Source organism: Cibotium barometz, chromosome 8, assembly GCF_041138505.1.
Source record: "Cibotium barometz isolate CiBa-2024 chromosome 8, ASM4113850v1, whole genome shotgun sequence".
In the NCBI taxonomy this organism is placed as follows: Eukaryota; Viridiplantae; Streptophyta; class Polypodiopsida; order Cyatheales; family Cibotiaceae; genus Cibotium; species Cibotium barometz.
Window position 1 is genome coordinate 47,053,820 of NC_141053.1, and position 144,179 is coordinate 47,197,998.

Consider the following 144,179-nt stretch of genomic DNA (forward strand, 5'->3'; position numbering starts at 1 on the left):
CACTTCCTTGCCCGCTCTTGATGGTCCTTTCTCCTTATATCGCGGGTGGACGATCATGGGCATGCAGAGGCTCTTCTCAGGCTTTTTGTCTAACCTTTGGGGCTTGTTGATCTTTGGCATGGTGATGTTTTCAGAGAGGGTGCTGCAGATGTGTGCGAGAGATGTGAGCAAGAGAGTAGATTGTAATTGTGCGTTTTTAGGCGGCTTGTGTTCTTTTTTACGATGTTTTCTCTTTTTTTCTTCCTTTTTTGGGGTATTGTTGTTTTCAGCTTTCCACTTTTTAATGTGCTGTGACCCTTGATATAATTCAAGGCCGTCGCCTTGGCTTAATGGTATTAAAGCATTTTTTTTGTCTTCCCATCTTACCGTTTCTAGTGGGGTCTTAATGATGTTGTGAGACACCTGTCCTCCATGCAGTTACTCATGCTGACATCGTGTGGCCTCTTGAGATATTGACGTGGATCGGTGGGCTGGCACCCCTTAGTCATTTTCTTTTTACGGTCCTGGGTTTTATTGGTTGCGGAGATCTGAGGTTTTATAGCCTAGCCACCCTTTGCGGACTAGCCATCCTTCTAGGGCTTCATGGTCTTTAGAATTTTTCGCATCCACTTTTACTAGTGAGATCATGCCACCAGCTGCTCTTCCGCTTCTACTTCTTTCGATGTAATTACTTCTGGGTGGCGTTTATATTTTCTCATCCTGAAGCTGTTCATTGTTTTTGGAAAGGGTGTACCATATAAGTTTTCTAAGGTGAAGGCATTTTGGCTAATTGGGTCCTTCACTGTAAATGGTCCAATCCATTGGATTTTGAATTTTTCGGGGTGAGGTCTTAGCTTGGAATTGTAGACCAATATAAGATCTCCTTTCTCAAAAATCTTGTGCTTGAGATGCCTATCACTCCAAGCCTTTCTTCTCCGTTGTACTATCTCTGCCCTCAGAGCGAGTTAATTTGCCTTTATTCCTCTAAGGCTAAGAGTTCCTATATTTTGATCTCCCGAGATTCTTCCATTGGTAGTTTTTCTTGAATGGCTACTCTCAGACTAGGTACCACAAATTCCATGAGCATAACTGCTTCCAACCAGTTTGAATGGTGTTTGCCTAGTTGAGACTTTGTAGGATGTGCGAAATGCCTATAGGGCTACATCCAGCTTCTGGTCCCAATCTTTTTTAATAGCATTTACAATTTTCTTGAGAATTTTGGTGAGAACCTTGTTGGTCGATTCCACATTAAAAGTTGCACTGTGGGTAGTAGGTTGAGGATTTCTTGTGATTAATCGTGTATCTCTCCATCAGCCCTTTCATCACTTTTTTCATGAAATGTGTCCCCTGGTCACTAACTATTTCTACAGGCAACCCATGCCTAGCAATGATATCTTTGAAGAGGAACTTCACTACTTCTTCTACACAGAGTTGCTCGTTACATCTCTAGCTACCGGCCACTTGGTGAAATAATCGGTGGGCCACAATGATGTACTCACATCTGTTGATTTTTGTAGGCGGTTTGATTGGTCCAACAAAATCCAATCCCCATTTCATGAACAGAGATAGAGGCAGTATAGGGGAGATGGGCAATCTATCGGCATTTCTGGGTTGACCCATTCGCTGCTAATAGACATCAGAGTTCTTTGCTTCACTGTTGGCATCCTTTATGATGGTAGGCCACTATAGGCCTGCTTGCAAAATTTTTTGGGCTATTATTTCTCTGCCCATGTGTCCTCTGGTGATCCCACAATGTGCTTCTCTTAGCATGGCTTGCTATTCATGATCCGGAACACATCTATGTAAGATCTGGTCTATGTCTCTTTTGTAGAGTTGCCCAGTAATCATAGCGAAATTTTTGCTTCTTAAGGCAATCCTCCTTTTTCAGTCAGCAGTGTACCCTTTCAAAAATGTCCCATCTTCCAAAAATTGCATCATGTCGTAATACTAGTTCTCTTCCACTTCAGCTGTTGCCACTGTGAATAAGTTGGTGTCTGGGAGTTGATCTTCCATGCCTCCCAAATCAGGTTCTTCAGAATCTAGTCTGGATAAAAAATTTACAATTGTATTTTCTTTTTCGGGTGTGTGTTGAATAGTGAACTCAAATTCTTGTAGTAGAAGCATCTATCTTACCATCTTCCATACCAGAAAAGCTTTGTTTACCAGGTAAATGAGAGCTTGATACTTGAAGGGGAGAGATGAACAAAAGGAGATGGGAGGTTTTAACCTACTCCAATCACGAGGTAAGCAGCCAAAGATAGTCATGGGAAGAAGTGAGGGAGAAATTCCAAACTTAGAACCCATAAATGAAGAGCCCAGAGTTGGGGAAGGGTTTGTAGCCCTAGAAGAAGAGGATAATCTAGTAAGAGTGGCGGGTGAAGTGGAGGACCGTCTGTACACCAAAAAAGGCATTGAGCAGATGATCAATCATCCTATGTTCCTACAGGACATGGAATTTTTAATTCTATAAAGGTGTACAGAGGTAACTAATGATGAGCCACTCCAAGGTGCAGTGGGCAGGACCATCCCATGGACCAGAGACACCTAGAAGAGCTAACACAAGAAGAGGACGAGGTCTAGGTAGGGGGGAGAAATTCCTCAAAGACCAAGGGTGGATCCAACCAATGTAGCCACACAGATGGATCTGTTGAGAATATGGCTGGCAGAAATGGGCCAAGGAATGGTCAGGGAATTAGGCACTGCTCTAGAATCCCGACCCTCCCCAGATGAAGCCACACATCATTTCCAAACTCATCCAAAAATTCTCTGGGGACGGAGATCCTATCCAATATGTAGAGATTTTTGAATCCACATGCGAAACCTGTGGGCATGTCAGTGATGTGACAATGATTCATGCTTTCTCACTGACCCTAGAAGGGAAAATCAGTGGTTCCGAACCCTCAAACCCGAGGATAAGGTTGACTTCGCACAACTCAAGAATGCGTTTGTGCCTAGCTTTTCCAGAAGTGGTGACAAATGGAGCCCTGTGGCACAGCTGCACAATATCAAACAAAAGGAAATGGAATTGATGAGAGACTATGTGTCTCGACTCAAGCACTTAAATTCAAGGTACAAACTACGGGAGAGGTTAACTGACGATGATCAGTTATTGCCTTGCTTCCAGAGAGGAGTTAGAGATCACAGGATGCATGATTATCTAGTACTAGCCCGACCAGCCACTCTAGATGCATGTTGCAAATTGGCAATTGAATATGAAGATAATATGTTGGAATTGCCGTAACCGGAAGATGTCAGAATATCTTCGACAACAACGACTTCTCGTGTCTCGAGTCACCAAGAAATTGGAACTCGGAGCAAACAAGTCGGAAACATGACTGTGGACGAGCTCAGTAACGCAATACTAGAGAAATTGAAGGTAAAGGAGGGGAGAGAAACATCTGGGCATGGGCATAACCATCTTTACCCCCATAGGGAATTGGTGTGGTGATTTATGTGCAGATTGAATCACACTACCATTGAATGTCCACTATTAAGAGCAAGGCCATTAATCTATTGTGCACACTGTGTAAAATTAGAAAATCATGACACTTCAATGTGCAGATATCCAAGGTTCCAAACTGCTGCATAGTTGTCGACACCTAGAGCTCCATTGGCTTTACCAGCACCACCTGGACAAATCACTACAATTATTGCATGATAACCCAACTCTTCCTATTTACCTAGGGGGATATTCCAGGTATAGGACACTTCACCTCTACCACCACCATCTGTTCTACCACCACCACAACCACCACATGCTAAAATTAACCAAGTATTGATTGAAGAGCCATTATAAGATATGGAGATGGTACGTAAATTAGAACTTAGCAGAGAATACTATGAAGAAGCTGCGAAGGTCACACCTAATTCTATGTCCTACAGAATAACACGCAAGTACCTGTGTTTCAAACCACGGTACAGTGGAAGGGTAAGGGCATGAACTCGAACATGAGGAGAGGACCGCTACAATGTTTTGGCTGTGGAGGGCCGCATCGAATCGCTGAGTGCCCAAACAAGAATGTGGTTCATACGAACCAACCCCAATAAGTGACTGCTTTGCCCAATGACATGCCAGTACTTACTTGTACTAAATGTGGTATTGATCATTTGATCAAGGATTGTCTATATTGCGTAAGTGGTTTGACTTCCACTTATAATTAGGTCACCATCCAAACCATTAGTGTGCAACCTCGAAATATCACACCACTCAATGTCCTAACACGAGCCCAGTCCCAACTGGAAGGTAAGGGGAGGAACCGAGCAGATGCGACCATTTCCAGAACTAGCGCAGGAGGAGAGTGAAAAAAGTGGGTGAGAGGGTAAGAGTGACACAAGGGTCACAATCCAAGATGGATCCGAAGAAGATACGATCGACACTGGATCCACCCACAATCAAGAGAAGAAGGGGTTTAAGGGATCAACCACCACAAAGAGCTTGGCCTAGAGGAGCAAAGGGGGAGACCATCAACCCCCAAAGGAGTTGGTGAGTACCCAAATGCCGATGAAGAGATAAGAAAGCTTGAGGATGCCAGAGCCTTAGTAGAAGAATGTCAACGGCTTCATGAAGTTAAGCCAAGGGCCCAACCGGATTAGGGATACAAAGTATCCAAGAAACGAGCCAACAAGGGAAAGGGAATTGAATGTACCAACTCCAATTCTTGAAGAAATAGAAGAGGGATCTCAAGCAAACACAACGTCCAGGATGTTTGAGGAAAATGTGCAGGGTGAGTCCATCCATTCCTTCCCTAGGGATGAATACAAGACACACACCTGGGGAGAACCCTCAATCTCCAGAGAACCCAGAGACATAGGAAGTCTTATGGCTATACTGTCCACGCGCCTGTACAAATGCCATTAGGGCAATTGCTACGCAGTTCACCAACCCTATGAACAGACATGAAGGAATGGGTAGAAGGCAGCCAATACTATAGAGGAGGTTCTGTCACCTCTGGCAAAAAGACCCCTAAAACACATAAGGGAAACCTGAGTCGTCAAGATACCAGTTAATCAATTGGGATGTTATTACAAAAGTGATGACACTAATACTACAATCTCAACTCATCATGACGGGTAGTAGGCATTGGCTATTATATATGGTGGGGCGGGGGTTAGCATCATCACAAAACGCTGCTGGTAAAACTAGGGAAAACCCAATCTAAAAAGAGCATATCTAATCATTAAAATGGCAGACAGTACATCTTCAAGACCCATTGGACTTTTGGGGAGAATGTGAAACTCAAACTCTTTACGTTTCGCTACCATCATACATTTATGTTAATGGACTTCCTGTGCCAACCCGACTCATATGACATAATATTGGGGAGACCCTTTATGAGGGAATACAAATTGGTGCATGATTGGGCATTAGATCACGTGTATGTGCGTAGGGATTCACAAATTTTAAAGATAGATCTGAGAACATGGAGAGCACACCCCATGGAAGGGCAATTGTTCGGTAATGATTCGGTCACAAAACATCCGTGTACAAATATGCCAGCCCATGGTGAAAAATTCCAAGGAAGAAGAGGAAACGAAAATGTATGCATCACTTCCTCCTCCAGACTTCAGTGAAAACTAGATGCATGTGCTAGCTACCATAGATGTGATGCAACCTAGGGGTACCCAATATGTGGAATCTCGAACTGTCCCTATACGACCTCTGTTTGTATGGTTAGTTGGCAACCCATTGATAAAGAATCAGAAGAGGAGACCTCTAGCATAGAAGGGACCGTAAGACAAGGCTATACCAACGCTCAATGCCTCCAAAGATGGCGAAAATAGAAACGATATATTGCCCGATGAAATGCCCTATTACAAAGAAAACCCATGAATGCCTAGTGGCTGAGATACCTTGAGGCCACTAAGGTACACAATGAGTTTTCCAAGGATTGGGGTGAGGAATTGAGTAAGATATCACTGGAGGGAAAACACAAGGAGAAAGTCACCCTTCAAGAGCCATAAACACCTAAGCTTACAAAAGCTGGGCATCGAAAACAAGATAAAGCTTTGGCAAAAGCTGAACATGAGGCCAGAAAAGTCATGGCTAAAACAAAAAGTGAGAATGAGGATAAACCAGACTTGCTCTCAGTACTACCAGACCACTTCAAAACCTACTTTATTGAGTTGAATGAAAAGTGGTCCGCCGACCGATGGCCAACAAGGGTTAAGGAGGATGGGCTATCCACATCATACGATGGCCCGATTGCAAAAGTCAAGGAAGTTGATATTGTGGGACCAAGGGAGGAAGCCAGACCCGTATACATTACTAAGGACTTGACTTTGGCTGAAGAAGATGAGCTTGTTGCCCTCCTTAAGGAATTTAAGGACTGTTTCACCTGGAATTATAAGGAAATGAAGGGTGTACCACATGAGGTAGTGCAACATATGATTCCAATCATAGAAGAATCAAGGCCAACCAGGCAAAAACCATACCAGATGAATCCTAAGTATGCGGCAATTGTAAAGGAGAAAATAGACAAGCTCATTTCTACAGATTTCATCTATGAGATAGAGCACACGGATTGGTTGTCACCAATCGTAACAGTGTCACCAATCGTAACAGTGCCAAAAAAGAATGGGAAACTTAGGGTATATGTCGATCTTAAAAAGGTCAATGTAGCTACTAGGAAAGACCATTATCCATTACCCTATACGGAACATGTTTTGGAGAGGTGAAGAAGCTTACAGATTCTTGGACGAATTTTTCGGCTACAATTAGGTGTCAATAGCACCAGAAGACTAGTATAAGATAGCTTTCAGTACAATGTGGGGGACATTTGCATACAAAGTCATGCCCTTCGGTCTCACCAAATGCCCCAGCAACATTCCAATGATTGAAGTGCACAGCCTTTAAAGACTACTTGCAGAAGTGGTTGGAGGTATTCATTGATGATCTGTGTGCATGCTCTCGATGGGCAGACCATCGGGCTTGATTAAGAAAGGTGTTCGAGCGATGTCAATTATATCGTATACCCCTGAACCCCCTTTAAAGTGCCAATTTTGGGTCAAACATGGTGTGATATTGGGATACATTGTCTCAAAGAATGGTATATCCACGGATGATAGCAAGGTCAAGTTGATATTGGAGCTCCCACCGCCCATTAATTACAAAGGTGTGCAAAGATTAATGGGCCACGTTGGGTATTACCGCTGTTTCATAATTTTCTATGCTGAAATCACCAGGCCATTATACAAGCTACTCATTGTCTTTGAATAGACTGAGGAATGCTAGGAAGCATATGATCGACGGAAGTAGGCATTGGCTAGCGCGCCAATTCTACAACCCCCCAATTGGGACAACCTCATATTTCATGTGCATATTGATGCATCAAACTTTGCTATTAGATGCATACTAGCCCAGCCCGGTGAGTTCAGATTGGACTATCTAGTCTGCTTCACTAGTCGTTAATTAAATGATGCAGAGGTGAACTACACCACCACACAGAGAGAGAAGGATTAGCCATGGTTTATGCTGTCAAGAAGTATCGACACTACCTATTGGCCAACAAATTCATATTCTTGATGGACCATCAAGCCTTATTATACTTAGTGAATAAGCCTTGCACCATGGGAAGAATCACACGATGGTTGCTATTACTGTTGAAATTTGACTTTACAGTTACGGTAAGAAATAGGACACAACATGTGCTAGCTGATCATATGTCAAGAATTCCAAATGGGGAGCGTTGAAGATGATCTCCCTGATGCTTGTTTGTTCAAACTAAACATGGTACTCGAATGGAGCGAGGAGATATCTGATTATCTAGCTCATGGTTTTCCACAGAGGAAAACACCCTTGAACAAAGATAAAATGCGGCGGCTTATCAAGCTTGCTGCACCTTATCAATTAATTGTGGGAGAACTATATAGCTAGGTAAAGACAATGTCCTAAGAAGATGTGTGCGAGAAGATGAGTTCGTCAACGATATTGGATGAAGCTCATTCAGGGATACCAGGAGGGAATTTTGCTGGGGAATTCACAGCTCGCAAGGTACATCAAGCAAGACTATGGTGGCCCACGTTGTTTGGAGATGCCATAGAATTTGTCAAAAGGTGCGAAGAATGTCAACGATTTGCTATCCCACAACAAAGGGACAAGATGCCGCTCACCCCTATTATTGTAAGACAACCCTTCGAAAAATGGGGAGTATATTTTGTTGGACCTATTAGTCCATGGCCATGGACTATTTCACCAAATGGGCAGAAGCAGAGCATCGAAGCGAGCTGATACACGAACAACAGCAAAATTCTTATATGAGCAAATTATTTCGAGATTCGACTGCCCATTAGAATTAGTTAGTGATTGCGGCTCACATTTTATTAATGAGGTGATTGATCATTTACTTGCTGGATTCTTAGTAGTCCATTGGAAATCATCACCTTATTATCCATAGGCTAATGGTCAAGCAGAGAGCACAAACAAAATTTTGTGTACTATCTTGACAAAAACCTTCGAAGCAAGTCAAACGGATTGGGAACATAAGCTGACAGAAGCCCTATGGGCATATCGAACATCATTTAAGGTGGCGACGGGATACACTCCCTTCCGTCTAGCTTATGGTGTTGAGGCAGTAATGCCTATGGAATACCTAGTTCTGAGCTTAAGGATTGCAGTGCAAGAACGTTTGACAGAGAATGCATTAGTTGAAAGGCTAATCAATTTAGAGAAGCTTGATAAGACCAGTCTAATTGCGTCGCATCATGGACTCATGATCGAGAAACAACGTAGAAAACATTGGTTTGATAAAAATTTGAAACAAAAAAAACTAGAAACGGGGGACCTTATCCTCATGTATGGTGTAGGAAGCACCAAGAAAAAGAAACTATAATACAGAGGCCTAGGACCCTTCCGACTGTTTGAGATCACACCTCAGGGGTCGGTTACAATTGAAACAATTGACGGCGTACAAATGGAGGGTTACGTCAATGGAAGAAAACTCAAAAAATATTTTGTACCACCACTAACTCAAGAGATGCTCTTGCAAGAACATCTCTTAAAACAACAAAAACAGCTCGCAAAGGAAAAAATCCAACAAGCTCGTGAAGAGGCTAAGGCAAGGGAGGCCAAAGCTAAACAATTACTGCAGAAGAGAATGCTACATGTGAACATGGCTTCCTTGACTCTCCTGGACGAAGAGGAAATGAACATTGAGCCAGCACGACTCAGGGTAGAACTCTCTTGGCTAAATGCCATGCAACGAGCATTGCATTAATAGATACGAGATCAAGTCATAACCTAATCTCATATGAGACATGGGTAGTCTTAAATAGACTGCACCTTGAACCCACCAATGCACAAATATGCAATGTGCACTTGATAACTACGAAGCTGAGGGATTTTGAAGTGTTAACATTTCCATCATAAATAATTTGTTGGTTGGGAAAGTGTTTGTCATGCCTGCAGGTTCCATGGAAGAGGAAATGATCTTAGGACGATCCTAGATTTGCACCAGCAAATGTAATATTCAATGGGAGAAGAGGAAAACCCTATTGAACGAGAGCGACAATGTCATGTCCGTACCCTTATGGAGCCTAACAAACATAGGAAAACAGGACAAATGATTGAGGAGATAGCAACACCGAGCATAGTGACATCAACTCATAAAACATAAAAAGCATGAGTTCCACAAACCCTACACAAACAATATCCAAAGTCACGGGGTACACAGGTGCCCAAAGTTCAACTCAAAAACCAGCCCCACAAGGAAGAGAAGGATAATACAGAGACAATAAGAAAGATTCAAAAAGGGGCCAAAAGTTAGAATTGGCCTTTACAAGCAGGTTGGCAATACTCCAGATACACCAACATCCCACAAGGCATTCATAAGCAATGGGTCCGAAAGGATTTACTATAGGCACAAGGATACTACCAAGGCAATACAGCAGTGTGGGTGCCCAAACCCCGCTTAGTGACCACCATCACAAACTATCCTGATAACAAAGGAAAGGGTAGTAAAAGCATGCAGCACCAACTCCCAACTAAAACCAATGCTTAAATTGCATGAACATTGGTATGGAGGAAGAAAACAACTCAACATGATGGGGTGAAGGGTGCCAAAACAGTGTCAATAAAACCACTTCGATCAAGGAGATGGACAAGGACCCTAAAGGAAGAAATAAATAAGTTCAGCAAAGGGATACAGATAAAAGCCCCCAACCACAGGATGCAGTAATAACATTGTTCAATTGGGTGGAAGGAAGAATCAAAAACTCCCACACGGAGCTAAAACGCCTACAACAACACCTACCCAGAAGTTCCAAGGTGTCACCTTGGTTTTCATGGCAATAAAAGATGAAGGTATCCATTTATTGCCCAATGGATACAAGGTATCCATTGGGCAATAAATGGCAATAAAAGATGGCAATAAAAGATGAAGGTATCCATTTATTGCCCAATGGATACAAGGTAAACTGGGTATCATTCACTCATTTAATGCATGTTTGAATGATTGAGCATAAAGAAACAAAATAGAAGGTATCAATCTTGCACACTCATGATCCGAAAAAGTTCATGCTCTCTAAGCCAATCTTAAAAAGTTCACGTCGTGAGTCAATCCTCAAGGATTCACGCCGTGATCCAATCCTGTAGGGTTCACGCCGTGAACTGGTCCAAAAAGGTTCACGTCGTGAACTGGTCCAAAATGTTTCATGTCGTTAAACGGTTACTTCTCAGGGACCAATCATAAGATGCCATGTGGCATTCTTTATGAAGGCAGCCGCCCAGTCTGATGGCTGCACTATAAATTCCAAAAAATCTTTCCTTTTTCGTCATTTCGCATCGTGTGATCCAACGCAAGTCGCCGTCCATCTTGAGCTCCCACATTCGATCGTGCATCGCCTTCCTCGGTTCTTCTAGCTCTAATCGACATTCACCCATTAAGGTGGGAGCTTGGACCTTTTATTTTTTTCTTTTCTTATTTTCTTATTCTTTTTATGATCAATTAATATCGTGATCTTTGTTAGCATTCGCATTATCATCACCCAAATTCTGTGTTTTTTTCTAAAACTTCCCTTGTGGTATCATCACTTGCACTCATTGGATATTTTGATACACAAAAACATAAAAATGTTAACATCACAATAACCTACAGTTTCATGAAACTACCATGGACCTGTAGTTTGATGGAACAATAAAAACCTGCAACTTCACGCTTCCAAAAACTCTCATGTCACAAATTCTCATAGGATCCCATCTCATAGAACTCCCTTTTCAAGTCTTTAACTTTCACATCACAAATTCTCACGGGATTTCGTCTAACGGAACTCCCTTTTCACGTCTTTAACTTTCATGTCACAAATTCTCACGGGAAGCTGTTTCACGCAACTCCCTCTCCCGTGACTGACTCTCACGGGATTCCGTCTCACGGAACTCCCTTTCATGTCACAAATTCTCACAGGATTCCGTCTCATGGAACTCCCTTTTCACGTCTTTAACTTTCACGTCACAAATTCTCACGGGAAGCCATTTCACGGGATTCCGTCTCACGGAACTCCCTTTCACGTCTTTAACTTTCACGTCACAAATTCTCACGGGAAGCCATTTCACGGAACTTCCTCTCACGGGATTCCGTCTCACGGAACTCCCTTTCACGGCTTTAACTTTCACGTAATAACATCTCGTGGGATTCCGTCTCATAACCTGCAACTTCAGGGGACTTCCAAATTGCTGCACCTTCATGCCACAACATTCACCCCGTTAAATTAACACACCTTGTTTATTGCTCCTACACTAACACACTTCTCATCTCAACTAACCATTTTACCATTAAAAAGAAGAAGAAGAAGAAGAAGAAAAGAAAAGACAAGAAAAGGAGTGGTAATTACCCCACTAGTCTAGAGACTGATTTTCTTTTCATGTACATATGTCGGCCTCAGAAATCGAAGCCATAGAGACCCCCGCAGTCACCCAAGCCAATGCTACAGGCTCCCCGATGAGTTAGAAGAAGAAACTAGTGCGGGTACCAAAGATGAACTACTTGGGCCCATATGCCCAAGCCTTCCATGGGGCCATCATTTAGCAAGGAGATCCATATACGGCACATGAAAAGGTAACACTGCAATATCACAGCCTGGAATGCCTCCAAATCTTGGAAGAGGCCAAGGTAAAAGAAAAGCTGGAGAAAGTGGGCCTAGGGAGAATGGCACAGATTTTCCAAAAGAACATTGACACGGAGCTCTGTGCAGAGTACATAAAGACTTATGACAAAGCCACCAAGTGAGGAGCAGTCACATGAAGGCCGATGGCACAATAGAGCAGGTCTTAATCAGAGAGGACCTCATTCCGAAGCTCTGTAGCTCCCACCAGTCAAGGTACACACCCATGCATTTGACAAAATGCTTTTGGGCACTATGCTAAAGAAGAGTTTGTATAACTCCAATGGGGCAGTATGAGAATATCCGGGATGAGGTCACGGAGAAAGCATTCAAAGCTATGTCGCTGATCATGCAAGTGAAGCCAGTGGACTGCTTACAAGAGGGTCCCACTGAACAGGATTGCTACGGTGCATGAAGAGAAGGAAGAAGACTGGGCGTATTACATACAAAGGGAAATGGACAACTATCTCAAGGCCCATCAATCCAAGATTTGCAACCCTTCCCTACTGACCCAAGTCCTCAACCATGTGGCAAAAAGGCCTCTTCTAGAGTCCGTACCAGTAGAGCAGATGCAGTTACCATTACTGCGAGAGCAACCAGCATTGACAGCTGAAGAGATGCAAGACGGCATGAGGGGCATCATCTCGGACATGGCTGTAGAATCACAAAGAATAGAGGCTGAGTTGGCATAGGAAATAAGATCATACCAGGAAGTATTGACACTGCAAGAAGCCATAGTCAGTCAAGCCACTTAAGAGCAAATGATGAAGATTACTTCTCCTCCGAGCTTGGCATAGCTTATCTTTATGAACCTGTCCCCACTCAAGGATTCAACCTTGGTAGACACTCCTACAAAGATAGAACCAGAACCAGCAGCATCAATTCCACTGCCAACTGAGGAATCACAAGAAATTGAGATAGCAACGGCCCTAGTGCAAAATTCAGCAGACCACATGGATATAGGTAAAAGACTGCGGAGTGCACAGCCATCAAGCCCAAGCAAAAGAAGTCGTCTCTGGAGGATGAAGAAAGACTACCCTAGCTGTCCTTCCTACAAAATGTTGATTATGAACAGTTCATGCACGAGACTATGGAAGGTTTGGATGAACTGTTAAACCTAACGCATGCTAGACTAGAAGGGGCCGCAAGCACAAGTGCACCACTATGGGAGCAGGAGCAAAGAGTATGGCGTTGCCACCTCCTCACAACACACATGCTGCATGATCGCAATGCTGCACTTTGGAAGTAGGTTAACGAGTCAAACACACAAGTACAGACTTTAAAGGAACACTTGGCAGCATCAGAGGCCATGCATCGGGATGTCATCAGCAGGAAGAGTTTTAAGGTCACTAAGGAGCAAAATGTTAAGATTCTAGAAATGGGATTGATCATGGTGAAGGACATAGATTAAGCATAAGATAATTAAGGTGGATTAAACCACACTAAAAACTCCATGAGAGAGAGAGAGATTGCACTCTTAACACTCAATTCTATTCACTTGCATATCACAATGAACCATACAATGATATAGGCTTTCTAGCCTTATCCCACTTTACACATCATCATCCATGTGGCAACTCCTTTTCCACTCTTTTGGTCAACTCTCACACACCATGCAATATTACATGTGGCATTCTTATCTTGCCACAATATCTTTCACCTCTAGGGTGCTTTCCCACATACACACAACACCGCGATTACATCTCTCAACACCCCCTCTTAATCGAGGTGTTCCACAACTCACCCATCACCCATCACAATGTAGCATTGCATAACCGCAATCGCTACCTCTCAACACTCCCCCTCAATGATACATTGGAGTGTCCATCAACCAAACGTGTGCGCGTGTCTACCATCTTAGACACCTAGTCCATTTTGAGCCAGCTCGCTCACAGCGGAACCACTGAGTCCGATTTGAACATGGAAGTTCGAGTGGGAACCAACCCATGCGCATGCACCTCACACGTGCATCGCTCTTGCACACATCACAACAACCATTTTGAGCTTCTTGATGAGCTCGGGCATGGTTACCCTTATACCATGGGTGAATACATATCTCGTTTTGAGCACGGAGGCTCAGGCATGGTTGCCCTCACGTACATGGGTGGAAAAATCACAAAGCCTTTGGCCATAGCCGAGAAACGGACCTTGTGTGAACAGTTTCCCTTGAGTTGAGCCGATATCACCAAAACTGTGTGTTACTTACAATTCACTTTACACCATGTAATCAAATATGTAAGATGACATTTCTGCCCCACCAAATACGAAGTATGCCTTTGAAGGCATGCGAACAACCTCCTAAGAGGTGTTTTTACACCACAAAAAAATAGGGCTTATCCTTATCTTTTATGACTTGATGTTAATTAGAGAACATGGGGTATTGGTTGCTCCTCTCATGGAAATGACGATGGCGAATGGTAGCCCCATGCTTCCGCCTGAGTGTGTTGCTTTCTTGCTCTGCAGATCCAAACGCTGCAAGATCTAGCTGTGTTGCCTGCTTCTCTATACTTCTCCATGCTGTGCGGTGCTGTTCAATTTTGTCAATTGTTTACTACTATCTTCTCTCTGTTTGTGCTTCGTCTTTCAAATCCATGGCAATGCTCTATAGGCAGGCATCATTTTTGCGGGCATTTTTCAACTCTCTAAAGGCATTTTTGAGCTTCTACGACAGAATTCGACTCCCTTGCAAGCTACTCGCTTGTCTCCTGCTGCTTCTGGTTTGCTACGCCTCCTTCAGCTCTTGCTGTTGTGCTAGTTTTACTAAGCACCTGCTTTCTCTGCTGCTGTGCTGCTGTTTCTCTGTTGGAGCTCATCTCAGCTCCCATGGTGATCGATCTCCTCATGAACTGTTGCTCTCGAGATTCTTCTTTGCACCGCCTACTGCTTGTTTTCTCTGCAACTCGGTAATGCTACCGGTCTTGCTGCCTTTCAAACTGCTACTACTGACGCTTTGCTTAGTACTCTTATGGTTTACTATTGGCTAGTTATGCCGCTGCCTTTTAAAGTGTGCAACACGATGCCTTCCATCGCAGCCCTCTCCTCTGAGGCACTTATCTCATTTTCTACAGAGGCTGCTGCACAATCCTCTCTTTCGTATGACGCTGAGCTCCGCCCATCTCTCACAGTCGGGGTGATCTCCCACTTGAGGTCCATGTGTAGCTCCTTTTGCTGCAACTCATTTGTCTCCTTCAATGTCCTTTGTGGAAATACTTTTGAGCCTTCCATGTGGGCTCACACGAGCTTCCATTATTGAAGCTCCAAGCTGCGACATCTCCTTGTCACATATCATTCCAAGACTTGGCTGCGTTGACTTGTTGCCGGATCTATGTCCAAGTTCTCCACCTTCTTGAGCTCTCTTAACAAGCTCCACAATGTGCATGCTTTCCTTGCACACATCATCTTCAAGGGTGCTTTCTCTGAGTTTCTCCCTATGAGAAACCATAGGTGCATTCACATGTGAAAGTTTCCACTACTTCCACCACTCACTCATTTTCTATGAGCGAACACATGTGCATCCTTCTCTTGATGCACATACATGGACTCCATCTTGAGTCTCAAACCTTGCTTGCTTCAGCCAAGCAAAACATGCACCTTAAAACATGCTCTTTGCCCAAATGCAAGAGCCATGGAATCCACGTATCCCAACAACCAGCAACCCTTCAACATTGAGCATTTTTCCATGCTCAAAACCAAAACTTTGAGGCAAAACTTCACAAAACCAACCTTCTTGAGGCATAATCACAGCATATCTTCTCTTGGCAACTTCTCCTTGACGATGATGAAGACTCCATAGCCTTCATAATGCTGAAATCTCCATTTTTAGCTTCCTTGATGAGGATGAGCAAGCTCTCCATGTTGCAAAACTCCATTTGCAACTCTCTTGGGCAGCTTCTATGCAACCTCCTTGTTGCAAATCTCCTCTCAAATCCTCACAAATGCAAATCCAAATGACAATATGAGTGTGCATAATTTTTTTTATAATAAGCTGAAATTAATGCTTAATCAAAGAAACACACAACCAAGCTAATATACATAATAATCACCATGAACAAGAGCCCACCCAAGCTTTGTAACAAATTTTCCATTTTTCTTACTGTTAGAGTAAATGGCTTCTCAAGGTGGGAAGGATGAAATTGGTGAGAAGGGGGAAAACCCAATGTCCTCTTTCCACATGAAAGAGGATATTACAAAACCAAATGAAATAGATATGCAAGATTTAGACCGTAATGATTATGAGGATATAAAATTGAAGGAAATGAAAGGAATAATTTCTAATATAAAAAATAAACTTGAGAAAATGATGGGTCTTCTTAACTCCTTGATGGGAGGGGAAGGATTGGGAGTAAAAGAAATATCTAAAAATATTGGTGAGATGGAAAAAAAACTCTTCAAAAAGGATTGAATGAAACCATAATTGAAGAAGGACCCAAAACTAGAGACTAGGGTATGGTATTCAAAGATTTAGTGGAGAAGAGAAGGAGAGAAATAAAGATGTGGTCCATATTTTTCTACAAAAATGGCAAGATTTTTATCTTTTAAGAAATGTGTCTAATCATAACTGCCCTATTGAACCTACCCTATCCTTACAAGGCAAAGATTATAAGTGGTGGATTAGTTTAGCGGAAGCTAGACAAGTACCGATTCTTGGGATTCATTCAAGGAATTATTCTTAAAGAAATATCTTTCTGAAAATGAAGAAGAGCGAAATTGGGAGGAGTGGGATAATTGTTCTATGGAACAAAAGAATTTAAATCTCACTCAATATATAGCTTGCTATAGAGAAATCATCTTAAAGCTTAAGAGAATAGACAATTTTTAAAAATTAAGAGCCTTCATTAGAGGCCTAAAAAGGGAGTACAAGAAGGAAGTTCGCTCCAAAGAGCCAAGAAACTTCGATGAGGCTATAAGATTTGTAAAATATTTTTACGATACCATGGGTAATGGTAATCGTAAAGAAAAAGATAAATAATTTTTATATAAGCCTCATGGAGAAAAGTTTGGCTCTCAAAAAAGAAAGGGTTTTTTTCTTTCAAAAGAAGAACCTTTAAAAAAGCAAAAAAAAATCTATCCTAGTATGTTTCTAAAAAAGCAAGATTTTGAGAGAGCAGTTAAGAAAAAATTGGTTTCTCTTGTCTTGAGCCGGGACATGATAAAAAGCATTCTATTCCTAAGTCCCAAGGACAAGAACTTATTGGGAATGGTAATGATAAACCTAAATAAAAATCAATGCACATTATTCAAGTGTTAACACTTAAGGATTTTCCTAAATATAAATCGGTTGAGCTTTGTTATTCTAATGAAAAGAATTGTTGTATAGTGCAAAAATCTATGTGAGAATCATCATTTGGACCACATTATTTGTTTCGAGTGTATGGAAAAATTAAAGATAAAAAAGCTAGAATCCTCATAGGTAATACGGCCACACACAACTTTTTAAATTATAACTTGGTTAAGAAACTTAAGTTGCCTCAAGTCCCAAGTTCTCATAAGTATATAGTATTATTAGCCAATGGCTATGATAAAGATGAGTTGGATATTGTGGTAAACCAATTTGGGATAAAAATTCAAGAGTATGAAGCACTTTTTGATTTTTAAGTGATGCGTCTATCAAACTGCAGATGTAATTCTTGGGAGAGAATGGTTATTTTCATTGGGGGAAACACTTTCAAGAAGCTATTTGCATAATACACTAACATTTGAGGATAAAGAAAAATTTATTACATTGCAAGAAGGAGAGAACAATGTACCATCTTCTCCTTTGATATATTAATATTGAGCTCCAAAAGCTTCATTAAGATAATGAAATAGAACAAATGTTTTTCTATTATGCAATGCCTCAATTTAAAAACCATTATGAAAAGCTTGATTCAAGCATTTGTTAATTAGTTAATTCTTCTTTGAACAATTTATCAGAAGAATTTAAAGATGTTTTTTTTTATAAAAAAGGTTTACCTCTAGATAGAGAGGTAAATCATCCCATAGAAATTTTAAAGAATTCAAAGCCAATTAAGTGAGCCGCCTTCTTATAGAGTAAGTTTGACTGAAAGACAAGAAGTTGAAAAAACAATTGGTTGAATATTTAGACAAGGCTTTAATAGGCCAAGTAAGTCTCCTTGGGCTTCATTAATATTATTGGTGAAGAGAAAATATGGATCTATGCACTTATGCATAGATTATCGTGGATTTAATGCAATCACAATAAAAATTAAATTTCTTATTCCAAGATAGATGAGTTGTTTGATCAAACAAAGATGTTCAATATTTTCTTCAGATAGATTTAAGGTCTGGAAATCATCAAGTAAGAATTATAATTGAAGATGCTAAAAATAATATTGAGGACATCTTTTGGGCATTATGAGTTTTTAGTTATGCCTTTTGGTCTAACTAATGTACACACTACTTTCATGACCATGATGAACACTATACTTCATTCTTATTTAGGGAAATTTGTGATGGTTTTTATTGATGATATACTAGTCTTTAGTCAATATGAACAAGAACATATTGACTTCATATTGAATACCTTAGAAAAGTATTTCAATTATTGAGGAAAAATAAATTATTAGCTAAAAAGTCTAAATGTGATTTCTTCAAAAAAGAAGTGCAATATCTTGGACACAGTGTCCAAGAGGAAGGGATTTGTATGAATCGTAATAAAGTTGAAGCTATATTGAGATGGAAGGCCCCATCTAATATAGATGAGTTATAAATCTTTTTAGGACTTGTAGGGATCTATATGCTAAGATTACTGTTCTAATGATAAATTAGCAAAAGAAAAGGAAAACAATTTACTTGGATTCAATGTGATCAATAAGCTAGTTTTAAAAAATTGACAGAAGCAATACCTACTTCTTCTATGTTGCAAATAGTGGATCCAAATGAACCATTTATATTGGAAATGGATGCTAGTAATTTTGCTATAGGAGTAGTATTGTTGCAAAAGGGAAGGCCAATTGCATTTGAAAGGGAAGGCCAGTGGCATTTGAAAGTAAAAAGTTGCACTAAAACAGAAAGAGGGAGCAGTGGCTTTTATAAAGGGAACTGGAAACGTGTTGGGATGTAAGCATTGTTATTTTTTTGATGCTATAAGCGCCGCTATAAGAGATGCTATAAGCATCGTGTATGAAACCTATTATGTGTATAATATACATATCTATTCAAGGAGGACTTAAAAAAATATCTATTATGTGTATACTCTATGCATGCAGAGAGTTTTATGCATAAAATTATACATTGAGCTTTAACCATAAGCTTAAAACTTGTATTAATCTCTATGCATAAAGCTTAAACGCATTGAGCTTTAATGCATAAGCTTCAAGCATGCATTAAGCTCTATGCATGAATTAGTTCTATGCTTTATCTAAAATCTTAGGTATGCATAATCTTTAAGCTTAAAGCTTTATGCATGTATTAGATCTCTATGCTTTATGTATAAGCTTAGGCATGCATAAATCTTTATACATAAGCTTTAAGCTTAAAGTTTTATGCATGCATTAGCTCCATGCTTTATGCATAAGCTTAGGCATGCATAAAGCTTTTACATGAAGCTCACGCATAAGCTTAGGCATAGAGCCTCATGCATAGAGCCTTAATGCATAAGGCTCATACATAGAGTCTCATGCACTAAGCTTAGGCATAGAGCCTCATGCATAGAGCCTTAATGAATAAGGCTCATACATACAGTCTCATGCAAAGAACCTTAATGCATAAGCCTCATGCATAGAGCCTTAATGCATAAGGCTCATGGATGCATAAGGGCTCATGCATAAGGCTCATACATACATAAGCCTCATGTATGCATAAGGCCTACAGGAAAAACATATGCAAGAAAAATAATCCCCAGCACCACCCGACGTGCTACAAAAATAACAAAGAGCACGGTCAAGAGGCTTACCTCTTACGCTTGTGAGAAGGCTTGTACTACGTGATTGATATATTTGGAGAAGAAACCCTAAAACTAGTCAAAAAAAGAAAAGTTTTTAGCTATGCATTAAGCTTTATGTATAAGGTCATACATAAAGCTTAATGAAGCTTATGCATAAGATGTCTGCATAATGTTTTATGTATAGATCTTTAATCTTAAAGCTTGATGCATGCATTAGCTCTGTGCTTTATGTATAAGCTTAGGTATGCATAGATCTAAAAGCTTAAAGCTTTATGCATGCAGTAGCTCTATGCTTTATGTATAAGCTTAGGCATGCATAAATATTTATGCATGAGATTTAAGATTAAAGTTTTATGCATGCATTATCTCTATGCTTTATGTATAATCTTAGGCATGCATAAAGTTTTTACATGCACTAAGCTTAGGCATAGAGCCTCATGCATGACTCATGGATAGAGCATTAATGCATGTCTCATACATATAGCTCATGAACAAACACATTGAAACTCAAAAATAGGGTGCAAAAAACCAAGGAAGGAAATATCCAAAAGCTCAACCATAGCAAGTCATGTAGAGTCACACTCATCATCAATAAGCAAGTGGTGCTTGTGTGGCAATGCTCCTCATGGTCTAGTTGAAATTGTGGGTCTTCAGCCATGGATGTTGCCATCTCTTTGGCATACTCTGGCATTCCATATATTCCTTGGTTTTTCTGCTATGAAATCTCCTAGACGGGTTTAGATTGGGACACATTTCTAAATCTGGGTGATCGTAGCTTACTTTATGCATAAGCGGGTGAATCCGTACATGCATGAAAGTATTGGTTGTATTGTCTTGATGATATGAAGTTTCATATGGTTGCTTATGGGTGGTTATAGGATCAGGGCGCCCAGTTTTGTTAACTCAGGCAACCTATAAACAGTAAAAAAAAAAAGGCGTTTGTTTGCTTTTAGTGGCTAATCTCTCCTAGCTAACGAAGGAATTTCCTTTCAAGTTCTTTTGTTGGAAAATCACTTGCAAAGTTGGAAATATAGTTGCATAATTTGATTAAGCATTAGATAATCGAAAGTCCTCATTTCCTTAGGTACAAAATCAATGTATACACCTTGTCCCAAATTTGGATTGATTCCATAAAATGCTAATATCTTTTACATATAAACTCATATGACATTCCCACTTTGGAACTTAGATCTTTACATAATATATAGCTTAAATTATTTTTTTGAGAAAATGTTAAGCTATTTGTCTATTTTCTTTAAATATTTCAAGGTCTTTAAAGTGATATAATATATGCCACTTTTGTACCCACAATAACTACCACTTAAAATGCTTAATCTTGTAGAGATCAAACGAGTCGTAGATAGTGAGACATTAGTAGACTCTCTAGTAACCTCCTTCAATGCCCAATGTCAAAGGCCAACACCCAAATTAAGAAGTTCTCAGGAGAGGGCTTCCGCACTTGGCAAGTCCTTGTCAAATACAAGATGATGTCCAAAGGTTTTTGGCCATTCATCTCCGGCACTAAGGTTATTGATCGAACTAAGGCTGAAGATATTGAAGATGATGAGAGGGCACAAGCCATCATCACGCTTCATCTTGCTGAGGCTCTCATTCACCATGTGGACCAGCTTTCGACTGCAAAGGAGAAATGGGATGAGCTTGATAAGCTCTATGGAGCTCGTGGTAAGAGTTCTAAGATCTCACTCAAAATTGAGTTTTTCAGCTTGGAACTCAAAGAGGGAGACAACATTGGAGCCTTCATCTCTCACTTGAAGGGCCTTATGGCTCAACTTGAACGTCCTTATGGCTCAACTTGCATCAGTGAATGCGAGAATGGATGAAGATGATCAGACTGTTTTGCTAAAAGCAGTTAAGAAGGTGTACCCCACCTTAGTCACCACCCTGAAGAACATACCTAATCCCACCCTTGAAGGAGTCATTCAATCTTGTCTTGATGAAGAAAAAAGGCCAAAGGGAGGAGCTGAATCTTCAAATACAACCACTTCATCAAATATCGAACAAGCTTTGTCACATCAAGTGATCAAAGTAAGATGTGCCCATTGCAAAAAGGTGGGTCATTTAGACATATTACTTCTAAATGTCCTAACAAAGAGTCAGAAGGCTAACTTTGTATCAGCCTCTAACTCCACTGAGAAATTATTTTAAATCTCAATGTAACCACACCTATATTCCTAACCTTGTACACCTAATGTTATAAAGGAATCTTATGTCCAATACTACCTATTCCAATTACTTTCATAGTTGGTATTGAGGGGGGGTATTAAGAGACTAAGGTTATGTAAAGGGGAGGAGAAGGGTGTGTGTGTGAAGGGACTTAAGGTCCACTAGCTCATCTATTTAAAGGCATTTTTGTATGGAGCAAGAAGCCTAGTTGTATTTTGAGCAACTTAATAAGCAAGATATTTTCTTGTATTTTGTGAGTTTCTCTCCTTCACATAGTTGATCTAGCATGAGCACCATGAAATCTTATCAATCTATGTGGTCTCGGGCTACAATACAAGGCGTCCAAGACATCTATTCAGACTCGGGAGGAGAACATTCCCAACTTCACAGATTTGGTACCAATGCTGATTATTGAAGAGAAGAATTTGGGTGAAGATCAACAGTCTTCACAAAAAAAAAAATAGTTCAGAGCAGTAGGCCTTCTACACAAGTTCAAGTAGAGGACAAGATAGAGGTCATGGACGTGGCCAAGGTGGTGGCCGAATAAGTAATCAGAATTATGGTCAACAACAGCAACAGCAGCAGTCCCAAGATTCGTAACAACAACACACAAGGGGAAGAGGCTAGTTTAGAGGCAGGGGGAGTCAACGAGGTCACAGTAATTGGCAAAGGCAATATAATGATATACGAGGATGTTTTTACTGTGGTGAGCCTGAACATGTGCAAGCAGATTGCTATAAGAAATAGAGTGACATGCAAAATGGAGAAGTGTAGCAAAATAACTATGCATCCTCTAGTAGAAATAATGAGGATAATAAGAGGTATGTCCAAAAATGATGTAGCAGCATGTAAGGATGATGAATGGTATGTTGATTCAGGTGCTTTGAACCACATGACAAGTCATGGTGAGTGGTTCAAGGAAATGAAGAGTCTTGAAAGACTAATGTGGAAATACCATTTTTAAACAAAATGTGTCCTAAGATTACACCATGTTTGACCCAGAATTGACATTTTACTTTGCTCTCATCAGTGAAAATACCATTTTTAAACAAAATGTGCCCTAAGATTACACCATGTTTGACCGAGAATTGACATTTTAAAGGCTTTAAGGATATATGATATAGTTAACATCTCTCAAACACCTTTCTCACTCAAATCAAGTGTTCAGTCCAGCGTGAGTGTGCGCACAAATCGTCAATAAATACCTCTGGCCACTTTTGTAAGTAGTCCTTGAAGTCCTTGCACATCAAACGTTGGAAAGTTGTTGGGGAATTGGTGAGACCAAAAGTCATAACCTTATATATGTCCATATTGAAAGTCGTCTTGTGCTGGTCTTCTGGTGCTATGGACACCTGATTATAGCCTAAAAACCCATCTAAGAAGCTGTAGGCTTCTTCACCTACTAATACATGTTCCGTATATGAAAGTGGGTAGTGGTCTTTCTTGGTGGCCGCATTGACCTTTTTGAGATCAACACAAACTTTCGATTTTTCATTTTTCATTTTTCATTGGCACATTTCCATGTATTTCCAAGCAAAACAATCCTTGAATTCTTTTAAGTGAGTAATGAGCTCTTCTTCTTCAGAGTCGCAGTTAAGTCTTTAGCAATGTAGACAAGTTTTGTGTCCTCCCCTAGCTCTGCAATATCAACCTCCTTAACTTTAGTTGGACCATCGTAAGACATGGATTGGCCATCTTCCTTTACTCTTTTAGCCTTCAATTGGACCACTTTTTGCTCATCATCAACGGTGTATGTTTTAAAATGGTCCAGCAAGCACTGAGAGCAGGTCTGGCTCGTCTTCCTCCTCATCCTTTGTCCAAGCCATCTCCTTCTTTGCCTCGCGCTCGACTTCAGCCAGAGCCTTATTTCATTTTCTACGTCCTACCTTAGTGAGTTTAGGCATTCCCGGCTCTTCAGTGTGGCATAGCCTTTTCCTCTTGTTTTCCTTCCAGGGTTATCTTACTCAACTCCTCACCCCAGTTCTTAGAAAACTCCTCGCGCACCTTAGTGACCTCAAAATATCTTAGCCTTTTCCTCTCGTTTTCCTTCCAGGGTTATCTTACTCAACTCCTCACCCCAGTTCTTAGAAAACTCCTCGCGCACCTTAGTGACCTCAAAATATCTTAGCCACTGGGCATTCATGGGATTACTTCGTAGTAATAGGGAATTTCATTGAGTGATATACCTCTTTTGTTTATGCCATCTCCTGAGGCATTGGGTGATGTTGCAGCCTTGCGATCTAGACCACTATGCTAGAGACTTCATCCTCTGTTTCCTCTTCTCTTGGTTGCACATCTACCATGCGCACTGAGGTTGTAGGAATGTTTTCCAATTCAACGTACTGGGTTCCTCTTGAGGGAAACCCATCTATAGTGGCAAGCACGTGCATCGAGCTTTCACTAGGAAGCGATGCATACATCACAGCCTCTTCTTCTTCCCGTGAATTCTCCTCAACTGGTTAAAAGACTTGTAAGGATGTGGTTCGCTCTATGGTGACCGAATCATTTCCAAACAATTGCCCTTCCATGGGGTCTGTCTGCCTTCCATATATGTAGATCGATTTATAGAATTTGTGAATCCTTTCAAACATACACTTGATCTAGTATCCAATCATGCACCAGTTTGGCTTCCCTCATGCAAGGTCTGCCCAAGAAGGTCTGCCCAAGATAATGTCGTATGAATCCGGTTGGCGCAAAAAGTCCATTACAAAACAAATGTATGATGGTAGCATAACGAAAAGACCTTAAGCCTAACATTTTTCAACAGCCCCCCATTGGTCTTGAAGATGTTCCATCTGTTATCTTCATGATTAGATCTCCTCTCTCCAATCTTGGTTTACCCCAGTTTTTCCAACATTGTTTGGTAGTAATGCTCACCCCCACTCCTCCATCCAAGATAGCCAGTGCTTGGTATCCATTATGGTGGATTGGAATTGTGGCATTCGTATCATCACTCTCATAATACCAGCGCAATTGGTTGATAGGTATTTTGACAAATTTGGGTGTTCCTTCTTCCTCATACACTAGGTTTTTCTCTGCCAGAGGTGAGTGGCTCTCCTTTGTAGTGGACATTGGGTTCAATCTTCCTTCTACCCAGTCCTTGACATATACCCACAATGTCAGCATGTTGCGTAGCAATGGTCCTGGTGGCTTTTTAACAGCTGTGGATATTATGGATGCGAGATTGCTTATGTCTCTAGGTTCTCGGGCAAGTGAGGGCTCCTTACACATGTTTGTAGCATATTTAATCCTAGGGAATGAATGAATTAACAAATCTTGATCTGCTTCCTCAAACATTATTTCCATGAGGGCACTTTGAGTCCCTTCCTCAAACTCTTCTAGGATTGGAGTAGGCACGTCCAATCTCCTTTCCTCTTTAATAGCACATTTCTTGGGTACCTTGTATCCCTGGCCTGGTTTGCTCTCAATTTGGCTTCGTGATTGCGTTGACACTCCTCAACCAGGGCCTTAGCTTCTTCAAGCTTCCTTACTTCTACTTTAGTATTTGGATACTCTCTGATCCCCTCAGGGGTTTCTGGTCTCTCCCTTGTAGTTTCTTGGCTACGCCCATCCTGTTTTGGCACTTGGTCGCCTTCTTCCTTTGATTGGGTGGATCCGGTGTCAATCGTATCTTCTTCGGATCCATCTTGAGTTATGCCCATGGTATCTCCCTTGCCCATTTTTTTCACTCTTATTCTTCACCAAGTCTTAGAGGTTGTAACACCTCCTGGGTTTTTCCCTTTGTCCACTTGTTTCGCTTGCGCTAGTGTCAGGACATTTAGTGGCGTGATAATCCCAAGCTGCACACTTATAGTCATGATAGTGGCATTGTTAGAAGTAAAAGCAAAACTACTGGCGCGATATGGGCAGTCTTTGATCAAATGATCAACACCACACTTCACACATGAGAGTGTAGGCATGACATTGGTCTGTGTTGCAACTGGCTGAGCTTGGCCAGCATTAGCCACATTCTTATGAAAACATTGTATGTGTCCCCTTCTCATAGTTGAGTTTATGTCTTTTCCTTTACATTGTGCGGTGGTTTGGAACACTGGTACTGGTGTGCTATTTTGTAAGACATAGTACTCTGGTGTGATCTCTATGGGATCCTCGTAGTAGTCATTATTGACTTCTACCTTGTGCATGAGTTCTCCCTAATCCAAGAGCTCCTCAATCAACACATGGCTGATTTTGGCATGTGGTGGCTGTGGTGGTAGGACATGTGGCAGCAAAGGCGACATGTCTTGCATTCGAAACATCCCTCTTGGTGGCAGGTAGGTATTTGGCTACCCTACAGTCACATTGGTTTGTACGGACCCTCGAATATCTGCACGTGGCAATGTCATGGTTCCCCAATCTCTGGCAGTGAGCACAATAGAGTAATTTCTTTGGTCTCTTAAGTGAGGGCATTCGGTGCTCGTGTGATTTTGTCTGCAAATTAAGCACTAAATCAATTCTCTCCGGGGGTAAAGATGAGCATTCCTTGATGCTTCTCTCCCATCCCTGACCTTTAATTTATCCAAGATGGCATTATTGAGCTGTTCCACTATAATATTACCAACTTGCTTGCTCTTGGTTCCTGTGTCCTTATGACTGGAGACTCATAATGTTGCCACTACTGATTGAAGAAGCTGCCTTGGCGACTTCCAGTTGCGGCAACTCAAGCATATTATCCTTATATTCAATTGCCAGCTCACAGCACAAGTATCTACAGTAGCTGGTCGGGCTAACATTAGATAATCATGCATCTTATGATCTCCGACTCCTCTCCGAATGCAAGGCAATAACTGATCCTTTTCCTCAACTTGCATCTTGAATTCAAGTGCTTGAGCCGAGAAACATAATCCCACATGGACTCATTTTCCTTTTGCCACACAGGACTCCATCGGTCCCCACTTCAAGCAAAGCTTGGTATGAAGACATTCTTAAGCAGTCGAATGAAGTTGACTTTATCCTCCTACTTTAGTGTTTGATACCATTGGTGGGATTTCCCTTCTAGGGTCAGAGAAAAAGTATGTATCATGGTTACATCACTTACTGGCCCATAAGTTTCACAGGTAGACTCAAAGACCTTTACATGTTGGATCGGGTCGCCATCTCCTGAGAATTTTCGCACAAGCTTTGAAATGATATGTGGCTTCATCTAGGATGGTTTGGATTCTAGGGCAGTGCTAAGTTCCTTAACCATACCCCGGCCCATTTTTGCAGCCATATTCAGTAGATCTGCCCTAATGACTACGTTTAGATTTGTGTTGGGATCTATAGTTGGCCTCCAAGGAGCTACCCCCTACCTAGACCCACATCCTCTTCTTGGATAGGTTCTTCTATTCAATTTGGGTCTATGGCTGGGTCTGTGTAATTGCTCATTGCCTGGCTCATTGTTAGCAGCCTCAGCCCGCCTTTGTTCGATCAGGAGTTCCATGCTCTGCAAGAACACGGGATCATTGATCATTTCTTATATATCCTCTCTTGTATAGAGATGATCCCCACCTTCTCCAAAGTACCCTAAATAGATTTTCCTCCTCTTCTTGTGTCTCAAGAATTTCTTCAGCCTTTGATTCCTCATTCATGGGTTCTAGAGTTGGTATCACTCCTTTTGTTATTCCCATTCACATGCTATCAGCGGCATTTCTAGATGTTTCAGGTTCTTTGCCACGTGGTCGAAATGGATTTACATTCTCCATTTCCCTTTGTTCCTCCCTTGCTCTTTGCGTATCAAGCTCTTGTTTTCTTCAGCTCAATAGCCGCAATTGTCGCTCTCCCTCAGCCCTCTTCAAGTCTGTTTCGATTTTCTCTAATTTGAGGAAGAAAACTTATCCCTTCTAACCATGGGGGTTATTCCACTAATCCTCACTATGTAAGCATTCTAGGGACAGAAGGTTGGGTTGGTAAATCTAGTCTTAGACCGTGTCCCGCGCTTGTTGATAGGCCCGTGCCCATAGATTATGCTTCATCTTCCGTGCCGTGCTGTAGACCAAAAAATCTCCTGGCTATATCAAAGATTCCATTGGATCTCACAGGAGAAGAGGGTTTTTCTTCCTCTTCAAGGCCAGAGAATCTTAGCCCTTCTTCCATGGATTCTTTGCTACTTGTTTCTATGGCGATCAGATTCCTCCAAGCTAAAACACTCAATTGAGTGCTCACCGAGCGGTCTGAGAGCCAACACTTTTTTGGTAAGAAGAATTTGGGTGATTTGAGGCACTACCGACATGGGTAAGGTCATCTCCAATGAGATTCCTGAACCTCAAGTGAATGAAAAAGTATTTCAACAGACGAAATCACTACTCCAACCGTTTCACCTGGTTTTCTGTTGAACTATCTTTTTTGGTCATGAAATAGCAGATCTCCATAAAATAGCATACGATGGTTCACGTCGTGAAGTTGCAGGAAGCAGTACACGCCGTGAAACAGAATGTTGTTCACGTCGTGAGCTGTTTTTTACACTATGGTAACTTTTATTTCACGTTTCAAATTTCCAGGAGGTCAGAATTACTTCAAGTTGATTGGATAGACTCCAATGGTGCAATTAGAGTATTTCTCTTACTGCCCGCCGCTGGTGTCTGACAACCCTTAATTCGTGAACTAGCAGTCTGTAAATGCTTAACTCATGAACTGCTAACATCTGAAGTGTTAAAGCGTGAAGGATTAACTCATGAAGTATTAACCCGTGAAGTAGCAAGTTATGGTTCACGTCATGAAGTGTCCTATGCTTCACACCGTGAAACAGAATATAATTCACGCCATTAAACGGAGTATGGTTCACGCCGTGAAGTGCTTTGCTACTATTTCATGTGATAAGATTTTTTAGTTTCGTTATGTCAGATGTGTCAGGATAAGGCACCCTAATTTTAGTAAGGTAATCCCGAGATTCCCGACGCTAATTACGAAAAGTGTTTCACGTCGTGAAGTAGTAGGTTATGTTTCACGTAGTGAATCGTTTCCTACACTTTCTCGTGTTTACAACCGCATTGACAGAGTGATGGTTAGAGTGTGATTTCCCTATCCAAATGTTCCAAAAAGGTTTTGCCAAGGATTAGGAATGCAATAATGCAAGTCATGAACACAACCAATGGCTCTTTATTTTTGTAGTTTTCGTGATTTTTTAAAAAATAGAACAAAACGTGTTACCCCCTACTAGCTAACACTGTAGGAATTGGTTTGACAAAATACAACAAAATTGAAGGTAAAACTGAGTGTAGCTTTCCTCTAAGTACTCACCCACACTTCCAATACACGATTTTTTGTAATTCCTTCTCTATCACTCAAACCTTATCTACAAGTTTCTTCACATTGCACCTTCCAAATTCAAAGGCAATAGAGAATCTTGCATAGTGGGAGCTGGAGCTCTAAGAGGATGGAAGAAACAATGGTGTTTCCCCGGCAAAACGGCGCCAAAAATGTTGGGCTACCACACCTTCCAAGAGGAAACTCCACACAACCGCAATCAGGAGAAGCAATAGACACAACAATCGTTGGGTACTTACCAATGCTTCGAGCTCATGTCCCTTGAGGCTCCCCAACCTCGCTTTAGAAGATCCACTCCTCCGATCTCCACCTCCACGTTGTTACTCCTGCGGAGTCACTCGCACCACAATGCAAGGCAATCTACCTCTCACTCTCCCACACACATGCATAAAAGAGGAACATGCACTAGACCACACTCTCCCTCTCTCTCTCTCTCAAGATAAAGCAAGATCTCTCATAGCACAAGGGGGATTGTGTTCTTTCATTATGAGAAATTACCCTTTATACATCTAGCCCTTATTCACACTTGGGCGCCCAAAACTCACTAACTAAGGCCTTGGGTGGCCAATCTCTCAAAATGTACAACTTTTATAGTGCCTTTACATAACACTTATTAATGTCCTCAATTGGAGGAGCATCCTTGTTAATCCAAAATGGGATTAACAGAGGTATGTATATGTGAGTGGTAGAAGATCACTTTTATGAGATCTTCGAAGCTTGATCCATAGTGTAGGAATCTTCTTCCCATATCCATCTTGGTGGCTAAATCTCTTTCTTCACACCCCATAGCCTTCAAGCTCTATGATGAGATAACGAAGAGGATCTAGACAATGGACTAGCACATCCACAAGTGAGAAGTTGCATTTCACTGCTCTAAAGCAAAGCTCCCCGAGGAGATAGCGGAGTGAGGATCTAGACGATAAGCTAGCACATCCACAATGGAGAAGTTGTATTTCACTTCTCTAAGACAAAGCTCCCAATGACACTTGTTTCAGGGCTAGGTCAACTTTCAACTTGAACATATATGGCACCGCTTTGGGGAGCAACCTAAGGGATTAGCTTTGAATCCAATCCATTGCAAGAAGCTATTGAGATTACCCAATATTACAAGATGTCTACTAGGAGGTCACATATGATTTTGGAGCCTTGGATGCGTTTGTTGTGTTATTTTCAATCTTATTTTGGAGCCTCGGATGTGTGTTTTTGTATTATTTTCAATGTTGTTTGCATTCGGATTAGAACATTTGATTTGAAGCTTTTGAAAGGGGAAAGCTCTAATTTTATTGGCCATTTGCATGAGGTCCGGGCCCGAAAGGCATGGAATTCATTGCATTAAAACAATGGATTACTTACCTTTCGTGATTAGGGATGATATGCAATCCAAAAACCTTGGCTAGAAGCTCCGATCTTGTGGATTAGAGTGTAGAAAAAGTTTTTTTTATTGTTCATGCATTTGGTAGCATTAGAGCACATAAAATCAACAAAATATAATAATCAAACATTATGTTACTTACATAAACCCTCTCATTAAGATAGGAACATTGGGCACCCCTAAACAAGTCTAAGAAAAACCAAGCCCCAAACTACACAAACAACTCTCTGGTTGGCCATGACATGAGCCTTACCAAAAGTGACTTGAGTCTAAATAGAAGTGCGCATGACGAAATTTGACGTGAGCCTACAGGGATGTGACGGGACAAAGGTATGGATGAGTGCCATCCATGCTCCTCTCTATATGGGTCATTAGGGTATTCTTCTGATGAGACTAAGATGATTGAGAGATACATGAGACGGGATATAGAGGCTGCTTATGTTTGATAGAATCTTACATGTCATGAAGTTTGATTGACATAGGGCTTTTAGTCTACTTCATCCTTTACCTACTCGTAGTGATCCATGGGAGAGTATCACTATGGACTTCATCCTAATTTGTAGGACATCCTATGGGTATGATGTTGTTTGGACGATCGTCGACAAGTTGAGTACAAAATCACTTTAGTGAGGAAAACTATTTATAGCTGAGCACATGGTTCGCATCTTTCTTACAAAGGTGGTCCAAGCATCATGGTATTAAAAAGTTTTTTGTGGGGGGGACAAATTCTAGGGCAACAAGATTATGTTGGAGAGCTATGTTTGATATGATGGGAACAAATCTGAGTTTCTCTTCACCCTATCACTCTTAGAAATATGGGAAAAGTGAAGCTGCACATCCATCCGTGCTTGCCAACCGTGCTTGATTTGCTTAAAAGTTATGTACACGTAATGCATCAATAAGGCCTCAGAAGCTACATGTGGCACACAAGGTGGTGCAACCCATCGTGCTAGACACAAAGAGCCCTAGCGTGAGCTCCACGTCACCTACTCCCTGGGGAGACAAGGACTGTGACTAGGAAAGCATTATCATTTCGGTGCTTGCTTTCACGCGTATGTGCAATCCAGTGATCCTTCGGAATGCATCAATAAGGCTGCATGTGGCACACAGGTGGTGCAACCCATCATGCTAGACCACGAGAGCCTTACCATGTCACCTACTCCATGAGGGTTGTGACTAGGAAAGTGTTATCTTTTTGGTGCTACTATTTATTGTTTGCTTTCATGTTTATGTGATCCTTCGAGATGCCCCACAGGTTGTACTAAAAACTCCTAAGTAATACTCATCATTACAATGGTTTATATGCTGTCATAACTTAATCTTTTTTGTCCAGTATCTTTTTTGTTATTTCTTGTATTGTAATGTGATTAAATGAACAGTTTATATTTTGTCACAACTTAATCTTTTGCTCAATATTTAGTAAAGTTCCTAAAACAAACTACTCGGGTTACACTCATGCCTATAACTTCAATAGAATACCTCACATAAATAACATCTTCGACTGTAAATGTTAAAATATACTAATAATCATGCTTGTGGAATAAACGTCATTAATTACATATTTTAAGCAAGAACTTGCCTATAACTTCAATAGAATACCTCACATAAATAACATCTTCGACTGTAAATGTTAAAATATACTAATAATCATGCTTGTGGGATAAACGTCATTAATTACATATTTTAAGCAAGAACTTGAGCTAATGGTCATAGTGGTTTTGGAGATAGCTAGAGGAGGTGGTACCTACATGCACAAATTCTTATTGAAGGTGGAAGTACCTCATATTTTACATCATGAAAGCTTTTGTTACTACTAAGTTTTCTATTTTTTGGTCATAGTGGTTTTGTAGATGGGTGGAGGAGGTGGTACCAACATGCACAAATTCTTGTTGAAGGTGGAAGCACCTCATATTTTACATCATCAAAGCTTTTGTTATGACTAAGCTTTCTATTTTTTGCCTACAAATAGCTCATTAACGAGATAGGGGAGGGATGGTGTTCCAATCAAGTGTGATGTCGAGTATCTTTTTTGTTATTTTCTTGTATTGTAACGTGATTGAATGAATGGTTTATATTTTTGTCACAATTTAATCTCTTGTTCAATCAACAGTTTAGTAAAGTTCCTCAAACACCCTACTCGATTACACTCATGCCTATAACCTCAATAAAATACACATATTTACCTCACATAAATAACATCTTCGACTATAAATGTTAAAATATACTAATAGCCATGCTTGTGGGATAAATATCATTCATTACATTTTTTCAGCAAGAACTTGTACTAATGGTCATAATGGTTTTCGAGATAGGTGGAGGGGGTGGTACCTACATACACAAATTCTTATTGAAGGTGGAAACTACATCATGAAAGCTTTTGTTACTACTAAGTTTTCTATTTTTTGTCTACATATAGCTCACCAATGAGATTGGGGAGGGACAATGATGGTGCTCCAATCAAGTGTGATATCCAATCTCTTTTTTTTATTTTCTTATATTGTAATGTGATTAAATAAATGATTTATAATTTGTCATAACTTAATCTCTTGTTCAATAGTTTAGTAAAGTTCCTCGAACACCCTACTCGGGTTACACTCATGCCTATAACTTCAATAAAATACAAATATTTATATCACATAAATAACATCTTAGACTATAAATGTTAAAATATACTAATAACTATGCTTGTGGGATAAACATAATTCGTTACATATTTTAAGCAAGAACTCGTCCTAATGGTCAAAGTGGTTTGGAGATAGGTGGAGGGGGTGGTACCTACATATACAAACTCTTATTAAAGGTGGAAGCACCTCATATTTTACATCATGAAAGATTTTGTTACTACTAAGTTTTTTGTTTTTTGCTTACGAATAGCTCACTAACGAGATATCCTAGCACCTCTCCATTTTTTAGACGTAAACCTTTTTAGCAAGATGTATATTCTTACTAAAATGGGATTAAATCACAAGCACTGTTGTTAACCACTCTATTAACATGGTTTCACTAGTCCAACCTATTGTAAGGCGCTTTGCCATCTTCTCCGCTGGAACAAGCACTTATCTTTTGTAAAACAGAATTGAAACATATAAAGCGACCTTACCTTGTGCTTATAATAAATTGATTAAAAAAACGATTTATAATTTGTTATAACTTATCTCTTGTTCAACAATTTCGTAAAGTTCCTCGAACACCTTACTCGGGTTACACTCATGCCTATAACTTACCATACATAAATAACATCTTAGACTATAAATGTTAACATATACTAATAACCATGCTTATGAAATAAACATCATTCGTTACATATTTTAAGCAAGAACTTGTGCTAATGGTTATAGTGGTTTCGGAGAGAGGTGGCGGAGGTGGTACCTACATACACAAATTCTTATTAAAGATCAAAGCACCTCATATTTTGCATCATGAAAGATTTTGTTACTAAGTTTTTTGTTTTTCACCTACAAATACCTCACTACCGAGATATCCTAGCACCTCTGTATTTTTTAGACGTAAACCTTTTTAGCAAGATATATATTCTTGCTAAATTGGGATTAGATCATTAGCATTAGTGTTACCCACTCTGCAAGTTAACATGGTTTCGCTCGTCCGACCTATCGTAAAGCGCTTTGCCATCGTACCCACTGGAACAGACACTTATCTTTTGTAAAACGATGATGGAACATATAAAGTGACCCGACCTTGTGCTTATGTCAAATAGGGAAAGTCTAACAATTTCATGTACATACTTGTTTGTTTAAGACTAGTGATAGAGGCCGGACCACTGTAAAGTTTGCCAACACTCACTTGTATAAAGTCATTTTTTACAATAAGCGATACACAATCATTCCCTTACAATAGTTTACTTGTGAACTCTTCTTTTCCCTCTTTTTGCTTGCATGTATGCTATTGAATCTAGCATGTTTGATGGATGCTTGCTAGATAGAATTGATTGTTGCATGTTGTTTGCTTGCATTAACTTCCACTTGCTCCCTCTCCTTTTGCGAAAGAGAACCACCATTTAGGACCATCTCTGGATGCCTCCATCTACGCATAGAGAGCTAGCTCTTCCTCTACCCCATTGGCACAAGGAGTGTTCCCGAGAGACTAACAATGATGACACAACGTACAAACTAGCTCACCCTTGTAGGGAACTTGCATTTTCATCTGTAAGGCAAGACCCAATGACGTGTTTCGATAAAGCTAATGTAAGCTCAACTAAACATATTTGGTGCTCCGACTAGTCTAGGGCTTGGGTCCATTTATCTAGCTATTGGAACACCCAACATTGCCCGGTGTTCACAAGAACGTCATACTCCGAAAAACATACAATCTTAGAGCCTTGAATGTGTTAGTTTTATTGATTTTGGTTTTGATTTGAAGTTTATTTGCATGAACCTAGAGACATGGACCTAACTAACATCCAAAAAAAGAGATTCAAAGAATCAAAAAACGCAACCTATTTTTGTATTTTCTTATAGTTTAACACAAATGTGCCTAAAAATCGACTTCAAACCTACCTCAAGAAGCACTAGAGACTCGTTTCATTAGAGTGAAATCCTTGATACAAACCCAATCTCAACTAATTGTTGCCTTAGTTATCCACCTCAAAGCGAGGACCTTTCAGATAAGTGAGCCTACTAAACGCAAACATGCGCGGAGGAACAACGGAACACCTAGAAACACGAGCCGCCACAATCTTCAAGACCCCAAATTCATCAACTAGCTTTGTAAACAATGTTATATAAACTTCATGAAAATGGTAATAAACCACCTTTCCACCCCGACAACAACTTTACCACTAACTTGGTTGATGTGAGGATGCGGTCACCATTAGTAAGAGGGTCCACTCGGTACGTTGACATGGTTTCACCTGCCTGACCTACTATAAGGCGCTTTGCCATCTTTCACGCTCGAGTGAGCACTTATTTTTTATGAGATGACGGAACACAAAGCGGCCTTACCTTGTGCTTAATGTCGAAGAGTGAAAGTCCAAGGACTTTGTGTACATACTTGCTTAAGACTAGTAATGGAGCCCATACCATTCTTGAATTTAACCAATCTAGTGTGAAAACTAGCAACTTGTATATAAGTCATTTTATACAATAAGCAATCAATCCATTGCAATAGTTTGCTTGTGTGCTCCCTCTTATGTCTTGCATTAGCTTCCTCTTGATATCCGCCCTTTGCGAGAGAGAACCACTGCAAAGAACCATCTATTGTTGCCTCCATCTAGGCATAGAGAGCTCTCCCTTCACCCCATTGGCAAGGAGCAATGTGACAACAGAGTGAGGACACCACAGAAGAGCTATTGCACCCACATAAGGAAGTTACATTTGTGGCTCTTCAGGCAAGACCCAACGACACATCCTTCAAAGATAAGCTCTTGACTTTAACAACTGGTGGGCTTGAATCTATTGCTTCTACAACTACCAACCTAATATTATCATCACCGTATCACCATCTAAAAACTACTGCTATAAAACACAACAAAACTACATTGAATGAAGCCTTAGTTACGTTAAAGCCGTAGCACCTCCATTTTGCCTCTATGTTGGATGCAACTTCTATGACAGTAACAAGGCTACACATCACAGGCATGAATGAAGCAAAGGTAAGCTTGGCTAGTGGGATTTCGCATTTTGAAGCCAAAAAAGTCGTATAACACTCGAAAACACAGACCATGGCCATGGTATAATATATTTGGCCTGAGTAACAATGGTGGCCCAAAGACATCCCCTCCTACTGGCAATGACATGACAACATATACGGACCGCTTCAAGCTCCTCAAGAAGTCCTTAAGGCATTAAACAGTGTGATGCATTTTCAAGATTTCTGTGTCATGTTCTGTACAACACCCCGACTAAAGTGTGTGTACAAGGATTCTGAAACTTCAGAAACACTGCGTTGCACTGTGTGTAAAGCAGAGTTGAAATGACGCATGCTTACTTCATGGGCCTTCAAATCCTCCTGCAAATCCAAACATGCAAAATGGGGTCAATGAGCAAAAAAGCTATTATTGAAAGGCCAGTACAACCTCCTGTAACAAACCTCCAAAGCTGCCATGGCTGACTCCCTGCAAATGGAGGCGATATCTGCACCAGTGTAACCCTTCGTACGTGTTGCAAGACCTCTCTTATCTACGTCTGGCGCACAAGGCATTTTTTTTGTGTGAATTTCAAAAATCTGTAGCCTAGCAGCTTCATCAGGTGGGCCAACGTAAAGCAGTCTATCAAAACGACCTGCAGTTTGGACAGAAAGGCATCTCAACATGAAAATGAACTACAGCATCAGGTACAGTCATGTTAATAGAAACATACAGTCATGTTAATAGAAACATACTTACATACACGCATGCAGAAATGTGCACATGTGCATGCACACACTACAGCATCATGTACAAACATGTGGGAATATACATACATGCATGAGCATGCGTGCGCGCACATACATATTCCTACATGTAGGAACATTTTCTTGATTATCCTTGACTTTTACTAAAACCATCTTGAATGATTAGCCTAACTTTTTTAACTGGAAAATTTGGTTTTTTGATGCATTGAAAAAACCTTCGAATAACATTTTTCACATGCCATTTGAATTAACTTATGTTTCGCACGTGTGGCAGAGGCATGTGAACCAGTTCTATAGTAAAAAGTAACTACCTGGACGCAATAAAGCAGCATCAATTTTGTCCGGCCGATTTGTTGCTGCAATCACCGTTACACCTTTCCTCGAGCTTAATCCTGTCCATTACAAAACCATCACAAATTTGTGGCTCTACCTTCAAAATCCAAATGGGTTGCCATATAACTTAAGCAGGAATTCAAATATTTTTAGTTCAGTGAAACACAATGTCTGAGATCCAACTGGGTGCCATAACATGCCACCAAGGCTAGGGAACTAGGAACACCATTACATGGTCGTGTTTCAGTTTGAGAAAACCAACAGGCTTTCATGAAAACTGGTGGGATTTGGAGATGCTTATTAGACCTTGTCTTCACATGATGGACTGATACCATTTCTGGCATATTGTGGCATGGTTCGCAGTCCAACTTTGGATTCAAAGAAACTAGCACTAGCAGCAGGAGGTATCAGCATGGCTCTAGTCTGCTGGATTGGCATCCAAGCATGCAGGGGGAAACACATGCTGCAGCATGCACCCTCGGGACCCAAACACACACCTGGAGCTCCTGACAGGACATGATTAGCAGCCTCACAGCCAGCAGGCACACTTAAAGAGACTAAACAGGGGTCTGCCAATCCACCTGTAAGGTCCATTAGCACAATTTTGATGGGACTTATTAACATGCTCCACGGCCACTAGAAGGCCTTCAGGGTAAATCCAGGGCCATGCAGAAATGGAGAGCAACAGATTTTGCACATGAAGCCCGAGACCCTTCTTGTCTGGAAGAGAGCAGGTAAAAGACACATCCAATGAGGGCATGCACTTATGAAAAACTTGGAAACCAAAAACAGAAAACCGAAATATTTGGGAACATTCTGATAAAAGTTGCATACCATCCATCTCAACTAGTAGTTGACTCATGACCCTGTCTCCGACTGAGACTCCATCATTACTCAAGTTGCGTGATACAGCAAGACCATCAAGCTCATCAAAGAAAACCACAGAGGGAGCAGCTACTCTGGCTCTCTGAAACAATGAATGCACTGCCTTCTCCGACTCTCCCACCCACTTGCTGAACAATTCAGGTCCCTTGACTGCTATGAAGTTCAGCCCTGCTTCTGTTGCTACAGCTCTGGCCATAAGGGTTTTGCTGCATCCGGGTGGACCATATAACAGCACACCTCTAGGGGGCTGGGTCCCGATGCGAGAGAATGCATCCATGTGCTTCTGTGGCCACTCAACGGCTTCTTGTAACTGCTGCTTGATTTCCTCTTTGCCACCAATATCAGACCAGTGCACTTTAGGCACTTCAAGCATGACCTGTTTGCAACATTGGATTAAATTCCCTCCTTACACAACGATTCAGCCCACCACCCCGAAAAAAAGAACACATGAATATCATTAGACCAACGAACGAACTTTAAGCACTTCAGGCATTACCTTTCCAACAAAGAATCGTATATCCTTTTTGAAACAGTTAATTAGACGCAACCCCCCGCCTTCCAAAGGGGGAAAAGCACCCCCCCCCCCCCAACTCTCTTCCCGACCGCAAAATAGAACACAAGAATATCATTAGACCAAAGAAATTTAGGCACTTCAAGCATTTCCTTTCCAACAAAGAATCAAATCTCCTTTACAGTTACTCCACCTCCACAACACAACAACACCCAACACCCCCACACACCCCCCCCCTCCCCCCCCCCCTTTTCTTTTCTCCCTCCTCCTGTTGAGTGACTTCAATGCACGGACAGTCAGGATGCAAATGCATATGTATGCTTTCCATGCAGAATCTGTCATGCTATCAAAGATAGACCCTAGAGACACGGCTTTACAATGATCATCTCAGGATGCAGGATGTATTACAACATATGGCACACACTTTCTAGACATGGGAGCCAGCATGAGCTACTAATCTATAACACAATGTCCCATTGTCCCACTTCAGATAGCCTTACCTGCTTTCCATATGGAGGGGGATCCAGTACTGTGGATTACTTGATGGGGCCTCCTGCTCTTATGTGACACATCCAGGACTCCACCATTCCACCACCACCTATTGGGGCTGATCACACATACCTAGATTTCACCGTCTCTTGTCCACCTTTGAAACCCACCCCGAACCAGGTCAGGAATGCAGCGACATGGACAGAGTCTGGGTCGTGATGGAAATGAATGCGGCTAAAGGTGGATATGGGGGACTACCCATCTCAACCCTCACATCACAACTTTCTTCCATCGCCCATGATGCAGCCCAAGCCAGTTTCCCCTACACTGCCTACTCTACTGCCAAGCCCCTAAAGGACTCAGCCACAAAATGGGTGGTATGATGAGAAATACAGGAACACACGACTTCACCTCTTACAGGAGGGAGGATCTCTGTGCAAGAAACGCAGATATCTTTTTGCAGCCTTGCTCAATGGAAGATGCATCTTAGTACAACTCCATCTCGTGTCTTAGCCAAGCGCGAGATGAAGTTGTACCTACTCTTTTTGTGTGTGGACAACTCGGATGCCTAGCACATTCTCGAGGAAAAAAAACCACACACGCCTATCACAGATCCCCTCAAATGGGAATCTTATGCCCGACATCTTTATGATGTGCCAAATCAACCTACACTGCATATCTCATACATTCCACATCCCACTTCAGCCATCCTCTTAAACACTACTAATGAAAGTAGCATAATGGTCAGGCAAAGGACTATAAAGATCTTCAAACAGAACACTTTGCACATGAAGATAACACCCTAGCTCCCATTCTTGCCGAACTCTTTAATAGGGCCTTGTGTGAAGGCTTTCCCCCTTCTTGGATCACCAACACCCTTGTCCCTATCCAAAAAGGAGGAGACCCCACTGACCCAAACTACAGGACCAACATGACAGGCCACACAGTGGCGAAGATCTAGGGAGCAGTATTAGAAGCTGAGATAAATTTTGGCAGAGAGACTCAGATAAAGAGCCCCAGACCAGGCAGCCTTCAAGAGAAATTAATCTACTCTAGATCATATCTTTACTCTTCGGGCAATTATAAAGGAGGCGAGGAAGCAACATGTATATTGCTGTTTTGTGGATTTCAAAAGGGCTATGGACTCAGTCCCTTGATCTCGACTTATGGATCATTTACAGGAGCTCCAAATTCCATCAGACATGAAATGGGGGGTGATGGCCTTATGTGAGGCTATGATTGGAAGGGCATGGGCAACTGAAGGCCTTTCAAGGGCCATCAGTAGCATTATTGGGATCAAACAGGGCTGCCCGCTCTCTCCTAAACTATTTGGGGTGTATATAGATGAGATTTCAGCATTTGTGGTGGACAGGTTTAAGGGGATAGGTTCAGAGTTCGCTCATGCAGTTGCGCACATTTCTCTATATGCAGATGACATTGACATTGTCCTGATCTTTGATTCCACAAAGGGTTCACAAAGACATCTTGATGCATTGCGGAGGTTTTGTGATGAGAGAGACTTCACGGTTAATCCCAGCAAAACCAAGATCATGATCTTTTAACACTTCCTCTCGGAAGGGAGCTAGTATGCCTTTTCTATACAGAGGAGCCCATGTGGAGATTGTCTCCTCTTATGTATATCTTGGACTGACCTTCACAGGCCTGATCTTTCCAGGAAACCAAATGCGAGGCCCACTTGGCTAGAGGCTATGCATCCTTAGCCCACTTGGAGAAAGAGTGTTTTCAGGCCGACTTGCCCCCCACCGAGTGTAGGCTTTTTGACACCTTGGTGCGCCCTGAAGCCATGTGGGACCTCTTTCCGGGAAACCAATTTAGGAGAAAAGGAGTGGAGGAGGATAGAGAATAGCTGCAAGCTATGATGCTCTCACTATGATCAGGAGTAAGCAGTCCATGCCACATGAGATTGTTCAAGCAGAGTTTGGAGCAGCTCTCCTCATCATCGATGCCCTAATCCACACTATCACCTACATCTACCATCTACACACACTTGACAGAGACTCTCTTTCACAGCTGGCTCTTTTTGAGTCCTAGATGCAGTTGGATCGAGATGAGCAGAGTAGATCTTGGAACTCTCAGGTTCCCCAAATCCCCAGTGGTTTGTCCAAGACGGTCTTCAGATGGACCGTCACCCCACCTAGCATAGCCTTGACTACTCATTCCTCCCTCTGCCCAAGCAAGAGATCAATCGTCTTATTCGGCTGGATCTGACACGGCTTCATACGGGCAGGACATGGGTATCTCCCCCAGCGCTTTCTACGAGCCCTAGATATCTCCATAGGCACACGTCACATGCGATGCAGATTCCTATTCGCCAGCTAAGCGTATCATCTCACCGTCTACGGATTGAGTCTGGCAGAGCAGAGCGCATCCCACAAGAGGCACTGATATGCAGGTATGTACAACTGGGGAGGTGCAAACAGAGGAGCCCACCCTACTATGAGATCCATGGGAGATTCCATTGTCTTTTCCGAGATGACCACGGAGGCTGTCACCCAGGCTCAACAAGAGCAGCAAGATCGTGCAAGTCACCACTCACATAGACAAGCACACGATCCTCTAGCCCTGTGCACCTGGGGTTTTACCAGAGAGGAAGAGTGAACCCTTCTGAGAGCCTGACACCCTATGTTTGCTACCCGCCTGTTCCAGAAGCTGCCCAGCACACATGTTGTACGCCGTGTTTACACTGCTCTACAGCCTGTATCTACTGTCCTTGTTGCTGGTGTCTTCATTGGTGCCCCCTTGTGCCTCGTGGCTATGAAGATGATCATGTTTGCTGCTGCTGATGCCCAGAGTTGTTGAAAAACAGGGAGTGTTGTCCGTGGGTGCATCCTTGCCCTGTGTGAGACTAGGCTATTGGGCCCTTACTATGCGACCCACACAAAACAGCCTGTATCTACTGTCCTTGTTGCTGGTGTCTTCATTGGTGCTCCCGTGTGCCTCGTGGCTATGAAGATGATCATGTTTGCTGCTGCTGATGCCCAGAGTTATTGAAAAACAGGGAGTGTTGTCTCCATGGGTGCATCCTTGCCCTGTGTGAGACTAGGCTATTGGGCCCTTACTATGCGATCCACACAAATCTTGGTGTGAAGCTGGAAGCACCCCTTGCTTACTGGCTTGGGCAGAGGACTCCGTTCCCTTGCTCAGTGGTTGGGGTCTGGAGTAACTGTTTTCTTGGATTTTATATTGTATTTGGAAATTTGGTGCTAGGCACCCTCTACCTTGTACCCAAATTCTCTATTGGATTAAAATAGTCCTAAGAGGGGGGGGGGGGGGGGGGGGCGTGGGGGGTAGAGCCCTAGCATGGAGTACTATGTTTGTTTTGTGTTGTGTGAATTGGTTAAGTGCTGTTTGGCGTTAATAGTTATTTAACCATGAGATTAGAACTCTAAATCCACCACATTACACTACCAGCACTAAACATGTGTGACAATACAAGTAGCCATGTCGCCACCTAAGGTGCCAGTATATACATATGGGAAGTGAATCAAATATGCCTCTATGAGCATTAAGGGGAGCTAGGCGTGATGGTGTCCCCACCGCCTCATCCAATTAGGATGTCATCCTCGAGCGGAGAGCAGTGAAAAGTATGTCTTGGATTTGAAGCTGGTGGGTGGACGTTCAAGATTCTTGGGGACAAGGGAAGTTGGCTATCAAAAGTGATTGTGCTCTCTGTCTAGTAACTCTGTCGGAAACCTTGAGGTTTTAACGTGTCATCCCTATGTCTTTGTGAGGCTTGCGCCCCAGGGGCGGGGGCAGGGGCAGCGGCATTGGCGGGCCGCCATAAGCTTACTTGAGTGGCAGTGCTTCCAGGCACATTTAGGATGAAGGGTTGGCTTTTTGCCACCATCTTCACACCAGCCTTGATGTATGGAGCAGCCTTCTGGGGCCAGAGTTACCCGATGAGGATTGGCAGTGAGTTGAGAGGCCCTAGGTCATGATGTTCTCCCACATGATCCGCAACAAACCATCAGTCCCACACCACATTTTCCAGGCAGAGTTTGCTGCAGCCCCGATGGTAGTGGATGCACTCTTCCAGACAGTCACATACCTCCATCGCATCTTCATCACCACCAAGAGCCGAGACCAGAGTTAGCGGGTTACCTCCTAGATCTCTATCACAAACTTCTTCACACTACATTTTCTTTTTGCGAAATGGATTTTCCCCGTGTCACACTGGCATGTGTTGCGGGAAGCATGGTGAAGCGTGGACCACTGAAAGTGACACCAAGGTAGACATAGGATGAGACAATCTCCAAAGGATCCCTTCTATATGTGAAGCTCAATCTGGATGTGAAGGGGCAGGAGGTATTGAAGACCATTACCTTGGTTTTACCAAGGTTAACGGAGAGGTCCCGCTAAGTGCAGAAGTCCTGTAAGGAATCCAACTGAAGTCTACAGTTGATTATGGACTTTTCTATGAGGCTGGTATAGAGATACAGTTGCATGGGTACACAAATGCTGATTGGGCTAGTAGTATTGCAGACAGGAGATCTACCAGTGGTTTTATGTTCTCATTTGGGAGTGCTGCTGTGAGTTGGAGCAGTAAGAAGTAGCCAACAGTTGCCTTGTCGAGTACAAAGGGAGAGTACAAGGGTGCTAGCTTATGAGGTAGCTTGGTTTCTCTAAAGCCCCTGGGCTGAATCTCAAAGGAGGACGATGTCATCTGCATAAAGTAGTAGGGGGATCAATATGACTACCAGGGCGGGACCAGCCCCACCTAATCCGTCAATGAGGCTTGAGATCTCATCGATGTAGAGGCCAAAAAGAGTGGGTGATAGAGGGCAGCCCTGTTTCACCCCAATAGTGCAGGAAATCTCTTGTGATTTACCTCCTGGGACTTTCACTCGACCGGTGACGGACTCATAGAGGGCAATGATGCTCCAAACCATGTCAAATGGGACTCGTATCTCTTGTAGATGGTGTAGGAGGTGGGCTCAGGGAGGGCAGCCCTGTTTCACCCCAATACTGCAAGAAATCTCTTGCGATGTATCTTCTGGGGCTCTCACTCATCCGGTGACCGAGTCATAGAGGGTGATGATGCTCCAAACCATGTCAAATGGGACTCGTATCTCTTGTAGACGGCGGGCTTGGGGTCCAATATCAAAAGCTTTGCGAAAATCCACAAAGCAGCAATAAATCCTCTAATGTCGTGCTCTACCCTCCTCAATGATGGGGCAGGGAAGGTGAAGATGTGGTCAAGGGTAGAGTAGCTACTCCGAAAGCCTATCTGTCTTGAGGCTCTGCAACCCTGTCTCTGCAAATGAATTGAGCTTTGCCTCTAGCACCGATCCATAAAGTTTTCCCAATGTGTGGGCCAATCATGATCATCCTGTAATTATTAGGATCAAGTGGATCTCTGGCCGCTTTGAGGATGGAGTGATGGTGTTAGCACACCAAGAGGGTAGAAATACTTCACAAAGGGCTCTATTGAACATGTAGGCCAGTAGGGGAGCCAAGGTATCATTGGCATGTGAGATGTACCCGGCAGTGAGTCCCTTGTGATCCTGGGCTCGCCCATTACATAGTCTACGTTTGGCCTCAAGGACCATGCCCTTTGTGAAGAAGGTGGAGGTAGTGAGGCGGGGATCTGGTGGTGGGGGTTGGAGAAGTCATTAGAAGGTGTGCCAAAGCCAGAGATCCCATCAGGTAGTCCACGGTGTGGGTACCTCCTGAGTGAGGGAAGGAGGTGAGGGCGTCACAGGAGGGCCATCGGGACCTGTTAGATAACAAGTCCATGTTCAACTCCCACCTCTAAGAAATGTCTCCCATACATTGTGACCTCATGGTCCTGTGATGAAGACACGATTGCTACATTGAAGATGGGGTGTATTAGTCACACTAGCAAAGCCCCTACGCTCTAGTCACACTAGAGTGAGGTAGTACCAGTCATACTAGTTATGAAGCATTACCAGTCACACTAGCTAAAAATAGGCAACGGCTAGTCATACTAGAATTTATAGTGTTCCAAAAAAGATCTTTTGGAATCAATGATGCACTTACATCACATCTAATCATGCACAGTCAGCAACAATTAAAAAGCCTCAAAGTAGTTGTCCAAAATCTGTGGATACTCTCTCAGAGTCTACTCTATGCATCCATGGCTGGATAGTTGTCGAACTTAACCAAGTATCTCAGTTGTAGGCGGCCAAAAGGTTTCCAAGTGGCCTCTTTTTTTTGTGGAAGACAACCTACTCTCGCTACAAAATTTCATCCACCTCTGGTGGATCCTTGACGGGCTCCCACATACATGCATAAGAGGCTAACATGAGAGGCATTGTGGATCTTCCAATGATCCGGTAATGCTAGACTGTATGCTACTTCATTGATCTTGTTGATCACTTTGAATAGGCCATAGTATCTTTTGGAAAGCCATTCTTGGAGAACACCAAGATGTCATCAAAGAAGGTTCATGTGAACTTGCTATGTTCCCAGAATATTCTGTCCATCAAACTATTGAATGTGGCAAGCGCATTCCTAAGCCGAAATGGCATTATTGAATACTCAGAGTCCAAATGATGTGCGGAAGTTGTCTTATGCACATCTTGGGGTGCCACCCGCACCTGGTGATAACCACTCTTCAAGTCAATCTTGCTAAAGTATGACGCACCAAGCAACTTATCCTTGGTATAGGGAACCAATTCTTGATGGTCATCTTGTTTAGGGCCCTATAGTCAACGCACGCACATGCGGAAAGACCCATTTCTCTTCTCTGCACAAGAAGCACAAGCAAAAGACTGAGGAACTAGGCCTCACAAATCCCTTCTCAAGAAGCTCATTCACTTGTGTCATAATTTTCTCACGTTGACTCGCACTAGCCCGATAGGCTGGTTGGTGGTGTTGAACTATCATGGATCAAGTCAATAGTACGATCTTTTGACCTTGCCCACGGCATACTAGCAAGCAATGTCTCAGCAAAACAATCACCAAACTCATTAAGAAAATTCAGCCTACTAGCATCAAGAGAATCTAATGCACATTATCATGTTCAACAACATCACGTGCACAAATCAAGTACAAGGAAACACCCTTCCTCGTGACTTTATTAATTCGAATGTGGGATACAAGAGGACTATTATTCCCAACAGTGCCTGCATTTATTGCGTGCTCTTTATGCCTATGAGTATACACCTTCTTGCTTTGGTAATCCTTTCTCCGATTCAAGTGTACATGCCAAGGCGTCCCCAATAGTACGCCACACCCATGTAAAGGGGCAATCAAGAAATCCTCATGATCCACATAGCGCTAAATATGCATACAAAACTTTCCATTAACGGGTGTAACCTTCACGTCCTTGGGCAGCCATCTGGATTGAGGTTGTCCCTAGAGCAATCATCAAAAAGGAAGAGGGCAGGCTGATCTTTTAGCTGTCCCCATGCCTTGCATACCTTCCTATCATGTGGTGCATGGGCTGTCTTGCCATGTACATTCGGCACATAGCCCACAACAAATGGATCCAAACAGAGGGAAATTCAACATTCTGCATTTGCTATGTAAAAACAATCAGAAACAAATCCTCCAACTTAAACATTTTAAACACAAAACAATTCTTTTGAAACAACACTCGCCATGATGACTGAGTTGCCTTCCATCTTAATCTTGTTCTCATCCAAAAAAAAAAAACAAGAGCTCATGATAATAATGTAGCATGTAGGATCTTAGCAATAGAGCTTTAAATAGCAAGCATGGTAAGCTCTATACCTCCCGCATCGCACTAGGTCGTACTCGAGTCTTGGCTTCCTCAAAATCGTTCATAGTTATCCTCAAAGACTTGTCAAAATGCCCCAAACCACTGGTTGTAGATGTCAAATTCAAGCACCCAAAATGAAAAGTGACATCAGAAAGTTTGCTTGAAACTGGACCCCCATTCACACACCCATAAGTTGGTTCTTGAAATCTGGTGCGAACTTCTGTTTTGATGTTTTTGTGTACATAATGCCGTAAGGCTACCATCGCTGCTTCATTGCAAAGTGAAGAGAGGTCAGCACCTACAAATCCATGTGTTGCAGCTGCTAAAGTATCAATATCTGCCTTTGTCAATGCATGACTCATCCTTGATAAAAGGGAGAGCAAAATTTCACATCTTCCAGATGGAGATGGAACACCTACATATCACAAGAGACCAAATCAACTGCAAAAACATTAAAGGTAAAGTGAAATGATTGCATGAGTATAGCCTAATAAACTGTTTCCAAGAAAAGATCCAATTTGAGTAAACCGAGAATACGTTCAATACCTCTCACTGCACGAATTCTTTTTTTGACTATGGTCCTTGAAAAGAAAAGGCCATTTGGTCCTTCAAAACAAAGGCTGCTTGTGTGCCATCCACACCTTTCGGTGGTCACACCTTTTGTTTCTTTGGTAGGATTCCTTGACCATTGAGGGAAGTTTTACAGACCATTTTGGTGTAAACACAACAGCATCAAGAACTTAAAAAGACACTTCACATGGACATCCTTGTAATGCATTTCTAAATGTGTACAAATATCTATTTTCAAGTGTTTTTTAAAGTGGATTGTACCTCAATCGAACTTACTTTTCAAAATTTAAAAGTTCCGTACCAGTACCTTCGTTTCGTACCTTCATTTTGTACCTAACAACTATGACCCAAACACTTCTGATATTAGAACAAAGCACCCACAGATTCCAATCACAATTTGGATCAAGGCCCACCTACAAGGAGCTTGTCTTAAGATAACTCGAAGACTCAAAGCATCCTCTAGACCCAAGTTTCATGAAACCATCCTACTACAAAGTAGATCAAAGAAAGCCCATAGTTGCCATAGATCAGAAAGAGCCCAAAAGATACACCAATCACCAACCTGGACACCACAGATACCAATCATGCATATATTTCCCGAAAACCTCAAGGATTGTGATTCTTGGCCACATTCGTGGGCCTTGGATTTGAGAGAGAGTGAGCTCCTGTCTTAGCCAAGCCACCCACAGCTCACCAGTGCTTCATGGTCCTTTTCGAGCATCCACCATGAATGTTCATTTCATTTTTCATGTTACAAAAGCTTCGAGGAAATGCTCTAGCATTCCTTATTACAGACTGTATACACAATGAACACTGCCTATTTCCACCTTGTTGACCATTTTGGCCATATGTACTTAAACATACACAACACAGCAATGGAAAAGCATTCAGTGAATTCCATGTAGAAGGAAAGGATAAGTAGTTATAATTCATGTGTGTCATCATACAGCATCCATTGTCCTCCTAGAGCATGAAGTGTGTGTGTGTGTGTTTTCAAGAAGTTCTTCAAAAAAAAATGTAAATCATTCTAGAGCATCCATTGATCCTCCTAGAGCATAAGGTCCTAACCTAACTCAAAACATACCAATATCGATTTCACGATCAAATCTCCCTGGTCTGCGTAAAGCCGGGTCAATGGCTTCCACTCGATTTGTTGCTGCAATGACCAGCACACGTTGTAGGTTCTGACCTCCATCCATAAGGGTCAAGAGAGTGGCAACCATACGCCGCCCCAAGTCTTCTGACCCCTCTGTACGTTGAGGAGCAATAGCATCCAGCTCATCTATAAACACCTTTTGAAAGATCATAGTATCAATCTCCATACATAGAAAAGAGAAAGTGGACATTAAAAAAAAATAGCGGAGAAAAGGGAATACCACAGAAGGAGCTGCTTTTTGAGCTGCTACAAAGACTGCTTGAAGAGCTGCCTCACTCTCTCCATAGTATTCGCTTATGATTTCAGGTCCATTTATAGGGAAAATTTTCACACCAGCTTCAATGGCAGAGGCAAGAGCAAGAGACGTCTTCCCAGTGCCCGGCGGACCATGGAGGAGTACACCATGAGGGGGCTGCAAGCCGAAACTAGCAATACCCCACCAAAAAAAAAAAAAAAACCCATCCTTAGAATGTTGTTTACAAATATCAACCTCATTTGAGCAGTAAAACGTAATTTAAACATGCAATGAATAGATAGAGAGAAAAGACAGAGATGAACTATATTTTCAGTATATTTCTACAGTACAAAAAGATGTATATGACTGTACAACTGCTATGGGCTTTGGCCTTCCAAAAGAGGACTGAATTATGACTTGCTAGACTATCTATTGACTAACTGTCCCAAAGTGGGGAGCAGATGAATATGACTAACTATGGGCCTAGCGCTCCTTATGCACAGGTCGGCCAGATTTCTACTTGTCAGCCAGTAACACTTCTGTCCACAACTGCTAACCTGAGATCTAATCCCTGATTTAGGCAACAATCTTAGGGTAGGATTAGGGGACTAGCAGGCTCAGGCAGGGAAGACACATCAAGTCCACTTAGGAAGCTGGCCGACAGCAGGTGCTGAGATACAGGCATCATCAGGGCTGGCCGACCAGCATATTCAGATTTATTAACATTTTAATACTCATGTCCACGGCTGTGCACATGATATTCCCTCCTGCTATACTTGATGATGGGTTGGAAACCTATCATCCTTCCTCCCTGGACTACTGACCATGTACTTTGACTGACTTCTGACACTTTGTCTGAAAACCTGTCATTCCTCTGATTCCACTCCAAGTCTGGTTAGAGAATTGTGCATTTGTTCCACTTTGTCCCCATATTTTGGGCTGTACAGGACTTGGAGATTGGGTAGAAGGCAGCCATCATCGTTGGACACCCACCTTGCATTCTATTTGCAGCCTCTTCTTCTTCTTTTTTTCCACCCACCCTCCCTTCACAAGACCTTGTGAACCCTTGAGATGGTAGATTTGCTTGAGATAGCTGAGAAGCACGTGAAGATCCCGACAGTCCCCGCGTTCCCAATGGACCGCCAGTTGGATGGGAACAACTACGGCATATCGAAGGTAATGATGGAATCAGTTTTGGAGTCCTATAACTTGGCTGATTTCATTGTTGTTGGGGTTCCACAGCCGGACTTGGAAGACGGGGAGTTACCCTCTATTCGGAAGGAACGGGAGGCACAGGCACAGTTATGGGATCGTGTTAATGCCCGAGTCCGTTCTTTCATCTTCCTCAATTGCACACCACAGGTGGATCAAACACATAAAGCATATGATGCTGGCCAAAGGGATTTGGCAACATTTGGCTTCTCTACAACAACGTATCACCCATGAAGAGAATCTCCCTAGAAGTTCAGATGCAGGTGATGAATCCTACAAAGTGGTCGATGATGCGGGAGCACATCAACAAGCTGCAAGCTCTTCAGTAGAAAGTTCTCCAAGCAGGGAAAGAGATATCAACATAGGATAGGGCCATAACGTTGCTGTCACATTTGCCCTCTCAGTACTCAGCCTTTTACTCCTCTTAGTTCACCAGTGGCAAGCTCAGCACCATCACATGGGAGGAGCTTGTGCCCATGGTCTTGGACCAGGAAGAGCGATTCACGAACCCTCCACAAGGCGGAGGTTTTGAGGCCTTGACTGGCAAACGATCGAAAGGCCGTAACAACAACAACAAGGGTAAAGGGAAGTCTTCTGAGAAGAAGCCCGATTCAGACCGAGAGAAACTACAGGCCAAGAGGACCTGTAATGATTGTGACGAGAAAGGCCACTGTTGGAGGAAGTGTCCCAAGGAAGAGTGTTGATTCTTTAGCTTCAGCTGCAAAGACTCCAGCCTTTGTGCACTTGGAGATGTTGGACACCGATGCTTCATCTTCTTCAAGCGAGAAGGCAGTTGGCTTCATCGCAAAGGATACTCGGGAATGGATTCTTGATAGTGGTGCTTCCAAACACATGACTCCTTCCCATGACTTCTTTCAGTATCTGAAACGGTAGTCAGGTCGCATTTTTATTGGCGACAATTCCACCATACCGATACACAGTCAGAGCCGGATGGAGATCAAGCATTCCTCTGGTGTTGTTTACATCCCCGCACTTGGTTTTCATCTCCTCTTTGACAGGTTCTCAGATTGGTGATTTGTCGCACTTTCCGTTTGGCCACTTGAATGTGGATGCGCTGCGGTGAGCCTTCCGAGACTAGATGGTGGTTGGCTTGTCAGATGTTGGCAGCAGGCAAGGACGCTGTAATTCTTGCATTCGTGGTAAGCAACACACGAAATCTTTTTCGAAGCAGGCTTCTAGGCGGGCTTGGAAACCTTTGGAGTTGGCACTGACTTGTGTGGACCTATGCAGACAGCATCCTTGGGAGGTCTTTGTACTTTATGTTGCTTGTTGATGATTGTAGCAAATTCACATGGGTTTATTTTCTCTCACAGAAGGACCAAGCTTTTGCTCGGTTCAAGGAGTGGCATGTGATGGTGGAGAAAGAGTTTGGCTTGCAGATAGACTCTTAGGGCTGACAAAGGAGGAGAATTTTCTTCCAATGCATTCGTGCGGTTTTTGCGGAACATGGCATCAAGCGGGAGCTGGCCAATATACGTTCGTCGTCAAAGAATGGAGTAATTCAGCGTAAGAACAGGACTGTGGTGGAGATAGCGAGGACGATGCTGGAGCATCGTGATCTTCTTCGTCCACTTTGGAGAAAGGCTGTGGCTACGGCTGTCCATATCCTCAACCGTTCTCCGACGACTTCAGTACCAAACATGACTCCCTTTGAGGCGTATTTTGGCAGGAAACCTGATGTCTCCCATTTCCGTGTGTTTGGGAGCGGCATATATTCACATTCCAAAGAAGCAGACGAAGAAGCTCAACTCAAAGTTCCAAAAGTGGTTTTTGATGAGCATGTTCCGGTTTCCACCGTTGATGAGCCACCACTTCTTGGAGACCCAGATGATTCTGATGATGATTCCCAGTCGATTGTTCCAACTGGACAGCCTCAGTCAGTTGAGGAGGTTGAGCCCGTAGCTGGAGATGAGCCCCCGCAGCAGCAAGAGGCTCCGCGTTCTATTCGAGTACCCAGGTGGTTGGTAGACATCCTTCGAGAGTCAAGGTGTTATGGAGCTTCCCTCCGAATGGACCACAAAGGACGGACCTCAAAGATCGCATAGAGTTCGTGATAAAAATCATTCAACGGAGCTTGTACAGGTAAACTATGCTTTGATGTCTCGTATCATGCGGGACAAAGAGCCCACTTCCGTCAAGGAAGCCCTTGCATAGGATACTTGGAGGAAAGCCATGCAAGTGGAACTGGATGCAATTGAAAAAAATATCACTAGGGAGTTGGTTCCGAGGCCGTCGAAACGGTCTGTCATTGGTGTCAAGTGGGTCTTTAAGACCAAGTATACGTCAGATGGGTCGGTGGACAAACACAAAGCCAGACTTGTGGCTGAGGGTTATGCTCAACAGCCTGGCATCAACTATGAGGATACCTTTGCACTGCCATTGAGGATGACCACGATTTGGACCGTTCTTGCCCTTGCTTCTCAGCAGTGGCCCGTATTTCAAATGGATGTTAAATCTGCATTCCGTAATGGTGAGCTACAAGAGGAGGTGTATGTTGAGCAGCCTCCAGGCTTTGAGGTTCCAGGATCAAAGGGAATGGTTTACACGTTACAGAAGGCCTTGTATAGTCTTAAGAAGGCTCCCAGGGCTTGGAATCAGAAGATTGATTCCTTCTTTCTACGGACTGGATTTTAGAGATCGGTTGTAGATCCCAACCTATATCTCTTTCGGGAACGCGGTATGGTCACATTGATCATCCTTTATGTGGATGACCTCATTCTCACCGGCGGTCATATGGCGCACATTGCACTGACGAAGGCTGCCTTGTCACAGGAGTTTGAGATAATTGATTTAGGCTTACTCCACTTCTTCTTGGGATTGGAGATCTGGCAGACCCAGAGGGGGTTCTTTGTCTCTCAACAACGTTATGTCCATGAGTTGCTTGAGTCCTTTGGGATGGAGAAATACAAGCCTATCACATCGCCGATGGACCCGAACACGAAGCTTACAGTGAATGATCCTTGTGAGCTGGTTGATGCCTCTTTGTACTGGAAGCGGGTTGGTTCATTGAGCTGGTTGTTGAACACCAAATTGGACTTGAGCTTTCCTGTGGGGCTGTTGAGCTCATTTATGCAGACACCATTGAAGTCTCATTGGGATGCAGGATCGCCGATCTTGCGGTATGTGCAGGGTACGAAGGATCTTGGACTCTTCTACACCACTGGAGGTGAAACAAAGGAACGAGTTTGACTCCAAGGTTGGAGTGACTCAGATTGGGAAGGAGATCCAGACACGAGGAGATCTACATCAGGATACAGTTTTTCCCTTGGCTCAGAAGCAGTTTCATGGAGTGGCAAGAGGCAGCCAACTATTGCCTTGTCGTCGACAGAGGCAGAGTACCGAGCTACTTGTGGTGCTGCTTGCGTGGTTGTGTGGCTGCGGAGGTTGCTTGGCGAGATTGGGTATCCTCAAAAGGAGCCCACGATCATCCAATGCGGTAACCAGAGCTGTATCGCTATTGCTCGGAACCCAGCCTTCCATGCTCGGAGCAAGCCTAGGAATAGCCTTTCTATCTCCTCCACGGGAAATAGACCTCGTGGCTCTAGATCCTTTAGCCAAAGATAGGCTTTGGCAGCTTCAACTCCTTCGGTTTCGGTAGCTCTATCCTTGATGAAGTCTTCAAACATTTGAGCCCTTCTTCTGTCATGTTCGCTTTTGGCTCTCCAAGCAAGGAATTCATCATCCCTAAGCAAATGCCTGAATTGCTGAAAATCATTGTACTCTTTTGACGACATGGCTGCGGTCTCATGAGTAATGGATCCATGACCCTAGTTGCCATCATAGTTGTTCCCTTCCTGAAGTCCTGGATCGGCCTCATAATTGTTCCGTTCATTAGGCTCTTGGTTGCCCTCTACTCTCAACATGGCTCTGTCACCCCAAGAAAGATTCCTCGAGAGAAATCCTCCTCTGATACCACTGTACGCCCAACCGGGCATGCTGTGACAAATTCCACCACGTATCCAAGAGATAGAAGAATAGAGAGAGAAGATAGAGAAATGAAATGATATATTAACGTCTCTAAGAGGCCATGATGACCTATGAGACAAAAACTGAGAGTACATCTGGAGTTGGGTGTCTCATCAAACAGAACAACCAAATGAAACTCAAAGAGAGAGGGAGAGAGAACTTTGCAAAGGACACACACTGAGCGGGAAACAAACCCCGCCCCCTTTCAAGAATTTATTAAAGATCAATCCATGGGCTCGCAAGCTAGGATCAATACATCAATGAATACAAAAGGAAACAAATATGCCGATGTGGAAACCCAAGTAGTAGTCAATGTCAAGGCACGAGATCCGTGCCGAGCACACCACGGGGATGGCCCACAAGAATCTCTCACTGGGCTAGAACCAAATCCAAAGTATCCCAAGCTTGAAAACAAGGGACACGAGTGATTAGAATAGATGACAAAGCTTATGATGATCAGCTGTAGTCTTGTCACCCAAACCGAAGTAGAGACAGCCCCAAATAGGTCGCACAAACGCATATGAACCAAATCAGGATCACGGCAACACGGCAATTGATGGCAGTATGGCGCAGGCCGTCGACAGCAGCAGCTTAGCCGTACGGCGCAGGCGAAGTTCAGCAGGCGCTGGCAGCGGCACCTCCGTCAGTCGACGCAGAGCAAGTTGCAGCAGTGATTATGTCAGTCGACAGCAGAATTCTAGATGGCAACAGCCAAGCGGCGACAAACGTACAATCGCAGGCAACAACGGCAACCAAGAGATACGGCAATTGTACGGCGGTATGGCAAGTGCCAGCAGCGGAGAAACTCCACGCTCCAAAGATGGTGGCAATGATGAGCTCCACGCTTTGATTGATGATGGGGGAGAGAGGTTCTTGCTTGTTTTTTACTTGGGGCGGGGGGGGGGGAGATCTTGCTTTTTGCCCAAAAGCTATACATGCTTTTGCTTTGCTTTTCTCTTTTTTACTTTTTTACAATAAATTACATTTCAAATATTATTCAAATATGGCCAGCTTTTCTAGAGTTCTTTGTGCTTTGCTTTTCCTGCTGTAGGGCCTTGCTTTTTGGAACCAGAGCTACTTTTTGAAAAAGCAACTTTTTGCTTTTTGGTCATGCTCAATCCCCTCTTGCCAACGATGCTCCTATCTCGCAGTCAACTTAGTTGAACTTTTTGCTTTTCTCTACTTTTTGACCAAAACTGGTGCGTTTCCATGTGCAAACCTTATGGTCCCCATCCCCATGCCTACTTCCAATAGTCTGGTGTCCGGGCAAGGGTTCCATCATGTGAATAGTGCTAGGAAGGCCAAATAGTTACACCCCTTTTATTTGGTTTCTCAAATCTTGTTTATGTCTGTATTAGGTGATCCTTAAGAGGAATCCCTCACAGTTGGTATCAGAGCAAGCCTAAACCCAAAGGTGGAAAAAATCAAGGTTTTCGAATCGTTTGTGTTTTTTAAGGTCACCTAAGCCAAGTATCTCTCAGTCACCACATCTGCGTTTTGAAACTACAAGAAGTAGATGCTTTTTTAGGTTTTGCTCGTAGGAGAGAATTTTGTCGATTCTGAGAGAACTGGGAGAAAGGGGAGATTTGTATGCATAAGTGCATAGGGGAGATTGTCCCGGCTGGAAACCCCTAGTTTTTGAAAAAAATCCTAGTTTCTCTCTGGTATGTCAGCGCTGCAGATTGGGTCTGTTTGCATGGTGTATGTGGTCGATTAGAAAGAGTTGTGCATGCAGCAGGTGCAAGGTGACCATGTACAAGCTGCAGCACACAAATGTTCTCTGCAAGGAACTGGGTGCAAACTATTGGTGTTCAGCCAACAGTTGTTGCGCAGGTATGCAGCCAGCAGATGGTGTGCAGGTGGGCTGTCTGAAGCTGGTCATACAAGGTGCATAGAAGGGCAGCCCTACAACAAACCGTACAGATCCTGACCTAGCTGTACAGGACCAGCAGACAGGTGACGCACAGGTTCAGCCTGTAATGATGTCTCTCTGTGACGCTGTATGTCTAGAATGAATCTCCCAGGTCTGCTGCCTCAAAGAGCTCGCGTAGGGAATGTGGCTCTCTGAATAAAATGGGATCTCTCTCAGATGGCTGTATATGCTCTGCATCTGCATACATAATGCTCCTCACTCTCCACCTCCTCTCTGCACAATCTGCATACCCTCTCCTCTCAGGGGGGATCCGTGCTGCTCTGCCAGTCTCGATCTCCAGTCGATGTGATGAGACTCTAAGCTGACCAATAGCTACTCGGGAGCCGTGTGGTAAAAAGCCCTCCATGTATCTAGGCCTCTCTATAAATCCATCATCAGTGATACTCATGAAGAGAAAGAAAGAAAGAAAGAAAGATATATTAAAGCATCTACTAAAGACCCAATGGGCCTATGAGACCAAAGTGATACAATAATGTCCATGGCATATCTCAAAACTGTCCATGGAAACTCATCATGGAATACTAAGAACATAGAAACATGAGAGCCACATCAGCTCCGAGTAGATGGTATACCACTCTCCGGGAGAGAGAGAGAGAGAGAGAGAGAGAGCAGAGTGGATGGCGGCTATTTTCAGAAAAGTACGCTATAAGCCATCTATAATAGGGAAGCGTTTTTTTAAACAAAAAAGCTGTGCTATTTTTGCTATTAAAAAAAGGGCTGTTTTTATAAAACACAAGCAAGGGGGTCAGTTTTTAGCGCAGAGTTAAAAAACACCTAGAACTTTTTAGGGAAAACGCAGTTAGGTGTTTTCTTTTGGCCATAAAAGGGGAGGCCTTAGGTCCCTCGTACTCAGCCCATGACGAAATCGATTGAAAGCAGCCCATTGCGAGGATTCTCAGCTGCTAGCTCTTCATCTCTCTTGTGTGGCGTACAGGTGGGTCACCTTGTCTTGCATGTTTTTCTCCAGTTTCTCATGTGAAATGTATGTTTTTTCCCCAGCTTTTCTGAATTTCACGAGGACCATTGGGTAGGAACGAATCGTGGTAGCCGAGATGGCACATGTTGCATAAAGCAATAGAGGAGCGGGTGGTTGCGCCACCCTGCTTCTCTGAATTTCAGAATCAATCACATAGATATCTTGCAGCAGCAGACCTTTATTTCTGCTCCCTTTTACCATGGCGGCACAACTCCACTTCTTTGATGAGGTTTCCGACCATGAGGAAGATGGTCTTCAAGGGTCAGGGGAACACATGGAGGTGCAGCACGAGGTGGTAAAAAGCGTGGAGAAAACTTACTTCAGGGAGAAGATGGCACAACTCCAGGCAGAGTTCCAAGAAGAGATGCAGCTTTTACAATTCGAGTTTCACCCATTCCCAGAAGCCCAGAAGATTAGATGGTTGTCTCCCGTACTTGGGAGTTTGAGATATTGTTTCGAGATGAATTTGATATTGTGGCCAAGTTTATGGACTTGGACATGATATACAGGGATGTCACTGCACTTTCTGTTTTTCTTTCCCTTTGTTTTCACCATTATCATCTCCATATCTTTCTCATGGATACTTAATATTTACAACTTCCAAGATGGAGGTTCCACACCCATTAGCACTTTCCTATACATCTAAAGGGACCGGCAGAGATGGGGGGTATGTCACCTAGGTTCCCTTGAGATTCCTTGATTTTCCCATGATGCATTCTTAATCACATGATCCTTTGGTGTGCTCTACATTGACATACATCATTCGAGCTTCATGGACACTTTATGGTGTTTGTCTTTTAACACGTAAATTCACAGAGTTGCAGTCCTGAGCAGCACACATGGATGCCACAACATTGTGTAGATTTTTTATCCATGGGTTGGCAAGGGAGCACAAGCTCCAAGTAAAGAACAATCATAGCAAGACACTGGAGGATGCCATCCGGTATATGCTAGGATTTATGAGAAGACGATGGCCAACCAGACTCAAAAGAACGTCTCTCAGAAACCTCTCAGCATGCTTCCAGGCGTAAACAAAAGTTTAAGTCTAAGAAGGCTCCACAGAACCAAACCCAAGCTTCGACGGGTGAACCCAATCCAAAGAAGGATCCAATTCCATGGGAGGATTGAAGGATGGTTTATTTTCTTCAAGGACCTGAGAAGGTTTTGTTTTTTTTGTCTTGTTCCCACAATCATATGGTAGAGGAACAACAGCTTATGCTGAGCTAGTTCCCAGTGAGAAGAGTCGATGCGTTAGGTGGTCTTTCCACCACAAAATTGCAGACTGTCGGCGACCCAAAGGGCATCCCTCCAACCCACCATCCTTAGCTAGTGAATGACCATTGTATTGGGAAAATTCAATGTAAAAGGAGTTTTGTATAAGTGTGTGAACTAGGCTTTGATAAAGCCTCCAACCCACCATCCTTAGCTAGTGAATGACCATTGTATTGGGAAAATTCAATGTAAAAGGAGTTTTGTATAAGTGTGTGAACTAGGCTTTAAATAAAGCAGTTCTTGTGTGTGAACAATAGTGTGTAGATTCATTTATGTGTGGGAACAGCTCCTTAGAAGGATCTTATGTAAGCAATGATGTGTAAAAGTGACACCTCTTAGGGACACGGCATCACATCTTGTGACATGTGGCATGTGTGGTGGCAACATATGCACACACCTTGTAAAGGGGAGTCTCTATATAAAAGGACCAATATTATAATGTAATATATGTACTTGCACAAGTGTAGTCTCTCTTGGCTAATTATATGTGTAGCTTTATATGCCTTCTAGCATCTCTATCTTCTCCCGACATGGCCCAATCAAATGTCAACATTTGGTATCAGAGCTTGTCGCCCTCGCATGTGCCACCAAGAGCGCTTGTGCACCACGATGCACAAGGCCCCCACACGCTTCCCGTCCCCCTCTCTAAGCTTTTGCGCCTATGCACCTTGCAACCGCCCGCCTCCTGATTGCACCGCCATCCCCGGGCAGCACTAGGCCAGTGGCTCCTCCCCACTCGGGCAGAGCTTGTGAATGTGATAGCAACACCCAACTCGACCAGCTAGGCTGAGCCACACGAAGAGCCACCCACTCTTGGGGGTTACCCAGCAACTGCCAATTTTCAGCCCGTTGGGAGGTTTTTACTATTACTTTTTTTTGGGCTCTTCGGCGCACCCTTGTCACCCACGTTCTACTCACGACCTCCTCTTCAACATCCTGTTTAGCAGTCTCAACTACCTCTCTGTCGAGCCCACCTGGTCGTCCATGCTCATCATCTACTACATATCTTTGTGAGAACCTCCAATCATAGTCACAGGGGACGCTCGTCCCAGGCCTTGGGGACGGGGGAACGCCGTCCCGGCCTCCCTTTCACACGGGGAAGCGTCCCTCTGTAAGGGGGACGTCCCATGTTCCATCCCTCACCAGGGGATGCCCGTCCCCTATCAAGGGGTGCCTTAAACATGTGGGACGGCTGGTTGGGGACGGGAAGGGAAAAAAACGAACAGGTGTCGGGATCGCCTCATTTTATGTTTTTTTTTGTTAAGAAAAAAGGCCGAGTCGTGCGAGCGTCCAGCGATCTCTGCTCTCCTCCGTCGCTACTGTGCCTGTCACCTGTGCACTTGCTCTCCCATCTCTGCTCTCCTCCGTCCGGGTCTGTGCTGTTGTGCGCTTTCCAGGTTCCTCCGTCTCTGTTGTCACCTGTGCACACTTGCTCTCACCTCTCCTCCATCTTTGCTATGTAGTGTGCAGTGACTGCACAAGCAGCTGTAGCACAAGTTCTTGCCACAGCCCACTACTCCAGAGTCCAGTCTCCATCTAAGCTCCCTAGCCCCCAGGCCCCAGTGCCATCAGTGGCCAGCCTTCAAAGCTCAAAGTTAAATCACAATGGCCTCTTCCTCGCGAGCACTAGCAGCCCGTGTTGGGAGCAAGGGTTCAAATTGCTCTTGGTGGGAAGATGTGAATGCCCAGAGTTCAGGAAGCGGGGGAGGTTCACGTCAATGGCGCTACAAGTTATGCCCATACACACGAACAAGTGGGGCAAACAACGTGAGAGCTCACCTTCTCCATGAGTCTGGGCATGAGGTGCAGTTTTGCCCAAATGTAAGCCAAGAGAAGAGAGTGGAGCTCTTAGAGCGGGCTACAACACAAGCGTCTCTCTTTAGAGCAAGGAGGGCGGCACGTCTTGTGGCAGTTGACCCCGCAGCATTTATCAAGCCACCTGTATCAGAGGCATGTAGTAGAGCCTCTAGAGCTTCTGCATCAGCATCAGCTAGCCATACATCATCCACACCACATGTCACCATTTGGCCACCCGAATGGTTCACTCTTGCTTTCACACAATGTACATATTGGATTGGTGTCCATGGCTTATGGAATGAGCCTATGCATGTGATTGACACGTGTCATGCTGTATAGTTGGATATGATATTCTGCTGGGACTTGATGTTATCATGCCCGGAATATCTGGAGGACTTGGCTTTCCGCTAGGACTTGTGCCTTTGTGTACATGCCCGGAAACGCCTGGACGACTTGGCTTTCCGCTGGGACTTGTGCCTTTGTGTACATGCCCGGAAACGCCTGGAGGATTGGCTTTCCACTGGGTCTGGTATTGCATATACTTGCCTGGAAACGCCTGGTCTTATATGGTTTCATGAACGGAAATTGCTCATGCCAATGCTGCATTCCATAGCATCTTTATGTGCTTGCCTGCAAATGAAATTGCATGCTGTTTTCATGCCTGCATGACCTATGTGTAGTTCCGGGCTAGGGACGCCCGCCCGTGAACCGTGCGTGTGAAACTGTCTGCTGACATGGTTGTGTGGCATGTGAACAGGTGGTAAGTATTACCCAATCTAGGCTCAAATAGCCCTTAGGACTTAGCCAATAATTATAAGTGAGTGCGTTCCCATTTCATTAAAGTTTGGGCACCCAAAAGTCACTTATAAATTATGACCGCTTCCAAGTTCACACTCACTGAAGTCCCGAGGCGGACAAGACTCAATGTCCAGGACCTGATCCTCCCTTTTACTCATAAATGGGCATCTCCCCATGTCCCTTCACCTGATTGGACCCCAATTCACTTACTTATTAAGAGAAATTCGTGTTTTCTCTTCATGAGGATTTTTGGAGGCTGAAAACTCTGTTTTTCCACCATTTCTCTCCATTTCCAAGCTCTCCATAGCCATACCCAACTTACTAGGGTGTTTTCCAAGCTTCCAAGAGTGTTTCCAAGTACTAATCACTCTCCTACTCACTCCCAATGACTGAAATTCAGCAAAACAGCTCTCATTTTTGCTGTAATTTCTGGTCTTTTTGCTGAAAACCCTAATTTCAGCCTTCCTTTCTCAAGTTGAACCATAGGGGAAGCTTTCCCAGGGTTCCCTTCATCCTCTTGAAGACTTTTGTCGCAAAGGATTGCGGCAAATCGAAGATATCAACACTTCTAAAGCTTCCAACGCGAAGGCTTCCGCTTGCAACAACTTCTATGAAGACTGGTAACGCTAATTGGACAATGTGTTGTCATTACTTACTCAGTAGAAGGGCAGGACTCCTTGTTTAGCCGCCCTGTGTAGTTTTTCTCTTGTCCTATGTGCTCTTGAAGATGTTGCTACCTTGCTTGGTAGAACATAGAGCCAATGGTAGAGAATATGGGCACTGAAATACTGAGTAAGTAATGACAACACATTGTCCAATTAGCGTTACCAGTCTTCATAGAAGTTGTTGCAAGCGGAAGCCTTCACGTTGGAAGCTTTAGAAGCTTTAGAAGTGTTGATATCTTCGATTTGCCGCAATTCTTCGCGACAAAAGTCTTCAAGAGGATAAAGGGGAACCCTGGAAAAGCTTCCCCTATGGTTCAACTTGAGAAAGGAAGGCTGAAATTAGGGTTTTCAGCAAAAAGACCAGAAATTACAGCAAAAATGAGAGCTGTTTTGCTGAATTTCAGTCATTGGGAGTGAGTAGGAGAGTGATTAGCACTTGGAAACACTCTTGGAAGCTTGGAAAACACCCTAGTAAGTTGGGTATGGCTATGGAGAGCTTGGAAATGGAGAGAAATGGTGGAAAAACAAAGTTTTCAGCCTCCAAAAATCCTCATGAAGAGAAAACACGAATTTCTCTTAATAAGTAAGTGAATTGGGGTCCAATCAGGTGAAGGGACATGGGGAGATGCCCATTTATGAGTAAAAGGGAGGATCAGGTCCTGGACATTGAGTCTTGTCCGCCTCGGGACTTCAGTGAGTGTGAACTTGGAAGCGGTCATAATTTATAAGTGACTTTTGGGCGCCCAAACTTTAATGAAATGGGAACGCACTCACTTATAATTATTGGCTAAGTCCTAAGGGCTATTTGAGCCTAGATTGGGTAATACTTACCACCTGTTCACATGCCACACAACCATGTCAGCAGACAGTTTCACACGCACGGTTCACGGGCGGGCGTCCCTAGCCCGGAACTACACATAGGTCATGCAGGCATGAAAACAGCATGCAATTTCATTTGCAGGCAAGCACATAAAGATACTATGCAATGCAGCATTGGCATGAGCAATTTCCGTTCATGAAACCATATAAGACCAGGCGTTTCCAGGCAAGTATATGCAATACCAGACCCAGTGGAAAGCCAATCCTCCAGGCGTTTCCGGGCATGTACACAAAGGCACAAGTCGCAGCGAAAAGCCAAGTCCTCCAGGCGTTTCCGGGCATGTACACAAAGGCACAAGTCCCAGCGGAAAGCCAAGTCCTCCAGATATTCCGGGCATGATAACATCAAGTCCCAGCGGAATATCATATCCAACTATACAACATGACACGTGTCAATCACATGCATAGGCTCATTCCATAAGCCATGGACACCAATCCAATATGTACATAGTGTGAAAGCAAGAGTGAACCATTCGGGTGGCCAAATGGTGACACCACATGCGTCCTTTAGTATGCCATCCACAGTTCCTGCACGTTGACAGAGCACCCTTGATCAGAAATAGAATCCCGAGAAGAAGGAGGATGTTGATACGGCAGTGGCTCACTTCTTTTTTCATGATCATATTGCCTTGAATGCTGCCAAATCTAAGTACTTCAAGGTTATGGTGAGGAAGATTGAAGAGTATGGTCCATCTTACACTCCCCCATCCTCAAAGACCTTGCGTTCCACTCTTCTTGAGAAAGAGAGGCGTGCTGTAGAGCAAGCTGCAGAGAACACAAAGCATATGTGGAAAAAGAGTGAAGTGTCTCTCATCGTTCGCTGATGGATGGAGCGATACACGAAAGAGGTCTATCCATGGGGTAGTGGCCTATTCTCGAGGAGAGATGTATTTCATTTCATCGCATGATGCATTAAGGACTGGGAAGAGTGCTGATGTGCTTGCATTAGAGTGGAGAGAGGCAATAGAGTTTGTTGGTAGTGACCTTGTTATGGGATTTGTTGTGGATGGCGAGGCCGCCAACAGAGCAGCAGGTGCCATTGTTGAAGGGATGTATCCACATGTGACAGTGTCATTTTGCATGGCACATTGCCTCAATAATTTGCTGAAGGATATAGGGAAGTTGCCTTGGATTGCGCCCATCATTGAGAGGTCAAGTCACATTGTCACTTTTGGGTTGAATCATCAATTCTTACTACATGAGTTTCATAAGAAATCACAGCTCTTGAAGTACTCGGAGACACGGTTTGTGTTAGAAAAAGTGATCTATGTCATATCATAGACAAGGTCAAAGGGATGTGGATAAATGTGGTGAAGGCTAGGAGTTATCCCACATGCAAAGGCAAAGCCCATATGGTACTTGGACCTATATAAAGGGTCATTTCAATGTAATGTAACACAACAATTCATTCTCAAGTACACAATCTCTTGGTCAAGTAAGTGCATCTTGTGTTGCTTTGTATTGCTTTTGTCATTTGTTTATAATCATGTTTAGCATTATGTTTGAGCCTCCTTAGGCTAGCCTAGTCCTAGATCCATGATTTCCAACATGGTGTCAGAGCTTAGGTTAGTGTTTAGATTAATGGTGGGTCTAGGATTACGAGGTGATTAAGACCTTACTTAGTTTTAGAGCTTTGCATTAGGGTTATTTCTCTTGTGAAGTGATGCCCATAAGTGAAGCGTTACTTAACAAGATTGCATTAGTCTTCATTTAGGGTTTCCATTGTTTTCCTCTTGCATTAGTAGAGAGCATTTTTCTCTATTCAAGATTAGGTCTCTCCACCATGTGTTATTAGGGTTACACTATAGCTTTCTCATTAGGTTTGCACTAGATCTCCAGAGAGAATTTCAGAGCAGCTCAAAATGGCAGCCACGTATAGTGGAGATCTTTGAGGTGGCAGAAGATCAGAAAGATAGTGACCCTCATCCACCGCATAAGAGAAGCAAAGCTTCACCGAGAACAAGAGGAGCAACAGTCCATTGGTTGAGGTAATAGCAGCTCAGCTCAGCTTGGCGAAGAGAGAGAGAGGGCGCATCAGCGCCTACGAGTGGAAGTAGTCAACGAGCGTGCATGAGCAAATAGAGTGGAAAACACAAAAGAGAAGGAGAAGCTTCAGCAGATAGCAGCTGCCTTGTGCCAGGAGGACGCCTCGGGGGTGATCTGCAGCAGGCGCAGAGAAGGTGGCAGCAGCCGCAGGTGTGAGAGAGGAGAGCCGCCAGCAGACGTGAGGACTTGCTGTGACTGCTGACGACGGCGACTGGGTTGCACAGCTCCTAGTGAGGACAAACAGAGGGAGTGCTTGAAGAGAAGGGCTTCTCGATGCAGTTGACCAGATCAGAGAGCGCAGCGTGGACAGATCCGAAATCAGCGCAGTAGCCGCCGGTGGAATAAAATCTGGCCGTTTGCATTTGAAATAAAAGACTCTCTTTATTATTTTTTGAGACTAAGGTTTTTTTTTTAAAAAAAAACCTTTAAGAGGTTGTTCCTATGGCACTTAAGGAAGGATGTTCTTTTACCTCTTTTTTGGAAAATTCTATGCATTATGAAGTTGCCTCAAGGATGGGAATGCACGCACAGTCTATGAGCAATGTCAGGACGAAGAAGATGCTATGCAAAAATAAAGATGCAGATGAAGACGCAAAAATGGATGGAGACAAAGACGAAGATGTCAATGAAGATGAACAAGATGCTGTCTATGTTGATTATTATGTCATGGCTCACATGTCATAATGACGAATGATTTATGCCCTCTCTTACCCAAATGTTTATGTATGGACACCTCTAACCACCGATGATGTAGGTTATGTGTTGTTTGATGCCCACAATATCTCTGAGTAGGCCATGTAGCCCTCAAGGGGGGATTGATGGGGAGTTGGGTCTCCATGACCAACAAATGATGACAGATGATGATGATGCCCATGGATATGATGATGATGATGCTATGATGATGATGGGGTATGGGAGAGGAATGTTTTTCATGTCATGTCATTTTCTTTTTGCAATGTAGAAGCTATGCTCCCTATGAGCGATGCTAATTTCTTTTATGTACTGTAGAGCTATACTCCTTATGAGTTAAGCTTTTTCTTTCATGTAATGTTAGAAGCAAGGAAGGGCATTATGATATGCCATGATCAAGGAAGGGTGTTAGAAAAAGTGATCTATGTCATATCATAGACAAGGTCAAAGGGATGTGGATAAATGTGGTGAAGGCTAGGAGTTATCCCACATGCAAAGGCAAAGCCCATATGGTACTTGGACCTATATAAAGGGTCATTTCAATGTAATGTAACACAACAATTCATTCTCAAGTACACAATCTCTTGGTCAAGTAAGTGCATCTTGTGTTGCTTTGTATTGCTTTTGTCATTTGTTTATAATCATGTTTAGCATTATGTTTGAGCCTCCTTAGGCTAGCCTAGTCCTAGATCCATGATTTCCAACAGTTTGCGTATAACTTTCTGATGTTGGGCCAGCTGAGTACTGATGGAGTGAGTTAGGGTTTCATGTGGGAGACTTACACACAGAGAAGAAGGGAGAGAGAGAGAGAGACATATGTGGGGATAAGTCAACTCAAGGTGTGAGTGTGTGACTCCCCTATCACACATGTATATTTGCACTAGTACACATAGTGCACTTAGTACATTAAAAGTACTAAGTGTACTATGTACTATAACTTATGGGCTTGTACACACTACAAGGGTGGACATAATGCCTTTACCCCAACAAGTACATGTAGTGCCGCATTGAGGCAGGTTTTCATTAGTGATGAGTTCACTACATCTTCGTTAGCCTCTACTACTGGAGGGTGGAAATGCAAAGATGATGCTGAAGATCTTGAGTTTTGGGAGCATGTGCGTCGCATTGATGCAATGGTGTAGCCCATAATATATTCGTTGAGGCTTGTGGATGGCATGAAGCCATGCATTGGGAAAGTGTATGAGGCCATGGACAAGATGATTGAGCAATTGAAAGAGCTCATTAAAGTGCAAGAGCAATTTGATCATGATGACGAGGATGAGGAGGACACTCTCAAGAGCAAGTATGAGATGGTTCAGGATCTTTGTGTCAAAAGATGGAATGCATATCATTCTCCTTTGCATGCAGCAGCATACATTTTGGACCCCGAGTTTCAAGGCAAGGGTCAAGAAAATGATCGAGAGGTGAATAGTGGTTGGCGGATTATCTTAGAGAAATTGGTGCCAGAGCCTAGTGCAAGGCACAAAATAAGAGACTCACTTGCAGAGTATAGATCTTTTCGTGGCATGTATGGTTGCCCCGATGCACAGGAGGATCGGACTCGGGTTGGGGCAGCTTTGTGTGGTGGGAGGATTTTGGATCAAATGGACCAGAGTTACAGCAATTGGCTATTCGCATTCTCAGCCAAGCTGTGAGCTCCTCTTGTTTGGAGCAACTCTGGAGCTCCCATAGTCACATTGCATCAAAGAAGAGAAACTGCCTTGGCGTAGAAAAAGCCCGTGATTTGGTTTTTGTAAGTGCCAACTTGCATATGTTGGGCAAGGGGGTGATTGCAAAAGCTGATCCTTTTGTGGAGTGGGAGCAGCAATAAGAGAAGGAGAATGAGCAGGTTGAGGTCACAGAGACTGATGCTCATGACAATGAGGCTAGTGTTTCCTTCAGTATGGATTCTGATTGATTAGCGCAACGCCGTAGGCTTCAACCTTGGATGTCACAAGTGCAGCTCAGCCTTTAGGGCCCTCTACCCAAGCTATATTTATGTAGACATGGTTTATTTTCTAGTATCTGCATTCTGGAGACAGCAGACTATGGCACTATGCTTCAGCCGTGAGTCTCGACAGTTGTATTGTGTTTTGTGTACACAGTTAGCAGTACACTATTTTTGTAATATGAATCATGAATTGTGTCATTTTGTGTGCTTTCTTTCCAAAGTACTTAAATGTAATATAAATACTTAACATTTGATGGATATATTGATGTATTTTTTGTGTACCGTCCCACCCCCCGTCCCCGTCCCCGTTCCCTACCTCCAAGCGTTCCCCATCCCCAAACTCTTCCCCTTCCCCGTCCCCATTCCCATCCCCCGACCCATGTGACTATGCCTCCAATCCAACCTCTCTAGGCGTCTATTATGTGTGGTGCTCGCAGGTTCTTCAGCACCCAATCTCTTGGCGATGTCACCTCACCCTGACCCACTCCGATTAGTCATGTTCCAATGCCTACTATTGAGTGTCTTCTTGCCTCTGTCTGCTTATAGACCTTACTCCACCTTTGCTCCCTGCATTCAATGCTTCATTGCGTCATTAGCAAGGTCAATGGTTGTTAACACAATGAGTGGATTGGCAAATGGTTCAATCCATCACGTGTTCCCAGCACAGCGTCACGTCAATGATCACATCAAAGATGGAGAGTTCGGGTCAAAAGGTGGTCTTGCAAGTTCTTGCTCTGTTGGTGAAGCACACTTGACTCCTGTACGCTTGCCAATTCAACATAGCAATCTTCTCCATCTATCTGGTTCTATTGCAGTCTCATGAACTTGCTACAATCTCCCAACACTTTGAGGTAATGAGAAGCAACCAATCTTGATTTTATGCTCCAGTTCTTGTTTTGATCTAGATCTCGTACCTCTACCAGTTTGTTGGCTATAGAATCTCGCCATTCTTGTACACTAGTCTGATAAATCTAGTTAGAGATCCTTGTCCTGTACTACCGCTAGTCTTGTTGGTGCTTTTGAGGTTAGCCTTTTCAAGCTCTTGCGTCTTAGGCTTATCTAGTTTGTTTAGTCTATACACGCTTCTCTTGCTGCTCCATCTCGTTTCTTTACTTGTGGTGCAGCAAAAATTCATCCACTTGGCAAGATGGTGAGCCCCTTGTTGCTACTATGGTGGCCTCGTCTGTTTGAGTGTCAGCCTCCTGTGGATGGAAAAAACTGGTAATGGTAGACTGAGAAAGGTGCCGAGGTCGAGGATCTCTGAATAGTAACTCTCTGTGTCATAGAATCTCCAACAAGAAGATTCCGAGGCTATGCTTTGGATACAACATAACCCGAGATAATGGCCCCAACCCCTCTCTGAATAGGCAATGGAATCTCCCCCTAATCTCATAATACACCAAGCACTGACAAATATAATGCTCGCTAAAGTTTCAATAGTTTACAGATTGCTTCACATCTTCTATTAATTTCAATTCAATATTTCCTATCACATCTTTCCTTCTTAAATTCAACATCAATCAGGTATGGCCAACAATTCTGCAAATGATTTCTTTGGTATTCTTTCCAAAGAGGATAAATTAGATGGGTCAAATTACTCCCTATGGAGTTTTATGGTCACCTAATCAAGAAGCCAATGCTAACAGGAAGGTTGGCTAGGTGGATGTTGTTATTACAGGAGTTTGATTTTGTGATTGTTCATACTCCAGGAAAAGACCATGCCATTGCTGATTACCTGAGTAGGGTAGAAACAGGTGAAGAACCAGTGGGAGTGAATGATGATTTACCAGATTCTCCATTATTTGAAGTTCAGCCTGCTATGTCGGATTCTTGGTATGACCAATTATTGACATTTCTGATTGACGGCACTATCCCAGGTGAGTTTACTGCAGATCAGAGGAGGAAGTTTGCCTTGAAGAGTAGACCTTTTTTGGTAATTAGTCAGCATATAAAGAATAGACACAAGTATGCCTGCTAGGGATGCCCCTTCACCTACCCGCTTTGTCAATAAAGTCCGAGAGCTCGTCAATGTATAGCCCGAAGTGTCAGAATGCACAGCGGAAATGAAGACAACTACTGTAGAGAGCAATACACATATGAAAGAGAGAGAGAAGCTTGTGTAACTCTGCTATATACACCAATAAAATCCCGGAATAATACATGATGGAGTGTGTGGGTAAGGGGCCATTTTATATGGCCCCTGGCTGCTGCCAACAGTAGCTTAACTGCTCACAACCAGCAAATAGGTCAGTCGGCTAGAATAAATCCAGTCAACCAGCACTGTAAGAGTGGTCGGGTATCAACAGAGCAGTCCGGCAGCAAGCAAACACAGTCAGCCAGCAACTGGGGGCAGCCGACAGCCCATACACAGCTCCAGATAAATGGGAAAAAAAATACAAAGAGTGAGAAAAATGGGAAGACACCAAATACAGGCGGGCACACCAACAACAGAGGCCCTAACATAGTGTACAGACAGGAGATGACTGCTAACACCCCCTCTCAGCTCCTAGATGTGAAACCAATCCCAGTGAGCTAGAGTAGGGTCCATAAGGTTTGATTAAGAAAAAGCACCATTCTTGGTCAAAAAGCAAGAAAATGCAAAAAGTCAAACAGGGTGTCACCAGCCAAGACCTTCTCACGAACAAAGTGATATTGTATCTCTGTGTGCTTGGTCCGGGCATGGAAGATCAGGTTCCGAGCATAGTTTCCACGAGTTTCGGAAACGGGGGTGCGGAGCACGGCGGGAAACGGAGTTTCGGAGTTTCGGCCTTCGGGAAGAAACGGGGAAACGGAGTTTCGGTTTTAGGGTTTAATACATACATATATAATTAATAAAAACATTACAAAAGCTTGAAAAATACATCTTTGCTTAAGTTCAATGTCAAAGACTCAAATGATAGATCAAAATTCAGAAATGACAACTGTAGGCTCAAGCCTCAAAAGAGTCAATACAAAACAAGATCCATCATCCATCATCCATCATCCATAATCCATAATCCATATGTATAGACTATAGTAAATACAAAACATGATCAAAAAATATCCATGTGGCTGGCAGGCTGGCAGCAGCTCTGCTGGCATGACAAAATCCTAGAGCTAAGTGCTCCAAAAATCACTCATCAAGATCATCCATGGAGGAGTCATCCTCCGACTCATGAGATCAGGCTCAGATGAAGAAATGGTAGGATCGTGGTCCTCTGCCTCTGCTGAAGTGGAAGCGATGGATCCCCCCCTCTGCCTCTGAGAATGGGTGGTGCAGCGGGTGTTGTGGCTCGGCACTGTCAGCTCCTCATAAAGCAAGGTGTACATATCACGCTCATTCCGTGGGATCTCTGGGATGAACCTCTCCCTCATGATGTCGATCTTATCCACATTCACCTGCGAAGGCTCCGGATGTCGGGCATTCCTCTCAAGGAGCTGGAGGTTGCAATGACAAAACACCAACCGCTCCTTCTTGCTTGGTAGAGCTTAGATGGCAAAGGTGGAGGCCCCAAGTAGAGAGGTAGAGGGCGTGGTAGAGGGCTGATGTGGAGGTAGAGGAGTAGAGGGCAAGGTAGATGGCTAGAGCAGCTCCAAACAGGCGGCGGAAAGAAGGCGCAAAATGCCGGCGAAGAGAGCACGCGGGTTTCTAAACCCTGGAAAAAATAGAACTTGGAAACGCCATTTCCGTTTCTGGAAACGTTTCCGAAACGTTTCCACGTTTCGGTGGTCCAGAAACGCCGTTTCTGGAAACTATGGTTCCGAGCAATAGCGATACAGCTTTGGTTATCGCACTGGATGACCGTGGGCTCCTTTTGTGGAAACCCAATCTCGCCAAGCAACCTCCACAGCCACCCAACCTCGCAAGCAGCACCACAAGCAGCCCAGTACTCTGCCTCTGTACGCGACAGGGTAATAGTTGGCTGCCTCTTGCTGCTCCATGAAACAGCTCCTGAGCCAAGGGTAAAACTGTAGCCTGATGTAGATCTCCTCGTATCTGGATCCTCCCAATCTAAGTCACTCCAACCTTGGAGTCGAACTCGTTCCTGCGTTTCACCTCCAGTGATGTAGAAGAGTCCAAGATCCTTCGTACCCTGCATATACTGCAAGATCCGCAATCTTGCGTCCCAATGAGACTTCAACGGCATCTGCATAAAGCAAATCAACAGCCCCTCAAGAAAGCTCAAGTCCAATCTAGTGTTCAGCAACCAAATCAATGAACCAACCAGCTTCTGGTACAGAGAGGCATCAACTAGCTCACAAGAATCATTAACTGTAAGTTTCGTGTTCGGGTCCATGGGTGACGTGATAGGCTTGCAGTTCTCCATCCCAAAGGCCTCAAGCAACTCATGGACATACCGCTCCTGAGAGACAAAGAACCCCCTCTAGGTCTGCCAGATCTCCAATCCCAAGAAGAAGTGGAGTAAGCCTAAATCGGTCATCTCAAACTCCATTGACAAGGCACCCTTTGTCACTGCAATGTGCTCCATATGACCGCCGGTAAGAATGAGGTTATCCACATAAAGGATGATCAATGTGACCATGCCACGTTCCCGAAAGAGATATAGGTTAGGATCTGCAACTGATCTTTGAAATCTAGTCCGTAGAAAGAAGGAATCAATCTTCTAATTCCAAGCCCTCGGAGCATGTTTAAGACCATACAAGGCCTTCCGCAACCTGTAAAGCATCCCCTTTGATCCTAGAACCTCAAAGCCTAGAGGCTGCTCAACATACACCTCCTCTTGCAGCTCACCATTAAGGAACGCAGATTTAACATCCATCTGAAATACGGGCCACCGCTGAGAAGAAGCAAGGGCAAGAACAGTCCGAATCGTGGTCATCCTAGCTATCGGTGCAAAGGTATCCTCATACTCGATGCCAAGCCGCTGAGCATAACCCTTAGCCATAAGTCTGGCTTTGTGTTTCTCCACCGACCCATCTGACGTATACTCCGTCTTAAAGACCCACTTGACACCAATGACAAACTGTTTCAACAGCCTTGGAACCAACTCCCAAGTGTTATTCTTCTCTATAGCATCTAGTTCCACCTGCATGGCTTTCCTCCAATCCTATGCAAGGGCTTCCTTGACGGAAGTGGGCTCTTTGCCCCGCATGATACGAGACATCAGAGCATAGTTTACCTGTAGAAGCTCCATTGAATGACGTTTGTCACGAACTCTATGCGATCTTCAAGGTCCGTCCTCTGTGGTCCATTCGGAGGGCTCCGTAACACCTGACTCCCGAAGGGTGTCTACCAACCACCTGGGTACTCCAACAGAACGCGGAGCCTCTTGCTGCTGCGGGGGCTCATCTCCAACTGCGGGCTCAACCTCCTCAACTGACTGAGGGGTTCCAACTGGAACAATCGACTGGGAATCATCATCAGAATCATTTGGGTCTCCAAGAAGTGGCAGCTCATCAACAGTGGAAACCAGAACATGCTCATCAAAAACCACATCCCTACTGACAACGACCTCGTTCCTCTCTGGATCATACAACCTGTATCCCTTGGAAAGAGAGTTATATCCCACAAAGACAAGCTTTTGGGACTTTGAGTCGAGCTTCCCCCTCTGCTTCTTTGAAATGTGAACATATGCATCACTCCCAAATACACGGAAATGGGAGACATCTGGTTTCCTGCCAACATACGCCTCAAAGGGAGTCATGTTTGGTACTGAAGTCGTCGGAGAACGGTTGAGGATATGGACAGCCGTAGCAACAACCTCTCCCCAAAGTGGACGAGGAAGATCACGATGCGCCAGCATCGTCCTCGCCATCTCCACCAGTCCTGTTCATACGCTCAACTACTCCATTCTCAGAAGGCGAACCTATATTGGCCAGCTCCCGCTTGATGCCATGTTCCGCACAAATGCATTGGAAGAAAATTCTCCTCCTTTGTCAGCCCTAAGAGTCTTTATCTGCAAGCCAGACTCTTTCTCCACCATCACATGCCACTCCTTGAACCGAGCAAAATCTTGGTACTTTTGTGAAAGAAAATAAACCCATGTGAATCTACGACAATCATCAACAAGCAGCATAAAGTACAAAGAACCTCCCAAGCATGCTGTCTGCATAGGTCCACACAAGTCAGTGTCTACCAACTCCAAAGGTTTCAAAGCCCACCTAGAAGCCTGCTTCGGAAAAGATTCCATGTGCTCCTTACCACGAATGCAAGAACTACAGCGTCCCTGCCTGCGGGCCAACATCTGGCAAGCCAACCACCATCTGGTCCCGGAAAGCTCGCCGCAGCGCATTCACATTTAAGTGGCCAAACCGAAAGTGTCATAAATCACCAATCTGAGAACTTGTCAAAGAGAAGAGTGCTAGGAGTTTATATATACCATTCTCCACTCCACCTTCCCAAACAACCTGGCCAATCTCACAGTCTCGTAGAGCAACAAAATGCTCCTCAAACTTCACCCGGAAGCCACACCTCATGCACTGACAACAGCTGAAAACCAAGTACGGGGACGTAAAGAACACGAGAGGAATGCTTCCCCCCTCTGCCATCGGGAATGATCTCCATCCGACCCTCACTGTGAATCGGTATGGTGGAATTGTCGCCAATGAAAATGCAACCTGACTGCCGTTTCAGATCCTGAAAGAAGTCACGGGAAGGAGTCATGTGCTTGGAGACCACTATCAAGAATCCATTCCCGAGTATCCTTGGGGGCGATGAAGCCAACTGCCTCCTCGCTCAAAGAATATGAACCATCGGTGTCCAACATCTCCAAGTGCACAAAGGTTGGAGTCTTTGCAGCGGAAGCTGAAGCTGAAGAATCAGCACTCTTCCTAGTCCGCTTGGGACACTTCCTCCAATAGTGGCCTTTCTCGCCACAATCATTACAGGTTCTCTCGGCCTTCAGTTTCTCTCGGTCTGAGTCGGGCTTCTTCTCAGAAGACTTCTCCGATGAAGACTTCCCTTTGCCCTTGTTGTTGTTGTTACGGCCTTTCGACCGTTGGCCAGTCAAGGCCTCAGAACCTCCGCCCTGTGGAGGGTTCATGAATCGCTCTTTCTGGTCCAAGACCATGGGCACAAGGTCCTCCCATGTGATGGTGCTAAGCCTGCCACTGGTGATCAAAGAGGAGTACAATGCTGAGTACTGAGAGGGCAAGTGTGACAACAACGTTATGGCCATATCCTCTAACGATATCTCTTTCCCGGCCTGGAGAACCTCCTGCTGAAGAGCCTGCAGCTTGTTGATGTGCTCCCGCATCGTCGTCGACGACTTTGCAGGATTCATCATCCGCATCTGAACTTCCAAGGAGATCCTCTTCATGGGTGATACCCTGTTGTAGAGAGAAGCCAAATGCTGCCAAATCCCTCTGGCCAACGTCATATGCTTTATGTGATTGATCACCTGTGGTGTGCAATTGAGGAAGATGAGAGAACGGACTCGGGTATTAACATGATCCCATAACTTGTGCCTCCCGTTCCTTCCGAATAGAGGGTAACTCCCCATCTTCCGACTCTGGCCGTGGAACCCCAACAACAATGAAATCAGCCAAGTCATAGAACTCCAAAACAGATTCCATCATTACCTTCCATATGCCGTAGTTGTTCCCGTCCAACTGTCGGTCCACCGGGAACGTGGGGAGTGTCGGGATCTTCACGTGCTTCTCAGCCATCTCAAGCAAATCTGCCATCTCAAGGGTTCACAAGGTCTTGTGAAGGGAGGGTGGGTGGGAAAAAAGAAGAAGAAGAGACTGCAAATAGAATGCAAGGTGGCTGTCCAACGGTGATGTCCGCCTTCTACCCGATCTCCAAGTCCCGTACAGCCCAAACAGTCTCCAATCAGCACCTCAATCAGCAAACCCTCAACGTCCCACTGTCTCCAAGCTTCAAGCCACCTGGGGCTCTGATACCATGTCAGAATGCACAGCGGAAACGAAGACAACTACTGTAGAGAGCAATACACAGATGAAAGAGAGAGAGAAGCTTGTGTAACTCTGCTATATACACCATTAAAATCCCGGAATAATACATGATGGAGTGTGTAGGCAAGGGGCCATTTTATATGGCCCTTGGCCGCTGGTCGGCCAGCCCAAAAACAGGCCAACAGCAGCCTGACTGCTCACGACCCGCAAATAGATCAGTCGGCCAGAATAAATCCAGTCGACCAGCATTGTAAGAGTGGTCGGGTATCAACAGAGCAGTCGGGCAGCAAGCAAACACAGTGGGCAGCAACTGGGAGCAGCCGACAGCCCATACACAGCTTCAGATAAATGGAAAAAAAAATATGGAGAGTGAGGAAAAATGGGAAGACACCAAATACCGGCGGACACACCCACAACAGAGGCCCTGACATAGTGTCCAGACAAGAGATGATTGCTAACATGAAGAGGGTAGGGGATAGTGGGTAGCCCTATTTCAGCCCAATAGTACTACATATCTCCTCTGAGAGTCCACGAGGGCATCTCACCCTCCCAAACGCTGACTCATATAACGCAATAATGCCCCAAATCATGTCTGATGGAACCCCAAGTATCTATAGGCGCTGTAGTAGGTGATCACATGCACCATATTAAAGGCGTCGGCCATCAGCCTTGGCCTACTCAATGAGGCTCATGAGTGTGAAGATGAGGCTCATGTGTGTGAAGATGTGATCCAGGATGGAGAAGGTCCCCATGAACCCTACCTGGCCTCATGCTCTATGCCTCTCTCTCTGCCAATGAGCTGAGCACAAGCACGCACAAGTAGCCCTATAACTACTATACTGTATTATGTACAATGAAAATGGTTAAGACAGAATTAGAAGTACAAAATGTTACTTAAAATATCTCAGCCCATACACAACTGTAGATCACCCTTGGCCAGTCTCTGTCCAGAGAAACACTCTGCAAAAGCTGCTAGCCAATAGCTCACACAATCCATGACAAGCAACCTGGAGGTAAAAAGATACTTGATATTTCTTGAAATGCGTACGTACCTCATCAAACGCTCAGGTTGTAGAAGAGAAAACTTAATGATTTCTTTCAATGTTGCGATCTGCTCAGAAAGACCCCCTAATGCAGAGTACTCCAGCTTCTCTAAAGGCATCCTAATATGCTCTGCAGATACCCCACCACTTTTCTCATGCGTTGCATCAGCATCCATGTGAATTTGTGTAGCAACCTGCACCGCAGGTGCAACAAGTTTAATCTGTGTCTTGTTTCCTATAAGGAACGTGTTGGGCACTTGAGTCCATGCTAGACCAGGTTTTCTGTCATCTATATCAGAGATTCTTCCATGATCCAAGGTTGCAACTCCGGCCCCTAAAGAGCTTTTGGCATCAACAACTTGAAAAATACAAGATTGCCCACATACCGGGATACCAACAATATTTCCCTTAAACAGATACCGGCCATGAAGCAGTCGACCAGCAAATCTTTCAAGCAATTTGGAGGCCCTACTATTCTCATCTCCCAAGATAATGGACAAAGTAACCTGCTCTTTGGACTGCCACTGTCTTTCACCTGCTTCCTGCTTTTGAGGTGGTTTTGGGTCACAATCAGCAGCATGTCCATTTTTTGAAGAGCTCAAATTTTCTACTCCCCTCTTTACAAAATCTGTCTGAGTCTTCAACTGCTTATCCACAGATGAAAAAGATGATTCCTCAATAGCCTTTGGAATCAAATGCTGATGATCAGGCCTATTTTTGACTGTGAGGAGAGATCCGAATGCATCAGCAAGATCATCATCCACTTCAATTGGGCACCATCTAAGAACAAGCTCCTGGCACTCGTGCATATTCACTTCCATGGCTGCTGTGCTATTATGCTTCAACCCTCTAAGATGGTCCAGCTCGGGACAAGTTATTGGACTCAGACAAACCTGTGTTGCGGACTGCGAGCAGCCTAGGGCAAGAGCTAGTTGTTTTGATACCCTGACCCCATCCTTAAGCTGAAACAGCACATGCACAGGGTCAGGGTTGTTTATATGTGAAAATTCAACAAAAACAGCAACTCTTAACAAACTTGAAGCATATAAAATCTTGTTACTTTGCGGCAAGGCCATGCAGATGCAATCACGCAATAACTTCCAGGCTCATCCTTTAAATGGTCCTTGATTGCAAAACCAAAGTGCCTACTGCAGCGTTTTTCCAGATTTTCCACTTGTGAAGTCTCAAGAAGGTCATAAGAGCATTTGAGGCACACAGAAACCTGCAACACAGCAACTAGTCATTATCCTTACATGTAAGTCCTTATAAAGCTCACAAAAATGCATAGTTTTCAAAACGTCAAAATGGAAACACACTTCATGAAACCGTATGAACCCATAGAGTTAATGAAAACATAAACAGGTAAAAACGCCATGCAAGTATATTACCTTTGCCAACTCGCGTTTGCAAATGTTTAGGCAAGATGACAAAGATTTCTACAACCTAGAGATTAGGAATGCCAAAAACATCATGAAAACCCGAGAACGTAATAAAAAACACAAAAAGGTGTTCTAAGCCATGTGAAAAGAGTTATTATGCAACTAGGCAAGAATATAGAAAATGTACCAGGCTTAACCTGCAAGGTCTTGAAAATTCACTTCATTAAAAACAAAGATGCAAACATGATAGGCAAAGATAATTTCACCGTGCATGCATAGGTGTGTTCTCCATGTGTAGAAACTATATTGGGCACCAAAAACGGGCTAGTCCACCTCTCCCTTCTTCCCGTTTGGGTTTTCTGTTTTTTTTCCAAATCTGGATACAATCTTTGTGGATGCATATTGTCACTATCCTCAGATCTAATGTGCACACAATAAAACTAACCAATTATTAGGAATTGTCTTTCGATCCACGGGCTACTCATCTCCTCATTCTTTGCCAACGAGCACGCATTGCTTTCCACAACCCCGGACATGGATCTTCAAGTCTTCAACACACCATACGTCTCCGTCAGATTTTTCAGCCATGGGCACAGCCAAACTGCCCATTTATCGGAAAACCATTCCAGCCTAACAGCCAGCAGATGGCCACACAGTTACCCGAAAGCTGCGTCAGGCTGCCTATACAACATACACCAGCTATCCATAACTTATTTAGTCTCGTCAATTTATTTGGGACATGGATTCTTTCAACTATATTGGACTTATGAGACTGTCTCACCTCGCCCACTTGATAGGTCATGATTATATCTTGGATATATGGCTTGAAACTTAAAGTCGCCAGCTATCCATAACTTATTTAGTCTCGTCAATTTATTTGGGACATGGATTCTTTCAACTATATTGGATTTATGAGACTGTCTCGCCTTGCCTACTTCACAGATCGTGATTATATCTTGGATATATGGCTTGAAACTTAAAAGTTGCAGACAACTTTTAAGAAGTTGGGGAGGATGTCACCACCCTGGACATTTCCAGGCATAAATGAAAGGGCTATAGTGAACTCTAGGATGTCTATCTATTTGGAAGTACAAGCTTTGGGAATGGGAAATTATCCTAGAATACAAAGGATCACACTCCTAAAATCTAGGAGGGTTTACTATTTTTAGACAACCCCTAATGGAAATTCCGTTCACATCCATCTCTTAAATAGGGACATGTGGCAAGACAGTGGATCAAAGTGAGACAAGTGGCCCCACACTTATCACCTCAGCTCTACACTTGTCATTATAACTTTTACTTGCCATTCTAGTTCACGAGAGCCCCAAATCTATAAATTGGAGCCCTCTCTCTTCATTTGGAAAAGCTCTCTTGCTGCAAATTAGCCTCCACTATGTTGCTTGCTCGCATTCCTCTCCACTACTACTTGTGGATATTGGCATATATGCTATGAGTAGTGCCACATGTGAACATGGGCTAACCAAGGACACCTTTCTTTTCCCCTTGGATATCTAGTGTGAAAGGACACAACCACTTTTATTGTATTTTGATATTATGGAGTTGACTCTACAGCTCCACACATTTCAATGCAAATCCATTGTGTGAGCATCAATCACCATCCCCTGTGTACTTGCTTGCTGTTGCTAATTCTCTGCGTGTGTGTCTGTCTGAAACCCTAACCCTGATCTGTGCCAACAGTGGTATCAAAGCCTAGTTCTCTCTGTCCCTGTCATGCAGGCCATCGCCGCCGCTTTAAGCTGCGCCTGGAGTTCCGTCCAGCGACACCCACACGCCTACAGTTCCGTCCGTCCGTCCGTCGACGCTGCAGTACTTGGGCCATTCTGTCCCCTTGCTCTGTCGCCAACCCTGCCTCCAACCACACCGACAACCTCAGCTTTTGTGATTTATGTGCAATTGATACATAAAACAGCCCATTGGTGCCCACAAATGTGGGGCTTTTCGCATTGCAAGCCTTGTTTGCAAATTTATGCAGTGATTGTGCGAGTTTATGCAGTGATTGTGTTGTCAGGGACTCAGGACACTACAAACTTTATTTGCAGCCTTGTATTTGGGGCAAAACATTTACACAAGACCTTGTGGTTGCCTTGCATTGCACTCTGGTGCGTTGGGGTTTTGCCTCCACGTGCTTTTTACAGCATATTGGTTGCACATGTTTGCATACCTCTAGGTAAAGAGATTTCAGCATTATGGCTGGGAATACAACCGATATATTCGGAGTTTTGTCCCAAGAGGACAAATTGGATGGCAATAACTACTCCCTCTGGAGTTTCATGGTCAGAAACCTTCTTGTGGCCAAAGGATTATGGGGTTACGTGTTAGGTGAAGAGTACGCCCTGTTGACATAGCACCTAACACACCTGGCCGTGGTGCTCAACAAGCTGCAATACCTACTCCTCCCTCACACATGGGATACTCGTGATGCCCAAGCGATGGCTTTGATTGCTTTGTCAGTAAACCATATATCCGGTCTTGCAAGACCTCATGGGGCGAGCTTGGGATGTACTTGAAACCATGTATCAAGCAAAGAATGAGGCCAGGGTTGCATATCTCAAGAAAGAACTTGAGAACTTGGACATGAATGATGGTGATAGTATGGCTGATCATCTTACGAAGATCCAGGAACTTTGGGAGCAGTTGCTCAATATTGATGAGGTCGTTTCTGAAAAGAAATTGGTTTCCACGACACTATCATCACTGCTAAAAACTTACCACACATCACTCAGTCTATCTATGCGAGGAAACTCGGAACCAATCTTGTTTGAAGAGTTGGTTGGCTTGTTACTACTAGGGTAGAATCGGAAGAACAAATCTTCCGTCATGCATAGTAGTGATGGGGCTTTTGTTGCCCATGGCAAGAACAAGGGAAAAGCCAAAAGTAATTTTCAGCCAAAGGCTGATTTGGGATAGGCTTCACAAAAGGCTAAAAATGATGCAGGCAAGCCCAAGAAAAGGGATAAATGTCACTATTGCAAAAAGCCAGCCACTATTTGAATGAGTGCAGAAAGCGGCTTGCAAAGAAGAAGAAAAAGGAAAGCAACCACCCTCCCATTCACACAACTTAACCCCTTGCCACAACCACAGTCGTTTGAGCTCACACTCGACACCACCCCGGATGGATCCCTCTCAATCCTTTGCTTGAAACTCAACAGCCTTTGCATGCCTTTAGAAAGCCCAGAGCCATCGTTCTATGCAGCAACACCTCCTCAATTTCAACATTGTCACTCCCTCAGAAGCACGATCCAAGCCACCACTCTCAACAACCTACGCATTATATCAATTAGCTCGACTATGGTCCTCACTAAGGCCTTTCAACCTCCATCATCATGAGCACAAAAGCTATCCACTACAGTGGCTAAAATTGGATGGGCTCTCACTATCTATGTTCTGTTGGAATTTCATGGGAAAGGAATCAACCGTGCCTATGTGCGAGGTGCACCGACTACCACAAGCAAAAGATGCCGAATTGTCGAGGTATGTTCACATATCCAATTTTCACACATACATCACTCATGCAATCACACCATACATGCACACGCACCTAACCGGCACTGTCAAGCATAACCATATCTTCTATACCTATATATCTATATCTTCTATATAGATATAAGGAGAAGGTGTACCATGTGGCAAGATGAGAGATCTAGGTTGAGGGACAAAGAGACAAGGACAATTGGCAAGAGAGGGGAGAGAGATTCTAGGCTACATGTGGCACATGTCTAATGATGAAAGTTACTTGGTCGTGTTTTGCAAGGCAAGCTATATCATGAAAGTTACGCGGTAGCACTACCCATGCCTCCCCTTTGACGAGGTGTGTGAGGCATTGCAATCGAGGTTGAACAACCTCTCCTCCTTCCTACATCATCGAGCAGCACAGAGCAAGGCTTGCCTAATTGCTTGGGGTGGTGGTTGTATTTAAGTCAAGATTCAAAGTCCCTTCTAGGGTAAAGCTGCTCTTTGATTTCCCTTCGGGGACGGAGCTCCTCCTTCCTATCATCAAGCACAGAGTAGGGCTTGCCTAATTGCTTCAAGTGGTGGTTTTATGTAGTCAAGATTCAATGTCCCTTCAAGGCTAGAGCTCCTCATCCCTATATTGAGTATTTGATAGATCAAGGCTTGTCTAATTGCTATGGAGATGAGGGTTGTACGCAATTTTCCATGAAGGCTACCTCCACCGACACTTCCTACTATGAGCGAGGGGGTCGCCCACCATCGTTATATAGGGGGAGGTGGATGTAGTCAGCCGTTTTTGTAGGCTAGGGTGAGTCCTTGCCGCCCGCCCACATCTTGCTCGAGACTTAACTCTTTGCATGCGTGGTGAACTTCTGCATGGCCCTGCCAAGTCGAGGAGCTCGAACAAGGCACCACCTACCCCTTTTTGTCGTGGCTATTCACCCCCTTACATGAATACTCTATTGCCAACTTAACATCTTTTTAATCGTGTTCTGGAAGGCCATTGGGGACTATTTTCCATGAGGGCACTTACAGCATCGTAGTACTACCCGCATGCATACTTCACAACTTCCTTATCTACATCGGCGACACGAGCCCTTATCTCTGAAGGTCTTCTCAATCTCTCCCTGCTTAGGAAAATAGCTAATGGTGGTGAAAGCATCTGTGATGCATTGGCTGCCTACCTCAGTAATGTTGCCTATGTCCACACATAGCAGCTATCATGAAAATGTTTGCCCCTAGCTTAGCCACCCCCCTAGCTCAGATTTTCTTGAAAAAGGTATTACACAACTTGATGCTATGGTTTTCCATAAAAGTATATGTGCTACAATAGGTTGGGTAAATTGAAATTTCATGTTTTCCCCTCTGGCAAGTTCAAAGGTAGAAATTTCACAGCTAATTAATACATGACAACATATAGTATATATTATCTATATCTATATCTCTATCTATATATCTGTAAAGGAAGTGTGTGACATGTGGCACCTAAAGGATTTTTTGGGGTTTTTTTAATTTTTGGGCTTTTCATAACGTGGCATCTAAGGATTTGAATTTTGAATTTAAAGATATAAAGGGTGTGACACATGGCACCCAAAGGGTGTGACACTCTGCCTTTGTTGCCTGTACTAGGTTGTCCATCTGGGCCCCGACCTATCTTGACAGTGACAGCTAAACTCCCACCTTCACCCTTTACCCCCATTATCATAATTAGCTGGTCTAATCAAAGGTTGAGTTGTAAACTCGTTTTGCTGTGGCAGGTGAGCAACAAGATGGATCCGATATAGTTGGTAAAGATGTTCAAGATATTGAATCCACATAACAAGCTAGGTAGGCTAATAGTGATTGTGTGGAGGAGAGCTAAAAAGTTGTGGTTGAAGCTACCACACCTAATAAGAGCTATGAGGCAAGCTAGCTTGATCGTGACATGGGTTAGTGACCCTATACATGGCAACATGATCAAGGTCCCATCAAGCTACAAGACAAGATTGTTTGATGCAATCCTAGTGAGCACACCTTTCATGTCTACCTACCTTTGTTAAGTTGATTGCGGGTTGGATGTTGATGAGAGGGGACATCGTTAGACGTTCTTACTTACGTGACAGAGTGTTATGTCGGCCGTTTGTGCCAACGAAATGTTTGCCAGATGTTGGTTCTCACGAAGTTTTTGATGGATGCCCAATTGATGCTGGGAATTTTTTTGATGACAAGGGAAGATCAAGGCATTCTTTGACGTTCACGATGAGGAAGAGGGTAGCCATGTAGGGGATGTCCACCTGGAGACGATGGGTCAGAACATGATGAAAGCATCAAGGGGTTGAAAGCCATCATCGTGGATAACTTTGTGTCCTCCTACCACACCCACTACAATTCCTGCTTCACTGCCTCCCAATCGCTCAAGCTTGCCTTCATCACGTTGGCAAGCTCTGCCACAACCTAAAATCAGAGCCTCTAAGTAGCACGAATAGCACTATGCTATGCCTTAGGCTAAGTCTAATGTGCCACATTACTCCCCCACTGTCTAAGTTAAATTATCAATTCAATTCTTTGATGCCCATCTCATCAAAACGATTCCATATCTATCATAATACTACCTACTCGTGATGTGAAAGGACCACCACTTTTATTGTATTTTGATATTATGGAGTTGACTCTACAGCCCCACACATTCCAATGCAATCCACAGTGTGAGCTACTTGCTTGCTACTGCTGATTCTCTGTGTGTGTGTCTGTCTGAAACCCTAACCCTGATCTGTGCCAACAGTGGAGAGTTACTACACTTCTTCACTCCTCTCTATACAGAAGGTTTCTCTACTACTTTAGCCTCTTGATGGTTGTAACAGGCTGTACCATCCTTGTACCCATTAACCTAACTGTTGTACCAACCCATGTACCTACTGTACGGGCCGATTGGAGGGCTGTACCTCCTGTAACAGATTCTGTACCTGCCATTTTGACGACAATACCTGCTGTTTTGAGGGCTGTACTTGCTGTACCAGCCACTGTACTTGCTGTTCCATCCACTTTACATGCCGTTCCAACAGATACCCCATTACTCTAACTGTTGTACCAACCGATGTACCTACTGTACGGGCCGATTGGAGGGCTGTACCTCCTGTACCAGATTCTGTACCTGCCATTTTGACGACAATACCTGCTGTTTTGAGGGCTGTACTTGCTGTACCAGCCACTGTACTTGCTGTTCCATCCACTTTACATGCCGTTCCAACCATTGTATCTGTTGGTTATGCTTCTGTATCACCTGTACCTGCTGGTTATGCTACTGTGCTGTACTGTCTTTACCAGGCCTTCTGTACCTACCATACGACCTGGAAGTGAAGATGTACCAGCTGATTTGAAGGTTGCTCCTCTTGTTTAGTTCTTGCATGCGTACAAACTAGGAGTATGCATGGATTTGCGGGAATTCTCTGGTATCTATACATGCATATTGGATTTCTCATGGAGTACTTGGGCTTCTATATTGATGGCCCCATTGTAATTATAACATGTGTACTTGGGCTTCTATATTGATGGCCCCATTGTAATTATAACATGTGTACTGTGATAATCTGGCAACAGTGTAACATGCAACAGAAGTATTCGTAATTTGAGGATCATGTCGCACAAATGCTCACACCGTCTTCTGTATCCTAAGTTTCGCGAGTTTAGCAATCCACTTTTATGACTTCAAACTTTAAGAGAGAGAGAGAAATGAAATGAAATGAAATGATATATTAACGTCTTCAGAAGGCCAAAATAACCTATGAGACCAAAAAGGTTACAACAATTGGTGGATCTGCTACAATGTCTGTGTAAGGAAAGCTAAAAACAACTAAACAACTAACTGAAACTGAAACAACTATGAGGAAAAGTACGGTACTAGGAGCTCCTAATGGATAACATCTGGGAGGAAAACTCCAGCAACAAAGGTAAGCATCATACACATCACTATCCAAAGATATCTCTCATCGGTCGATGGTGGATATCCTCAATGTCCTCCATGGTGAGTACTCTGACTGGACGTCTCCCATGCCGTGCTAGAGAGAGAGAGAGAGAGAGAGAGAGAGAGAGAAACTGTACACCGTATGGGGTCCCACATTACCCACTGAAGGTCCCCCTATCACGTTACCGGAATAGTATTTGCTTTATTTCTTTGAAGAGACTGACGGTGGAGTGACGATAAGCCAAATGCAAGATCTAGGAAGACCAAGAGTCGGCCTGACAGGGAGGAGGCTCTGGGGTTGAGCTATCAGGTATTATTGTCCATGTTATACTTTATGCTGATGACATCGTCTTGGTATCCGACACGCAGGTTGGGCTTCAAAGACACCTTGTGGCTCTTGATGACTTCTACGCACAGCAGGGTCTCACAGTGAACCTTGGGAAAACCAAGGTTATGATCTTCCACACCTCACCCGCAGTCAGGAGCCACACTACTCTCACATTAGCAGGAGGGCGGGTCGAGGTGGTGAGCTCTTATGTTTACCTTGGCATCACATTTACTAGCTCAGCTGGACGCTTCTCCATGGCTCAGGCAGTCCGAGACAGAGTGACCTGGGGATATGCAGCTCTTGCTGGCCTTGAGCGTCAGTGTCATCAGGCACATTTTTAGGAACCCCGCACGAAGGGGTGGCTCTTTGATACATTAGTGACACCAGCCTTGATGTATGCAGCAGCGGTTTGGGCACCAGGGCTTGCATGCAAGCCTCCACATGGGTACAGCTGGAGAGACCACAGATCTTGATGCTCTCGAGGATGATACGCAGCAAACCATCCGTCCCGCACAACATTGTTCGAGCTGAGTTTGCTGCACCACCTATGGCAGTGGAGGCATTGTTCCAGACGATCTCCTTTATATACAGGATGAGGGAATGCCCACGGAGAGATTATCTCGCCGAGCTTTTGCGGCATCCAGACAGCTGGCCGAGGCTAGACACACTGGATCTTGGTATGCACAGATGCTACAGTGGTTCTCACATCATGGGATAGACATTGAGCGGTTCCCACCTTTTCAGTATGATCAGTCTGCTCCACGGGGTTACCTCTCCCTCAATGAGAGGAACAAAGTGATGAGACAAGACATATGGCAGCGCTACATACAGGAGACATGGACAGCACCAGAGAGCCCACTACCACCGAAGATGCTGTATTACAGAGACCACTTTATGAGCATCTCAAGGGATGGGTTTATACAGCGACCGCGGTACATGGATGTATACATGCCACACAGCTCTCGCGTTGCTATTGGACAGCTACGAGTCTCATCACATCAGCTAGAGATAGAGGCTGGGAGAGCGGCACGGGTTCCCAGAGCTGAGCGGATATGCAAATTGTGCCGCGGGAGGTGGAGACTGAGGATCACTTTGTATGTAGATGTAGAGCCCACCAGGGGGTCAAAGATAGATATGCGAGGAGCACTCTTCACTACATCAGTTGATGGAGGCCTCGGACCAGTGCCAGCTTGGCAGACTACTACTAGAGCTTCATAGTTCTCGAGAGAGACTCCTCCAGACACCCGCTCCCACTAGGGGTGGGAGACAGTCCCAGCTCACAGATTTCTTCCAGAGAGCTATGCCAGTGCCAGCTGATGTATCACGTGGGGTGACTGCACAGAGAGCAGAGGAATTGAGAGCCAGGAGGAGACCTAGACAGACTGGACATAGAGCACCCCGACTCCGTCACTGAGAGATAGCAGCTATCCGAATGAGACACCAGAAGGAGACACAGGAGAGGCTAGCTCGCTTTCATTCAGACTCAGGGTACATGTTCACGTCATTCACAGCCTCAGCATCGGCGATGTATGATATCTTATATCCCTCTTATGGCACTGGATGGATTTAGACATAGATCTGCATAGCATGCTTGTACTACCCCTTCAGCATATAGAGATGCATCTTGCCTTAGCACTCCATCTACATCCTACCCCGCTTTATATTGTTTGTATATGGGCTCCACCGATCCATGATGATTCACAGTTGTATCCAGACACATGCACACTTTTTCTTTTCTTTCTTTTCTTCCGATGATCGGAAGAACACAGTTGTATTATTTTTTTGTCTCATAGGCCGACTTTGGCCTCTCGTAGCAGTGATGAAGCAAACAAGGTCTCTCCAAGGGACAAAGGTATGGATAGCTGATGAACTCACCCCGCTACAACTCAAGAACAGATCGGCAGAGCTGAATAAAGTTAAAGAAGCAAGAAAGAATGGCAAATGGGCAATATACAGAGGAGGACAAGCAATCATTAAAGAATTCCGTACCCCACCCCCCTCAAGAACAAATCCATCCATGGATGAAATATAGCTATTTTTATTTTGAACCTCAATTTCGAACTAGATGCAATAGAACCCATTGTAATTTAAACTCTTAAGAGTCTTAAGAGTTCATTTTGAGTTTTTTTTTTCAGTTTTATGCCTCTTTGGCGTCGATACCCAGAGTGGAATGTAAATGGATGTACCTGATCTATCCCATAGGTCGGATTCAGCCTCCCGTGGACGTTAATATAACTTTCTTTCTTCTTCTTCTTCTTCTTCTTCTCTCTCTCTCTCTCTCTCTCTCTCTCTCTCTCTCCCCTCTGCACCAAACCCCTCTGCCCCACCTCCCGCCAACAACCCCCTCCCGCCAACAACCCCCTCTACGCCCCCTCCCGCTAGCCCCTCGCCCCCCTCTGCCCCCCCTCCCGCCAGCAACCCCCTTTGCGCCAGCCCTCTCTCCTGCCAACCCCCCCCCCCCTCTCTCTCTCTCTCTCTCTCTCTCTCTCTCTCTCTCTCCCCCCCCCCACCTGCACATCCCCTCCCACCTCTCTCTCTCCGCGCTGCCCACCTCTCCCTCTCTCTCCCCGCTGCCCCCCCTCCCGCCAGCAACCCCCTCTGCGCCAGCCCTCCCTCCCGCCCAGATGTTATCCATTAGGAGCTCCTAGTACCGTACTTTTCCTCATAGTTGTTTCAATTTCAGTTAGTTGTTTAGTTGTTTTTAGCTTTTCTTACACAAACATTGTATCAGATCCACCAATTGTTGTAACCTTTTTGGTCTCATAGGTCATTTTGGCCTTCTGAAGACGTTAATATATCATTTCATTTCATTTCTCTCTCTCTCTCTCTCTCACCTGTGCATCCCCTCCCACCTCTCTCTCCCCGCTACCCACCTCTCTCTCTCTCAAGGAGCTATGGACACCCCCTTCATTGATGTATACCATTTTATACCCCCAATATGGTACAGGATGGAGCTAGCTAGGTTGCATATCATGATTGTATACTCCATGCATATAGCTTTGCATTCTCCTAGTAGTAGAGCTCCATCCCCTCCCCCACTCATTGTACTTATTGCACACCCAGATTCAGCTTTTTAGTTCAGTACTTTTTCATTTTGTTGGGATGACAGAGGATACCCCACACAGGTACACTGATTTGTCTCATCGGCCGAGTTCGGTCTTTTGGAAGACGTTAATAAAATCTTTCTTTCTTTCTTTCTTTCTTTCTTTCTTTCTTTCTCTCTGTCTCTCCCGTCGCCTGCGATCTCTCCCCCCGTTGCCTGCGCATCCCCTCCCCGTCGCTTCGTTTTGGTCGCCGCCTGTGCTGCGCAGAGTTTGCTGCGCCTCCTATGATGGTAGAGGCCATATTCCAAACTATATGCCTGCTAGACAGATTCAGAGAGATGCCACAGGACAGATTGTCATACAGAGCTTTTGAGGCATCTAGACAGCTGGTTGAGGCAGGAGACAGAGGATCATGGTATGCACAGGTCACACGCTGGTTCTCATAGCATGGCCTAGACATGGATCATCTACCACCATTCCAGTATGACAGAGATGCACCACATATCCGTCTCTCTCATAGTGAGAGCAACATAGTATTGAGACAGGACCTATGGCAGCTCTATACACGAGAGACATGGATATCGCCTACACAGCCTCTTCCACCGAAGATGCTGTACTACACAGATCACTTCATGAGTATCACTGATGATGGATTTATAGAGAGGCCTACATACATGGAGGGCTTTTTACCACACGGCTCCCGAGTAGCTATTGGTCAGCTTAGAGTCTCATCACATCGATTGGAGATCGAGACTGGCAGAACAGCACGAATCCCCCGAGAGGAGAGGGTATGCAGATTGTGCAGAGAAAGAAAGAAAGAAAGAAAGAAAGAAAGATATATTAACGTCTACGAGAGGCCAAAGTCGGCCTATGAGACAAAAAATAATACAACTGTGTTCTTCCGGTCATCGGAAGAAAAGAAAGAAAAGAAAAGTGTGCATGTGTTTGGATACAACTGTGAATCATCATGGATCGGTGGAGCCCATATACAAACAATATAAGGGGGGGTGGGGATGTGGATGGAGTGCTAAGGCAAGATGCATCTCTATATGCTGAAGGGGTAGTACAAGCATGCTATGCAGATATATGGCTAACTCCATCCAGTGCCATAAGAGGGATATAAGATATCATACATCGCCGATGCTGAGGCTGTGAATGGCGTGAACATGTACCCTGAATCTGAATGAAAGCGAGCTAGCCTCTCCTGTGTCTCCTTCTGGTGTCTCATTCGGATAGCTGCTATCTCTCGGTGACGGAGTCGGGGTGCTCTATGTCTAGTCTGTCTAGGTCTCCTCCTGGCTCTCAATTCCTCTGCTCTCTGTGCAGTCACCCCACGTGGTACATCAGCTGGCACTGGCATAGCTCTCTGGAAGAAATCTGTGAGCTGGGACTGTCTCCCACCCCTAGTGGGAGCGGGTGTCTGGAGGAGTCTCTCTCGAGAACTATGAAGCTCTAGTAGTAGTCTACCAAGCTGTCGCTGGTCCAAGGCCTCCATCAACTGATGTAGTGAAGAGTGCTCCTCAAACAATCCTGCATATCTATCTCTGACCCCCTGGTGGGCTCTACATCTACATACAAAGTGATCCTCAGTCTCCACCTCCCGCGGCACAATTTGCATATCCGCTCAGCTCTGGGAACCCGTGCCGCTCTCCCAGCCTCTATCTCTAGCTGATGTGATGAGACTCGTAGCTGTCCAATAGCAACGCGAGAGCTGTGTGGCATGTATACATCCATGTACCGCGGTCGATGTATAAACCCATCCCCTAAGATTCTCATAAAGTGGTCTCTGTAATACAGCATCTTCGGTGGTAGTGGGCTCTCTGGTGCTGTCCATGTCTCCTGTATGTAGTGCTGCCATATGTCCTATCTCATCACTCTTTTCCTCTCATTGAGAGAGAGGTAACCCCGTGGAGCAGACTGATCATACTAAAAAGGTGGCAACCGCTCAATGTCTATCCCATGATGTGAGAACCACTGTAGCATCTGTGCATACCAAGATCCAGTGTGTCCAGCCTCGGCCAGCTGTCTGGATGCCTCAAAAGCTCAGCGAGATAGTCTCTCCGTGGGCATCTCCCTCATCCTGTATATAAAGGAGATCGTCTGGAACGATGCCTCCACTGCCATAGGTGGTGCAGCAAACTCAGCTCGAACAATGTCGTGCAGGACGGATGGTTTGCTGCGTATCATCCTCGAGAGCATCAAGATCTATGGTCTCTCCAACTGTACCCATGTGGAGGCTGCAAGCCCTGGTGCCCAAACCGCTGCTGCATACATCAAGGCTGGTGTCACTAATGTATCAAAGAGCCACCCCTTCGTGCGGGGTTTCCTGAAAATGTGCCTAATGACACTGACGCTCAAGGCCAGCAAGAGCTGCATACCCCCGGGTCACTCTGTCTCGGACTGCCTGAGCCATGGAGAAGCGTCCAGCTGAGCTAGTAAATGTGATGCCAAGGTAAACATAAGAGCTCACCACCTCGACCCGCACTCCTGCTAATGTGAGAGTAGTGTGGCTCCTGACTGCGGGTGAGGTGTGGAAGATCATAACCTTGGTTTTCCCAAGGTTCACTGTGAGCCCCTGATGTGCGCAGAAGTCATCAAGAGCCACAAGGTGTCTTTGAAGCCCAACCTGCGTGTCGGATACCAAGACGATGTCATCAGCATAAAGCATAACATGGACAATAATACCTAATAGCTCAACCCTAGAGCCTCCTCCCTGTGTGATGTAATCGACCACCTCATCAATATAGAGCCCAAAGAGCGTGGGGGAGAGCGGGCACCCCTGCTTCACACCAATGGTGCTAGCAACTGTGTCGGACAAGCCTCCTGGGCATCGGACTCTCCCAAAGACCTGCTCATATAGCCTGTATATGCCCCACATCATGTCTGAAGGTATGCCTAGTGTCTGTAGTCGCCGGAAGAGGCGCTCTCTGGGCACAGTATCAAATGCCTTGCGGAAATCCACAAAGCAACAATAGAGCCGTTGCCTCCGTGCCTTGGCCTAATCAATCAGGCACCTCAATGTAAAAATGTGGTCGATGGTCGAGAAGGCTTGACGGAAGCCTGCCTGGCCTACTGCTCTCAATCCCCCAACCTCTGCATGAGTGCTCAGCTCTGCCTCCAAAACTGCCCCGTATAGTTTGGCCAATATATGGCCAATCATGATGGTCCTGTAGTTCCCGGGGTCTAGTACATCTCCCGCTTTATGGATCGGCACAATAGTGTGCATCGTCCACTCAGCCGGAAACCCCTCTGACAGAGCTCTGTTGAAGAGAAGAGCAAGAAATGGTGCAAATGTATCAATAGCATAGATGAGATGCTCTCCCTGTAATCCTGTTAGATCTGTCGCCCATCCATGTTGGAGTCGGCATATGGCCCTCCTAACCATAGGTGGGGTGAAGAAGGTGGAGATTGTGGAGCATGGCTCTGTGGGCTGTGGTATAGGGGCCTGTGCAGGCACGTCATAAAGTCTCTCTGCATATGTCTGCCAGGTCTAAGGATCGGCAATAGGTGTGGAAGGACAGGGCTCTCCGAGTCTCCTCCAAGCAGCAGCAGCATCTCTGCTCATAAGCATGTGATGTGTCCCAGTACTGAGCCTCCTCATAAGCTCGCCGCTTACGGCGGGTGAGAGTATGCATCCTCCTGCCTGCCTGCCTCTGGGTGATCTCCCCGCAAGCCCTCCGCACTCGGAGACTGCGGTAAAGGTTTTTGCACTCATCATCATACCATCGGTTCTGGGGCATGCTCCCAGATGTAGGTGGCTGTCCTGTCTGTATGTGGTATGGGAAACTCCTCGCGGCTGCGGAGTGCAGTACATGTGAGAGCTGGGAGGTGAGCATGGCCATGGGTGCCGATGGATCTAAGGCAAATAGCTGATCATGAACATGATAGTCGTATACCTCGGCTAGGTCCTGAGTGAAGTGAAAAATAGTGCGTGGTGGCTGTATGATGGGTGGGTGGGTCTCCAGTAAGCTCCTGAAAGTGAGGGATAGGTATGTATGATCCGCCCCAATGGGGCATGGTGGTACAGTGAAGTGAGACACCATATTTGCTGCCTCCTGGGATCCCATCACATAATCCACTGTACTATTGCCGCCTCCCACTGGAAAGCAAGTCAACCCACCTGAATCTGGCCACTGAGTCATCCCGTTATAAATAACGAGATGGTGTCGGGCCCCAAGCTCCAGCAAATGTTGCCCATATCCAGTGCTATCAGCTCCTCCATCAGCGGAGATCCAAGTGGTCCCTGTATCCTCTGTAGCTAGTGGCTCTAGTCTCAAGGGATCCTCAGAGTCATAGATCTCACACTGTCTGCTCTGAGTCCGTGCATTGAAGTCCCCCATCAAGAAGACTTCTCCCAGTGTCGAATAGTGTAAGATCTCCTCAGATAAGACAGAGTATGGAGACTCACTAGCCTCTCCTCCACCCGGCTCCTCGGCGGTGGCAAACCGCGACCCCTTCGGAGGAAAGTAGCAAAGGGCGATATAAATCCATCTGGTCTCCGAGAGGCGTAAGCTAATCCACATGTATCTCGCCTCCGAGTCTCGTGCTACGACTCGAACATGCTCATGTAACCCATGTCTGAAAAGCACTGCAATACCTCCTGAACCTCGGGAGGTGGCCTGTCTCATCCCCTGTCGGTGAGCTGACTCCCACTGCTAACCCTCAACCCGTGGTAAGCCCCTGTCCGGGCTCTCATGTCTCTATGTCATCAAGATGATATCCCGGCCCTCCATCACCTCCTCAAGTCTCCCTGGATGTGTCCATAGGACTCCATTACAGTTCCAGATTGCTATGTGTTATCTCTTTGTCTTCATGTTGTTTCCTCCGTGTCTCATAGGCCAGATGGCACTATTCGACCCTCTTCCCATCAATGTAGATGTGACCATCCCTATAATGTGCCTTCTTCCCTTCTTTGCGTGCCACCTTGATCTTCGGCATGCATAATCTTCTGTGCTCCAGTTGCATCCATGTGAGGTCATCATCGAAGTAGATGGGGTCATAGTTGCAAGCATTCTTTGCATTCGTGCATTCGCATTCGAGAATGCCGAGTTTGCAAAAGAATGCATTGAGGGTGGATGCATTCGCATTCGTGGCAGGTTAAAAAAATAATTTTTTTGGGCATAAATAAAATGTTCAAAGTCAATGCTTGAAAACACAATGAAAAACTTGAAAGCTTGAAACTTAAAAGATGTTAGAATTTAGAACTTAAGACTCAAGACTCAAGATTGCTGGAAATGTACTCAATACTCATATTATCGCATAAAGAGTGAAGTACATAAGTCAGAGTACTAGACTGTAGTCCCAAGGCAAAGAGCCCAACACACTAAAAGTGAAGTGTGCTCACACGGGGAAAAAACCCTTGTCCAGCCAAGGTAAAAAGTGCCCGTGTGTGAGAGGTCATGTACATGGTGAATCGTGATCATTCATCATCTTCCTCTTCAGAGGAAGAAGATGAAGTAGCATCCTCATCTGTCTCAACAATATCAGCTTCAGCCTGCTCAGTACCAACTGCATCATGTCCTCTTCTTCCTCATCCTCAATAGACTCACGAGCCTCTTGTGAAGAAAGAAGTCTCTCATCATCTTTCTCCTTGTTGATCATTTCCAAAGTTACCTCCACTTTCTCATACCCTCTTGCCTTGATTTTGGAAACAAGTCGAAGGTTGGTATGTATGTATACCAATTTCTCAGTGTTTGAAGGTTTCAACTTGTTCCTCTTTTTGGTATGAATGAGTGAGAAAGTGCTCCAATTTCTCTCACATGGGGAAGATGTAGTTCCTTGAGAAAGCACTCGAATGGCAAGTTGTTGCAATTTAGGGGTGCTTGCACCAAAAGACTCCCACCACTTTACCCCTTCATGCATTCTGCTTTCATCTAGAGCAAGTGGGCGAGAAAAAGTACCTTTCAATGACCTGTAATTATCCAACTCATCCATCAATGCACCTTGCTCAACAACATCTCCATGCGTATAACGCTCAATAAATGTCATCCATCCATTTTGCACCTCTTCATTTGCTTCTTGTCCCTTGCCTCTCCAAATTGGATGCACTACATAGCCTGTGGCATGAAGAGGAGAGTGCATCATGTCCCAACGGTCAACACATAAAGCCTTTACTTGGTTCAATTTGCATTCATCAACACCTGTCATTTTTTGTATGCTTTCCACCATCCTATCTGTGAGCTCATAAACTAATCCCATGGTGGCTCCCTCCCTATCAGCCATGCGAAGAATCTTCAAAATAGGTGCCATTATTTTCACAATCTGTCTTGCATCCTGCCAAAATCTTGTCTCTAACACTTTGCTTGTAATCTCCAAGCCAATAACTTTGTTCTTCACCTGTTTTGCATTTGTCCATTCATCGCTTACAACCATCTTCCTCAAGCCAGTGTAGACTCTCTCATCTAGCAAGTTTGACAATACAATAAATGTGTAAGCAAAACGTGTCTCTGCTGGCTTTAGAAGCTCCTTCTTGCTGTACCTTCGAAACATGTCCAAAAGAGTTGGCTTCCTTGTTATAAACTTCACAATCTTCTTTGCCCACTCAAGAACAGGGGAAACCCATGTCAAGCTGCCAATGTCTTCAAATAGCAAATCCAAACAATGGCATGTGCAACGCGTAAAAAAGATATGAGGCCATTGAGCCTCGACAAGCTCTCCCGCAACCACACAATTTGATGCATTGTCCATGCATACCTGCACAACATTGGTAGGACCAACATGAAGAATAGCATCTTTAAGGATACCAAAGATGAACTCTCCCGATTTCAATTGACCGCTTGTGTCCATAGTTGCAAACATTCGCGAATGCAAGGGGTTGCAAACGTTTGCAAACGTTTGCAAACGTTTGCAGTTTGCACCCCCTTGCAAACTTCACCTGCACTTTTTGTTACACTTACGAATTGGGCCACTTTTTGGGCATTTCTAACACTACGCGGACACCTTCCGCCCCTTGCGCGTTGTCGACCAGTTGTACACGCCTACGCGGAAGCTCTTCCGCCCCCTGCGACTCGCGAGGCTGCGCGCTGTCGACCAGCAGTACACGGCGTGACGGCGGCGGGCGCACACCCCTGGGCTCTTCCCTCTCCGCGCTATCCAGTGTCCACGACTCCACGTCGACCAGGCTCCAGCAGAAGCGAGCAGCTGCACCGTGCACGCCTAGGCCCTACGCTCTCTGCTCCGGGCTCCCTTGCGTTTCTCTACTCACCCACGGGCCACAGCCTACAGGCCACAGTGAGGCCCAGCCGCCCAAGGGGCTTCCGACCCACGAGCTTCCGAGTCCCGACTCCCGAGCACCTCTCGAGTCTCTACTACCGAGTGAAGGACTTCCTGCCTTCAAGCCTTGGAGATTTGAGAATGGGAAAATCCTCGGGACCGGAGTGGGAATATGTAACCCGCTTGGAAAAGAAAGGAAGAGGGATGTATCAGTGCAGGTGTAAATTTTGTCCTCATGAGTGGATAGGTGGGCCTTTGCGAATTCGTGCTCACATCCTAGCCATTTCAGGGCACGGTGTGGACAAATGTGAGCATGCCCTAGAGGATGTGAAAGATATATGCAGGCGATTGCATGTCAAAGCTGATCCTATGTATGATAAAAAGGCAATTGATGATGCGGTGGGGGATTTGGGGGATGCTGCTCAGGATGTATCAAATGTGGCAGCTTCAATGTCAAATGTATGTGGTTCTTCTAGTACATGTAACGAGGCAGTTTCTGCAAACAAAAGACAAAGAGTCTCTAAGGGTAGCCATTCTCAAGGAAAATTGGGAGCAGCATGGCAATTGCAAGCAAGAAAAAATGCAACAATTGCAGTGCGGCGTTTCTTCTATGCAGAGGACATTGCTCATTGCAAAGTGAAAAGTCCGTATTTTTTGGATATGGTCAAAGCCATTGGCGAAGCCGGAGCCTCATACAAGCCACCTTCATATGAGGCATTGCGTGTTAAGGAGTTGAGAGATGAAGTCAAATGCATAGATAGAGATTTGCTTGGCATAAGAGATAAATGGAAGAAATATGGATGTACAATTGTATGTGATGGCTGGTCCGACACCAAGAAAAGGCCAATCATTAATGTGCTGGCATCATGTATTTATGGCAGTGTGTTCTTAAAAGCTGTTGACACAAGCATAGTTGCAAGCATTCTTTGCATTCGTGCATTCGCATTCGAGAATGCCGAGTTTGCAAAAGAATGCATTGAGGGTGGATGCATTCGCATTCGTGGCAGGTTAAAAAAATAATTTTTTTGGGCATAAATAAAATGTTCAAAGTCAATGCTTGAAAACACAATGAAAAACTTGAAAGCTTGAAACTTAAAAGATGTTAGAATTTAGAACTTAAGACTCAAGACTCAAGATTGCTGGAAATGTACTCAATACTCATATTATCGCATAAAGAGTGAAGTACATAAGTCAGAGTACTAGACTGTAGTCCCAAGGCAAACAGCCCAACACACTGAAAGTGAAGTGTGCTCACACGGGGAAAAAACCCTTGTCCAGCCAAGGTAAAAAGTGCTCGTGTGTGAGAGGTCATGTACATGGTGAATCGTGATCATTCATCATCTTCCTCTTCAGAGGAAGAAGATGAAGTAGCATCCTCATCTGTCTCAACAATATCAGCTTCAGCCTGCTCAGTACCAACTGCATGCATGTCCTCTTCTTCCTCATCCTCAATAGACTCACGAGCCTCTTGTGAAGAAAGAAGTCTCTCATCATCTTTCTCCTTGTTGATCATTTCCAAAGTTACCTCCACTTTCTCATACCCTCTTGCCTTGATTTTGGAAACAAGTCGAAGGTTGGTATGTATGTATACCAATTTCTCAGTGTTTGAAGGTTTCAACTTGTTCCTCTTTTTGGTATGAATGAGTGAGAAAGTGCTCCAATTTCTCTCACATGGGGAAGATGTAGTTCCTTGAGAAAGCACTCGAATGGCAAGTTGTTGCAATTTAGGGGTGCTTGCACCAAAAGACTCCCACCACTTTACCCCTTCATGCATTCTACTTTCATCTAGAGCAAGTGGGCGAGAAAAAGTACCTTTCAATGACCTGTAATTATCCAACTCATCCATCAATGCACCTTGCTCAACAACATCTCCATGCGTATAACGCTCAATAAATGTCATCCATCCATTTTGCACCTCTTCATCTGCTTCTTGTCCCTTGCCTCTCCAAATTGGATGCACTACATAGCCTGTGGCATGAAGAGGAGAGTGCATCATGTCCCAACGGTCAACACATAAAGCCTTTACTTGGTTCAATTTGCATTCATCAACACCTGTCATTTTTTGTATGCTTTCCACCATCCTATCTGTGAGCTCATAAACTAATCCCATGGTGGCTCCCTCCCTATCAGCCATGCAAAGAATCTTCAAAATAGGTGCCATTATTTTCACAATCTGTCTTGCATCCTGCCAAAATCTTGTCTCTAACACTTTGCTTGTAATCTCCAAGCCAATAACTTTGTTCTTCACCTGTTTTGCATTTGTCCATTCATCGCTTACAACCATCTTCCTCAAGCCAGTGTAGACTCTCTCATCTAGCAAGTTTGACAATACAATAAATGTGTAAGCAAAACGCGTCTCTGCTGGCTTTAGAAGCTCCTTCTTGCTGTACCTTCGAAACATGTCCAAAAGAGTTGGCTTCCTTGTTATAAACTTCACAATCTTCTTTGCCCACTCAAGAACGGGGGAAACCCATGTCAAGCTGCCAATGTCTTCAAATAGCAAATCCAAACAATGGCATGTGCAACGCGTAAAAAAGATATGAGGCCATTGAACCTCGACAAGCTCTCCCGCAACCACACAATTTGATGCATTGTCCATGCATACCTGCACAACATTGGTAGGACCAACATGAAGAATAGCATCTTTAAGGATACCAAAGATGAACTCTCCCGATTTCAATTGACCGCTTGTGTCAACAGCTTTTAAGAACACACTGCCATAAATACATGATGCCAGCACATTAATGATTGGCCTTTTCTTGGTGTCGGACCAGCCATCACATACAATTGTACATCCATATTTCTTCCATTTATCTCTTATGCCAAGCAAATCTCTATCTATGCATTTGACTTCATCTCTCAACTCCTTAACACGCAATGCCTCATATGAAGGTGGCTTGTATGAGGCTCCGGCTTCGCCAATGGCTTTGACCATATCCAAAAAATACGGACTTTTCACTTTGCAATGAGCAATGTCCTCTGCATAGAAGAAACGCCGCACTGCAATTGTTGCATTTTTTCTTGCTTGCAATTGCCATGCTGCTCCCAATTTTCCTTGAGAATGGCTACCCTTAGAGACTCTTTGTCTTTTGTTTGCAGAAACTGCCTCGTTACATGTACTAGAAGAACCACATACATTTGACATTGAAGCTGCCACATTTGATACATCCTGAGCAGCATCCCCCAAATCCCCCACCGCATCATCAATTGCCTTTTTATCATACATAGGATCAGCTTTGACATGCAATCGCCTGCATATATCTTTCACATCCTCTAGGGCATGCTCACATTTGTCCACACCGTGCCCTGAAATGGCTAGGATGTGAGCACGAATTCGCAAAGGCCCACCTATCCACTCATGAGGACAAAATTTACACCTGCACTGATACATCCCTCTTCCTTTCTTTTCCAAGCGGGTTACATATTCCCACTCCGGTCCCGAGGATTTTCCCATTCTCAAATCTCCAAGGCTTGAAGGCAGGAAGTCCTTCACTCGGTAGTAGAGACTCGAGAGGTGCTCGGGAGTCGGGACTCGGAAGCTCGTGGGTCGGAAGCCCCTTGGGCGGCTGGGCCTCACTGTGGCCTGTAGGCTGTGGCCTGTGGGTGAGTAGAGAAACGCAAGGGAGCCCGGAGCAGAGAGCGTAGGGCCTAGGCGTGCACGGTGCAGCTGCTCGCTTCTGCTGGAGCCTGGTCGACGTGGAGTCGTGGACACTGGATAGCGCGGAGAGGGAAGAGCCCAGGGGTGTGCGCCCGCCGCCGTCACGCCGTGTACTGCTGGTCGACAGCGCGCAGCCTCGCGAGTCGCAGGGGGCGGAAGAGCTTCCGCGTAGGCGTGTACAACTGGTCGACAACGCGCAAGGGGCGGAAGGTGTCCGCGTAGTGTTAGAAATGCCCAAAAAGTGGCCCAATTCGTAAGTGTAACAAAAAGTGCAGGTGAAGTTTGCAAGGGGGTGCAAACTGCAAACGTTTGCAAACGTTTGCAACCCCTTGCATTCGCGAATGTTTGCAACTATGATGCCAGCTTTGTCACACAGAGCCCGAGACAGAGGACCATTACATATGCCGATGCCCTGTATACTATGAGATTCGGGGGAGGTTCCACTGCCTCTTCCGAGCTGGGTTCAGACCACTTTCCAGGATCATGGACTTCCCGGATCAGAGATGCCTGGGACTTTTTCTTCTAGAGCTCCGTAGACACAGGGAGTCCTTAGTGAGATCCAGATCAGCTGTACTTGCTCGAGGACCAGCACAGAGAGCTCTCACCGACTTCATCTCCCATCATCGCAGGACCTCGCGCCAGCTCAGTTTTACCACCTTGAGCACCATGTCACAGCGGCCCATGAGGGATATATTAGGGTGATATGAGAGCTCTCTGCTCATGTACCTAGATCAGATTTTAAAGTTCTAGATTTTCGTTATCTTTCTTTATTACTATCACGGCCATCAAAGAAGAGATCTCCAAGGAGATCACAAAGGACATGGAGGGAAAACTCGAAGCCAAGCAGTCAGGATGGGTTGAGGTGGTGAAGAAGAACATCCGTAAAGAAGTGAGGGAGGAGACTCAAAGGGAAGAACACCAAATCATTCACACCACCATTGAGGAGAAGAAGATGAAGCATGCCCGCCGCCTCAACATTCGAGTCACAGGTATAGCTGAGACACCCGACTCCACTCCCGAAAAAGATGGACAGCTTCTATGCATGAAGCTCGACTACAAGGAAGAGCACCCTCTCCCCTTCACCAAAGCATGGAGAGCCGGAAAAGACTCAACACGCAAGCAAGCCCTCATCCTACAATTTGCAGGAGAGACGGAGAGACTCACCTTCATGAGGAAGAGGAAGAGCGTCATACTACAAGGTTTAGAGGGAGCTCCTATTTTCTTGGATGATGATCTCACGAGGATGCAGCTTGAGCATAGGAGAGCTTGCATGCCACGAATCTTACACGCGAGGAGAGAAGGCAAGAAGGCCTTCTACCAAGATGGTCGGGTCATCATTGATGGCCGGCCCATGGATTAGCGGTTTGGGGTCTATGGGACACAGACCAGGCCACTGACAGAGATACACATGGCAGTATGGAACTGTAATGGTTCACTGGAACCGGCCTCTGATAGAAAACCAGAGTGCGGTAAGAGCTAACACACGTCCACTTGTAGTCTAGATGAAAAACCAAACACAGATTGGAGCTAGAGTGCCCAAATCTGAATACACAACGACACCTGTTGGCCCCAAAGCTTGGCGCCCCTTGCGGTATTTCTTTATTCCATTAAAATAATATGTATGGCTGAGTACAAAACAAAAACCAGCCAAGAGTTTACACCTGTAGTCCAATCTGACTGCCCACAAATCCTTCTCAGCACAGAGGATCTATGCACACAGATCTGTGTCCTCAAGCAACACACTGTGCCTCCCTCTGATCAGCCAAGTTCACAAAGCAGGCCAGCCATGGGCATACATCTGGCATAACTCATAAGCATGATACATATTCTCAGCTCAACATACATGTGCTGTTCAATCCCTGTCTTAATCTCTTGTCAATCTGCTATTCTCCTCCTCTCACAAGGAGCCAGATAATACATACCTGTAGCAGACATCAAGCAATAGAAAGAGAGATGGATGAACAGAGTCAAGGCTTACCAAGTTCAGCTCGTGAAACAACTCTGGAAGAAGCAACAGCACTAATCTGTGCCTGCAGGCACTTGAACCCACAATCCTGCTTCACACATGTGCTTGCACTTGCCTGTATCTTCCTTCTGATGCTCACTCCTATGCTGTACTTGACGGTACGGGCTGTTTCTACAGAGAATTCAGAAGTAGCCGCCTGCTGATTTGCTGCTGGTTGCCTGCGCCGACTGCTACAGTACTGTCCAGCTCTTGCACTTACCCCAAAACTGGCCGTACAGTGTACCTGCAGAAGGTACAGGACTGTACTTTCAGTCGTACAACCTGTTCAGCCTGTGTTCAGCAGCTGCAGCCGCCTGTTGCAGCCTGTATCTGTCCACAGCTCAGCGCCGCCTCTGTCCACAGCAGTACTTGCTGTCGTACGGACCTGTACGGCCTGCTCCAGCACACAGCTCCCAGAAAACAGCCACAAAAAACACAGTCTTCTGCAGGCGCCTTCCTCCTTCTGTGCTTTTCCACGCATGAGCACATGCTTTTGCTCCACGACTCCCAAAAGGGGAGAGAGAGAGAGAGAGAAGAGAGAGAAACTCTCCAAAAGTGGCTCCTCCCCCAAAAATAATAATAATCCCTAGGGCCCAACTTGAATAAGTTCCCTAGGGCCACTAAGGCCTAGGGGCAACTTTTATAAACATTAAAAGTTAATGTTTTAATGTTCCCCCTTCACACCTAGGGTTGTCCACACATCTTTGAACACTGTCCGGGCACCCCCCATGTGAATCATAAAATATTCTGACCCTGCAACCACCATGCCCACACTTGTCCTGCTCCATTTTCACAGGGCCATGACATACCCCCCTCTTGAAAGATGGCAAGCGTCCTCGATTGCATTCTGGTGATGCATCAAAATATCCAAAGTGAAATATACAATATGGCAAGATCAGCGTCCCAATCTCTCTGAGCCATACACATGTATCAATATTCACTGCAAACTAATGGCATAGTAATAGTCCAAGTTGTATACCACTGTGAACCATACATATCCACAAAAATTTCCATGTGACTAGTACACATATATCATAGAAGTCCCATAAACAGATGTACTGTCAGCCTCAGTACCTTCGGATGAGATAAAATCTGCACCAAGCGACCTCTAGATGTCATCTGAGCCTGTCTGTACCAAGGGAGTGGAGGTGCTACCCCCCTCTTGAGCATCAGGTAATGCTCCAGACCCATGCTCTGCTGAACCTGAATGAGCCACAATAAGAGTCGGCTCTAACTCAAAGGCATCGAGATAAAGCTGCAAAACCTGAGGTGAATCTGTTAAGTCACCTTCCTCCATCCACTTCGCATCCATCGGTGAATAGTTCTTGAACTTCACAAGATAGCGACGGGAAACTTTACCTCGTACCTTCCTTTCTTTATGTGCCAGTATCTGCTCTGGAATCAGAACCTCATCAAGTTCCTCAACTTCCGGCTAAGCCTCATCTGATACATCCTCAGGCACATCCCCACGGAAAGGTCTAAGAAGACTCACGTGAAAAGCATTGTGAATCCTCCAGTGATCTGGTAACTTCAAACGATAGGTTACCTCACCAATCTTTTCCAAAACCTGAAAAGGCCCATAATATCGCATACTCAACTTAGGGAATAAGCGCTCTTTACCCTTCATCTTCTTGAGTCTAGCCTTTTCAAAACGCAAAAGAACCCAATCACCCAATGCAAACTGTAAATCACGTCTGTGACGGTCTGCGGCTTTCTTTTGCTTCTGCTGAGTTTTCTGGAGGGCCAACTTAACTCTCCGATAAGCTTCATCCAAGCTCTCCACATACTGATCAGCCTCAAAGATCTTATCCTTTGTATGCAAAATGGGTGGTATCTTCTTCCCTCCTTCTACAATCTCAAAAGGCGCCTTGCCTGTCGAGCTATGTACAGTGTTGTTATATGCAAACTCCACCAAAGGAAGATACTTTTCCCATTGTTGCTTGTGCTCTGACACATAACACTTGAGAAGATCCAACACTGTAGAGTTAGCCTCTTCTGACTGACCATCTGTCTGTGGATGAAATGACGATGAAAACTTGAGAGTTGTACCCATGTTGTCAAACAACCCTCTCCAAAACAAACTCGTCATCCGTGGATCACGGTCACTAATGATAGACGTAGGCAAGCCATGATACTTGAAGATGTTCGCCATGAACAACTTCACCATATGATCCACTTTAATTGTCTTCCGCACGGGAATGAAATGAGCCTGATTACTGAACCTGCATATGATAGTCCAGATGCCATCATTTCCCGTTTGTGTCCGTGGAAGATCAAATACAAAATCCATGGCAATGCTCTCCCAAGGTCTATCCGGAATAGGTAAAGGCTGTAATAACCCTGGTGTCTTCTGACGGTCAAACTTTACCTTCTGACATACGATGCATTGCCTCACAAAGGCATCAACATCTCTTCTCAAGGTTGGCCAATAAAAGAAAGTCTCCACTACTTTGACCGTGGCGTCAATACCTCTATGACCTGCATACGGTGGAGCATGACTTTCAATCATAACCTTGAGTCGCAATGGCCTGGTAACACACAGTCTGCCATGCATCAATAAAAATCCATCTCTGAGAGTGTAATGCTCATGCCGCTGACCCTCAGACATCTGATCATACAACCTTTCAAAGTCCTCATCATGGGCATACTGCTCTTTCATTTCATCAAGCTCATGATGATAAGCAAGTGAAACTGCAGAGACCTGTGGCTTGCGTGACAAAGCATCTGCGGCCTGCCACTACATTCTTTTTGCCTTCCACATGCACAATCTGGAAGTGAAACATTGACAAAAAGTTTGCCCAACGCATATGCTTCTCTGAAAGCTTAGTTTGCGTGAGGAAGTAACGCAAGGTCTGATGATCTGTCTGTACAGTAAAATCAGCCCCAAGCAAGTAGTGTTTCCATGTAGAAAGAGCGTGAATTACAGCCAACATCTCTTTCTCATAAACCTGTAAATGCTTCTCGGCATCTTGCAAAACTCTACTCTCATAGGCTATCACATGTCCCTCTTGCATGAGAACTGCACCAATGCTACTTCCACATGCATCACACTGGACAACAAAAGCCTTTCGGAGGTCCGGTAACACCAATACTGGGTCCGAAGTAAGCTTTTCTTTGAGCTTTTTGAATGCTGTAATTTCCCGATCAGCCCATCTAAACGGAGTTGCTTTCTTCGTCAAAGCATGAAGAGGCGAAGCAATTTCAGCAAAGTGCCGTATGTAACGCCTGTAATAGGAACACAATCCTAGAAAACTGCGTACATCATGCACGGTCCTCAAAGCTGGCCAATTAAGTATTGCTTCCACCTTTGCTGGATCCATACGGACTCCATGACCAGACACAATATGCCCCAAGAAATGTATCTCCTGCAAAAAGAACTCACTCTTCTTGCCATTAACCACCAACCTATGGTTTCTGAGTTCTGCAAACACAACGGCCAAATGCCTTCTATGCTCTTCCTCAGTTTGTGAATGCACAATCATATCATCAAAGAATGTACCCACAAACTCTCTATGAGGCCTGAATATCCTGTCCATCATTCTGTTAAATGTGGCAGGCGCATTTGTCAAACCAAAGGGCATAACCAAGAACTCATATAACCCAAACGTGGTTCGGAATGCTGTCTTATGCACATCCTCGGGTCTAATGCGTATCTGATGATACCCGCTTTTCAAGTCAATACGACTAAAAACTGTGGAACCCTGTAAGCGGTCCAATATGTCATCGATCCTCGGTATGGGGAATCGATTCTTGATGGTATTCTTATTCAGCGCCCTGTAATCTATACACATGCGCCAAGAACCATCCTTCTTCTGCACTAAGAGCACAGGTGAGCAAAAGGGTGATGAGCTAGGCTGAATCAACCCCTTATTTAGAAGCTCCTGCACCTGACTCATAATCTCTTCCTGTTGGGCTGCACTAACACGATACGGCGGTCTATTCGGTGGAGTACTACCAGGAATCAGATCTATGGCATGATCTTCTGGCCTCTCAGGAGGTAATTCTCCTGGCAATGACTCGGAAAAACAGTCTTGAAACTCACTTAAGAAATCAGCCCTGTCCTTATCTAACATTGACAAATTAGACTTAGACTCATCATCCTGTGCATCCTTTACATAAATCAAGTACGCGGAAAGATGCTTTTTCATTACTGATGAAATCGCCGAAGCGGATACAATAGGAACAGATTCCCCTTTGAGTTTTACATCCAATACATGCTCTTTCCCTCTATGAGTCAGAGTAATTTTCCTGTTGTAAGTATCCACCACCGCATGTACCCTGTGGCACCATGGCATCCCCAACAAAACATCACAGCCATCCAAAGGCATGATGAAGAACTCCTCACTGTCCACACAACCCTGCAAATGAAGCCGAAGCTTCCCAATAATAGGAGTAACGGGTTCTGCATACCCTGGACAAGCCATATTTGCCTCATGTAACGGCCCCATCTCCTCTGCGCGAATCCCCAATCGGCCAGCCAAATCTGGTGAAATGAAGTTGGCTCTAGCACCTGTGTCAAAGAAGATCAAAGCATTCTGATCTCTCACTTTGCCCCATGCCCTGCACAACTCTGTAGCTTCACCACTTAGCTGCTCCCCCACAAGATCAGGAACTAAGCCTGCAGAAGGCTTTTGTTTCTTTGGCTTGGGCTCTAATTTATTGTCAGGATCCTTCTTGGACGTTCTCTTGGGACAATTGAATGACATATGCCCCTCTTCAGTACAGTAAAAACACTTTTGAGCATCTCTCAAAGCCTGTCTTTCCTCAGAAGTCCTTTTGGGCATTGGCAACTTCTTATACTTTGTCTCTGAAGACCCTTTAGTATCACGAGAAGCATGCCCAAATTTTTCAGCTTTCTTGCCCAATTTCTTACTTCCTTTAAATCCAGATGAACCACCTGTGAGTAACGCATTAGCTGTCATAGCATTTTCAATCATCTGTGACATGTTCGTTACTCTTGTCTTTATACAATAATCTCGTACCTCCTTGGGCAGCCCACAACAATACTTCTCAACCCGCTCAGATAATGGCACGGCACGATAAGAAGTCACTGGGAGTAGAGCTTCCCAAAACTTCTTGTTATAATCCTCCAAACTATCACACTTTGAAGCATCCAGCTTGTGCCATGCTGTCATAACATCCACCTCAAATGTAGATGTGAGCCATACGGAAGAGAAAACCTGTTTAAATTGGACCCAGGTGGTGGGTGCTATGCCCTGCAAAAGAAGAGTAGACCACCACTGCAAAGCATTGCCCTTGAGAAAAGTGGCAGCTTTCCTCACCTTTGAGGACTCTGTGTAATTCCCACCAGAAAAAGCAGCATCAAACTGCTGTAAAAAGGTAAGTGCCTTCAATTTATCCTTGGCCCCACTGAAAGTGTCAAACTTCACTGCAGCTCCCCCTTCCTTGTAATCCTTCGCCTTGCCCATAGGCGTTAGATTATCATATGGAAGTGGTTTTGTGAGATTGCTGCCCCCAACATTCATACCCATCATTGGGTCAACATTTCCCATTCCAACACCAGGCATACCATACATCCCAGCCATGTTTCCATACATTCCATGCTGCATACCTGGCTGCATGCCACCAAACATATTGCCTTGCATCCCAGGTTGCATGCTTCCAAACACATTTCCTTGCATACCGGACTGCATACCACCATACATATTCCCTTGCATGCCAGGCTGAAAATTGGCTCCAAAAGGCCCATACATACCCATGCCTCCCTGAGGATAACCCCCAGTCATGGATTGAAACACTGAGCCACCACCAAAGTACCCTGGATGCATGTTCTGCTGAGGAATAGGTGGCTGTCCATAGAAGGAACTCTGTGGGTTTGCACCAAAAGCATGCTGCATGTTCGGAAACTGTGCAGGAGATGGATCCTGTGGAGTGGTACCACTATGACCATGAGAAAGATTCTTCGAACGAACCTTCTTCTTCTTTTTCTGGGGCTCTGTGCGGGGCTCTGAGCGAGATCTCATAAATTCAGCAAATCTCTCGCTCTGTGTGAGCTGCATAAAAGTATCCATAACACTAGCCAAGCGATCTTTGAACCGAGCATCATCATCCTCTTTACCATGCACATCTTCTGGCTGTGTTACATCCTCATAAGGCTCAACATCTGCAGCCTGTTCTCCTGCAAAAATATCCTCAGATACATCTCTTTCAGGAGAAGACTCTTGCTCTTCTTCTTCTTGATAGAAGTACTCTTCCTCTGTATCAGACATGATTGCTGAATTTTCAGCGATGGCTTTCTCCAAAGCAACCACGAGCTCACCCCCTTCAGAAAGTTGATGATTGGTCCCGGCAACGGAACCTTGGAACCGGCCTCTGATAGAAAACCAGAGTGCGGTAAGAGCTAACACACGTCCACTTGTAGTCTAGATGAAAAACCAAACACAGATTGGAGCTAGAGTGCCCAAATCTGAATACACAACGACACCTGTTGGCCCCAAAGCTTGGCGCCCCTTGCGGTATTTCTTTATTCCATTAAAATAATATGTATGGCTGAGTACAAAACAAAAACCAGCCAAGAGTTTACACCTGTAGTCCAATCTGACTGCCCACAAATCCTTCTCAGCACAGAGGATCTATGCACACAGATCTGTGTCCTCAAGCAACACACTGTGCCTCCCTCTGATCAGCCAAGTTCACAAAGCAGGCCAGCCATGGGCATACATCTGGCATAACTCATAAGCATGATACATATTCTCAGCTCAACATACATGTGCTGTTCAATCCCTGTCTTAATCTCTTGTCAATCTGCTATTCTCCTCCTCTCACAAGGAGCCAGATAATACATACCTGTAGCAGACATCAAGCAATAGAAAGAGAGATGGATGAACAGAGTCAAGGCTTACCAAGTTCAGCTCGTGAAACAACTCTGGAAGAAGCAACAGCACTAATCTGTGCCTGCAGGCACTTGAACCCACAATCCTGCTTCACACATGTGCTTGCACTTGCCTGTATCTTCCTTCTGATGCTCACTCCTATGCTGTACTTGACGGTACGGGCTGTTTCTACAGAGAATTCAGAAGTAGCCGCCTGCTGATTTGCTGCTGGTTGCCTGCGCCGACTGCTACAGTACTGTCCAGCTCTTGCACTTACCCCAAAACTGGCCGTACAGTGTACCTGCAGAAGGTACAGGACTGTACTTTCAGTCGTACAACCTGTTCAGCCTGTGTTCAGCAGCTGCAGCCGCCTGTTGCAGCCTGTATCTGTCCACAGCTCAGCGCCGCCTCTGTCCACAGCAGTACTTGCTGTCGTACGGACCTGTACGGCCTGCTCCAGCACACAGCTCCCAGAAAACAGCCACAAAAAACACAGTCTTCTGCAGGCGCCTTCCTCCTTCTGTGCTTTTCCACGCATGAGCACATGCTTTTGCTCCACGACTCCCAAAAGGGGAGAGAGAGAGAGAGAGAAGAGAGAGAAACTCTCCAAAAGTGGCTCCTCCCCCAAAAATAATAATAATCCCTAGGGCCCAACTTGAATAAGTTCCCTAGGGCCACTAAGGCCTAGGGGCAACTTTTATAAACATTAAAAGTTAATGTTTTAATGTTCCCCCTTCACACCTAGGGTTGTCCACACATCTTTGAACACTGTCCGGGCACCCCCCATGTGAATCATAAAATATTCTGACCCTGCAACCACCATGCCCACACTTGTCCTGCTCCATTTTCACAGGGCCATGACATTCACTATGGGTGCAGCCTGGACGATTGGAGCATTTATGGTGAGGAGAGACATCATACTTTTGACAGAGACACATCAGAGCCCAGACAGAGGGCTACCTCGAGTAGAGGGATTCCAGTGGGAGTCAGCATACAGGAGGACCACACGCCAGGGTACCTCGAGAGGGTCGGGGGGAGTAGCAGTTCTATTCAGACGGGAGCTACAGGGGAGACTGAGAGTGGTAGCACAGGATCCAGAGGCCAGATACATGTGGATCAGCTTACAGCTCTCACAGGACAAGGTTATATACATAGCTCTATGTTACTTTTCTCCATCAGGATCCTCCTATGTCATTACAGAGGACATGCCACAGGAAGAGGAGACAGGAGCCTCGCCATACACTTGTCTGTCAGAGGAGATTATGCATTATTCTACACTAGGGGAAGTATTTCTTACGGGCAACTTCAATGCCCACACAGAGAGCAGACAGTGTGAGGTGTATGACTATGATGACATGGAGATCCTCCACCCTGTGGATCCAGAGGAGATAGGGGCTAGTCGGGCATCAGAGGACACTGGACCAGACAGAGGACATTATGGTGACCACTTACTAGAGTTGGGAGCCAGGCATCGTCTCGTTATTTATAACGGGATGCTACAGTGGCCGGGATCAGGAGGGCTGACATGCTTCCCACATGGGGGTCATACACGGACCGGAGGCACGGTGGTAGACTACATTATGGGGTCTTTGGAGACATCACAGCTTGTCACCTCATTCTCCATTCCACCTCGTCCTATTGGGGCAAATCATACATACTTGGCATTTTCACTAGCCGGATCATCAATATCACCAACCCCCCACATACCGACGCCACACACTACCATCTACTTCACACATGACATGGCAGACATATACACTGGCAAAGTAGAGGATGGGCTCCTACTCATGGATCCCCTGGCACCTATGGATACCATTACAGCCCAGCTGGCATCACTCCTACACACGGCTGCATTACAGAGCTTCCCACATCATGTCCACTTAGGAGAGCCTGCGAGATCTGGGACTATGCCCCAGAACAGATGGTATGATGACGAGTGCAGAGCCCTCGTCACGGCTCCGTATACAGAGAGCTTCCCACATCATGTCCACTTAGGAGAGCCTGCGAGATCTGGGACTATGCCCCAGAACAGATGGTATGATGACGAGTGCAGAGCCCTCTACTCACGGCTCCGTATACAGAGAGCCTTGGGAGCCATCACAGAGCAAGAGTCGAGGAGAGAGATGAGGAGACTTACTCGCCGCCGCAAAAGGCGGGCCTTCGCAGAGATACAGGAGCTAGAGATCTTTCATTTCTTCATGAGTAGAGATAGCCCTGTCTCATGGCGGCACTTCAGAGAGCCCCGGACACCGACACCTATTGCAGACCCACAGACATGGCACACATATGCAGAGGGCCTATACCACGCCCCACAGCAACCACCTATACCTCAGCCACAAGAGCCTCAACCTACCACAGCTAGCTTCTTTACCCACTCGATGGTACAGGAAGCTATTCGCCGCCTACAGCATGGACGGGCCACCGACCATATGGGCCTGCAGGGTGAGCATCTCATATATGCAGTAGATTCTTTGGCTCCTTTTCTTGCACACCTGTTTAACAGGGCACTAGCAGATGGTTTGCTTGTGGAGTGGACGATGCACACCATTGTGCCGATTCACAAAACAGGGGATATGCTCGATCCGAGCAACTACAGGACGGTTATGGTTGGCCACGTGCTGGCCAAACTCTATGGTGCAGTGTTGGAGCAAGAGCTTAGCTTATATGCTTAGCGAGCAGGTTTACGCTCATCAGGGCAGGCAGGCTTCAGGAGAGCTTTCTCTACCACTGACCATGTATTCACTTTGAGATGTATGATTGATCAGGCCAGAGTGAGGAAGAGAAAGCTCTATTGCTGCTTTGTGGATTTCCGCAAGGCACTTGACACAGTACCACGAGAGAGGCTCTTTCAGCGCCTGCAGTCTCTTGGCATACCAGCAGATATGACATGGGGCATCTATGCATTATATGAGCAGGTTTTTGGGCGAGTCAGATGTCCAGGAGGTATGTCCGAGACTATTGCTAGCACCATTGGTGTGAAGCAAGGATGCCCACTTTCCCCCACGCTATTTGGGTTATACATTGATGAGGTGGCTGACTTCATTACACGGGGAGGCGGAGATGGAGTTGATTTAGCAGGTACCTCAATACATATTATGCTTTATGCTGATGATATTGTATTAGTGTCTGAGTCTCCAGGTGGTCTATAGCAGCATCTACATGCACTCGATGATTTCTGCACACAGAGGGGTCTTACTGTGAACCTTGGGAAAACCAAGGTTATGGTCTTTCATACATCGAGACAGGGCAGGAGTCAACTGACATTCTCTCGCAGGACGCCAGGTGGAGGTGGTGACATCATACTTGTACCTAGGGGTTACCTTCTGTGCAGCAGCCACCCGCTTCACCATGGGTTCAGCAGCCAGAGCTAGATTGACACGGGGATATGCAGCATTGGCTATGTTAGAGAGACAGTGCCACCAGGCGCATTTTCAGGAGCCCCGGACGAAGGGCTGGCTATTTGACACATTAGTCACACCGGCATTGATGTATGGAGCAACGGTATGGGCGCCAGGCCTTGCTACCCATTGGTGGACACAGATAGAGAGACCACAGGCCCTCATAATGGCATGCATAATACGCAGCAAACCGTCAGTACCTCATGACATTATCCGAGCAGAGTTTGCTGCGCCTCCTATGATGGTAGAGACCATATTTCAGACTATATGCCTGCTAGACAGATTCAGAGAGATGCCACAAGACAGATTGTCATACAGAGCTTTTGAGGCATCGAGATAGCTGGCTGAGGCAGGAGACAGAGGATCATGGTATGCACAGGTCACACATTGGTTCTCACAGCATGGCCTAGACATGGATCATCTACCACCATTCCAGTATGACAGGGATGCACCACATATCCGTCTCTCTCATAGTGAGAGGAACAGAGTATTGAGACAGGACCTATGGCAGCTCTATACACGAGAGACATGGATATCGCCTACACAGCCTCTTCCACCGAAGATGCTATACTACAGAGATCACTTCATGAGTATCACTGATGATGGATTTATAGAGAGGCCTAGATACATGGAGGGCTTTTTACCACACGGCTCCCGAGTGGCTATTGGTCAGCTTAGAGTTTCATCACACCGATTGGAGATTGAGACTGGCAGAGCAGCACGGGTCCCCCGAGAGGAGAGGGTATGCAGATTGTGCAGAGAGGAGGTGGAGAGTGAGGAGCATTATGTATGCAAATGCAGAGCATATACAGCCATCAGAGAGAGATATCCCATTTTATTCAGAGAGCCATATTCCCTACGCCAGATCTTTGAGGCAGCAAACCAGCGCATACTGGGGAGATTCATTCTAGACATACAGCGCCACAGAGAGACATCATTACAGGCTCAGACAGCTCCAGAGGGGGGACGACAGACAGATTACTACATTTTTTCAGAGATCCATCTCGCTCCCAGCCCCTACACGGCAGGGAATTACTCTCCAGAGAGCACAGACACTCAGAGCCCGCAGGAGACAGAGGACACCTGGCTTTCGGACACCACGCCTATACCAGAGAGAGATGACAGAGATCAGAGCTCAGTTTCACAGGGAGGGTGCGGAGCGACTGGCTTGCTTCACAGCACACCCAGGCATGTTCGTCAGGGAGCTGTGGACACCCCCTTCATTGATGTATACCATTTTATACCCCCAGTATGGTACAGGATGGAGCTAGCTAGGTTGCATATCATGATTGTATACTCCATGCATATAGCTTGGCATTCTCCTAGTAGTAAAGCTCCATCCCCTCCCCCACTCATTGTACTTATTGCACAGCCAGATTCAGCTTTTTAGTTCGGTACTTTTTCATTTTGTTGGGATGACAGAGGATACCCCATACAGGTACACCGATTTCTCATAGGCCGACTTTGGCCTCTCGTAGACGTTAATATATCTTTCTTTCTTTCTTTCTCTCTCTCTCTCGGGTCGTCTCTTCAAGAACTCCTTCTTCGCCTCAATAGAGGGGAAGCGAAGTATGAGAGCTCGTTCCTTTGATGTTTCCCCGTTGCCTCCGCTTTTTTTGCCCACTCTCCAGGCTTTTGCGTGTGCCGGACTGTCAATCCCCATCAACACCATAAGCTCTTTCACCTCCTCTTCAACTTTATCCCCGTCTTTAAGACTTTTCCACATAGACATGGTGCTAGCACAGTGGATTATGTTATGGCTATGCCGAGCTTTGTTTCATGCATTGAGGACTTCACAGTTGGATCTCGGCCCATTGGGGTAGTAGTGGATCATGCATTGTTGACATTGACTATCTCTTTTCACTTTACCACAGCTCAGAGGACACGAGTGGCAGATCACACTCGATATACTTTTACCTCAGAGACTGATGCTGTCTACACAGATGGGATTTATAGACGTCTGTACACAGAGGAGCCAGGGAGACCTTTGGAGGAGTTGACCCATATACTGACAGAGACTTTACAGGATGCAGCGAGAGAGGCATATCCACATACTCAGCCTGGACAGAGACAGCGTTCTCGATGTATGCCCCAGAACAGCTGGTATGATGAGGAGTGCAGAGAGACCAGAGCCCGACTGCAGCGGGAGGTTGCTTTGGGAGTCACTACTCACCGACAGTCACGTATTGCCTTCCGACGCCTTGTGCGAAGGAAGAAGCGGGCCTTCCTTGCTCAGCTAGAGCAGGAATTATACCAGCTGTTCTTGAGCCAGGATTCGAGGGAGGCTTGGCGTATGTTCCATGAGTCCTCCCCTGCTTTGGCCATCACTTCTACAGAGGTCTGGGGTAGTTATGCAGCATCTCTATATACAGTTCCTGGACAGACACCTTTTCCTGACCCGCCAGCACCATGCCCACAGACATGTACTTTCTTTACCGCAGAGATGGTAAGGAAGGCCATTGATAGGATGAAGACTAGGAGAGCATATGATCATGATGGATTGGTCGCTGAGCACTTTATTCATGCGAGAGACATGCTGGCAAAGCTTCTAGCAGTGATGTTCAATCGTGCTATGTGCGAAGGCTTACCCGAGACTTGGAGTAGGTCCACCATCGTGCCTATCTTCAAGTCAGGGGACCCTATGGAGCCAGGGAATTATCGCACTATTATGATTGGTCACACACTAGCACGATTGTATGCATCCATTCTTGAGCGGCAATTGAGTAGATGGGCAGAGAGAGAGGGCATTCGAGCAGAGGGACAGGCAGGGTTCAGGAGAGGTTTCTCTACTCTTGACCACATATTGACTCTATGGGCCATTATTGAGGAGGGCAGGTCGCATGGGCGACGGATTTATTGTAGCTTTGTGGACTTCCGCAAAGCATTTGATACAATGCCCAGAGCCAGATTGATGAAGCGATTACAGGAGATGGGGGTACCCACACAGCTCATATGGGGGATTATGGCTTTATATAGATCAGTTGTTGCAAGACAGGTACGCACCCCAGAGGGGGTCTCTACTTTGGTTCACTCCACTATAGGAGTGAAGCAAGGTTGCCCGTTATCTCCTTCATTGTTTGGTATGTATGTGGATAAGGGTTCTGACTACATTGAGAGATTGGGGGACAGAGGAGCCCAGCTAGCAGGTACATGGATCCCACTATTGTTATATGCTGATGATATTGTGTTGATCTCTGACTCCCCTGAGGGTATGCAGCGTCATTTGGATGCTTTACATGAGTTTGCACATGATAGTGGATTGTCTGTCAACCTTGGCAAAACCAAGGTTATGGTGTTTAACACCACGCCACAGTGGGTTAGGCGATCAGCTCCCACATTTACATATGGACAAGAGATTGTGGAGTATACAGATGCATATACATATCTTGGGGTAGTATTCAGTGGGCCAGTGTTTTCGATGAGGAGAGCAACAGAGACTAGATTGACTAGAGCACATGCAGCCCTGGGTGGTTTGGAGAGGATGTGTTCGCAAGTTCAGTTTCAGGAACCTCGAACGAAACTTTGGCTTTTTGACACTCTAGTGACATCAGCTATGCTTTATGGAGTGCAGATATGGGGACCTTCAGTGGGCCATCACAGCGCAGGCGGGTGGAGAGGTATGGAGAGGCCTTTGGTATCTATGATTGCTAGGATTATTAGAGCCAAGGCCGTGGTACCTCATGAGATTATTCGAGCAGAGCTGGCGGCTGCCCCTCTGGTGATTGAGGCTCTTACGAGATCAGTCTCCTACATACATGGCTTGTGGGATCTCCCCCGAGACAGATATGCACGCCTCGCCCTGGAGTCCTCCCGACAGTTAGCTTTACAGGGAGACACGGCTTGTTGGTATGGACAGATGACATCTTGGTTCCAGGCACATGGTTTTAGCATGGACAGATTGCCTCCCTTCCAGTATTCTCTGGAGGCACCCTCTCTCACTCTCACACGGACAGAGATTACCAGACTCATCCGTCGGGATTTAGTTCAGCTGGACATTAGGAGGACATGGATACAGCCGACTAAGGAGCTGGGCACGAAGATGGCTTTCTACAGAGAGCATTTTCTTCAGCTCACAGCAGATGGTTTTGTGATCAAACCCAGTTACATGGATGTACACTTGTCTCATGCAGTACGATGTGCTATTGGTCAGATTCGCACATCCTCACACCAGCTTGAGATTGAGATTGGCCGATATAGAGGTACACCAGCTGAGGCCAGGATATGCCGAGTATGCCATGGGGAGCCAGAGACGGAGCTGCATTATATATGCCATTGTACTGCATACTATGAGATACATGGTCGTTTCCACTGTTTATTCAGAGAGGGTTTTGGACCACTTTCCAGAGTCATGGGGTACCAGGACCAGAGGTGTTTGGGATTGTTCTTGCTTGAGCTGCGGAGACATAGAGATAGCCTGCTTAGGCGCACAGAGAGCCAGACTCAGAGGCACATTACAGACTTCTTTAGTCCAGCCATCACTGCGCCAAATGAACCACAGCAGCAGCAGGACATGGATACCGCCCACACCAGAGGTACACTGATTGATCGTGTGATTGAGCGTGGGTGGTCCAGACGCCCACGACTACGGAGGAGGGCATCCCAGCATAGACGGAGGTTGCAGCGGCGGATTCAGATTATTCTTGCGAGGCATGCGAGACACCCAGTCAGGGTGCTGACCACAAAGGATATTGAGGAGATCCGCCAGTGTCCGATGCGGCACATATTATGAGATGGAGGCACCTCCATAGTGTACCCCTCCGTCCCACATGATATTGTATCCCCTCACTATATTCCACTCACCTCCATAGCATACCCCCCCCCCTCACTATATTCACACCCTATAAGGGTTTCTGTTTACCTTCCATTTCCAGTTTCATTTTCTAGGTGCCAGTAGTATCATCTTTATTTTTCATTTTTTGGGTTTTTTTATCCAGACATTGTATCAAATCCACCATGATGTAACTTTTGGTCTCATAGGTCATTATGGCCTTTTGAAGACGTTAATATAACATTTCATTTCATTCTCTCTCTCTCTCTCTCTCTCTCTCTCTCTCTCTCTCTCTCTCTCTCTCTCTCTCTCTCTCTCTCTCTCTCTCTCTCTCTCTCTCTCTCTCTCTCTCGCCATCGCTTCACCTGGTCGCCTCTGAGAAAGATAAATCTCTCTCACCCTCGCCTCGGTCCCCCGCTTCAGCACTGTTCCCACCGACCCACCCACGCACCGACCCACGCACCCACCCACCCTTGCTCAGGCCCCCAAGGCAGCAACATAACTCTCTCCGTTTTTTGTGCTGTCGTTGCGTATCCCATACCTGCACCGTACTACTACTGCCATAGTACCCGTACCTGCCGCCTGCCCATTTCGCCTCTGGCCTGCCTTTCGCACTGTTCGCCTTTGCTCATCTGGCCCTCGCCTGCCCATTTCGCCTCTGGCCCTCGCCTGCCCATTTCGCCTCTAGCCCCTTTTCCCCACCCACTCTTGCTCAGGCCCCCAAGGCAGCAACATAACTCTCTCTCTCTCTCTCTCTCTCTCCTGCCTCCCTGTGGGAAGGACTGCAGAGTGATCTAGAGGAATGGCCCCGAGTCTCCAAGAGAAACTCGAGGCCCTCGAGATGGCAATGCTCACGCACCCACGGCCTCAGTTTGGCAGACACTCTCGTTCATCACATAGACTTCACGCAAACTGCCAAGCAAATTTAGGACAAACTGGAGACTCTTTTTGGTAACAAAATCACTAATCCTAAGGTTTTATTGAAGTTGAAGTTCTATGATTTGAAAATGCTAGATAATGAAGAATTAAGTAATAACCTTACCAAGTTCTACTCACTAGTTTAACAGCTCACTAGCCTTAAGTGTGAGCCTAATGATGAGGAAAAGGTCACAATTCTCACAAAAAGTATGCAAGATGTTACCCAATTTGAGCAAACCATTGAAGTCATGCACATAGCTTCAACATCATTTGAAGACATGGTGGCCTTGCTACTTGAACAAGACAGAAGAAACAAGGAAAGTCAAGCAAGCAACAGTGTGGACTATGACAAAGCTTTTGTAGGAGCACAAAAGTGGAGGACCAACAAGAAGATTCAGTGTAAGTTCTGCAAAAGGATGGGGCATAAGGAGGCCAACTACTTCAAAAAGCTAGAGAAAGAGCAAGAGAAACACCACGCAAATCTTGCTCCTGAAATGAAGAGGAATCTGTTGAATAGGAGAAGATAGTTGCAGCAACAACCCAAGTCTCCCTCGATGAGGTGGACGATGAGTGGACATTCTAGCTGCCTTTATGTGTGTGTGAGTCAATAAGGGTTCTTTGCCTCAAGTAGTCTCCCAAAAATCTGGTTATATCTATGTTTGTGTGTGTTTTTCTTTCCACAAAGTAGCAAGGGCCTTGAAGCTATAAAGAGCTCCTTTTTTCTCACTTATCCCAGTTAGGAGCCAAGGGGATGACTGAAGTGCTAGCCTTGCTACCTTGGCCGCATTATGTGATTGGAGGGCTATCATGACACAAGAGGTGTGCATGATGAGTTGGCTCCGACACAATATGTTATGGGGTTGAAGGCAATGTCTTTCTTTCATGTTGGGTCTCATTATCTTCACTCCGAAGGGGGGTTTGTTGGGATATTCATAGCTTCATCCATGTGATACATGCCATATGGCAACACATATGTGTGTGTGTATGTGTAATTGTGTTGAGTCATAAGATAAGGTTTTATACCTACAAAAACACATTGTACTCATCAATCAAACATATCAATCAAATCTGCTTTGAGTCGTGCAACACTCTTCTCTCTACTGTCGTTCTCTCTAGCAGTTGTGGCCAAGACGGGCATGCTTGAACCTCTTAACATTTACTTCTAGCTTAAACCCCCATCATTTATTAACGTCTTTGGAAGGCCAAAAAAGGCTATAGCACCTCAAAAGGTACACTAAGTATGCAAACTGACACACGATCTGTAATAAAGGAAGCTTTAAAAGCTATAAATGTGCGTGTGGTGTGTGTGTGTGTGTGTGTGTGTGTGTGTGTGTGTGTGTGTGTGTGAGAGAGAGAGAGAGAGAGAGAGAGAGAGAAACTTACAGCAACGAGCTGCGAAGCCGACAGGGAAGCTGAGAGCATTAAAGCTTCGGGCATCCACAAGGTGGTGCTAAAGTCCCCATCTCTAGGGTCCACCTCCACGACGCTGCACACTAGGGCGACGCCACTCTGTACGGAGGTGAGCATGGCCGTATTGTTGTTCCCGCCGCCACCACCACCATCATGAGGAGGGGTAGGAGGGGGCTGGCGTGTGTGTTGAGTTGGAGCCGCCCCTCCTCCACTTACCCGGCGCTTGGACTTGGAACCACTGCTGGGAGTCGGCATCATAAATCTGATTGCAAATGAACATCATAGTCTAGACACATTATACATGGAAGTCATGGACTCACGTGCAAATAACGTCATGTAATTCTTAAAATTTAAGAATTTGTTTTGTCTAGAGAAGTGCGGTACAGCAATTGGTGAGGCGTGTGTGTGTTTGGGGTAAGGTCTCTTAATCAAGTCTTACTTCCAGCTCGCATCGATAAGGACAGTGCTTCGCTCTCATCGGTAAGGACACTGCTTGGTAGTAATAAAAATCTCGCATTACAATTTGTTTTGTGTAGTTTATAACAATTTCAACCTACATATTGGAGGAAGATCAAAACCTTAGAGCGCAACCAGCTAAGATCTTAAAGGCCATAATCAAAGTTTCAATTAACCTACACCTCCGAGTTTGAGTGATTGCAACACACAACTTACTTAGTTGTTCAACAAGAAGAGACTAACTATAATGATGAATGAAATGAAGACATCACATCTAACTCTCTAGTACATAACAATAAATTCATCAAATTTCAGCCAGGCTTTTCCGATAGGCAGCATTGCAATGATTAATATGTTCAATCAAAGTTTCTATTACTCTTCATGAAAAGTGGTAAAATTCTGACAATTACCTTGGTCACAAACTAGCCTACTATTGGTCCAAACTTAGCATGCACACGTGGCTTCACAATTGCAACATTGACCACAAACATTTTATTCACAATGCATACACCTAGGAAAGGCTTCTCATGTGTATCATACTCTTCGCAAACTTGCAACAATACAAATCTTTGAAACATATTGCCAAGGAGCACCTAAACAAATGGAACAAAATGTGGTGTGAGTTTAAAGACAGAAGGGATTATTCTCCCTTTACATAAATTTGCATGTCTAAAATGTAATTATATCAACACCTAAACACTCCTTTAATGTTGGATCTTTGTGCCAAATCTTTGTCCCACCTTGAATGTCATCTCTAGATTCCCATTTAACACTTAGCCTTGCAATCTTGGTCTCATAAACCCCTATGTGTAGAGGTGTCTTTGCTCTACTTTTTGGTCACAAAACAGACACTAAACAATTCCTAATTGTGGTCTTTCACCTCCAAAAGATTAATCTTCAAGAACTATGAGCACTCAGGCCCATCCCACTAGTAAATTAGCTTTAGGTTTTTACTCAAATTTACCATAATTTACCTAGCTTCTTGAGTATCTTTCTTAGTCCAATTTCTTGATATTTAACTCCTTATTTACAAGCCTTGATGATGGTCTTGAACCCATGTGTAAATTGGAAATTATGATCTCTCTATCAAGCCTTCAACTTGACTAAAAAATCACTTTTCTAGTGTTTGAGGTTTCCTTCCAAAAGTGAGTGAAGGACGAGGCTTCAAGGGGGTAGATGAAGGATGCTCAGATTTTTTCACTTGGACGCCCTCAAAATAAATTTAAAAATGCCTTTCTTCACCTTTAATGTCCAATCCCCCTTCGCTACAAAAGGAATTTCATTACAAGATCTTCTAATGAAATGTCATACATGAAGTCAAGCACCTATTGATGTAATCTGATCGAGAATTGAATATTTGTAAGTACACATTTCCTTCTGCGCACTCTTAGTAGGTACCTCATGCCATATATTTGGACTATAGGATAGTATGTCTTTAAAATGCTTATAACTTTTGCATCTTAGCTCCAATCAACAAGCCACTTTGAACATAATAAATTCACACAACGTAGAGCTTAACTTGTTTATTGCTATTTTTGAGTTTTGTTTCTATTTTTTAAAATTATTTTAAGAACTTACTAGTGCTAAAATATACACCACTTTTTGTGCACATAAGATTGACAACTTACAATGTTGAATTTTAGAGATCCAACGATTAGAAAATAGACGAAGTTTGATAGAATGTGAGGCTAAAGTGAAATTCTAAATTTAAGAGTTAGAATTTTTTTAGATCTCATTTAGAAAATTATGGCAATATGTTAAAAGGCTTGTTAAAGTTTTATAGTATAATAATTATTATTATAATATTTATGCAAATTACTCCAAACTCATGTGGGTAAAGGTAGTTGTAATCGTCAATTTGTATATATAAAAATTAGGTTAATTTGAGATTGGGAAGCCCATTTTTCACCCGTACAAGTAAAAATCCTCATTTTCTGTCCATACAACGTGTAAGCCTAATTTAGATTTCGTATCTTAGCCTTGATGGGTACACCTCCCACATGTCTATGCGGCTTGTGTTCATCTCAGCTTGCGAAGACTCCACATAAGATTCATGTCACCTTAACTATCCATGTCAACATGGTCAACCTCATTGCGTTGCTAAGTCATCAATATCATCATTGTCATGTGCATCCCCCACTTGGATGCCACGTGAACATATCTGTATAGCAGGTGCAAGACATGGAGTGGAAACTCGTCCCATGTGAGCCCAAGTCCGGGACGAGTCAGTGAGGGTTCCACTCTAAGTGTCCAAGGTCAAGTGTACAAGTCCCGTACATGGTCTTGGTCAAGTGTGTATTTTCCTACACATGAAGCAGTGCCATTGAGTCTTCCTTTGGAATGATGCCAAGTGTTCTGGGTGTTTGGTTTGCAACCAGATGCCAGGCATCTGTGTAGAAGCATGTAGTTACATGTAGAAGGGGGCAGGCCTTTTCGCTACTCAAGAAAGGGGTGTTGTATCCCTTGATTGGGCATAGGGTCAGCCTTTAGCCACCCCAAGGGCGCGGCCCAAGAGGCCCATAGGCCTTATTGGCCAACCTTAGAAGGCTTGGGTAGCATGGCAACCAGGCCAACCTTAAGAGGCTTGGGTAGCATGGCAACCAAGCAAGGGGATTGTGGCCCAGTCGGCTAGCCCGAGGAAGTGCTTGGCACCCTATCAGCCAGCCCAAGGAAGGGCTTGGCTAGCCAGCCAACTAGCCTTGGGAGGCCAGCCCAGTGAGGCGGCCAGGGCACATTGGCTGCCCAACAACGAACACAGTCCTAGGCAATAGCCTAGACAGCATGCGCAAGGCAGCCACGAGTATTGTGTGAAAGTGCATGATTAAAAGAGCCAATCAATTAGGTCGTGAGGTATTTTCTAGCAGGCCGACCCTGTTATACCAGCCGACGAGCATAACATAGGGCCTATAAATAGCTTAGGTAAGTTTTTAGTCATTTCATGTGAGACCCCTGCCCCCTCTGGGAGTCCTCCCGACGGCGGCGGAAGCAACGTCAGCCTCCCGCGCGGGGCGGGGATCCACACTCGAGGCCTCGCCCACCGTGGATGTTCGGACGAGAGACTAGCCCGGGCGGTTCCTCCGAAACCGAGCCCTGAAAGACTCCCCTCACCCGGAAGGCACAGGCGATTCCTCCATGGGAAAAATCTTCTAACGGGGGAATTACTCTAATGAGTCAAAGTCTTAACTAGTTAAACTTATCTGACCGAATCTGAAGTCACATGGTCAGATCAAGAAGAGACTTGCACTTGGTCCATGGAATTATCGCTTTTTTCCTCATTTACGAGGCACAGCCCGCTGATCCCCTCCCACAGAACAAGGTCTTCTCAGGATTTATTCTAATTAACGTAACTAATCGTATCTAGTTGTTTCACAAGAACCCTCCGATCCAGCTGGCCCATGGGTTAGCCAACCACCCGACCATTGTATCGGCGGGATTCCTTTATAAAGATTTGGTTGTGTTTTTGCCCGAGTACCGAGGAAAAGAGTTCCCATCCCTAATCGACGATTCATGCAAAAAATTAAGGTAGGCATACCACGTACACACCCAATATAAAATTACCATTTATAATAGATTCGGCTGGCTTTAAAACAATCCTTCAATAAAAATTACCATTTATAATAGATTCGGCTGGCTTTAAAACAATCCTTCTCAATAGAAATCATAATATTTCTGATCATAATTTTCCAAAATTTCGAGTCCATTGGATTACAAAGTGTGTCCTCTGGACTCTCCGTTGAAGACCAGCTAGCCAACCAACGAGATCCAGTATCAAAATTTGGTTCCCAAAAATCTTTCCTTTTAGTCCATCGAAATCTTCCTCGACGTACGCATGGGTGTCCTAGCAACCACGAGCCCGTGCATCACCTGGTCAGAGCCCTCTAGGATCCTCCTTAGGTGTCCTAGCACTTCACTCAGGGACCGCTTCGTCGGTCCTTGCCCATTGTACCGAAAGCGCACCATTTTAACCATACCGAGGCTGGTCAAGACCTCAGCAGGCTTTGTCACGAGCGACGTCCCTTGATGACTCCCCGCCAGCTGTTCCAACGAACCTCCTCTTAGTAAAACATATGCCAAATGCTTCCTCCAACATTCTGGCATAAAACAGTTCTTTGAATGAAAAACAGAGGTTCTAATGCAAGTAAAATTCCAGTTTGAGATTGGTTCCAAAAACCCCTTTTTCCATAATTCCCAGTTTCATAATGGGGATCCTTGATCTCTCATGAGGGTAATCTACCCATCATTTTGTATGTTTGTCCAACTAGATTCTTGGTGAGTTCGGTCAAAGGAAAAACTAGTTTAGTTCCGGTAGGATATTCTTTGTGTTTAGGAACTGGAATTGGTTGTGAAGTTTTTGCTTGATTCAGATTGAGAGATGGACAAGTAGGTTTACTGTCCGTCCCTCTCGCAATCTAACCAAATTCATTCGGTTTAGATTTAACAAGGATTCCCTTTAGATAAACCCAATTAAAATATCCAAAGATATTCCTTATGCCACATAATTTCTCGACCTTAGAAATTTCACTTTTCTCATTCGAATGATTGAATTCCAAATATGGTGGAAATTCCTCTTTCATCATTTATATTTATCTATGCAAAAAGATAAATTTAACTAAATTTTCTCTTAAAAATTAAATAAAAATCTCCATTAATTCCTTTACACTAGAAATTTCACTTTTCTCATTTAAATGGTTGAATTCCAATTATGGTGGGAATTCCTCTTTCATCATTTAAATTTATCTATGCAAAAAGATAAATTTAACTAAATTTTCTTTTAAAAATTAAATAAAAATCTCCATTAATTTCTTTACACTAGAAATTCTACTTTTCTCATTTAAACGGTTGAATTCCAATTATGGTGGGAATTTCTCTTTCATCATTTAAATTTATCTATACAAAAAGATAAATTTAACAAAATTTTCTCTTAAAAATTAAATAAAAATCTCCATTAATTCCTTTACACTAGAAATTCCTTTTTTCTCATTTAAATGGTTGAATTCCAATTATGGTGGGAATTTCTCTTTCATCATTTAAATTTATCTATGCAAAAAGATAAATTTAACTAATTTTTTTTTTAATTTTTAAATTATATATCCATTATTTTAGTATTCCAAATTTTTCTCTTTCCTCATTGGAATACATGGATTTCTATTGTCATGGGAATTTCTCTTTTAACATAAAAATAAATTACTAGAAATTTCTCTTTTTCCTAATAAACTATTTATGCATAAACATTAAAATCAAATTTTCCATGGTTATGATGAGAATTATTCAATTAATCTAGGATGATTAATCCTAGAATATGGTAGGAAGTCCTCTTTTCATATTATGAATGAAAATGATTTATGTGTTAATTTTTTCAAAAATTTTGCCATAGCTCCGCTGCTATTATTGATTATTTTCAATAATTTTGAAAGCATAAAGTTTTAGTAATACAATATGATAGAATAACTATTATTTGGATCAATATCCAATTATGGACTTGATTCTTAAGTTTTTCATAAATTAAATAGCATAAAAGCATTAAAAAGCCACTTCTTTGGCCTCTAATTTGACAAGCATAGAAATTACTTTTAGATTTGAGAATTGCTTCATGAGAAGCATCATTTGAATATAGAATAGGTCATAGGAATGATCATTCTTTGGGGGACAGAGAGATATGCTTAAAAAACATTCTAATTTAAACATAAATGGAAAATTTATAAGATTTATCACTAAAATTTATTAGAGAGTTCCAATTGCATTAAAGAGCCATTTAATTGAATGCTTCTCAAGCTTGAGAGGGGTTGAGAAGTGAGAAACATTTTGAGATTTAAGAAAAAACACCATAAACCACACTTTACCTCTTAATTTGCTTGATTCTTTAGTCAATGGAGAGGCCCCCAACCAATCAATTGGTTTGGTATGTTGATGAAGACTCCAAGGAACGTTAGAGAGAGAGAGAGAGAGAGAGAGAGAGAGAGAGAGAGAGAGAGAGAGAGAGAAGCTCCAATCTCTTCAATTTGTTGAGGATTTTTAGAGGATAATAGAAAATAAGCTTATCTTAGAGTAATATCGACATAGTTTAGTTCACAGATGAGAATACAAAAGAATGAGGGTCTATTTATAGGTGAGGGAGGCCACTAACTGAGTCCAACTAAGTTCTAGAATTTTCCAGCTTCAGTTTGGCTGAATTTGGACAAGATTTGGACCAGTTTGGTTGAATTTGGACAAGATTTGGACCAATTTAGCTCCCTTTTTGATTTGGTTTGATCCAGGAGAGAGGAGAGATAAAAATATCCTATTATTTTTTAGTTTAAAACTCCTCCACACGTGTGAAATAGGTGCCTCCTTGAAGGCTCCCCCTTTCCTTACCAAGGTGTCAAAAATGAATGATTACTCTTGGCATGCCACCTCACGTGATGCCATGTCATGCATGCAATATACACATGGATATACCACATATCTCGCCACATGGCAGTCGCCATGCCACATTATCATCCATCCCACCCATGACTCCACGCACGCATACATCTAAACTTTAAATGATTTTTTAGTCTATAATTTAATTTATATTATTTAACATAAAATATATTTTAAAATAAAATATATTTCCAATCAACTCTAAATAAAATTAGCTATAACATTCTATATTAAAAAAGAAAAAATAATATATTAATACTTATAAAATATATTTAAAATAAAATATATTAATTATAAAAATAATTATATATTATTATTAAGAATATATTAAAATAATAAATACATATATATTAAAATATTAGATATTAAAACTATATGATAATGATTTTTTTAATAATATTTATTAAAATAAAAAAATTAAGGATAAAATAATTTTATTTTATACAAATAATAAATATTAGAAAACAGTAATCTCGAATCTTCTATCTAGCTCCACTCCCTACTATATATTGGCACACAACTCTAAGCTTATTTGAGTAAACTTGTGGATGAGTTTTCTTTAAACCACTTAGCTCTCAATATTAATTTCATCTTAATCTTTATCTTAGCTCTTCTAAACTCTTCTTATCTTTGTCTTAGGGTATTCTAATACTCTTAACTTTTTTAATCCTCGTCTTAGCTCTTCTAATCATTGTCTTAGCTCTTCGTCTTAGCTCTTCGAATGGGTTCCCAAAGCTGTCGAATCTGAAAAAGTGATAGGTCTAGAAACCACCCCACCCATCTTGTTTATGAGAAGGAAAGGAAAATGATAGCTCGTGAGCGAAAGAGAGAGTGGAGATCATGCCAACGAGTGGCAGCAATTTCGTTATGTGAGTCAAACCCTCCTCCTCCTCTTTCTTGTCAGAGGGCAATATGAAGATTTAGACGAATAACAAAAACGTTGAAGCTCTAAGAGAGAGATGAGAGAAAATAGCAAAACACTGATGCACAAATCCTCAAGGAAAGAGTGGATACAACTAGCCCGTAGTAGGTGAGGAGTGGACTCCGTAGGCAAAGGGCTGAAGGTGCTCACCAAAGTGATCAAGAATGATCAATGAATAATGGAAAATAAATAAGAGGGCAGCACATATATATACTCCAATATGTGCTAGCCAACTACTCCCTAGTCTCCTACACGACCTGAAAATAGGTTTAAAAACTCCAAAAAAGGGTGGGCAACCCACATCAAAGACTCATAAAAATATGGGAAAAGTGGGGGAAAATATGGGGAATGCCAAAGCATATCAATGGCCCCCGTAAACACCAGAAAAGCCACCAATAGGAGATGATATATGCTAACACCCCCTCTCAGGTCCTAGGGGGTGGCCCAAGACCCAAGGAGCTGCCATGAATGCCAATAGCTAGCTAAGATAATCCTTTGGTGAATAAGTTTGCAGCGTTGTCCTGGGTAGGATAATATTCACGGATAATGTCTCCCTCCAAAATCTGTTCTCGCACAAAGTCGTACTGGATTGCTATATGCTTGGTCCGCACATGAAATATTGGATTCTTAGCAATAGCCAAGCAAATCTGAGCAGTTGGTGCGAAGGTATCATCTTGTGCTTATCCTAAGTCTCCAATTTGTACTTGGTCTTATACACCCATTTGTACTTGGTCTTATACACCCATTTGACATCAATCACCCTCCACTTTGTCGGTCGAGGACCAGCTCCCAAGTCTGATTCCGCTCAATAGAGCCAAGCTATACGTCCATGGTTGAAGATGCTCACCAAAGTGATCAAGAATGATCAAGGAATGATGGAAAATGAGGAAGAGGGCAGTGCATATATATACTCCAATATGAGCTAGCCGACTGCTCCCTAGTCTCCTACATAACCTGAAAATAGGTTTAAAAAACTCCATAAAGGGTGGGCAACCCACATCAAAGGCCCATAAAAATAGGGAAAAATATGGGAAAAGTTGGGGAATGCCAAAGCATAGAAACGGCCCTTGTAAACAGCATAAAAGCTACCAATATGAGATGATATATGCTAATATTTACCTCCCTCCGAATATTGAGCACACTCTACCTCCTTCTCCTCCCTTGTCCCCTCATCCTCCATAAGAACCCACCCCCCCTCACCTCCTCCACCCCCTCCTCCTCCTCCTCCACAAGAACCCATCTCTCCTCTATAGAGAACTATCCAAGGGTGGGGTACATTTCCGTAGTGCCAGTCTGTACTATGAGTCATCCTCTAGAATGATGACATGTGTTTCGAGTATTTGGCTTGTAGAGCCAGATACCAGGCATCTAAGTAGGAACCATGTAGTTGCATGTAGAAGAAGGGGGCAGCCCTGAGGACCACCCCCAGAACGGGGTGTGATACCCTTGCCTAACAACAGGTAGGGCCTTAGGCCACCCTTAAGGTCCAAGAGGGCCATGGCCATTGGCCATCAGCCCAAGAAAGGGGCTAGGCTTTGGTTGGCAAGTCCTCGGGGACCTGGGCAACTTGTCAACCAGCCCATATGGGCTTGGCGAGCCAGTCAGCCAACCCTATGGACTAGGCAGGCGGCTAGGACATAGTGGCTACCAGGCAGGCCAGATCATAGAGTAAAGAAGCGGGTGTGAAAAGCACATGTTCAGGTTGTGGAAGATTATAAACAGGCCGACCCCTATTAATCATCCACACTGACCAGCATAAAGGGCACTATAAAAGCATATGCTAGGATCTCATTTTTTATGTTACAATTCACAAGGGGCTGAAGAATTCCAAGGGCCAAGACATCTAAAGATAATCCTAAAGCCAAGGTGAAGATTGAAGGTCAAGAGTCAGATCAGAAGATCTATAGATTTGTGTTATTTTCTCATCATTCTAATAAATCAAATACACCATCCGTTGGTGGGGGCCCTACATAGAGTATTTAAGACCCAATACTGTGTCCAAATCTCTCTCGCTTTGTGTGTGTATACATATCTATCTATCTTGTTCGGTATCTTCATCATGAAAGATTGTTGAATTCTGTCCATTGAAGAACTGATTCTATTCATCAAGCTTCCACATGTTACATCTTTTGGGAGGAAAATTCCCATGCCTTACTAGTTCTCAAGAAAGCTTTATGCAAGAGAGTCAGTACATTGAGCATGGCGCTCGTGACACCCAATGTTGAGGAATGAGAAGAGGTTGAAGGGGTGGGAGTTAGGCTTGTGCTCCTCGTAGGGGTCTCGGTCTATATGCTACCACATGGAGTTTCAGCTCTTTTATGATGCTTTTTGTTCTCTTAGTAGGCATACCCAACTTTCTCGCAACCCTCAAGATTTCATTCACTCCATATTGTGTGCCCAAGACATGGATGTTATTTATCATCAGCTCGCTTGTATGGGCGGTACGTCAATCTCTTGCGAGGCTAGGATGGTGGACCAAGATGCTAGTTAGGTGGAGTTAGTTTGATGGTAGCGCTATGAGTATGTTGTGCATCAGTTGTAGGTGGTAGGTTATAACTCTCGGAGGGGGCCCGGGGGTTTCACAAAACACTTGACCACTAATGCAATTAAACATTGGAATTGGCAATAGCCTTAAACATATGTCACTTAATCCACATAACTGTAAAAGATGACAGATGTGCACAATTGACACTGCATAGAGGTTGGAATGGGCCAACCCCCTCCCTCTTAGAGTATTTTATTACCCAAGGACAATAATATTATGTCAAGCTTTGAGGGCCTTAATCTCCCCATGGGAGATGCCGAATTATCTATATACAACCATCATTGGACCATACACATGAGCTATCATCAAAAGAGGCCCCTGAATACCATGAATGTGTGTAAAGTACCAGCTACTACAGAATTTGAAACAGTAGGTATAGCCCTCCACTCAGCCGGTACAACATGTACATTGGCTGGTACAACGTACAAAATCTAAAAACAGCAGCAGGTATAGTCCTCCACTCAACTGGTACAGCAAGTAATAATAGATATAGGGACTGGTGTAGCCAGTGTACAAAGGCTGGTATAGCAGGTACAGAGGGTTGTGCAGCTAGTACAAAAGTTGGTGCAACCGGTACATTGGTTGGTACAGCAGGTATAAGGACTGGTGTAGCTGGTACAAGGGCTGGTACAATGGCTGGAAATCATAATACAATGATCAAATACCCTTGCCTTTGTTATTTCTTTGCGATGGAATCCTTCAAAATAGTCCCCAACATTCGGTATACTTCATGGGCAGCTTGAGAGAGAGAGAGAGAGAGAGTAGCCATCATTAGGGCAGCCTGCAATGGTGGTAGAGACTAGTGTGCAGCAAGGGAGCCTCTCCAAATGAAGAGAGAGGGCTCCAATTTGTAGATCTGGGGCTCCCATGATTGAAAATGGAAAGAGAAGGCTATGATGACAAGTGGAGAGCCACACAATTGTTGAAGTTACAAGTGTGAGGCTACTTGTCTCACTTTGATACACTTTCTAATAAGTGTCTGTTATGGCTCACCCTAACCCCCCTTGAAACACATCCAACAAGAGATTACCTGGTGAACCGCAACTGTCGTGTGAGGATCTTTCCAATGGCCGAGCTCGTAACCCTTGAGGTCTCCAAGCTTTACAATTCCTTGAGAAGCAATTCCACTATGCCTCCCGCGGCTCCCGCGGGGAGTGTTGTCACATCGCCGTGTTGCACTACTACGGGTACTCGTCTCTCCTCTCACCTCACTTCACTCACACACTCACTAGTATGCATTAGGGAGAGACATTAGCAAGAGCAAGACTCAATTGAACAATGGGAGAGTATATTGCATTATGAGAGATATTCACTTATATACATGGCCATAAGTGTTCACACTCACTTAAATTGTGGCCGGTCGGGCACTTTAGGTTCATAAGAGGCCTAATGCTATTACAATGACTACACTCATAATATATCCATGAAGTATATCACTTATAGGACTTCATCCTAACTTGTTACCACACGCTTTTGAAGCGGGAATCGCCAACATAAATACTCCGTCACACCATTACGAGCGCCCGTCCAAGTTGTAGCTTTGGACACTATTGCTTCATACAAGGATTACATCATACTTAAGGGAATCTAGGGTAACATGGAATGTAAATTCCACATCTTCTTTGATTGTTTGAGTAGCATAGCTAAAGTAACTGGGAACTTCAATGTTTTGTCCATTGGCTCCTCTTGCAAGTCCATTGTCTATAGGGATGAGTTTAGGTTGTCCCAACAATGACACCCAAGTGTCTATTGTCATGATGTTAACTTGAGGACAAATCAACGTGCTTTTGTGCTTAATATCATTTCATGTAGGGAAATCTAACCATACCATGATAGAATCTTCTAGAGGAACCATGGATGTTTTAGTTTTTGTTTCAGCTTTAGATCTCGTATCGGTTTCATATTCCCATTCACTTTCATCCTCTTTTTGGCTCTCAGCTTTTTCAAGAGTACACTAGCACACTTGGCCCTTTGATAATTCTAAATGAGGTCTTTTTGGAAACTTGCGAATCCTCATAGTCCTTTTCTATGGAGCTCTTTACGTCTTGGTATGATTCCTATTGAGCTCTTAAAGGTGCAAGTGCTGATGTTATGTTGGCTTCACCATGAGAGAAGAGAATTTCTCCAAATGAGGTTTTGAGAGACTGCTTTAATTTTGTAATGGAATTATCAAATTCCTCACGTGCTTTCTCAACCGCATAATTCATGCAATTTGTCTCAAATGACTCTTCTGTAGAGAGTATGTCTTCCTTTTGAAAGGGGAAGCGATACTCCTCTTGGTTTTGTATTTTGGTTGCTTTTTTAGGTTTGGCATTATTAGGCTCAATCACAACTGGTGATCCTGTAAGACATTCAACCAAGCTAAGCATGCTCTCCTGCTTTTTGCATTCCACATATGTCATATGATCATGATTCTTAATTTGGGGTGGTTGGGTGGGTTCTAGTTTCTTGATTGGTCTATGAGGTGCATTGAGTGAACAGTTAGAACTTGTTTCATCCTCACTTAATTGGTTTTGATAGTTTCTTGTCCCTTGTTTTTCTTGGGTTTAGAAGGTTTTGTTTTCTATTTTGGGTTCAACTTTAAAGCATGTTCTTCTACCCATGTTGAGATAATGTCTTTTGCGTTCTTTTTGACCATTTCTCATGCCTTGGCTTGTAAGTGTGTAAGCATATTCAAGGGTACCATGGACAATTGCCCATTTTGTACACTTAAGATGTTTAGAGTTGTATTTTGTGAGATAAGTTGCATTGAAGTAACTCGTCTTGGGCACATGAAAGTATTTAAAACTGTGCAGTCTGTCACTTTGTGAGGTCCATGACAATAGAAACACTGAAGTGTTTGATTAACTTCTTCTTGAGCAGTTTCTATCCCTTGGACTATTTTTGTTTGGTGCACGGGAGATAGGGGTTTTGAGTCAATTGTCCATGAATTGGGACACTGTTTAGTATCATGATCAAAGGATTTACAATATGTGAAGTATAGGAAAACATGTGCCTTGTATGCATAATGGGGAGTGGGATGGTCATAGTGATTGCACTGAACACAAGGCATTTCTCTCCTCACTTGTAGAGGTATTAAGGATGGTTGGTTTTGAAGGAGCTCATCTTCTCTTAGAGATGTCGATTGAAAGCTTTTAAGCAAGGTTGTATAGAATTCAGGGAATGACAATTCCGAGAGATCAATCTTTCTTTTGCCATTGCTTCACTTGGTTTAGATGAGGAACATTTCATAGCATGATCATCTTCTAGCATGTTGTCATCTAAACGTACTTCTTCTTTACAACTTTGATCGAATGTTTCCAGGTTGGATACAATGATAAAGTTGTGTAAGCTGTTTTTCTTTAAGCCCATCATGAAACATCTTTTCAATTGAGAATCATTTAATTTCTCCCATGACTCACATCGTGAGTCCAATAGTTTTATCCGTAGGAAAAAGTCTAATGGTTTTGTTTGGGTTACACTCAATAGAGTTCTTTTGTTGCACTCCACTGATCACCTTGTCGTCTTGAAATTTTTTGGATAAAGGTTGTTTTCAATGTTTTGAAGTTAGTCTTGATTGCCGGCATCAATGTGATGAACCATCAACTAGCCTTTCTCTCTAAGTATAGGTTCAATGCATGTACTTTGGTGGGGCAGTTGGGATTTCCAAAGGCATCACGTCTCTATTCAAACATTTGGATGAATTAAACAGGGTCTGTTGTTCCGTCGTATTTGCCCATAATTCTGGAAATTTGTATGGCCATATTTCTATATGAGTCATTGAGGCCGTATGTGAGTGATCTTGTTGGGAGAGACTCATTGAGTCCTTGGGCTACCCCCCTTCCTATACTAGTCAGTATGTCCAAGGTGTAAGCATCTAGGAAAGGGTTGGTACCCATAGGATTTGTGGAGATGTTAGGTAAAGGACCAAAGCCTGATGGAATTGAAGTGACAAGGGGTGTAAAACCCCATGACATGCTTGTTATAGGCATGGCCAATGGTATTGGGAGGTGCATTTGTGGTGGCATAGATCTCAATGGCTCGAAGATGTCAACCATTGGGTTTAGTCCTTGTGTGATCCCTGGCAATCCCTGTATCGTTGCCATGTTTGATTACCTAAATGCTCTTTAATGAGCAAGCACATATTTTTTTTTCTTTTTATATTTTCTCACAGCCTGTTTTTACAGCCTCAAGAGGCCTATCATTCTCTTCGTTGGGTCAAACAAGTCTCTGTTCGTCCTAATTAGCTTAGGCACTATACGCACGTGAACGACCTCTTAGAGATATTTTTTTAAAAAAAGTGCATGCTAGTTCTTCAGCCATCTCCAAAGTTGGTTCTTCATTTATAGCACAGGGTGCACGAGCAACTGCTCTGCGACCTCTGCCATGTCCATCACCTCTCTTGTACCTTGGTGGATGGAAATTCCATGGCCCTGATTTGCTTGACCATGTTGAGGAAAAGATGATGCTAGTTTGGGATAGTTGGGCCTTAAAGTGTCCCGGCTCATTGCATTCGAAACACAGAAGGGCTTCTCTAGAAGAAGCAACATACGAGCGGGTAACAAAGGAGTTGGTTTGCCGACCTCGGTTGTAGTAGGGAGTATTTTGCTAGGGCTTCTTGTAAGACTGATCTTTAGGGTTTGCTTGAGGGTAATATCTCTTTGGAGTCTTACATTTGCCAGGCTTTAGCTCTTTCACAAGATATTTTGCTCGTATGAGAGCATCTTGCAATGTGCTTGGCCTCATTGCTTCGAGGCGGGAGTCCAAAGGTCCATTCAAACCTTGGCAGAAGTGGGCTACTTGCTTGGAGGTAGTCATGGATGGGGCATACTTCCGGAGAGTGATGAACTTGGAGTAGTATTCTTCCAGGGTTAAACTGAGCTGCTTGAGGCTAAAGAACTCATTCATCTTGATAGATTCATGAGATGGGGGTAGGTATCGCTCCTTCACAGCTTGCTTGATGTCATCCCATGTTTGGGAGTGTTCAGTGACCCCCTTGTCATGGCACCGTTGCTTCCACCAGAGTTTAGAATCCCCAGTGAGGTGAAATTATGCAAGCATGAATTGGTTTGCCGCTCTAGTATCGCAGTTTGAGAAATAATCATCCATTGCTTCGATCCATACTCGACATCCTTCTCAATTTTGAACCTTCCCCCTTAAAGGAGGGAGGTTGCATTTGTTTGAGTAGGAGCTTCTTCTCCTGGGTATCTGTGTATAGCTCATTGAGGAGAGGAGGCTGATCGTCTTGGTCATCATTGCAAGATTAAATTTTAGGATTACGAGATTCATACTTTACACTATGCTCATGCTTTTAAAAGTAAAACTTTAAAATCATTTTATTTCTCAAATATTTACAAGGACAATCTTTATTACAAAGATTTGAGAGTAATGTAATTAGTCTTATTCATCATAAAAGAAAATCCTAGGCTCAACTAAGACATAAGACTTGAGCAGTCCACATAGGGGAAATATGGGGGTTCTGCCGTGGTTTCTAAGATATTAAAGATTGATGGTAGGGGTGGTAGACTCGAGATTGTGTTTTATTCCATAACGCCTACTCTATCAGTGGGGTAAGACTTGCATTACTTGGTCATATACCTAGCGGTTCTATGGTATACGGTTCCCCTCTATGGTCACATAGCTGTCGGTTTTGGGAGTACCCATCAACCAAAATAAGCGGACCATCTTCAGCTTCTCGATCCAATGAACCTGCTTTAAATCGGTGGTGAGGTTCCCAATTCGGTTTGCTCAGATGAAAAAGTACCTCAGCCCATGATTCCAAAAGTAATCTCTACCCCACCCTCTTTGGATACGAGAGGGATGAGGAAGGGACAACCTCTCGAGTATGTGTACCATGGGATCACGGAATTCAAAATTTGAAGAGTGACAAGCCATATGGAAGATGCACTGGAAGATTAGGAATCTCGAGTAAGCATCTCCCTCTTCCTACAATCATTCGATAACCAATTCAAATTGTTCTAGTAAGGTATTTTATCAATCAGCATTATGTTAGGTAGAACATACATTCCAAAGCAACCTTAAATAACAAGTCCTAGAAACTAAGATCGGCTCTGATACCAATTATAAGGTCCCCCCTTCCTAAATAGGGGAAACCATAAGATAGTCTACTAAGTCTAACTCGAGGAAAGTTTCCTACTTGTTGACACCTTGATCATGTAAAGATACAAGGATATGATTAATAGATAAGACCTAGTTTTATCTCGTAGGGGGAGTGTGATCTTCTAAATGACTCTTAAAATCAAATCACTCATAGAGTGATTGATCTTAACTCGGGCAACCACTATTCTTGATTAATAGAAACAATTCTTTTTTCCCTACCTATGCAAGGCACAGTCATTGGCCTAGTCCTCTAGAGTAGAGTTGCCCAGGAACGTAGAACTTTTAAAAAATATGTTGGAAAGCTACTAGACTAATCAGGTCCACCTATCCATAGGATGGTGCCATCAGAGCATTCCATCCTCCCACTTTCCACCCAACTCAAGCATCAATTTTGTTTTCTAATTAGTCCTTCCATGCTGTACAACATATATAGATAAGTTCCTTAATTAATGACCTTACACATTGTTCGTTTAAACAGCCTTTAATAATGATACAACAATACTAACAAACAAGGGATTTAAAAAAAATAGATACAATGTTTAAAATTATCCGTAGCCAAATCTAGGCTCTCTTATTCCTTTACTTTGTTCTGATGATCTAAATTTCAACCTTCCAACCTCTATAGACTAGGCAATCCCTACGAGACCATACACCTCGTCGTCGGCAACAACTAGCGAGGACTCAAGCCGGCCTATCGGCCTCTCACGCTCCATCGCTTGATCCTTCTGCTCCTCCTCGGAGGGACGTCTAGACACTAGGGTGGGCTTATTCACCACACTAGCCTAGACTTGTAGAACTAGGCAGCATCCACAATACTCGCCTAAGCTGGCGATCTCATCTTCCCAATGGTAGGAGGGATACGTTGGGCCATCGACTCCGGGCCTCACTAACGTCACTGCCCGGCTACAGAGCATGAAACAGGGTCAGCATTGAGGCAGGGAGAAGATGTACCTATACTTTTAACTCAATCAAGATAACAACAATTGTTTAACTAGATCATAGGATACAAGAGACAACATCATTTTCTCGAGAAAGCAACGATTTCACAAAAATTTTGGTATTTTTAAAGCAAGAAAAAGTAGCAACTTCTTTCTTACATAATTAATGTTAACATTAAAAGTCAATCAAATACCTCCTTTTTAAACAATTATTAAGCTAACCTAGCCATTAGTTCCTTGTGGGATTCCCAAAGGGAGAGTTGGGAATGCATCCGGGGCATTCCCTCTAGGGTCATCGTTGTGCACACTTCTCGGGGGGATAATTTGGCATCTTCAAGGAGAATCCATTCTATTCACCTTCTTGTAGCCCACGTTACCGCGAACTCAACACTTTAGTCAGATCACAAATCGGAGTTCATTTGCTCACTTTATGAGCATAAAACTCCTAGGTGGGAACCACCTCTAAGAGCCAAAGAGCCCTTACTAAAGTCACTGCAAATGGGGGGAGGGGGAAGGTGTCCTTAAATTGGAATTTGGGACAAAAGGCTGCACCTACAGGGAGAGAGGGGGTGTTCTCCCTTAAGTCTATTCACACCGGGGGGAGGGGGTAGCTAAGGACACCCTCTACTCAACACAAGGGTGAGATGATGAATTTTTTTTTATAGAGCTTACTTGGAGATGGGCTAAAAAGGGCTTACTGGGAGAGGGCCTACAAAGGGCTATCGGGTACAGTTTCGCACAGAGTGTCGGGTACGGACTGTGAGGTGCAGTCTCTGTATATAGAGTGTCAGGTGTACGGGAAGTGGAGGGTGTCGGGGTATCAACCATGGGGGTGCTAGGGGGTTTATATAGGGGCTGGTAGTACGGGTACAGGTACAGGGAAAGGGAGAGAGAAGCGGGGTACAAAGGATGGTGTAAGATAAAAGTACACCGGTCTATGGTTGTATGAGTCTGAGCAAAGGGATGGTGCCTCTACGTAAGCAAAAGATGAGGTACGCATGTACCTTCCGGGTCAGTGACTGCATGGGTGTCCATGTGATGGCCAGTGGGGACCGTACACTAAGGCGGTCGGCCTTTGGTCCTTACGCGATTGTTGTATAGGCACCCAGGTATGTGAACGACATCTTTTCAGGGCAGGGACCCCTAATTTTGGGATGTCAGCCTCGATATGCGTACTGGTGCGTCCGACAACTGTGCAAAAAAAAATGAATCAACTAAATCGTCCGAGGTGTTTCCTTGGTCGTAGGGGTGCAGACCATTCGTCAATCGGACACCCGATCATGCATTTATTAAGGTCTGAAGTTTATCGTATTTTAATTGAAACTAACTAAAAATTTACATAGAGACTCGATCCAGTGTCTATTTTGAGTGTTGTAAAATCCTATATTAGGGTAAAATCGCATGTAGATTCCAAATTTGGACTCAACATTCCAAGTGGAAATAGCTCGATAATTAAGATTAATGATTTTTACATCATAAAAAGACCTTAAATTCATCTATCAAATGGACATATATTATTATTGAAGATGGGCATGTTACACCCATGCCAAGGATAGAGTACATCCTTGAAAGGCTAAATAGTGCTCAGTACTTCAGCAAGATCGACCTCAAAAGTGGTTATCATCAAGTCAGAATTTTCGAGGCTGATATCCCAAAGACTGTCTTTCAAACAGAACGAGGGCATTATGATTTTGTGGTCATGCCTTTTGGTTTGACCAATGCACCGACGACATTCAACAAGATGATGTTACGAGTCTTCACCATACTCATCGGTATATGTCTTCATTTTTTTGGATGACATTCTTATTTTTTCTGCCACTGTAGAACAACACGTGAAAGATGTGCAGAAGGTCTTACAGCTTTTGTGAGACAACAAACTCTACATTAATGCAAAGAAGAGCATATTTGGAGTTCAAGAATTCCAATACCTGAGCCATGTGATCGATTTCGATGGCATTCGCCTTGATCCTAAAAAGATAAAGGCAATTCTTGATTGGGACGTTCCAAAGACAGCCCAAGAGATACGTTCCTTTGTGGGCTTGTGCCAAGCATATAGCTCACATATGGATTGGTTTTCTAACCTTGCAGTCCCATTGACAGATTTTCTCAAGGGAGTGAAGACTAGAATATAAAAAGTTTCAGCCACACAAGTAAGGCTTTAGAGGCTTTTTTTGCTCTACAAAAGGTGGCTTCCGAAGCACCAGTCCTTAAACTCGCATCATGGGATGATCCCTTTGGGTTATCACCAATGCCAGTAATCTCGCCATTAGAGCAGTTTTGTAACAAGAAGGCAAGCCCATGGTGTTTTACAGCAAAAAGTTAAATGATGTAGAAAAAATTATTCTTTCTATGATAAAGAGTTGCTAGGAGTTATCACAGCCTTGAAATAGTGGAAACCTTTTCTTTATGGATAATAATTTACTGTGAAGACAGACCAGGTCTTGAACTGGTTACAAACTATGCCAAGTGCCCAATGGAGCGATAGACAGCACCAGTGGAGTCAATTGTTCCAACAGTTTGGCGGAATGATTGAGTATGTACTGGGTAAGAACAACCTTGTAGCACACGCTCTGAGTCACAAAGGTAGTATTCAGACATTACAAGAGTCCATTGTGTTAGAGATACAAGGAAAAGATTTAGACAGTATATAGATTGTCCAAAATTTGGAACTCCTTACACTATGGCCCTTTATTCAAAACCGACGGGTCATTACACCATTCAGGACAATTGGCTCTTTTACAAGGGTCAACTATGTGTTCTTATGGAGAAAAGATCGACACTCCTCCATGATGCCCATGTTTCACTTGTTGGTGGGCATTGTGGGATCAACAGTACCTTGGAGAAGTTAGAAAGATCATTTTATTGGCCGAAGACACGCAAGGATGTGTACAATCATGTTTCGCAATGTTCCATATGTCAAAAAGTGAAAGTACCTCATACTAAACAAGTAGGATTTCTTCAGCCGTTGCTCGTTCCTGAGGGTTCATTTCATGACATTTCGATGGATTTTGTATTGGCATATATGCTATGAGTTATGCCACATATGATATGAGTAGGGCCACATGTGAACATGGGCTAACCAAGGGTACTTTTCTCCCTTTGGGTCCTTTGGGTTTTTCCCCTTGGATATTAGGTGTGAAAGGACACCACACTTATTATGTATTTTGATATTGTGGAGTCAACTCTCTTGCTCCACACATTGTATCCATTTTTCTTTGAGAATCAATCACTATCTCTCACTCTCTTGCGAGTGCTTGCTTGTGTACTTCTCTATGTGTCTCTATTTTTTGTGCAACCCTAACCCAACAATGGTTATGAGTTATGCCACATATGATATGAGTAGTGCCACATGTGAACATGGGCTAACCAAGGGCACTTTTCTCCCTTTGGGTTGTTCCCCTTGGATATAAGGTGTGAAAGGACACCACACTTATTATGTATTTCGATATTGTGGAGTCAACTCCCTTGCTCCACACATTGTATCCATCTTTCTTCCCTATCTCTCACTCTCTTGAGAGTGCTTGCTACTGTGTACTTTGTGTGTGTCTTTGTTTTTTGTGCAACCCTAACCCAACATTTTGTTGGACCCCTTCTTGCATCTACTGGATCTTGGAATACTCAGTGTATGATGATAGTTGACAAATTCAGTAAATTTTGTATGCTTATACCATGCAAGCAAATGACCACATCAGGAAATATAGCCCGACTTTCTCTTCGACATTGGTATCTAGTTTGTGGTCTGCCATAGACCATTACTTTAGTTAGATCCAAAGTTTACATCTAACTTCTGGTGAGCTCTGTTTGACAACTTTGGATTGTAATTTGCCAGTGCATTTGATGGCCAAATTGAGATTTAAAATCAGTTGGCTTTCGATGTGCCTAAAGCGTACTGCCATGATCAGTTTTAATCAAAGTGGGAGCTTCATCTCTTGTTTGGTACAAGCGATTCTCAATGACACTCACTCATCCAGTGTGTTAGCAAACTCCGTGTATAAGGCAACCTCTGGTCGAAGATTTTCATCCCTTCTCATGAGGATGATATCTCCTTTTCCTTGGAAGCCAACAAGACGATAGAAATGTTTTCAGCCATCATTGAGTCCGTCAAAGAGTGACTTACCAAAGCTCAGGAGGCTTACACCAGACATGCAAACAAGTCATGGAGAGACGTCAATTTCAAATAAGGTGAATGGGTATATTTAAGGATTGTGAAGCAAAGACTCAATCAAGTGAGCAAGCTCTGTCCAAAGTTGTCCTTCAGACGTTTTAGTCCTTTTCCCATCATCAAGAAGATAAGCGATGTTGCCATGCAACTCAGATTGCTAGACAGTTGGACGATGCACAACGTGTTCCACGTCCCTTGGTTAAAGCCTTATATTCGACCTTCATTGCAGAATGTTCCAAAAGAGCAGCAACTAGAAATGGTTGATGAAGCAAGGGTGATAGAGCCTGAACAGATCCTTCTACATCGCTAGAAGCATGGTTCTGGACAATGTCTTTGCTAATTTTATACAAAGTTCAAAGATCAAGGGACCAATGAAGCCATTTGGCTAGATGAAGAATTTTTCCTTGAGTATCCACAGTTATTGGCAGACTATCTTGAAGCTATAAACCTACCACCAAGCTAAGAAGGAGGGAATGTCACGTGCACCTATGCAATGGTACGCGGTGACAAACTGGCTCATAAACAGTGCAAGAATAATGTATAGAAGTAGTGCCTTTTTGCCATGTCCCTTTGTGAGCCTAGTCCGGGAAATGTCAGGCACAAGCTATGTAGGTCAGTCTACTAGCCTTAGAGGTCATCGTCAGGTCAATTCTCTTAACCCAATGTAGAGAATTCAAGAAGTGTTCATCATTTAGATGCATGTAGATGTCAACCATAGCAGTATGATGCATGGTAAGCATTTAGTTGCATTGCATGTAGAAGGGCCCGACCCCAAAGGTGGGCTAACCTTGCAAGGGGTAGCTAATCCCCTAGCCTTGCATCTAGGGTCAGTCGATAACCTTTTGGGGCTATTATATAGTCGGCCACAACCTATGGGGCTTGGATAGCAGTCGGACAAGTGCCAGACTAATGTCAGCCAATTCAAGTGACAGTATTAGATTCTGTTTATTTGATAACAAAGATTAGATTCCCCCTTGCAATGGAATAAAACTTTTAAGAAATAAAAGTCTTTTCTTTTATCTCTATAACAAATTTGAAGCATTCAAAGACTTTAAATTCTTGTTATTGAGCGGGTAAATTTTCCCACAATGTAGTGCTAGTTGTGGGAAGAACTTGATAACGATATCCAGAGGCACTACATAAACCTCAACCCACGTAAGGAGAAGGAAACAATCTTGCCAAACTCGTTTGTAATTGGATTGATGCTATGGATAAATATTTCTACATAGCTGGTTACAACACGAGTGTAGCAAAATGACGTTAGCCCATTTGATAACGATATCCAGAGGCGCTACATAAACCTCAACCCACGTAAGGAGAAGGAAACAATCTTGCCAAACTCGTTTGTAATTGGATTGATGCTATGGATAAATATTTCTACATAGCTGGTTACAACACGAGTGTAGCAAAATGACGTTAGCCCATTTGAAGATCGATGGTGTAGCACAATCTAGGTGGAAGAACCATGCTGAAGCTAACCATATATACTAGGATCAACTAAAATGGGATGATTTAAAGACATACTTATTTCAAATATATTTTCCACTTGGTTATGAAGAGCTCTCATAGGAAGGCAAATCCATTGAAGCATAGCACCAAGCCTATGCAAATCTTGCGCACTTTTCCCCTCCTATGGATGAGGCCACTCTAATCAATAGATTCATCATGAAACTTAACCCACTGATGGATATGTTAGTCAAGAATGCTAAGCTAGACCCCACTGATGGATATGCTAGTCAAAAACGCCAAGCTAGACTCCATAGTTGAAGCCAGCCATATGGTTGAGGATTTTGCCAAAGCCTTTCCTAAAAGGAGGCAATTCAATCAAGGAGCTTGTCAACTACCCCAAGAGATCTTCAGTTCCGATAGGAAATCAAACCTTGTCTCTAAGCCAAAAAAGAATAGTACCCAAGGACTAGATCAGGGCTCTCAAGGTATGGGATTGTTAACCACATGGGCTAACATTACTCTGAATGCGCAACAACACCTTTTGAGCCATACTTTTGTACCACACAATGTGCTTTATGTTTATGATTATGGAAAATCTTCGAGCTTACGACTTGTGTAATGCTGATAGTATATATACCTAGACTAGAAAATAACCCTAGACTAGCTTTTGGGCCACCCCTAAGACATTACTTGGGTGACTGGGCATTGTAAATGAGTCTTGTATATAAGACATTTTGACTAATGAGGAAACACATTATCCCATTCTCAGAATCGAGTTCGAGTCTCATGCTCTTATGATTGATTCTTGCTTGTATGCTTTCTTTTCTTTGCTGCATGCTTGCTTGAGGATTGTGTGTGTAAGTGATAGTGTGATGTTGAAATCAATTAGAAAAAGGACTTTTATTTTAGGAATATGAAAAATGTGATTTTTGGCTTAGAGCAAATGTGCAATGGAACTACACTATGTGTGGTTGTACACATGTGAACATCCCTACACCATGGTGAAAATTTGAAGAATGAGATTACCTAAATGAAGAAACTATAAAAAAAATTGGAGTAAAATCATTGGATAAAGCAAGGTAAAAGAAATTTTCTCCATTTGTATCTTGTGCATAATTGGTGCATATGAACTATACTTATTAAGGGTGATGGAATTTAGAAAATGTGAGATTGCCATTGGATCGAGAAGGTCATAATTACTCTAGCATCCCTTAAGTTTGGATTTATTCCAACTACACTAAAATTTAATCCAAATTTAAAAATTTTTGCATAGAAATCTGAGAACTCTACGACTCTGCATAGAAATTTGCATATTCTACACAATACTCTACATCGTAATTGTAATACTTTGCATAGCAATATGAGAAATCTACACAGTAATGTGAATACTCTACATAACAATTGAATACTCTGCATAATACTTCTTACACAATACTTCTATATATTCTGCATAATACTTTTGTATATTTTGCACAGTTCTGCATTGAAATTATTGCAAACTGTTTCAGCAACCAAACTTGTTGCAAAACTGCTTGAAGAACTCAAAGATATGGCATTAATATAGGGTTTAATCTTGAAGAAACAGAGGCTTTAAGGATTAATATTTGGAAATGTAAGCTCTCTAATCAAGATAATGCAAGAAAATCACTAATTTGACCTCAAATATAAACCTTAAGACATTTTCATAATAGACAACACAATGGTCAAGCTAAATTGACCAATGTAAAATAATGTCTCCATAAGAAAATCCATAAGAATCAATAACCCATAATTCCATAAAGAAAACCCTTATGAACAATCCATATGAATTATAAAAATAGGCATAAGAGCCAACTGTGTGTTAGTCCAAAATTTCTTGCTAATAAAGCAAACCATATACTTACAAGTCATTCCAGATATGGTGGATGGTGGCTAAGTGTTAGGAGTTAACTTATGTAACTTGGTACTCTTCCAAGTAGGATGCATGCTTGTGTGAGCTATGCGACCACATTACTGGGGACTTGTCACACATACCAAATCATGACTCATTTTGAATAATTTTTCTATGTGTGTGGATCACTTTGACCGAGTGGTAGTAGGGGTCTCCTTATAAGTCCTCTGAGCGAATGGCCACAGAGATTTTCTTACAATACTTTTGAGCCAAGGGGTCTCCCTACCATTGACATTGGTAAGTGGTCATAGGGGCCTCCTTCTAAGGCATATGATCTATTATCCATATAGGGGTCTCCTTACAAGGCCTCTGACCGAGTGGCCATAAGGGTTCCCTTGTGAGACAAGGCTTGTGATGACCGAGTGGCCATAGGGGTACTCTCAAAAGGGTTTCCTTAAGGCGGCGGCGGATGGAAAAGAAAATGCTTACAAGGCCTGCAAAACTGAGTGGCCATAGGGGTCCCCTCACAAGGCTTTCCTTAAGTTGGATGGAAAAGATCTGCTTACAATGCTTTTAAGCTAAAGGGTCCACCCACCATTGACATTAGCATATAACCATCACACCTTTCCACCTCGGTAGGAACTTACTTCATTACCAACTTGACTGACTTGGGTGATGTGAGGACGTAGTCACCATTAGGAAGGTGGATGGTTTGTTAAACCACTCCGTAGGTTAACATAGTTTCACCCGCTTGATCTACCATAAGGCGCTTTGCCATCTTACTCACCCAAACAGGCACTTGTCATTTGTAAGACGACGCTCAAATATATAAAGTGGCGTTACCTTTTGTATTGTCAAGTAAGGAACATTTAAGGA

The 144,179-nt window shown here is 44.0% G+C and overlaps 1 protein-coding gene and 1 long non-coding RNA gene across 4 annotated transcripts; one reads left to right on the top strand and one right to left on the bottom strand.

Annotated features, from left to right (window-relative positions):
- Positions 1 to 36,356: 36,356 nt before the first annotated feature.
- On the bottom strand, positions 36,357 to 118,864 carry LOC147636347 (calmodulin-interacting protein 111-like). 3 transcript variants are annotated; one of them, XM_086801780.1, is made up of 10 exons: positions 118,437 to 118,864; positions 77,160 to 77,321; positions 76,109 to 77,061; positions 48,979 to 49,183; positions 48,687 to 48,894; positions 47,044 to 47,447; positions 38,274 to 38,700; positions 37,418 to 37,498; positions 36,804 to 36,994; positions 36,357 to 36,722 (listed from the first exon to the last, which is right to left on the bottom strand). In XM_086801780.1, exons 1-10 carry the CDS (start codon positions 118,719 to 118,721, stop codon positions 36,579 to 36,581), a joined length of 3,060 nt encoding a protein of 1,019 aa, XP_086657906.1. In that variant the 5' UTR covers positions 118,722 to 118,864; the 3' UTR covers positions 36,357 to 36,578. The 3 variants fall into 3 exon arrangements, with proteins under 3 accessions (XP_086657906.1, XP_086657910.1, XP_086657907.1); XM_086801784.1 differs by having other exon boundaries at positions 77,160 to 77,335; positions 118,437 to 118,781; XM_086801781.1 differs by lacking the exons at positions 36,357 to 36,722; positions 36,804 to 36,994; positions 37,418 to 37,498 and adding an exon at positions 37,836 to 38,159 and having other exon boundaries at positions 118,437 to 118,850.
- Positions 62,916 to 65,840, top strand: LOC147636348 (uncharacterized). Its single transcript, XR_015266519.1, has 2 exons — positions 62,916 to 64,500; positions 65,061 to 65,840. It is a non-coding gene; the product is annotated as an uncharacterized LOC147636348 (long non-coding RNA).
- Positions 118,865 to 144,179: the final 25,315 nt, after the last annotated feature.

What these genes read in the sequence shown, in the direction of transcription:
- LOC147636347 (XM_086801780.1), bottom strand. Translation starts at nt 118,721, where the DNA reads ATGATGCCGACTCCCAGCAGTGGTTCCAAGTCCAAGCGCCGGGTAAGT. An exon ending in CTGCATGGCCTTGCCGCAAA is followed by an intron (nt 77,062 to 77,159) that starts GTAACAAGATTT and finishes GTGCTGTTTCAG; the next exon opens with CTTAAGGATGGGGTCAGGGT. An exon ending in TGCTGCTTTATTGCGTCCAG is followed by an intron (nt 36,995 to 37,417) that starts GTAGTTACTTTT and finishes TCCAAACTGCAG; the next exon opens with GTCGTTTTGATAGACTGCTT.